The sequence below is a fragment of the Acomys russatus genome, chromosome 11, assembly GCF_903995435.1.
Source record: "Acomys russatus chromosome 11, mAcoRus1.1, whole genome shotgun sequence".
Classification (NCBI taxonomy): domain Eukaryota; kingdom Metazoa; phylum Chordata; class Mammalia; order Rodentia; family Muridae; genus Acomys; species Acomys russatus.
This window is the reverse complement of record NC_067147.1, coordinates 14,527,038-14,671,216: the sequence shown is the minus strand read 5'-3', so window position 1 is coordinate 14,671,216 and position 144,179 is coordinate 14,527,038. Positions and strand designations below refer to the sequence as shown.

At 44.7% G+C, this 144,179-nt stretch overlaps 1 protein-coding gene and 1 pseudogene across 1 annotated transcript; both read left to right on the top strand.

Annotated features, from left to right (window-relative positions):
* The first annotated feature begins 77,690 nt into the window (after nucleotides 1–77,690).
* Nucleotides 77,691–88,063, top strand: LOC127195301 (60S ribosomal protein L8-like; annotated as a pseudogene).
* A 19,576-nt stretch (nucleotides 88,064–107,639) lies between these two features.
* Adgrf1 (adhesion G protein-coupled receptor F1) lies at nucleotides 107,640–141,016 on the top strand. The gene is made up of 17 exons (XM_051152672.1): nucleotides 107,640–107,645; nucleotides 108,304–108,423; nucleotides 108,490–108,564; nucleotides 109,770–109,845; nucleotides 110,956–111,012; nucleotides 112,777–112,920; nucleotides 114,232–114,405; nucleotides 116,588–116,688; nucleotides 118,074–118,132; nucleotides 121,705–121,856; nucleotides 124,123–124,286; nucleotides 125,950–126,138; nucleotides 128,500–129,864; nucleotides 131,626–131,667; nucleotides 133,393–133,452; nucleotides 138,129–138,195; nucleotides 140,783–141,016. Exons 1-17 carry the CDS (start codon nucleotides 107,640–107,642, stop codon nucleotides 140,854–140,856), a joined length of 2,925 nt encoding a protein of 974 aa, XP_051008629.1. The 3' UTR covers nucleotides 140,857–141,016.
* Nucleotides 141,017–144,179: the final 3,163 nt, after the last annotated feature.

Genomic DNA, 144,179 nt, shown 5'->3' with positions numbered 1-144,179 from the left:
TGGGAAAACTGCTGGGGCAGTCAAGAAGGCAATACATTGTCCAGGCAAGAAGATGGATGAATTATCATTATAAACAATAACATGAAGAAGGGGGGAAAGATGGCTCAGCAGTTAAGAACAGGTACTCCTCTTGCAAGGGACCCAAGCTTGGTTCCTAGCACCATGCCAGCCAACTCACAGCTGCCTGTAGCTCCAGCTCCGGGGGGTGGGGGTGGGGGAATCCAATGTCTCTGGCCCCTGAGAGCCCCTACATATACCTCCACACACGTGTACACATACACAGCATTAAAAATAAAATTTAAAAAGATTAAAAAAAATAAGAGGCTGGACAAAGGCTGAACATCAAAGGCAGTTCCAGGCGAATATTGGCCCTGTGGTTTATCTTTTATAATGTTTAGCTGTCAAAACAATAGTGATTAGGTATTTGTTGTTTAAGCATTCTGTTGCTGTTTTAAATAAAATTTCAGCAGTTTTATATGTATGTCAAAATTGATATTTTTAAAGCAAGAAAGAGAAAACTCAAGGCGGAAGATATCTCAGCGGAAGAGGAAGCTGTGGAGAAAGTGGACACAAAGTGAAGCTGTTGACTGTGTCTTCATCGGGCTGGATGGTAGAGACTAAGTAAATACTCATTAGAAAAATAATTAAACTCAAGGGAATAAGTGGAATGAAAGAGTCACGCATGGGTGAGTGACGAAGCCATTTCATGAGCTGGGAGTTGTAAGTGTCCTCGCTCTGGCACCTGCTGAGCTCCTGGTGAGATATAAAACTCAAACTGTAGACTTATTCTGAAATAACAAGTGACCCTACCCTCTTAGCTGTGAGATGCCTCACATGGATGTTGGGAAACACGTGTAGATCCTTAGGAAGAGCAGCAGGTGCTCTCGAGTTCTAATCCATCTCTCCAGTCCCAAGAGACAGAACTTTCGATCTTCAATTTTTTTTTAATGTACACAATATTTTCCTGGGCATTAAAGGTGTACTTTCTGTAGCTTACTCTGGGTAGGAGGCTGTATCCATGGTGAATAAAGGCATTCTTCACTGAGGCATCTTATGCATGAAGTAGATCAACTTTAGACAACACCCATACTTACTCAGGTGTCTCTGCTAATTTGTTTAATTTTTCCTTGATAATCTCTTTAAATTAATTATTAACTAGCCCAAACCAGGACAGAACTGAGCATTACAGAGTTCCTGGTCAAATAGACATTTCTTTCCTTGTGTATTGGCTATTGGGCAAGAGATAAGCAACGCACCAGTGCCTAGGACAGGATCATCCTTGCTCTCCTAGGACTGACATCATCAGGAGAATGCCAGACAAGCAACACATGACCATCCAAGCTGGGGTCTGTTTACAGCCAGATCCACCAAGTCTAGGGGACAGTTGTAACATCACCCCGCAAAAGCCATCGCCTGTGAGAGAAAGTTGGAAAGTGCCCTCATAGCCCCTTAAGATGGTCTTCCAGCTTCTGACAACAGGAGTACAAAGGCTACCAAAGGCTTTGTCTGCTGCACTTGCTTTCTGCCGGGCTCTCGCTCTGACCCAATTTATAGCCCCCCTGCAGCCGTCCCCCGCATACTTTCCCATGTGAAGTTACTTATCTTTCTTAACAGTCAACTCGAATTTATTCCAAGAGAACGCTCTCCCAGCTCTGCTGGTAATCTATTCCTGCACTAAATTGCCATTGTAATCAAAAGTCCTAAAATAGCTTATGTTTTTCCTTCTGCAGCTGCAATCACCTCTGTAGAAAACCTTTCCAAGTCTTCTCATTGCTCTGGAGTTAGTGTCATTGCGTCCCGTCGGAAGCCCCACCCCATGTGGCTCTCCCTGCTTTTCTAGACTCCCTTTGTGCCCTTGCGTCACCCCGACTCAACCACTTCCCTGGCAAAGCTCCAACATATTTTCTCTTCCTGGAACTACCTACCTCCTCCTCAACCCCTATGTGGTTGTTTTTCTTCCTCTGGTTCTTTTTCTTTCTTTCTTTCTTTCTTTCTTTCTTTCTTTCTTTCTTTCTTCCTTCCTTCCTTCCTTTGTTTCTTTCTTTCTTTAAAAAGATTTTATTCATTTATTTTATCTGTTAGTGCTCCGTCTGCGTGCGCGCCTGCCCACATTCCAGAAGAGGGCATCGAATCCAAGTGTAGATGGTTGTGAGCCACCATGTGGTTGCTGAGAATTGAACTTGGACCTCTGGAAGAGTAGACAGTGCTCTTAACTGCTGGGCCATCTCTCCAGCCACCCCTCTGGTCCTTCCTTGAGACCGCTTCTTCAAAGCATCCCTCTGCTCACCCTGAGACTTGGTCAGATTTCCCACCATTTGCAACACACAGAAGACATTAGGATTTTTATTTCGGGTACCTATTTGTTTCATGTCCACGCCATATTGCCTAGGCCTTGAACAATGTCTGGCACACAATAGGAAATTACTGGAATTGATCTCTGGCTGAAGTTAGAGGTTGGTTATAAGTTTTCTTATGTATTATCTATAACCCTAAGGCTTCTCTCATGCATGACTTTGTTTTTTGTTTTGTTTGTTTTTTAATTTTTTTGAGATAATCAGGTTCACATGCAGTTACAGAAAACAGTACAGAGGGGCTAGAGAAATGGCAGTTAAGAGTAACTGTGCTTGCAGAGGTTCTGTGATGGCTAATTTTGTCAACAGACTACACCTCAAGTTGCTGGGTACTTCTGTGAGAGAATTTTTAAAAATCAGATTATCTGAAGCAGAGAGACACATCCTCAATCTGGACCCTGCTTTCTGATGGCAACCCAGATGAGATGCCAGGCAAGAAGAGAATTTTGCTTTTCGCTTGCTTGTCCCACTCTCATTGGCATCTCTCCTGTTGTGAGGCATTCCTTCATTATTCAGGATCCCAACAAAGGCTGAAAACCTGTAGGTTTTCAGGTGCCCCAAGGACTCCAGTGTCAGCTGAGGACCCTGAGACATCCAGCTCTGTGGACTGAACAGCTCCAGTCTGGACTCTTGGCTTTTCCATCACAAGAGAGCCATTGTTGAACTACCTGGACCATATACTGTAAGCCTGTCTAATAAACACACACAAACACACATAGACACACACACACAGACACACAGATACACACAGACACACACACACAGACACACACACACAGACACACACACACAGATACACACAGACACACACACACAGACACACACACACAGACACACATAAACACACAGACACACACACAGACACACATACACACAGATACACACACACACAAACACACAGACACACACACACAGATACACACAGACACACACACAGACACACACACACACAGATACACACAGTCATACACACACATTCTATTTTTTTTTAAATGACTGCGTTTTGAGGGTTCTTTACCTACCTTAGATACTACCGACCTCCACTCTCTCTCCTTTAGTTTGAGAAGAACAGAAGGTCAGCGGGGTTAAAAAGACTTTTTGAGTCATGTAGTAACCAAGAAAGGGAAGGTTGAGATGCCCCCCATAGTTTTTATGCAGTCTTCCCCACAGCTCACCTCAGTGTCTCCCCGACTCAGTGACCTTCATTTTAGCCCAGCTAGTCTCCCCAGACCAAACACTCCTATTCTTGGAACCTCTTTTAGTTGGGAACTGTCTAAAGTTTGCCTTCAGAAGTTTCGTGCCTGTGTTAGTCATCGCATCCCCCTACATAATCAAGAGAGAGAAGCAGTTGGTGGGACACAACACCTAAGTCTCCTGTTAGCAGTGAAGGACTCTTTTCCCACAGATGCAGAAGGTGGTACTGTCCACAGCGCCTTCAGTTGCCGCTCCTCTTCAAAACTATTTAAGGAGAGTCATCCAGCCCAAATTATAGTCCTCTTTGATGGATTAGGATATAGCTGTCATGGAGGTAAAGAAGCCTGTCCAGGGGCTAGGGAGATGGCTCAGTGGGTGGAGAGCTTGGTGTCTAAGCACCAGGATCCAAATTCATGATCTCAACACCCATGTAAAGTCAAACTTGACACCATGTTTCTGTAACCTGAGGTGTGATGTGTGAAAACCAGAGAATCCCAAGGACTTCTGGTGGCTCAGTCTAGTGGAAATGGTGAGTTCCGGGTTCAGTAAGGGATGATGTCAAAATAAACAAGATGGAGAGAGATCGAGGAAGACACTGTAATATGATCATTTGGCCTGTACATTCACATGCGTAGGTCAGCATACCAACACACACAAACACACACACACACACACACACACACACACACACACAGAGAGAGAGAGAGAGAGAGAGAGAGAGGAGAGAGGAGAAGAGCGAGGAGAGAGAGAGAGAGAGAGAGAGAGAGAGAGAGAGAGCCCAATTCTTCTTTTAATTAAAAAAATTTTTTTTATTAATTTATTCTTGTTACATCTCAATGGTTATCCCATCCCTTGTGTCCTCCCATTCTTCCCTCCCTCCCATTTTCCCATTATTCCCCTCCCCTATGACTGTTCCTGAGGGGGATTACCTCCCCCTGTATATGCTCATAGGGTATCAAGTCTCTTCTTGGTAACCTGCTGTCCTTCCTCTGAGTGCCACCAGGTCTCCCCCTCCAGGGGACATGGTCAAATGTGAGGCACCAGAGTATGTGAGAAAGTCATATCCCACTCTCCACTCAACTGTGGAGAATGTTCTGACCATTGGCTAGATCTGGGTAGGGGTTTAAAGTTTACCGCCTGTATTGTCCTTGGCTGGTGCCTTAGTTTGAGCGGGACCCCTGGGCCCAAATCTGCCTATCATAATGTTCTACTTATAGGTTTCTAGGACCCTCTGGATCCTTCTACTTTGCTATTCTCCCTTGCTTCTCTCATTTAAAGTCCAAATAGGATGTCCTCCCCTCTGTCCCAGTTTCCTGGTAAGTGAAGGCTTTCGTGGGACATGCCCCTTGGGCTAGTATGCAGATATAAGTGAGTATATACCATTTGAGTCTTTCTGCTTCTGGGTTAACTCACTCATTATGATCATTTCTAGCTCAATCCATTTATCCACAAATTTCGGGAATTCCTTGTTTTTAATAGCTGAGTAGTATTCCATAGTGTATATGTACCACAGTTTCTTTATCCATTCTTCTCCTGATGGACACTTAGGCTGTTTTCATGTTCTGGCTATTATGAATAAGGGTGCTATGAACATGGTTGAGCAAATTTTCTTGTTGTGTGCTGGAGAATCTTCTGGGTATATTCCAAGGAGTGGAATAGCTGGGTCTTGAGGAAGCCCTATTCCCATTTTTCTGAGATAGCACCAGATAGATTTCCAAAGTGGCTGTACTAGTTTGCATTCCCACCAGCAATGAAGGAGTGTTCCTCTCTCCCCCACATCCTCGCCAGCAAGTGATGTCGCTTGAATTTTTGATCTTAGCCATTCTGATGGGTGTAAGATGGAATCTCAGAGTTGTTTTGATTTGCATTTCCCTGATGACTAAAGAGGTTGAGCATTTCTTTAAGTGTTTCTCAACCATTTGATACTCCTCTGTTGAGAATTCTCTGTTTAGTTCCAAGCCCCATTTCTCAATTGGGTTATTCGGTTTGGTGGTGTTTAATTTCTTGAGTTCTTTATATATTTTGGATATTAGACCTTTGTCAGATGTAGGGTTGGTGAAGATCTTTTCCCAGTCTGTAGGCTGTCGCTTTGTTCTCTTAACAGTGTCTCCTGCCTTACAGAAGCTTCTCAGCCTCATGAGGTCCCATTTATTAATGGTTGACATTAAGGCCTGAGAACCCACAGAGCCAATTGAACCTTAATTGAGAAAGTGTCCCCGATCACGTATCTTCTACAGGTTAGCACCATACCAGTGGCTTTTCTGCACGCATCTGTCCCAGAGTCGGTTCTCTAACCACCGAATTTGTGGCAACTGGTGCCAGGCATGGCTTGAACAGCCTGCTGGAATTGGAAGCCAGATCCTTTGCTCAGTGGACAATGAGGCACTCCGCCTGCTGCCAATAGCAGAGTACTGATTAAACCTTGTGCCAGAAATGGACTAGGGAGGCGGGTTATAGAAGAGAACAGCCTAGTAGATGCCATGATTCAGTTGTCTGAGGAACAGGGAGGAAAATGACTCTAGCCATAGGGAAATTACATGGTTGGTATTGAGCACAACTAAATTATGAACTAGCCAATAAAAGAATATGAGGGGTCATTTGGTGATCAACAGCTAAGTGTGAAAGCCAAGGGACCTCTCTGGGAATTTATAAAGATGCTCTTGGCTTTTGCAGCCCGAGGGCCGAGAAGTTGTGGCTCATGATTTAATAGTAAGAGCAGCAGAATTACGATGAAGGATATGACTTGATGTGAGGCCACTTCGCAGGGCCACTGTTCTCACCCTGATTAAGAAACAACGGGACCTGGACACATATGATGGTATTGGATTGTTGGAATTAAAGATTTTTCTCTGTGCTGGCTCTAGCTCCCAAATAATGAAACAGAGAGCTATTACATTTATTAATAAGCTTTAAGCACCTTAACTGGGCAAACACTGATCTATTGTAATCCATCTATATTAGCCTGGCCTACTTCCTTGCCATGTGCCCCATGCTATTTGCTATCTACTCTCTCTCTGGGCTGCACCTGCTCCATCGTTGTCCACATGGTGTCTCCTCATGGTCCCATAACCTTTCTCCCACCCCCCACCTCTCTCTCCCCCTAGGATCCCCAGACTGGGAACAGAAGTCCCGCCTACTCTCTCCTCTGCTCAGTCATAGGCTCTTCAGCTTCTTTATTAACCAATCAGAGATAATTGGGGAGTAATTTTTAAACAATATTGAGACAGGAGATTCCTCAATAGAACTGACAATACCAGAATCTGTTAGCATTTAGCTCAGTGCCTGTTCAGCAATGAACAATTAAACACACAGGGACACACCTTAATAAATGTGAATGAATGCCACTGGATTGTGGCAAAACAACAAAATTAAATTGAATTGAATTGAATTGAGTCAACTGAATTGAATCCCAAGATTTTTTTCCTATGGCATATGCTTCCAGGAAGGAGAGATTCCTTCCTGTTAGACATCAGTGCTCTTCTGAAGTATCAAGACTGTATCAGTTACTTCTCTGTGGTTGTGGTAAACACCATAATCAAGCCAGGCATGGTGGAGCATGCCTTTAATCCCAGCACTTGGGAGGCAGAGGCAGGTGGATTTCTGTGAGTTCAAGACCAACCTGGTCTACAAAGCAAGTCCAGGACAGTGCGGGCCCTGTTTCACAGAGAAACTCTGTCTTGAAAACAACAACAACAGAACAAAATACAAAAGCAAACAGCAACAAAACCCTACGATGGCCAAGACAACTTACATAAAAAATGGGTTGTCTAGGTTTACAGCTCCAGAGGGATTAGAGCTCATCATGGCAAAGAGAGATGGCTGTATGTAGGCATGAGAGCTGCATAGGACGCTCACAGGTCAGCAGCAAACACGAAGCAGAGAGAACAAACTGGAAGTTGGGTAAGGCTACATATGCTCAATGCCTGCTCTCAGTGATGTAATCCTACAGCAAATTTATACCTCCCTATAGCATCCCCAAATAGTTCAACCAACAGGGGACCAAGTATTCAAATGCCTAAGCCTGGGCAAGGGGATGGGGCTGAGGCACGGGGAGCATTTCACATTCAAATTACCACGAAGATCCTACAGGGCTCCACTAGTTAGGGAGGCAAGTCTCTTTTATAAGAATCTCTGCTGGCTAACCCCGTTTGGTATAGGCCCAAAGGAGTAGCAGGACCTAGCCAGTACAGGCTTCCAAAAGCCAGGAGATTGTCAGTGGAACTGGATTGTGTAAGCCTTGCCTCAAGGGTAGCAGTATTCAAAGTTAGATGCTGGCTGGAGGATCTGTTTCTTGTGGCAGTGTCTTCTTGGATACAGGAAGGAGTTAACATCCTATCAGGGCAGGATACATCTGTGCATGGCATGAATATGACACTACATGATTTAGAGCCTAAATGAGGAACGGAAGACACACATACCTCATAATAAACTGGAATGACATTACTGTTGTTGTCATGGATGCTTTCTAGGCAATAAAAGACAATGGTAGAGGGCATATGGTCAGTAGAGTTACTGGATAAATGTTATTATGATGCTGTTGAGTAAACTTTAAGATATGGACCCATAAGACGAGTTCCAGCATAATTAAGAAGTTCAGCATTAAGTAGCTTCTGAAGGTCATGTGTGATCAGAGACACCATTGCAGAGATTAACTGATGGGTTGGATCACAACACAAATGGGAGGATCCCAGCACAGCAGCTGCAGGAGTTCCACTTAAAAACCTAGACACCAGGTGACAGAATTTATCAAAAGGAAGGTTGAGAGTAGAAGAGCAATGAGGAGATCTGACCCACAGGTGATGATGGTGGTTATCAACACAACCCCAGAGCACCAGGAAGAAAAGAGATGGCAGGCAACAATATAACTATTCAACCTGCCAGAGCAGAAGGAGCCGGGAACGCACGATCGAGATGCTAGAGGCAAGATTTCTCCACGACAACTTCTATCACCCATGTTCAGAACTTGGCCAGTCTTCAAATACGGAACCCAATGATGAATTGGTCAGATTTCCTGGAAAAAGATTTCCTCAAAACCATGTCGGCTTACCAAGTGATGAGATCCCAACACTTCCCTGATGCAATCTATGAACATGGACTCAGTTAACCATGTGCAATGGAAACACTGAGTGCAAACATGCCAAGTTCGTTGGAGTTAAGGTCAATTGGACCCTAGCACTCAGATTCAAAGGGTTGACATGGACCCTCTGTTACACCAGGAGCATATGACACCTGGAGATACATGGGCGCTCAGGGTGGCTTCAGGATTGCAGTGTGTCCACAGCGTCCATAGACTCAACCAGTGGTCCTCTCTCCTGTCCCCCAGTGTAAAGTTGAAGAAGACGCATTTGGTAGCGGACTCAGCTTAGGTCCCTTGACCTGTGGATGAAAGTTAGTTCAGTGGGGCAGGGATGGACAGAAGCATTCTGAAACTATACGCCAGTGCTGGGAAGGCACGTCACCCCACCATGTCCAGCTTTTAATGGGCTCTGGTGATCCAAACTCAGGTCCTCATGCTTGTACACCATGGCTCTCTACTCAACCAGCCATCCTCCCACCCAGAAACTTTTCTTGGATGAGCGCCCACCATTGTGACTCCATCTTCCATAAGGTCCCTGCTACAGCTCTGTAGAGGAGAACTGCTTTGCCCGAGGTCACATGCTCTTCCTCCATGGCAGCCTAAGTTCAAGGATGAATGAAGGCTGTCATAGAAGAATACTGGCTTCTTACTGATTGCTGTGTCTTCTAAACAAAGGAAGCACTTTGCTCCTGGTAGTTCATTAATACATCTCTGTTTGTTGGGGTTGGAATCTGGTAAAGAATGATTGTCTAAGGGCTGAACTGACAGCTCAGTGGCTAACAGCATTTGTTATCTTTGAAGAGAACCTCAGGTTAGGTTCCCAGAGCCCATAAGGCTGTAACCCCAGCTCCAGGGAGATCTGATGCCCTCTCTGACATCCCTGGGCACCAGGCACGCACACGGTATGCAGACAGACATGCAGAGAAAACACTCGCACACATAAAATAAAACCTGTAAGTCTAAAAAAAGCAAGGCTAAGGATTTCTTTTAAAGGAATGAATAAAATAAAAGTTGTAAGGTAAATAAAGAGAGGAGCCAGCCTTGTGGGGAAACCCTCCAGTCTTGGAACCCTGCTGGGGATGGGGATGGTAGAAGCTAAGGGGTTGGGTGAGGGGAAGGAAGAAAGACTATGTCAGCCTTCACACCTCTGATCTTCTCCCTGAGACTCACTGGGCATGTAGCGGCAGCCATCAGACATTTTCACTTTTGTGAAAACACATTTTGTTTTACTCACTCCCATTTCATCTGTGATCCTATTTTTTTTTCATCAAAAGTGCATTCAAAGTGAAGATTCATTTTTAAACTGCTCTGCTTGTTTTCTTTCTTTCCTTTCTCTCTCTCTCTCTTTCTTTCTTAAAGGTGTGTTTTTATTTTTAGTTAGGTGTTTTGTGTCTATGTGAGAATTTGCCATGTATGTGTGGGGTCCCAAGAGGCCAGAGGAGGGCATCAGATCCCTTGGAGTTGGAGATGTAGGCACTTGTGGGCTCACCAATGTGGGTGCTGGGAACCAAACTCCAGTCTTCTCTAAGAGCAACAAGCACTCTTAATGGCTGGGCCCTCTCTAGCCTCTACTAGCTGTTTTCTATGACAGCCAGCACAGTGCTGGAGTGAATAACACGCACATTTGCTAATCAATTGATGTCTAAGACAGCTGGGAAATACAATCGATAATTCTTAAAATCCAGATGTGTAGGCATCCATCCTACTTCCTTGGTTTAACTGCAGTGCCAAGAATTGAACCTAGGACCCAAGAATGCTAGGCAAATACTCCACCGAAAATACCGATACCTACGCACAGCCCCCTCTCAGACTCACACACACAGAAAATACAAGTGTAATTGTAAAAATTCTAATTTTAGATGGGTACAGTGGTATATGCCTGAAAGCTCAGCACTTAGGAGGTAGAGGCAGGAGAATCAGGAATTCAAGCATAGCCTTGATTGACTATGTATCCAGCTGCAGGCCAGTCTCAGCTGTGTGCAACTCTTTCTAAAGTAATGCGAGCAATAAAAACAAGTGAACAAACAAAAAGTTCCTGGTTTATGTAAATGTGATGATACTCTGGGAATTTGGGGGATAGAAATCTGGAATTCCCTGTATTTTCCAATCTCAGATTTTTAAGCTATAGTGCATTTTTTAAAGGTTTGTGAGGATTAATAAAAGTGATAGTAAGCAAGAAGAGTCCTTATAAATGAGAAATGATTTATGAGGCCCCAGAAACCAGGAGTCAGCTTTTCTTTCTCATTTTGAGTTTTTTTTTTTTTAATTTTGAATGAGGGGGACCACAAAGACGGGTAATAAGCTTTTCTCTCAAGCGTCCTTCCAATTGGTCCATTAACCATCCAGGGGCTGAGAGGTGTGCGTTGTGCATCAACCTTCAGGCTGATGAATTGTGCAGTCTGGGACAGGACAGAGAAACAAACAAACAAACAAACAAACAAACTCCCGTTTTCTGGCTCGCAAAAGGAATCAGAAAGTGGGTGCAGATGTAGTCATGCCTGGCAGAGATTGCATGTATCCAGAGCTGCTTTCCCTTTCTGTCTGCCTTCAAGAGGAATAAATGAGACCTGGTAGGCCCCAACAGGTGCTTTCCAGATTGTAGTCCTCTCAAAGCTCGCCTCACCCAACATGGTCTGCCCTGAGACTGATGCTGTCTGTATTTCTCTCTGCGTCTTGGGACCATCCTAGGATGCATGTTCCTTTCCTGAGCAATCTCCCAGGTTGTGTCTCTGTAAGGAATATTAGAATGAAGGTCAGGAAGGGGGCTCAGCAGGTAAAAGTGCTTACTGTGAAGCCATGAAGACCTGTATTTACGTGCCCAGAACCCACATAAAGCTAGGCAGAGCAGGGTGCATCTGTGACGTGAGCATTCCTTCAGAGAGATGAGAGGTGGAAACAGAAGCCTGGCATACACAGTGAGCAAGAAACTCTGTTTCCACAAAACAAACATTGAGCACTGACGTCCAAGGTCCCCTAACCTCCACACCTGCACTGTGGCTTGTGCATGCCTGTGTACACACACATGTGCACAAACACACAGTCACTCACACACAGGCGTGGTCACATATGTATGCATGTGCACACACACAGATCACACACAAATACATAAAATATATTAGGACTAATGAGGTGACTACCCCTTAATCTTGGGGCGTGTAATCTAAGGAAATCATTTTTATGAATATTAAGTAAAACACACCGGCTTAGGAAAAATCATGAATACCTGTAGTCCCCTGAAGATCCCAAAGTAACAAAGTAACACTCCATCTCTGAAAAGATACAATATAATTTGTCTATATTTTGATGTATTCCAAGAAGGCAATTTTATCTTACCAGGAAAAAAAGTCTTTGACAGAAAAAGTTCTGGATTTAAATAATACTTTTATTTGATATTTTCTTCATGTTATCATTTTGAGCCGCAGCCCCATGTATAACCCAGGCTGTCCTGGAATTCCCAATGTAGCTTAGTCAGCCTCCTCAGCGTGGTGAGCCACCATGACTTTGATTACTCCTTTTGTTAGTTCAAATTTCTTATTTATAAAAGTGAAATACTAAGTCACATGTGGTGGTCCATACCAGGTGCATACCAGCACTTGGGAGGTAGAGGCAAGGTGACCAGGAGTTCAAGGCCAGCTTTGGATACAGAGTGGGTTGGAGGCTGGATTGGACCTCATGGGACCCTGTATAAAACACAACTGAAACAGGAGAGATGTAACAGGGCTGTCCTGAGGGTTAAGTAAAGGTTTGGATGGTCCAGCACAGAGCATTCCTTATCGCCAACACTTGGGGGGCGGGGCTATTAGCCGTTTTTCTTTTCTATTTCTTTTTGTCTTTTAAAAAGTATTTATTTGGACTGGAGAGATGGCTCTGTGGTTAAGCATCCTTGCTGTTCTTCCAGAAGACTCAGGTTGGATTCCCAGCACCTACATGGTGGCTCACAACTGTTTGTTATTCTAGTTCCAGAACATATGGTACAATTTTCTAGTATCTGAGGCACTAGGCATGCAGATAAGCACACAGACATACATGCAGGCAAAACACCCATACACATAAAGAAAATATTTTTAAAATTAAGTGTGTGTGTGTGTGTTGGTGTGCATGCCTGTGTGGAGCATATGGGGGTCAAAGGGTAACTTTGGGAGTAGGTTTTTGCCTCTCTGCACACGCCAGCAGTGGGGTGTCCTGTCTCTACCTCTGCCTCCCTGTAGGAGTGCTGAGATTTCAGACGTGCAGTGCACCATCACAGTTGGCTTCTTATGTGGGTCCTGGGGACCGAACTCAGACTTGTAGGTGAAGAGCGTTTAATTGCCGAGCTGTCTCCTTGATGCCACCTCTTTCTCATGGATGCTGTTAGGAAGGAGTCAGTTACCTTATCAACAGGTTGACATGCTGACTGGCAATGTAAAACACCATGGTGCTTTCTACTGTTGTCCCCAGCTGCTCCTATTCACAGGCAGTGTCCCCAGCCCACCCAGGGGACGATTTCAGAGAGAGAATCTTCAAATCCAAAGAACCTGGAGATTTGATGAACCCTGGAGCTGACACAGATCCCCTAAACATCCCTAGCACTTAGCGAGAAGAAGAAGAGGTGAAAGCCCGTACGTCTCCCTTTCCTGCAAGGGAAGATCCAGTGCCCCTGGTCAGAAAGGTTAGAAGTAGAACAAAGCCTTTAGTAAACAGTTGGGAAACCAGCATGATCTTCACTGGCAGATCTTTCCACAGCCTTACTTGAGGTAGCCTTGTTCTTTCTCCATTGTGAGGTCGATCGCCCTAGGGCAGACACCAAGAAAGGGTCAGAGGAGACAGGGCCAGGAAGAGTGTGGTAGTAACATTTTATTTGAGCTTCTTTGGGATTAAGAAGGCTAGGGTCATACTTAGCCCTAAATGGGACAACTCTATCCCTCTCTCCAAGGCTCTGGGAAGAGGAGACAGAAAGAATATAAGAGCCAGAAGTGGGGAACAAGCAGCAGGAAGATGCCTTCTGGAAGTGACGTAGATGTTGCCTTTAAGTGAACGAGAGCTGCAGACAATTAGACCTGTCAACATCCATCAAGTGTGTGGGAGGGTCCCAAGAGGTCCCATCCCTCCTTGCAGGACCAATGGAAGTTAATGTTTGCTGGGATGGGGGTGGGTAGTAGGGATGAGGGGTGGGGGGCATTGCTACCACCACCTCTAAGAGAGTAGCCACAGACACGCTGCCCACACTGCAAAAAATAACCTCCCACTCACATTCACGAAAACAATTTAGACCAAACAGGTACACACAAACGAAGGCAAGAAGGTAGGAGGAGCTATTTGTTGAGATGTATGTATGAAAGCACCAGAGAATAAAATAAGGAAAAGCAGCAGCTGCCGACGCCACCACCAGGAATGAGTCAGAGGTGACCTGCAGAAGCCTGGCCCTCACCAACAGAAAAGGCGGAAACCAGACCCCAGACCCCAATGTTCTCATCCTTCCACTAAGTGATTTTTTTTTTTTTAATGGTTTGCACGTTGATTTGGGAGACAAATACCAAAATATCACCTATGATGTTACTTTTTCCTATTTTTTAAAGTTGTGTGTGTGTGTGTGTGTGTGTGTGTGTGTGTGTGTGTGTGTGTGTGTATGAGAGTGCAAGCAAGCGCCCATAGAGGCAAGAAGGATAGCCTGGTGATGGAGTTACAGATGGTTGAGATACTGTGTAGGTGCTAGAAATCAAATCTCAGTCCTCTGGAAAATCAGCCTGTGCTCTTAACCACAGAGCCATCAGTCCAGCCCCACCAATTTGCTGGGTTTTTAAATAAAGCTTTTATTTTTTAATTATGTATATGTACACATGGGTGCAGTTCCCAAAAAGACCAGAAGAGGGCATTGGATCCTCTGGAGCTAGAGTTAAAGGCACATGTGCCACTTGGAAACCAAACTCAGGTCCTCTGTGAGAGTATGAACCCTGGACTGACAAGCCACCTCACCAGTCCTCATCTGGCTTTTTAGGCCCCAACTAACTCTTTGCAACCAATCTTTCTGGTGACCATTATGGCATAATTCACAAGTCACATGTGGTCAAACAAGCCTTTTTTTTTTTTTTTTTTTTTTTTTTTTGCAGAAAAATACTTACTTAGAATCCTGGCCGTTTTCTCTAACTAGCACCTGCTGGAAAAATAAGAAAGAAAGAAAAGGCCTCAAACACAGCAACAAGAAACACACACACACACACACACACACACACACACACACACACACACGCTGAGAGAAAACAAAGCAAGACCCCCCACCTCTACCCCCAGCACTGACTATTCATCGAGACAAGAAAGAGAAACACCCCACTCCTACCTGTGGTGATTATTTGGTGAAAAATAATTCTAGACGCACGCTTTAATTCATGTACCTGCACATGTGACCTTTGTGAGCAGAAATTTGCATGTATAATCTGTGTTTACTTGTAACTCTCTGGTTATATACTGCTTATATCTGTGGATTCAAGTTACTGAAGTGAATACCAATTAAAAAAAAAAAAACTAGGCCATGTTAAAAAAAAAAGAAAAAGAAAAGTATTTTTCCTCTTAGTTCTTCTTTTGTGACCATATGAATAATGAGGTGATTGAGCATCTGCTGGTGGGCGTGCCCCTGCAGTGAGCTGAGAAACAAGCATGTTCTCCACTGGTATAAGTCTGCCTTTCCGTTTTCTCTGTCACCAGGGACTGAAAGGATTGTTGGCTTTCACTTCCCACTTAGCCCGCTTCCTTCCCCGACAGACACTCTGACCTTCCCAGGGCTGTTCTGGAAGATTCGAAGGTCAGCTTCCCTCTGCCTTCAGCTTCCATCTCCCTAGGATGGAGGGGTCTGTGGTTGTTGCTGCCACGGCCTTCAGACATGCGGCTCTGTCCTGGCAGAAAGGTGACATTTGACACCTGTGTAGAGCAGATGACAAAGTAGCAGTAAGACCTCACTTTTGCAATTCCCAGGGGGCAGCCTCCTTCTGGGCACAGAAAACTAGGCCACAGGTTCAGAGTTGGGTGTTTTCGGGGGGAGGGGGGATGAGTGTATCTGAGGCCCTGGCAAAGAGATGAGACAAGGAGGTGTGCCACCTTCTGGAACGATCTTTAGACAAGCCCGTAGGCCCAGATGTGCTCCAGGTCAACCCAGCTGTCCTGACTAACAACCTCGATGCCTGCTGCCTCCGGGTGCCCTGAGCCTGCATCGCTTTACCATGATTTCCTCTGCCCATCCCAGGGAATGCCTCACTACCAGGCTCCTTCAAACAAGGTTCCTGTTACTAATTTTACTCCAAAAGGCACCACAGTGATTGACTTATGTCTCCCCGGGGATGACTTGGTTCTGTCTGGGGTCAGGGTGTGGCTGGCTGGATTTTCTTTATTAAGGATGGTGGGAACTCTCTTTTGAGCTTTGAAGTCTCTATTTTATTTTTTTACTTTACTAAGTACAAAGGGACAGGAAGTCTCTTTTTACTCCTCTGGGGCTTGCTGTTTTCCAAGGGAATGAAAAATGTACATGCTGTTAGACCCCCAATCCTGGGGCCAAGACTCTGCTGGGGTGTTTACACATCCCAGCAAAAAACATCTGTGTGCAGAACAGCAGCTGTGCTGCTGCCGCCGCCAGGCCAGCGGCAGGTTCACGGTAGCAATGTGAGCGCTTTCCTTAGAGGTTAAAACCCCCCAAGGCTCTGTTTATGTTTGGAGGAGGAGAACTGCTCCAAAACTAGTAAGTGGGGATTTAAAGTCTCTTCATCAGATGCTCCGCAGCCCACTGGCCTGGTGCACTTGTTCTCAGAATCCGTGCTCAGTGGCAGGTTGCTGTGCTTCGCCCCTAGAATTCCTGACTCTCCATTAAGCTAGGGAAGGGCCTGGGAATCTGTATTTATAATAGATCTGCAGGTGTGGCATTAATGTAGCTTTGCTGAGTTTAGGACCACACTCAGGGGACCACTGGCCTGGTGTGTCTTCAACTGCAGGGTATAATTCAGATATCCCAGGGAGTGAGGATTCATAGCTTCTCACAATTCCATAATTACCCTCGTCTCCTAGAGCAAGCTACTTACTCAGGCTTGCTGGTCTCACTTCTCTCCCTTTGTTGATAAATCGTTTCTACGGAGATAATTTATATCAGGACCCTAAGCACAAAGTTGGGTAGGTGGCACGTGCTTATAAGATGTTGGCCTCTCTCTCTATTCAACCCTTTTCTCTCATTGGCATTTAAAGAGTCAAATCAGGGCCAAAGAAGATGGCTTAGCAGGTGGAAGGAATCACCACCACACCTGCTGTTGGGAGCTCAATCCTCGGGACTGACACGGTGGAAGGAGAGAACTGACTCTCTGAAATTCACACATGTGAACTGGCACATGTGCCCCTCCCCCTGAAATAAAGTCACACACACACACACACACACACACACACACACACACACATACACACACACACACAGACACAACCGCCAATACACATTCTTAAAAAGGTCAATTCAAGGGGGAAGGCCAGGTTAGACTATGCGAAGGGAGGGGAAGATATAAGATTTATGTATCTCTCTGTCTCTCTCCCTCTGGATGGAGCTGGTGACCTTGGGGATGGGCCCTGGCTACTGGAACTTCTCAGGGCACAGTGGGACACTGTGTGCTGCAGCTGTCAGTCTCCCAGTCCAGCCCCACAGTCTATCACATGGGGCGGCTTCTCTAACCCTCTCCTGACAGGAGGCTGTGTTCAGTCACGCTGACTGCCGCTTGGGCTCTGATTTCATCGTCCATCAGATAAAGTCCTGTCTTGTTTCTTTAGCTCTCAGGTTGTTTTCCATTTCCTAAGGGAGGCTTTGAACTGTGTGGCTGAGTCTCGATGTCATGAACTCATACGAATTTCCACACAATTCTTTACACCTTCATCTGGTTATCATTCAATGAATATATGTATCTTCCCTGCATTGATAAGTTCTGTGAAGGCAAATTCCACGTTTAATCTCTTCCCTACACCTGTGTGGTGTGCATTGATTGTCATGGAGCATACTGGATTGGCTTTCTTAAATTTCGACTTTGCAGGACACCACATTCAGAGACCATCCTATATAAGTGTGTGAGATGAAATAAACAGCAGGAGCTATGAGAGAGCCATGCACATTAGGTTTTCTGGAATTACAACAAAATACCTGAGGCTAGGTATAAAAGAGAAATAGAAGTGTTTAGATGATAGTTTGAGAGCTTAAAGTCCAAATAACACAAGTATTGTCTCTGGGTAGGATTTTGCTGTGGGTAACATTGTGGTAGGAATTTGTGTGTGTGTGTGTGTGTGTGTGTGTGTGCGCGCGTGTGTGTGTGTGTGTGTGTGTATAGGAATATAATGTGTGTTTAAATGTGTAGGGTGTGTGTGCGTGTGTGCGTATGTAGGGTGTCTATGTTTGAGACGCATGTGGTTGTGTTGCATATATATGCATGCATGTATATATGTGGGGTGTTTGTGACTGTGTGGGTTATGTGTGTGTATGTGTGGGAGAAAGAGAGAAACAGAGGCAGGGAGAGGGAGTCACAGCCAGATCTATATGGGGACAGTAATGAGCTCCTTGCTTGTCCTTTCCTCTTAAGGGTTAAGGATCCCACTGTTTCTTAACACTGTTGCCCTAGGACCTAATGCACGCACTCTGGGGGATGTATCCAAGTCATATCCAATACACAGTACCATCCTTTAGCAAGAATACTGGCAAAATCATCCGAATGTTATATGAGAACAGTGGCCGGGTCTCATCTGGTACACAGCACTGCTAGTGTAGAGTGGCCTACTGCCCTGCAGATGGCTTGGTAACCTGTAAGCCAGGTTCGCTGTCCCTTATAGATTATGAGAACTATACCACACAATATGAACGACTCAGTTCTTGTTACAGAGGGTGGGCTTATAAAGTAGAAACCTGGCAGGCACGTCAGCCCGCTGGAGTCTGGCATAAAGTGCACAGCAGGAGGTCCTTAGTGGGTTTTTTGAAAGAAGTAATTTATTATATCTTTTCTTTGGATCCACACAGATGCCTGAGAAGCTGTGTGATTCTCACCTGTCCTCATGTCACTCATCCTGGTGGCCTGGACAGCTCTGGGGAAGAGTCCACTTCTCTCCCTCAGCAACACAGGCTCAAGCACTTCCTGCTTTGACCAGTGACCCTAAAGGAAGTGACATGTATAGCTTTCGGACAGACATTTGAAGAGCCAGCATGTGACCATTCGTGCCCTTTCCCCTTGTTTTCCCCTAGTGATCATATTTCATGACAGAGCCACAGGCCATTGGGTGCTAGTATGTGCTCTCATGGCGTAACTGAATGTGTCCTAAGAGCTACACTTCTTCTTTATGAAAATAAGAAGTAACCGAGGCAGGGTTCGAATCCATTCACGGTTACTGTAAGGTCTGTCACTTCTTAACCAGATGCTGGCTTCATCCAACTTAAGCAGGAAGCAGAAAACAACTGGCCGAGCAGGAGGATAAGGAGTTCAAGGTCAGCCTTGTGTGTGTGTGTGTGTGTGTGTGTGTGTGTGTGTGTGTGTGAGAGAGAGAGAGAGAGAGAGAGAGAGAGAGAGAGAGAGAGAGAGAGAGAGAGAGAGAGAGAGAGAAGCAGCCACCCTGGGACCAGGGTGCTGGCAATTCTGATGCTTTTAACATTGTTTCAGAGGGAGAGGGTGGCCTGGGAAAGATAAGAAAGCTTTCTGATTATTTTTAGAAAGCCAACATAACATTGTAGCAAAAATCTTATAAAGGCAGCATTGAAAAAAAGAAAACCAACATCCAATCCCATTTAAGGAGTAACAAATCCCAAATCATTTTTAAAAATGTAATCAGTAAAACATTAAAACATACCAAGTGAAAAGCACTTTTGAAAATCAAGTAGAGAGAACTCATCAGTGTGTGTGTGCCACATTAAGATAGGTCAAAGGAGGAAAGAGTATATTGTCTCAGAAAATGACGCAGGGAAATGTGCTGGTTAATTTTTTGGTCAACTTGACAGAAGCTAGCGTCACCTGGGAAGAGGGAACAGCGTCTGTTGATACCTTGCCTCCATCAGGATTGACTACTTGCAGGCACGTCTGTGAGGACATTTTCTTGATTTAGTGACTGATGTGGGAGGCCCAGCCCATAGTAGATGGTGCCCCCACCGAGAGTGCGGCCCTGGGTTGTATAAGAAAGGAACCTGCCCATGGGCCTGGAGAGTGAGCCAGGAAGCAGCACTCCTCCGTGGCCTCTGCTTCAGTCCCTCCGCTGTGTTCCTAGTCTGACTTCTCTTCATGAAGACCCGTTTGCTGTAAGGTGAAAAACAAACAAACAAACAAACAAACAACCCTTTCCTCCTTTGAGTCACGATGCTTATCACAGAATAGAAAGTAAGACACAGCATTTCATGAAACCCACTCCCTAGTGTGACGCGCGCAGCCCCACTCTGAGAGATGGCTACTTTCTTTGCTGAAGAACAGTAAGCACTATATTTCAAACTCAGTGAGGGCTGCCTTAGGGTGAAAAGAAAAGACCCTAGAGGTCAGGGATCCCAGACTCAGCACTTTTCCAACACATGTGTGCCAAGCACACCTACAGATAGCCCAAAAGCATGACTTTTTAAAAGGTTGCCAGGAAGAAAACAAAGAAAATAAATCGAGATGGTATTAAAATAGCAAGAAATCTCAAATATGCATCAAGTTGTAAAAAAACAAGGGATATGTACACAGAACTGCAGACAGCAGAAAGATACAAAGATAGGAAAAAAAAAATAAGCACTGAATTGGCCCCCCTCACTGAAATGTTAAAAACAAAACCAAACCTGATCAAATGCTTGAAATGACAGGTCATTTGTTTGTTTGTTTGGAGACATTGTCTCACTAGGTAGTCCAGCTTCTCCTCCAACTCATGCTATTCCTGACTCAGTTTCCCAAGTGCTGGGACTGCAGACACACTGCCACCTTGTCCCACTGAAGTAATAGTTTCTGAGACAATGGCCGTTGTCAGTGACGGACAGTGAGACTTAGAGATGGGGATGAGGAAGGCCTGTGTGTAGCTGCCCAGCTGACGGTCAGTGCCCTCGCTTGGAGCAATGGTGCACCACCCTGACATTGTTTCTCTCCTCTTTGACTTCTAATGATGTGCAGACTTGACATGCTTGTCACCTGGGCGTCATGCAGATCAATCCAGATTCAGCATTCTAAGTAGGTGATTATAGGATGGACGTGTTCTGAGCCCCTTGGAAAGTCTCTGCTACAAGCATAGACATCGCAGAGAGCAGGTGCTTAATCAACTCTTGTTAAATCCAGGCATGAGTGAAACTCTTCCTGAGTATTTCCCAATCTGCCCCCAACACAATAGACACAGAAATAACAGAATCTCTATTTATTAAAATTCCTACAAAAGGGGAACTTCTACGCATGAAATTTCCAAGACTTGAATTAGTAATCAAGGTCTGATGTAGCCCAGCATTCCCAGAACCACCACTTGGCTTTTCCACAGGGATATGAAAATTAAAAAAAAACCTAAACAAATATATGGGGGTTGAGGGACATCTAGGTTGTTTCCAGATTCTGGCTACTACGAATAAAGCTGCTATGAACATAGTTGGGCAGATGTCCTTGTTGTGTGATGAGGCATTGCTTGGGTATGCGCCCAGGAGGGGTATAGCTGGGTCTTGAGGTAGCACTATGCCGAATTTTCTGAGAAAGCGCCGGATTGATTTCCAAAGTGGTTGTATGAGTTTGCATTCCACAAGCAATAGAGGAGCTTCCCCCTTTCTCCACATCCTTGATAGCATGTGCTGCCACAGAAGGGCCTGTGGAGACTGATGCACCAACCAAGGACCATTCATGGAGACGACCTAGTCCCCCTGCTCACATGTAGTCCATAAGCAGCACAGACTCCATGTGGGTCCCATGGACTTGGACCCTGTTGCCCACTCATTGGTCACTTCCCCCTGTTAGGGTGACCATGCCAGACCACAGAGGAAAAAGATGCAGACAGTCCAGATGAGACCTGATAGGCTGTGGTCAGATGGTAGGGGCGGGGGGATCCCCTTTCTGAGGATGAGGGGAGGAGCAGAAAGGGTGGGGCCAGGAGGAGATGAAGGAGGAGCCTACAGTAGGGATGTAAAGCGAATAAATTAAAAATAAATAAAATGTAAATAATAATAAAAAATATGTGGGAGCTACAGGACAGGCAGTAAGGAAATTTACTGGTTAATTTTCCGTTGCTGCGATGAAAGAGCGTGACCAAGGCAACTTCTAGAAGCAAAAGTTTACGTGGGGTAATGGTGCCAGAGGAGAAGAGTCCATGACATGTGGAGGCGGCAGCAGGCTGCAGGCAACTGGAGCAGAAACTGAGGCCTCCCATCCCCAGCCCCAAGCAGGAAACACAGACTAGCAGGGGGAATGGTGAGAGGCATTAAAACCTCAAAAGCCTGCCCCATGGGCCACACCCCCTATACCTGCCCAACAGCGCCACCAACTGGGGACCATGTCCTCCAACACCTGAGTCCATGGAGGACATATTCATTCAAACCACCACAGAAGTATACCATCCTTGTGGAGGAGGCTGACCAGAAGCATGGTTTTCACGCCCGCACACAGTGGGGTTGCCACAAGTAACCATACTCAGTACCTATTTTCTCTGCTTGTGCCCTTCTTCCGTATGTCACAGAACCTTCGTCTTCCTTCCTGTCTCTTTTGCTGTAAAATGGGGCTCTGTGGGGCTGGATGTGTGAGAGTCTCACTATGAACCCCACCCATCTCAGGAGCCGCTGTATTGAGGCCCAACCTAGTAACTCAGGCTTTCTCTTTCCAGAATATCCAGAATGTGCCTTCCCTCCACATGCCTGCAGTGATGACTGGCTGGCTGCAAATGCTCCGGGTGTTTTCCCACACTAGTTTCTCTTGGGGTGACTCCGTCAAACCCAGCTCAGCCCCTGTAATTGAGACGATCCACTTAATTAACTATAATTAGGTTCCCATCATTTCCAATAAATGTATTTGCAAAACACCGCTTGGTGAGACACACAGCTTCCTATCGGTTAAAAACTTTTTTTTTTTTTTTTGGGGCCGGGGGAGGGAGTCCTATTTAGTTCCAGGAACTGAATTTACTCACAGACGTCACTGCCCAACATCATGTCTAAATGTTTTAGACTAAATCTTTTCAACCTGACACAATGGGCTGTAGAACCAAGCTCCTGTTTCCCACGTGGAGGACAGAAGATGCCTGGGCAAACAGCTGGCTTGAGCTCCACCAGAGTGGCAGAATTAGTGGCTGAACCTCAAGGCCTCTACTTCTGGGATCAGCCCAGTCCCCACCAATAGCTTTGTTAATTAGACTGAGCAACTTGTATTCACAGATGTCGGAATCAGTCACCGAAGCTTGACATCTTGTCTTTCTAAAGCCATGTAATGGATAATTTGGCAGTGAAATGACATTTAGCTCTCTGACCTATATAAGATGGAAAAGAAAGGCAGGAGTTTGACACCGATGCTTTGGGGAGGATACATCTTTAAGAAATTATGGGAAAGAATAGTTTCATTTAGAAAGAATTTAAGTCCCCACCCCCACCATGTCATGGTTTAATATCAGTTATCCAGTTTTCTTTGTGCTACCCTCAAAATTCTTTCTGAGGAGTTAGCTTCAGTCTCCTGCTTTGTTTCAGAGCCTGCACTAGATTAAACCTCTTTAATTCCTTTTGTCTTGTTCGAGAATGACTTAATTAGCCAGCAGAAATTAAATTTAAGAATTAAAGCTCTCTGCATAGATTTTTCTCAAGCCCCTCAACCTGTGGGCAATATTCACGCACTCTCCTACTGAGCCTTTGCCTCCCTGCGGCTGCAGCAGGCTGGGTAGCGGGATGAGGTGTGGTCAGGGCCGCATCAGCTTGAGGAGCAAGCTGGTGCCAGGAGTTGTCCTTCAGTTCCTTTGGGGGAAGACTGTATTGTTCTGAAGTTCAGAGTCTTGGAAAGAGGGTGAGAAGTGTTCCCAGCCAGAGAACAAAATGATGTCATTGGGAATACTGCTGATAACTGTAGGATTAAAGACTATGCAGCTCCACTTATATGCTTGATTGCCCTCATCTTATTTTGATTTGTTGATTTGTTTTGTGTGTGTATGTGCTTGTATTGTGTATATATGATATGTGCATATGTACCATATATGTATGTGAGTATATTCACACATATGTATATGAATTTAAGTCCTCATGTTTTACTCCACACATGTAGAGGTCAGAGGACAACCTTGGGTATCATTCACTGCTGCGCTCTCTCTCTCTCTCTCTCTCTCTCTCTCTCTCTCTCTCTTTCTCTCTCTCTCCCCCCTCTTTCTCCCCCACCTCTCTCTCCCTGCCGCACACTAGGCTAGTTACCCCAGGACCTTCTGGGAATTCTCCTGTTTCTGCCTCCCCTATCACTGTAGCAGCCTGGCATCATAGACAAGCCACAGCTAACTGGCTTTGTGTGGGATCTGGGGATATGAACCCAGGCCCCGATGTTTATGTGGCAAGTGCTTTACCCACTGAGCCATTGTCTCAGCCCATTTCACTTTAAAGAGATGTCTACAGGTCTGATTCTGCTGCCCAGCTGTACTCTCTACAGTGCACCCTCCTCTTAATGAATGCAGGCACTGGGATGTGTGATTAGGGATCATCCACCTGGTTCTGATTATGGGTTCATTTCTTCTTCTTCTTCTTCTTCTTCTTCTTCTTCTTCTTCTTCTTCTTCTTCTTCTTCTTCTTCTTCTTCTTCTTCTTCTTCTTCTTCTTCTTTGAGACAGGGTCTCACTGTGTATAGCCTTGGCTGTCCTGGAGTCACTTTGTAGACCAGGCTGGCCTCGAACTCACATCGATCCTCTTGCCTCTGCCTTCCGAGTGCTGGGATTAAAGGCGTGCACCACCACTGCCCGGCTTCATTGATCCATTTTAGGAAGCACTCCAATCCAATGAATGGTTCATTGTTTTCTGGCTTCTCTTTTCTTCCTGCCTTTTCTTTTCCTTCCCTCCCCTCCCCACGACCCACCGCCTCACCCCTTGCCCTGCCCGTGACAGCTTTTGTGTATTGAAAATGCTAATAGTTTTGCTACTTGGGGAGCAAGCACTTGAAGGATTGGGTTGCCAACTCCTCTTCTCCAGATCTTTGCATTAAGTTAGACAGGCACCTTTAGGGACAAAGTCCTATGACTACTGGAGGGACGGTCTGCGGTCCCTTTAAAAGATGGTTCATGTCTACTCTAAGCTGGTGTTCCTTAGAGTAGCTACAAATCTTTGGAGCACATTAAGAGGAAGCAGCCAAGGCCATTGAGTCAACCTGACCTAGGTAACCTAGAGTCAACCTGGCATACTAGAACTTGAGCCGAGGGCCGCAGAGGCCACACCAGGAAAGGAGATGACGTCAGTACCCGGGCCTTTGTTTCATGACTCTGTGCCCTGGATTCTACTGTTCTTTGGGACACAGTTCAAACATAAACGGAGTCAAAAGGCTTCCCACTACCTGGCAGTATAAGGCAATTAAACTATCACAAGGCCATGGGTGAAGAAACTATCACAAAGCTCTGGGATAAGTAAACATGGCTGATAAGACACTGAAAGAATGCTCTACAGGAGGGGCTGGAATCGCTCCTCACTGGAGGGTTTAGCCTAAGGGACAGGTTTGCAGCTGCTGCCCCCAAAGCACACCAAAACCAGAAGATACTTCGGCATTATGGACCAAAGGCACAAGTCACAGCACTTTGCAGCAAACTACTCAGGGATTTTGAAGTCATTCTCCCTGTCTGTAAATGACAGGGTGTGAGGGAGGACTAAACGGTGGTTTGTGAAGTGTCCAGCACAGGGCACACACAGTAAATGTTGCCAGTGATTTCAGAATAAAGGTGATAATATTTTCCCTTGTAAGAGGAAATAATGAGCACATAGATAAAGAAACAAAGATATCTTTTTTATCATACTTTTAAAAGTCAAAGTGGAAAGTTGGAACCAACTTGATGTCCAGCAAGGGAGAGTTGAAGAACTGGTCTTCTGGTATTTCTAGGCAGTAGAGCATTAGGTAGCCTTGGGAAAGGACAAAAAGAAACACTTACATTATTGCCTAGAAAGATAGGCATGGTTTTTTTTTGTTTGTTTGTTTGTGTGACTTTTATTTTTTAAAGACAGCTTTTCTCTGTGTAGCCTTGGCTGTCCTGGCTTTGTAGACCAGGCTGTCCTCAAACTCAGAAATCTGCCTGCCTCTTCCTCCTGAGGGCTGAGATTAAAGGCCACTCCTATCCAGCCATGAATTTTTAAAATAGAATTTTATTAATTCTTTGAGAATTTCATATATGTGTGCAGTGTATTTTGACCATATTGACCCCCACACCTCTCCCTAACTCCTTTCAGACCACCCCTATCCCCATGTCCCCGTCCCTCTCCAATGTTGCGCACTATTTAATTATTTTTATATAATGTACTGAGTTCAATTTGTATTGTCGGTGTACAAATGTGAAGCCATGCGCTGGAGTCTGGTTGACTTGCCAGGAGCTACATGCTTAAACAAAATGGACTCTCCCTGATTTGGAAGTTCTCAACTGCCAATAGCTCCTCAGCTAGGTTGAAGACTGGCAAGCCACAGCGCCCCAACCCGCCTCAATGACTTGGTTTTAATCAGACAACCACAGTTACTGTGAGTTCCAGAGCGCAGTGTTGGGGAACGGGGGTGATGTCGACGTCCCGTTTGTGGCTGAGGATCCCACAAATACTCATTCCCTGCCTTTGGCCATGGGCTTTTAACTTTCAAAAACACTTACAAAATATTAAATCATTTTTTAAAAAAAGTTTGTGCCTTTTTTTTTTTTTGCTGATGTTAACCACATACATTTTATGTATAGATATAGGGATTGCTTTAAAAACCTGGAGGTGATTTGTAACCTTGCATTAACAAATTGGCCTTTCAGGGAGAATTAGATTTTTTTAAAAAATTCTTTTCATTTAAACTATTCTAAACAACAAAGGCAAGCATCATGTAAAAAATGTACTTATTTTTCAAATTTCTGGCTTTCCTGTTTCCTATTCTTTTCTTCAGTTTATTGAGTCTGTGCTACAGGGGACCATAAACAGACACAATTCATTAAATAGTTGACTAACAACATTTTTTGAGTGTTGACTGTGGCCAAGGCCCCAGTCTGTGCACTTGATGTGCAGATAAGCCAAACAGACAACAATGCCCTTTAGAAGTTTTAACAGGAGGGGTGGAGAGATGGCTCCTCAGTTAAGAGCGCTGACTGCTCTCGCAGAGAACCCAGGTTTGACTCCCAGCATCCACGTGGCAGTTTAAAAACCATCTGCAGTTTCAGTCCCAGGAGATGGGACACCCCCATCTAGCCTCTGTGGGCATCAGGCACACATATGGTATATACACATATGTGCAAGCAAAGCACATGTAGTACTGTTTTGAAGCTTAAATGTGAAGCTAGGCACCGTGGTCTTGGGATTCCAGAGTCTGAACCAGAAAGATGGTGAGATCCTCTCTTCTCTCTCTCTGTCTCTGTCTCTCTCTGTCTCTCACTCTCCCTCTCTCTCTCTCTCTGTCTCTCTGTCTCTGTCTTTTTCTCTCTCTCTCTGTCTCTCTTTCTCTCTCTCTCTCCCTGTCTCTCTGTCTCTGTCTCTCTCTCCCTCTCCTTCCGTCATCCTCTCTTTTTCTCCTCCTCCTCCTCCTTCTTCTTTCTTTTTCAAGACAGAGTTTTTCTGTGTAGCCTTGGCTGTCCTGGAATCACTTTGTAGAACAAGCTGGCCTCAATCCACCTGTCTCTGCCCTCCAGATTGCTGGGATTAAAGGCCTGCATCACCATGCCCAGCTTCTTCTCTTGATAAAAACAGAAGCATGCATTTAGTGCCCTGAACCTCACAACCACAAGAGGCAGAGGCTGCTGCAGGGATCTGGTGGAGTTCTCAGTCTGCTCAGAGGTAACCTGCTGTGACAATACTGGCCATTTGCACTTCGTGGTGAGTCATTTCCAGAGAACAGATGATCTACCTTTGAGGGGAAAAGGGCTGGGAGAGAAAGTGAGCTGAAGAGGAGACACAGGTGGGGGCACTCTGTTTCACAGCTTCCGGCCTCCACAAAGCAAAGGGTAAGAATGTGGGCTGGAGCCCAGATGAGGCACACAGACTGTCAAGTGGTGGATAAGCAGAAAGCAGGGTCAAGCTCCTCATGTTTTTCATTTCTAGGCAGTTCTCCTAAGTCTGCAGACTAAGGCTACCTTCCGTCCTCTCCTTTGTCTTCCTTCTCCTCTGGCTTCCACATCTATAGTTCAAAACAACCTCATCTTTTTAGAGTCATTTGTAACATGATCTCTGTCTTTTTAAAAAGATATTTTATTTAATTTTAATTTATGTGCGTTGGTGTGGGGGTGTTAGATCTTGGAGTTACAGACAGTTGTGAGCTGCCAGGTGGGTGCTGGGAATTAAACATGCATCCTTTGGAAGAGCAGGCAGTGCTCTTAACCACTGAGCCATATCTCCAGCCCCAATGATTTCTGTCTTAAAGCTTGATTCTCCACACACCACGTTCCACTTGACTCCTCAGTTGGGGAAGTTCATGGGGTTCTGACATCCCCATATCTCTCGACATTTCTCTATGTAATTCCTATTCGATTATTCAGTTTTACCTTGTCCTGGAGCATCCCACCTGCATCCCAGAACATCGCATCACACCTGCATCCCAGAGTAGATGCTCATTAGTGTCTGGTCTCTCTCTGTGGGTCTTGTTATGGCTTAAAAAGACAATGCAAGCATAAAAAATAATCACTATTAGCTTAGAGGGGTGATCAGTCATTAAGGGCACTAACTGCTCTTCTAGAGGATTCTGTCTCGGTTCTATTCTGTACCTACAAAGCAGCTAACAGCTGTCTGTAACTCCAGTTCCAGGGGGCTCCACTGACATGTTCTGGCCTCTGTGAACACTGTATGCATGCAGTACAGATGTATGCACAGGCAAGCACCTACATACATAAAGCAGTGAGACGCAAAATGTGAAAAGACTTTCATTGTTCACGGTGGCACAGTTTGGCTAAGCTAAGTGTTCAGTAAGCATTTGTTAACTGAACTGAGTGAATGGATAAGTGAAAGCACACTTTACACGATTTCCTTTGGCCATCCAGACAGATGGCCAGAACAGGCAAACCAGATCTCCTGGCATCGTGCTGTCCCATTCCTGGTCTTTCCTCTGGGCAGAGGTGGGTGATGTCCTGGATCTGAAAGAACTTGAGACAATGGGATGGAATTTAATTAAAAAAAATAACAGAGGTTCAACTTGGTTATCAGGCTGGCTGGGCCAGGCTAATGAAATAGTAATTGTGTACTCCTTTTTAATTTTGATATATAGATACAAAATAATCTTTGATTTCCTGAAGGAAAGAGAGAATGAGGCGAAAGTGAAATATGAATGGATGGAAAGTGCTCCAGAAGCCGGGTGTGGTGGCACATGCCTTTAATCCCAGCACTCGGGAGGCAGAGGCAAGTGGATTGCTGTGAGTTCGAGGCCAGCCTGGTCTACAAAGAGAGTCCAAGACAACCAAGGCTACACAGAGAGACCCTGTCTCGAAAAACCAAAGAAAAAAAAAGTGCTCCAGATACTGGCTAAGTGTTTACCAGTAAATTGTCACTGCATACCCCATGAAGTCATTTCTCCCCAGTCTCATCTCCCTAGTCTTTGACAGCTTCTGAACTCCAGCAGGGAGACAGTTCTGAGCCCCTAGCATGTCTATTTATAGACTACTAAATATACGAGAGGTGTCACTATAGTTGCTGAAGTATATTTTCTCACTTCCTATAAGCTAAGTAAACCCTGCCCACTGTGTGGTGTTCTAATCCCTTCCCCACTCTTGCTGTACCCACCCTAGAAACTAGACACCATGGAGTGTGTGATGGAAGGCCGGAAGAGCAGCAGTAAACAAAGTGAGCTAGTGACAGCAAGGGTGAGGGCAGACGGGTTAGCTCTCACACTGACTTCCTGAGTATTCCTCATCATCGTCTCTCCTCGTGCCTGGGGTTGTGAAGTTCTCATGCCTAGCTACTCTAGGCAGACAGAGTGAACACTGAAAATAGCTACATTTTTAGAAGCCCAGCCCAAAGAAAGAACAAAGAGCTATCCCTAAACCAGCAGATTTGATCTGAATTATTTTTTAGATAGATTGCATTTGTATGCTGTTATTTATCGTTGTTTATTTCCTATATTTTAGGAGGTCCAACAATCAGAGCACCATTCAGAGAGAAGGTGGCAGACATCACCATCTAAAAAGTCCCGGTCCTAACATATCCCACAGCAGTGTGTGGTACCCAGTCAAAGAGAGCTGTTTAGCTGCCTTCTCTCATTTTCTAACTCTGGAGAATTTTCCCTTTCTGGAACTTTTTTGTTGTTTAGCTTCCCATCAAGAGAGAATAAATTAGAGGCTACATACCTATGGAGTGTTATGTAGTGATTCGTTTTTGTTTGTTTGCTTGTTTGTTTGGGTCAGTGTCTCATCATTTAAAGAAGGCTGGCTTTGAACTCACAGAGACCCACCTGCTTCTCCCAAGTGTTGCGATGAAGGTATGCACCCACACACCTGCCCCCATGTACTGATTTTTGATAATTACAAAAAGAAAGAAAGAAAGACAGAGAGAGAGAGAGAGAGAGAGAGAGAGAGAGAGAGAGAGAGAGAGAGAGACAGAGACAGAGAGAGACAGAGAGAGACAGAGAGAGACAGAGAGAGAGAGAGAGAGAGAGAGAGAGAGAGAAGAAAGAAATTTTTTCTTTAGCCATCCAGTTTCTATTATGTTCAGCAATGATCTGGACTTTTGGAATACTTGAACAGAAAGATGAGAATTGCGCATCCTTTTCTAGCTGGGGTCTTCACAGGAAGACATACATTTCAATATGTACTATCCAGTTGCAAATCTCACTGTTGATTTTGTAATTTAAAAAAAAAAAAAAAACCCAGGTAGTCATTTGCAAAAAAAGCAAACAAAACAAATATTCCTAGTGCTTATTTGACTTACCTTATCATCTGTGTTTAAAGATTGGTGGGGACACTCTGAGCTGTTTGTACTTGGCTAGATCCCCAGTTCTGAAAGCAAGCAGGCCTCTGGCTAGCAAGTTTTCCTCTTTCACCCTCTGCCAAGTGCTTGGCACTGTAGAGAAGAATAATTTGTACCTTTGGGCCCCACATCTACTAAATACAAATAAAGAGAAGAACATGTCATCTCAACATTTTCACTGACTCTTGAGGCACTGGAAGCGGTTAAGGAATGGTTCAAGCCACCTGGACAACTATATGCCTTGGCCACACCGTGGTTTCTTAATATTGAGCACTGTTCACGCAAGAAAAATGGCAGCGTGGCCCACTACATCCTCTGAATCTTGAGATGGAGGTTCTGTGAGATAGCTGCCAATATTTTTAAAAATTAACTTCCTAACATTCTCTTCCGATTTCTGTGGTGTGTGTGTGTGTGTGTGTGTGTGTGTGTGTGTGTGTGTGTGTGTGTAGTACCCCCAAAGGATAAAAGATGGCACCAGATATTCCTGGAGCAGGACTTAGAGCTGGTTGTAAGCTACCCCTATGTTGGTGCTGAGAACCTAATTCAGGATCTCTGGAAGAGCGATACTCACTCTAAACTGCGCAGTCACCTCCACAAACCAACTGGTTTTTTTGTTTATTTTGTTTCGTTTTCTCTTCGACAGGGTCTCTGGGCTGAGGCTTGCTGAGAAGGCTAGGCTCTCTGGCTAGCAAGCCCCAGCAATGTAAGCATATACCAAAACACCTGACCCCCGCCCCTGCTTCCCCGACTCTCTCTTGCCATCTTACGTGTGATGAAGCAGAGTTGAGAATCATCACAGTTCGGTCTTGTTTTGTCCGGTGACAAGGATTCTCCCCAGTTATCCCTGCTCTGCTCACAGAATTCTCATCCCAGTGAAAGGAGTGGACACTTCCCCACATGCAGAGTCATGCCATGCTTGTTGACCCCATCGCATGGGCAGAGGGTGAGAGTGGGCTCTTATGTTACCCACTTCCTACATAAAAGTAGTTCCAGAGAGCTTCAGCGGGATTGCCACTCACCCAGGGAAACCTCACGTCCTTACTATAGGTCCTTAGAAAGGAAGACAGAAACGTCCAAAGAGGGCTTCCAATCACCTGTCCCACTCAATAGCAGTCCCAGACTGAAGTGTTTTTTTTTCCTCCTCAGCCATGAGCTAGGCTTTCATATCTTCGCATTGTGTTTTATGTGGTGCTCTGCCTCCTACATGTAAGAGCGTGTGTGAACGGAGCCTCTCAGTTCACGTCCCACAACGCAAGAATTTCCCAGGTTGGGCACACTGAGATCATGGCCGTGGTGCCCAGCCCCTTTCTGGGTGCTGTTTATTCTCCTTCCGCTTTTCCACAAGCCGCCCAGATGCCACTTTGCCAGGGCGGGTTGTTCAGGGGAGTTCCAACCAACGCTGGTTCCTGCTGAGGTCCTACTTGACACTAGTCAGTATGGTCCACACTTGACTCTTGTCTCTGCAGGTCATTTGTGATGAGCTTAAAAAGCTTCTCCTGAACGATTGGGGAGCTCTTAGGTTCCATTTGTGTCTTTTGGAGAGATGCTTCAGCTGCTGGACCTGGGGCAAGCCTTTGCCTTCAGGCCTTCAGAACTGTGTTTTCCCACTGTGCTTATGGAGCACGCTGCCCTTGCCTCTCTCAGCTGTCTCACCCTCGGAGCCTTTTTTTTTTTCCCTCTCTCTCTCTCTTTTTCTCTTTGCCAAGTCACCTAGAGAAAGTTGCTGTCCACTTTAAAAAAAATTTATTCCCTCAATTCTTTTTTTATTCTTTGTTCCATTTTCATTAATTTTTTAATCATTAGTTAAGAGAAACCAAAGAATTGACTCACTTATTTATTCATTTTCTGGGCATAGTCCTCTGGGACTGAGGTAAAGTTAAGCTATGTCCCTAAGACTAAGCTCACTCGTGGGGCTCCTATCATCTTCCCATTGTCCTGATTGGTCTGCTGGCAAAATTTGATCTATGACTCTAGGACATGTGTGACTGTGGCTCCACTGTTAACTCATGAACTAGTCTATTCGTTATTGGCCCAGCTTTCAGATTCCATGGCCCTCCAGTTTCCCTGACATAAAAACATAAACATTATATGTATTTATGGAGTACCATGTGGTGTTTCAGTCATTTACATAGTTTGACCTCAGCTCTGCCCTTGATCCTTTTACTGCACCAATTAGGAAAGCGAGAGCTGTCCCTCTTTCAGTTGTCTTGGCTGCTATAACAAAACATCCCAGACTCGTTTATTTATAAAGAATAGATCTGGGTACCCAGGATCCCAAGATAGCCTCGGTTGTATCAGTAAAGGAGAGATAAACACTTCCATGTTAACCAGGAGGAGCTACCAAGCTGGATATTGGTGCGGGGGTTTCACTCCCAAAGGTATTGCTGACATATTTCAGAGGCTACAAACAACGTGATGAAAGGGCGCCCTGATCCGCCTTATTATGGTGTTGGCATCCATTCCACCTTTCAGCTACTGCCATTCTTAGAGGATTCAAACGTGAGCAGGAGAAACACAAGTGCCACTGAAGAGGGCCCAGTGTGTCAGGCATTGTGCATTCCTGACCATGACAGCCTGGACGGCTCCCATCTGTGGAGAATTCAATCAAGGCTTGATTTTCTTCATGTGCTGACGAAGAACTATTACCCAGTAAAAGGTGACCAGTATGTGTGTGTAGGCTTTGGTCTTTTAAAAACCTACTTTATTTGGGGTTCTTTAATGCCTCTACTTCCCTTCCAACCCATCTCCCCTAGATAGGAGGGAAAGGAGGTTAATAGGGACAGGAGAAGTAGATCTTTTTAAGAATCAGTTCCTTGGGGGCAATTCCACTCTTCTTCATCAGCATTCCAGAAGACCTGTTAAACAGCAAACCAGAAATCCAGCAAAGCAACCACACCACAACAGACAGAATCAGGAGCCAATAAGCAGTCTCTGGGGCATTTCTCTCTAGGAGCATCTCAAAGCGGAGCAATGAACAGCCAAGCAACATGAAGCAATGCAAAAGCCAAGGTTCTGTTTTGTGGTTCACATTTATCCCCTCTCAGAGTCCGTACCAGGGTGTTTATCAACTGGAAGAGGTCACGCCTCCATGAGAAGCATTTCCTCCTCTAGCAGACAAACATCACATGCTTTCTCACAAGTCTGTTTCCAGGGGACAAACAGCACACACACAAGTCCGTTTCACATCCCATGCTTGGGATCAAAACAAAAACATATTTACATCCACTACGCATGTGGAAAAGGAAAACAAGGAAGAAGGGAATTCAGTAGGAGATAACCATATTGAGGGAATTGCACCAGTCCGAGAAAGACAGATGCCATTTTTCTCTTATTTGTGGCTATATATTTCATATAAACACAGAAAATTATCTATGTATATACAACATGAAGTTATAAGTGAAACTCTCTGGTAGGACAAAGGGGACTTAACAGGAGTGGGGAGAGAGAGATGAGGACTATACTAAGTATACAATATTTACTTGTACAAAAACTTTAACAAATACACTTTTAATATAGAAATCTATTTCTTAAAGCTCCAGAGGCCAGGAAGTTCAAGGTCAAAATGTTAGCAGAAGCAGTCCATGTCTGGTTAGGCTTGCTAATATTGGTTGTCAACTTGACACATGTGGGAAGTTGCCTCCCTCCGATTGGGCTGTGAGCATATCTATAGAGGCATTTTCTTGATTCATAATTGATGGAGGAAGGCCTCAGCCACTGAGGGCAACACAATCCTTAGGCAGGTAAGCCCGGGCTGTATAAGAAAAGCCGCTAAGCAAGCCAGAGGGAGCAAGTCAGTAAGCAAAATGCCTCAGTGGTCTTAAATTCCTGCCTTGGCTTCTGTTGATTGATGGACTACAAGCTATTGGATGAAATAAACCTTTTCCTTTTGGGTTATAGTCTCTATCAATGGAACAGGAAGCAAGTCAGAACACAGTCAGTGTCAGTTCCTCATAAATGGCTCCTTCTGTGAGCTCTGACGTGGAAGAAGGAAGTCAGCTGGCAGAGCTGGGAGTTTGTTTAGGGACTTAGCCTCACTCATGAGCACACAGACCTGGTGGTGGCCTAAGTTTCCAAATGCCCTCCTAGTGATTAAGTCCTCACTCATGAATTTTGGAGGAACATTGATATTGGGACCCACACACGAAGTGTGGCAAACAGGCGTGCAGTGAGAAGTGTCGGTCTGCAGAGCAGAGTCAGGCTATTGTTATTAATAACATAAACTCATACCAGCAACACGAACATAAACAGGCTCTTCCATGCTAATCTTACATTTGTTTATAATATATTGTGAGGCATAACTTTTCTGAACTCCAATTAAATATACCCTGGGCTTGAAATATTCCCTACAGGATGTAACTGGAGTCTTGGCTTGCCCTTAGCCTGCATGAAGCCAGATGAACCACTCACCCTCGTCAGTGAGTTTAGCGACGACACTAGGATGATCATAGCGTTACCTGCACAGAAGTTGTACCCAGTGCATAATTATGAACTGACTATTAGAATTCTTCCCCTATAAACTTGAACTCGAAGGCATCAAGGTGACATGTGATTAGTTCCAGGCACTTAAGTTAAAATGTTACAAGGTTGAATTAGAGGCTAGAGAAGCCACAAGTAAATCTCAAGTTAAGAGGAATCAAATAGCATGGGGGAAAAAAAAAAAAAGCAGAGGTGGTAAGAAGTTGTGGATAAAATAAGATGTAGTCTATGACCTGAGCCAAGGAGGAAATTACACAGACTGAGTTCAGGCTATTTGTATCTATAAAATAAAGCTGGCTTTTTTTTTTCCCAGAGATAACCTTTTTCACGGTAAACTATGGTATTTTGAAGGTGCGGCACTGAAGATGGCATCACATTCCTTTACAGTAAGCACAAGTGCTAAGGGTTTAGCTACTGATTTATACCCCCTAGTGTAGCAGGGAGGAACTACACTTCAACTCCACTACACCTTAGCCCCACCTGGCCCTTTCAAATACATCAACTGAAAGAAGAGCACCGATTTGAACAAACCCGATCAATAGCTTTAATCCCAGATGCAGCAGTCATATACAGAAGAAAGGAACATTAAAAAAAAATAATAATAACAAGGCCGCATGATCCCTCCAAAAATTATCATTTCCACAACAACGGCTTCTAACGAGAGTGTGGAGGGTGAAGTCCTGAAGAAGTCAGAGAAATAGTTGTGACAACGTTCAGTGAAAGCAGAGGGGACACAAGTGAACTCCTGTGGTGCTCTGAAGGAGAGCTGAAGTCTTGGTCATTTGAACTCTTGATCCCAGTTAGCGCTGTCCGGGAGGTTTAACTGGCTTGGCCTTACAGGAGGCCTCACTGAGGCTGGGTTTTGAGATCAAAAAGCCTCCAGAACATCCAATTTGCTCTCTCTTCTTTAACCTTGTGGTTCAAGCTGTGAGCTCTTGACTCTTTTCTGCACGCGTCATGCCCGCCTACCTCCGCGCCTCACTACCATCTCGCCCTTGGTTAGCTGAACCCAAATAGATTCAAAGAAAGAAAAAAAGCACGTGGGGGCATGGATGGAATGAAACAGAGGACCTAAAAGGAGACCCATCGCTGTACACATACAGTTGACAAGTTATAAAAAATACACCAGAGAAAAGACAGCTGCTTTAGAAAGCGGTGCCAGGAAACTGAGTATTGGCACGCAGAAGAATAAAGTTAGGTTTCCTATTCTCAGCCTGTATAAAAACCATCCAAATAGATGAAAGAACCTGATGCCAGATTTGAAACTGAAATTATTGGGGGAAAATGAGGGGAGGGGACGGACATTTCAAGGAATAGGATAGGCAGGCAAGAACTTTCTGAAAATCATTCCAATCACTAAAGAAATATTGCCAAAAATCGGCTAACAGGATTGCATAAAAGCAAAAAGTTTATGCACAGTAAAGAGACAACCAAGTGAAGAGACAGCCTATGTAATGGAAGGAAATCTTTGCTAGCTGAACGTCTGACAGAAGATTAATATTTAGACTATATAATGAGCTAAAAATACCACAAACAAATATACTAAAGGCAACATCTTTAGCTTTCTTACTCTAGCCAGCTGGCTAGCAATTGAAAAACAACTAACAACAAACCAACAATCAAAAAATTATAAGGCATGCTTAAAAGCCAGCGAGGAAAAGGAAGGCTGTCACAAACTGATTCTGGGACTGTAATTAATTCATCCAATATGTCAATCAACACAGATATTCCTTAAAAAAAATTGCAAGCCTCAAGTGATCTGGCTATTTATACCTGAAGGAGTCTAAATTTGCATATTGTAGACACAAGAGATGCCGCCTGCACATCGGTGTCCATTGCATCACTAGTCACAATGGCAAAGTTACAGTGTCAGCCTGGATATGTATCTATAGACAAATACAGTTGAAGTCCCGTTTTTTGTTTTTTGTTTCTTGTTTTTTGTTTTGGGCAGTGGATGGAACGGGAGAACATCATACTGATCACTGTAGTTTTAAATCCAGCTTGATAGCGCCAGCATCCTTGTTCTATCCGAATCTGGTTCTGTTACTTGTTCCATTTCTTCAACCTGTAATTTTTTTCCTCCCTCCTCTAGCATGCCATGGAATTTTCTAGTAGCGAAGCATGAGGTTCCAGGCAAAGGGAATTCCCAAAAATAGGCCTTTCGTGCGGCGAGGTTTAAGGATGGTGGCATGCTCTACATCCTGTGAGAAGGGCCTCAGGTTTCGCGTGAGCCTGTGCCTCTGGAGTGTGAGCTTTGAAAGTACTTCTTGAGGTGTTGGGGGAGTGATTCCACAGTTAAGAGCTTGGTCATGAAATCTAAAGGCCGCCTCATGGATTAAACTTTAAATGTTTCAAAGATGCTCTGTCGGCCATAGTAATGCACAAACTAGATCGATGTTTTGTCATTTAATAAACACCAGCAGCACAAAAATAACACTTCAAAAATGTCTTAGGGAGATTTTTTTATACTAGGATGCCATTATGTTGTGGGTGTTTTTTCCTCTTGTCCCTCAGATGCCAGAACAACTACTCATGAGACTCACTAAATACTATACAAATACCTAGGCCATACAGTTAGGCTCCTTTTTGAGTAGGTAACAACTTAATAACCCATTCAGATTAATCTACACTCTGCCATGTGGTTGGTTACCAGCCTCAGGCACCATGCATCCATATTCCTTACATCTTGTCCTCTGAATCTTGGCTCTGTCTTAGAATCCTCTCTGTCTACTGAATGTCCCATCTCCTACTTCCTGTCTAAGCTATGGGCCATAGGTTTTTTTTTAACTGATAGGTGTTACAACCCTACAATACACAAGAGATTCCTTCTACAGAAAATATAGTCATACCATTTCTAGTACACAAAAAACACACAAGATTGACCTCTGACTTCTAACCCCTCTGCCTCTTACAGCTTCTGTGCCCAATCTTAAAGTCTGAGGTGATCCTCTTTGCCATCAATAGAGTTGTGAGGACTGTCCTCTATGCTCTTGTCCCCAGAGAATGAAGTTCTTAATCAGCTAAAATGAGCAACAAACGCAAACAGAAGCCCTACATTTAGTAGTCCCTGGAACTGCAAGGATTTTCTCCGTGTCAGAGACCGGCAGTTTCTCTCTCCCTACAAAGGAACAGGCTGTAAATAGTTCCATCCATGTGAACCACACGGTCCCTGGGCTAGCATTCGGGGCTTTGCAGTGGAAGGTAGGAGCTGGTGTGGGTGTTCTCTGACATAGTGGGGCTGGATTTGGCCTGTGGGTTATGGCTTCCCAACCCTCCTTTCAAAGCCGGCAGCTGGGACTTCTGTACCAGCAGCAACAGAGCAGCAGTGTGAGGTTTTAAAATTTCCTGTTCACCTTAAATAAGGCCTTTTTTTTTTTTTTTCCTATTATGTGTTCTCATGTTCCAAACCTATGAAAAGTTTTTGCCCATCTCATTGAAATCTTTAGACATTCCTTCAATGGATTGCATTGTTGAGTTGAGATTTTCTTCTTTGGATATGTAAAGAAATGAATTTACCAAGTGCTATAGCCAGGCTCCCCACCACACTCTGCATTGTGTCTCTCTCACACATGCCTTTGTAGAACATACATCAATGGAAAACCTTTCTCTCTATAAATATGTAATTATGCTAAAAGATATAAAACATTAACAGTTGATTATGTGCATTACAATTAGCAATTATTCTTGTTTGTTTTGTTTTGATTCGATTTTTTGACTTTCTTGTTTAGCCCTAGCTGTTCTGGAACTCACTCTGTAGATCAGGCTGGCCTCAAACTCAGAGATCTGCTTGCCTCTGCCTCCCAAGTGCTGGGATTAAAGCTTTCACCATCAGTACCCAGATCAGAAAATATCTTTTAAGTGTTTTTAAGGGCTACAGAGACAGCTCTGGTGGTGGAGGACTCCATTTAGGTCACCAGGACTCACATAAAGCAAGCTATCTACTTGCTCTGTAGACCAGGCTGGCCTCTGCCTCCCAGGTGCTGAAATTAAAGGTGTGTGCTGCCACTCCTAGTACCACTGTTCTTTTGAATGCTCTTTTTGATATGTGCATGTATAAGGAGGCCAGAGGCCGGTCGCATGTGCTGTTTCTCAGGACGCTGTCTACCTTTTTATTTTACTTTATTTTTTGAGAAGGGATACAAATGACCCAGAAATCATTGACCGGATGAGGCTGGCTGGTCAGCAAGCCCCAGGGAGCTGCCTGTGTCACCCTAGCAGTGCTTGTATTAGAAGATGGCTTGTTTTATGTGGGTCCTGGTGACCTAATTGGGGTCCTCCACCACCAGAGCTGTCTCAGTAGCCCTTAAAAACACTTAAAGATATTTTCTGAGCTGGCCAGTGGTGGCTCACATTTTAACCCCAGCACTTGGAAGGCAGAGGCAGACTGATCTCTGAGCTTGAGGCCAGCATGGTCTCCAGAGTGTGTTCCAGGATAGCCAGGGCTACACAAAGAAACCTTATCTCAAAAAAACCAAAGGAAAAAAATTAATCTAAATTTTGGGTAGAGAGTTTGTATTAACTTTATCTTCAGAAATATGAAAACAATTCCGGCCTCCTTTTCAGTATTCTCTATACGAGAAGGAGAAAGGGGGGAAAGAATTTTGAGGAGCCTTGGGGTTCCAGAAGAGGTGCTGGAAGGGAATCTGAGGGAAGTTTGGGAGTCCATATCGGACACACTTAACCATAGCATTGCACTTCTTCTTTGGAGTTCCTCAAGGGAAAACTCAGGGGGTGGGAGCAGAAGTGTCAGGCTGACCTTCCCACTTCCTATGTTCACAAGAGAAAAGATCGCTTTAAATATTTGAATGAAGGAAGAGGGGATTCAGAAGGAGCTCCTGGCTGTAATTTTGTTCTTGTTTTAAAGAAATACTAACATTACTCCCCTTTCCTTAGCTCAAGCTGGTTTCACACTAAGGTGCTAAGCACCAAATCTGCAGTTTTCCAGAAGGTTGTGGGACATAGAAGAGATTGAGGGACCTGCACTTCTTCCTCACAGATGACCTCTGCTCCTGGTACAGGCCAATCATAGACTAACTCAGAAATCTCATCCTTTGGAGAATTGCCTTCTCTTTGGGAATATTATCTACTCTTTGGGAAGACTACCTACATCTTGGGAACACTCTAGGCTGTGGGAACACTATTTACCTTGTGGGAATACAGCCTATCTCTTCAGAGCGCTTTCCATCCTTTGGGAGTACTTTACATCCTGGGAGCACTGTCTACTGGAGAACTGTCTAAGCTTTGGGAACTTTGCATCCCACAGAGATCTTCATCCTTGGCCACCCATGACCCTCACTGAGGTATCTACTGAAAACTAGTGATGCCAGGACCCCAGCCCCAACAACTGGCTTCAGATCTCAGGGGCAGAAGCTGATCATGATAGTTACCTTTAAAATCGGTCAAGTGGTACTAATATGCAGAGGAGATTAAGAATAGTCCAAAGAGGATCTCTCAGTCATGACAATCCACGTGCTGTGTGCTATGACAGGAATGCTTATGTTAGTCATGGCCAAGGAAGCAGAGCGCGGTCTTGCCTTTGGAAGGGATGTTTTCTGAAAGAGTCACACTAGAAGGGATGCATGGACTAAATCTCAAGAAACAAGGGTGGGTCGTTTTTACCAAGCCATACAAAAGGGGGCATGGCACGGTTCATTCCACCAAAGGAATGAGCCATGATAAGGCAATGTAGTGTGAAGTGTCAGGGTGGACCCTGAAGCTCTGTTGGGAGGGATGGGCTGCTTGGGTCAACAAAACACAACACCACAACCAGGCAACTCAAATACCAGAAATTCATGTGTCACAGTTCTAAAGCTGGAATTTCTAGCTTAAGGTGTCTGAAAGATTGGTCCCCTTGTGCAATGATGTTCTTGCTACACCCTTAGCCTCTCTGAAGCAATAGAAAGCTTCAGTGTCTTCCGTGTCTTTAGCTGGCATTTCCACGAGATGACCCTTGTCATCTTCAACTCACTATCCTAGTTTGCTTTCCATTGCTTTGATAAATACCATGACCGAAAGCAATTTAGACAGGAAAGGATTTATTTTGTTTCACACAGTCCATCACCAAAGGAACTCAGAGCATGAGCTCAAGGCAGGAACTTGCAGCAGAAACCGTGGAGGAACGGTTCATGCTCAGCTAGCTTTCTTACATAGGTTAGGCCTACCTTCTTACAATGGGCTGTGTTATCCCGTGCCAATCAACCATCCAGTGTCTCACAGACACGGTGTCTTAGTTACTACTGTTCTATTGCCACGAAGAGACTCTATGACCAAAGCAACTCTTGTAAAAAAAAAAAAAAAAAATTGTTTAATTGTAGACTTGCTTACAATTGTAGAGGTTAGCTCATTGTCCTCCTGGCATCATAGATGCATGCAGGCATGGTGCTGAAGCAATAGATGAGAGTTCTACCATAAGTAGCAAGAGAGAACCTGGGCCAGGCATTGGCTTTTGAAACCTCACAGCCCACCTGCTGTGATGCATTTACTCCAACAGGGCCAAAAAGGCTCCACCTCTTAATCCTTCTAATCCTTTCAAATAGCATCATTCTCTGGTGACTAAGCATTCAAATATATGAACCAATGGGGCCAGTCTTACATAAAACACTGCACATGGATCTATATGATCAAGGCAATTTTTCAACTGAGAGTCCCTCTTCAAGGTGACTCTAGTGTGCTGGCTAGTTTTATATCAATTTGACACAAACTAGAGGGTTTTGTGGTGGTGGCGGTGGCAGTGGCGATTTTGGAAACAAGAGTCCTCAGTTGAGAAAATGCCCCCACCATGTTGGCCTGAGGACAAGACTGTAATGCATTTTTTAAAAATTGGTAATTGATGGGCATGTAGTCCTGGGTCGTGTAAGAAATCAGGCTGAGCCAAGCTTGGAGAGCAAGCCAATAAGCTTGGTTCTTCTTCAATTGCTTTTGGTTCAGTTCCTGCCTCCAGGTTCCTGCCCTGCTTGAAGTCTTGCCCTGACTTCTGGTGATGGTGGACTGTATTGTGGAAGTGTAACCGGAGGGCAAACATTTTCTTCCCAAAGTTGCTTTTGGTCATGTTATTTTTATTGCAGCATTAGAAACCTTGATGAAGACATTCTATGTTGTGTCAAGTTGACAACCAAAACTAACCGGGACACTCAACACACCCGCAATAAGTCCCTCTGGGCTGGAGATGTCTTCACTTGTATTTTAAATATTGCTATTCTTGGCAAATCTCCTCCTTCCTGTCAGTGCACATGGGCTAATTTTGGAGGCCCACAATCCAAGGTATTTTGGCTGCCTCTCCTGTACCAGTGAGATGGCTGTGGCACTGGCTTATTTCAAGGCTACTGTGTAAAAATGTCAGAAGCCAGAGAGTGAGAGACAGCAAGTGTACTGTCTTGGGGAATTAGTGGTCAGGGTTTTCATCAGGAGAACAGCTATGTATTAGTAGAGATGGCTCAGGGTTTAAGTGTGCCTGCTGCTCTTGCAGAAGACCCAGGTTTGGTTTCCAGCCTCACATCAGGTGGCTCATAACTTCTTGTAATTCCAATTTCAGGGGACCCACCTCCATGAGCTCTTGAATGCACATGCTACACTTACCAACACACAGGCCCACACACATACAAATATACTATGGCAAGATAAGATAAAATAATAAAGAAAAGAGCTAAAAACATTTTAACCTTCTCCAGGAGATCCTAAGCATCATAGACAGTGGGGATGCCTTTGAGCACAGATTTCTTTGTGAAATCTTTAATGGGTTCTTATAAACGCTAGTGTTCTTTTGACCTCCTCCTTTGCACAAGTGAACCTGGCTGAAAGCCCATGTCCCACAGGTCAGTGGACTAGGAAAGTCCCTTGAATGTCATGTGGAAGAGGGTTGGAGTCAGCACAGCAGGAGTTGATTCTGACTCAGCTTTATAGCATTCAGGAAGTCATTTCACAGACACGGAGAAAGAAGGATTCCCCAACCTGGTTTGTGTGTGTGTGTGTGTGTGTGTGTGTGTGTGTGTGTAGGCCAGAAGACAACCTCAGTTGTGTCATTGCTCAAATATCTTCTATCTAGTTTTTTCATTGGCCAGTTGCTCACTGATTTCACTAGCCTTGTTGGAGGATGTTTTTGTACACTGTGTATACAAATGCTGATTTCTTTACCCAGAGAGCTGGTTGCCGTCCAGACGTAGGCATTGGCATTTCTATGAAGCATCTCCTGTTTCAATGTTGTATAAAATTGTTCCCCATCACTTCTGATTGGGTAATAAAGAGCTTAACAGCCTATAACTGGGCAGGAGAGTTAAGGTGGGACTTCTGATCCCAGTGAGGGGATCCCAGGTGGAGAGGAGAGAAAGAGGGAGTCCCCGTGAGGTTATGGATGAAAGTCAAAGTAAGTAAGTAAGTCAAAGTAAGACTAAGATAGCAGGTAACGGGCCATATGGCTGGGAAGTAGGCCAGGCCAGCACAGATGGGTTAGAATAGCTCAATATCTACCCAGTTATAGTGCCTAAAGCTATAATAAATATAAAGGTCTCTGGTTGTCATTATTTGGGAGCTAGGACAGGCATTAGAAAGCCATTAATTTGGGACTGGAGAGATGGCTCTGTGGTTAAGAGCACTGCCCACTCTTCCAAAGGACCTGGTTTCAATTCCCAGTACCCACATGGCAGCTCACAACTGTCTGTAACTCCAGTTCTATGGATTCTGACACTTTTATACCAATGCACATAGAATAAAATTTTTAAAAGAAAGCACCTTAGTTTTTACAAACCTGGCTCTCCAGAGAGCCCCAGAGTTTCTCCTGCCTCCCCCACACACAGCCCCTTGCTTTGTGATGACAAGCATGTACCACCCACTGCACACCTGGGCTGGCTATCTATTTCTTGAACATGGGTTTGGATGGTCAAACTTGCAAGATCAAAAGCTTAAGGACTAAACTTCCAAAGTTTGTTCTTCATCCTCAGAGTAAGTTAGACAATCTGCCTTTAAAGCTCCATGCGGCACCCCAATTCTGGTGTTTTTTTTACGGCCTAATTAAACCTCAGACCAAGAGCATTTGATGGTCCTGCCACCTGAAGTTAGTAGCCCAGACTTGAGCTGGTGAACTGACTACGACAAACACCCTTTCTGCTTTTATTTTTTTCCCCCCTCCATGGCCCTGTAGCCAGAGCTCCTCCCTGCTGTGTCCCCCCCCCTGCCTCCCCTCCCCCGCCACTGCCCTCCTGATGTTTGCACAGGAACCTGCAACCCACAGAGACTTGCAAGCAGCTTCCACCAGCTCAACTCCTCAACAGCTAGGGCCAACAGGCTACAGACGTTTTTCCCTTCTCAGCTACTGTGACATCAAAGACAAACGTCCCCCATTGGCAGTGGGTATGTTTGCCAATTTGTATAGGTCGTCAGTTGTCTTTTTCCCCACCAGTTTTATTGCTGTTTTAAGGAGAGGGGCTCATGTGTCAGAGGCTGGTCTTGAACTCTTGGTATTCGTCCCTCCCCAGGTGTGCAGCACCACATCCAGCTTGTTATTATCTTTGAATAAAACTGTTTTGGGTCATTTGTTTGATGACTCCTCCTCTAGAAACGGGTGGGGTGATGACTAAGTTAAGAAAGGACCTCACAAGGCCAACCAACTCTTCTGTTAGTTCTGAGAGAAAACTGATAGGTATAAAAGAATGTGCTAATGGTGAGACCAAAGTTTTATATATACATGCAGGTTTATTGAGAGCAGCAGGGGAAGGGAAGAGGGAGAGAGAGAGAGAGAGAGAGAGAGAGAGAGAGAGAGAGAGAGAGAGAGAGAGAGACTCACAGGGAGAGGGGGAGGGGAGAGGGGGGAACCAAGGTGTCTGGATTATATAATGCATGGCCTCTGGGACAGGGGAAGCCCCACCCCTGGGCTGGAGAGGCCAGGGCAGAGGGCAGAGTATGCTAGCCATGTCTGCAGCAGGTAGGCACCTAATAAAAACAAAAAGTTGTTTCTTCAGTAACAATCACCTTGTTTGACCAATGCTAAGATAACCAAGGAGTGTTCACTCCACATTTCAGTGCTAGAAATATAGAACCCAAGAAAAATGGTTCCATGTTTTGTAAAGAGAAGCACGGCATTGAGAGATCCATGGGCGAATGGGGAAATAGGATTCAGAGGGTCCTAGAAACCTACAAGAACATTATGACAGGCGGATCTGGGCCCAGGGTCCTGCTCAAACTATGGCACCAGCCAAGGACAATACGTGCAGTAAACTTCAAACCCCTAGCCAGATCTAGCCAATGGACAGGACATTCTTCACAGTTGAGTGGAGAGTGGGGTCTGACTTTCACACGAAGTCCGGTGCCCCATATTTGACCATGTCCCCCGAATGGGGAGACCTGGTGGCACTCAGAGGAAGGACAGCAGGCTACCAAGAAGAGACTTGATACCCTATGAGCATATAAAGGGGGAAGAGGTCCCCTTCAGACGCAGTCATAGGGGAGGGGAGTAAGGGGAAAATGGGAAGGAGGGAGGAATGGGAGGATACAAGGGATGGGAGAACCATTGAGATGTAATATGAAGAAATTAATAAAATATTTTTAAAAAAGAGAGATCCAATAATGTGCTCTGAATACCTTGGAGCCAAAGTATGAAGACCTGAGTTTGAGGCCCAGCATCAGTGTAAAAATGACAGATGCGGTAGTGAGCACTTGTCACCCCAAGACAAGAGGCTCCTTCGGGCTCACTGGCCACCCTGGTTAGTCTAATTGGTGAGCTCCAGGCCAATGACAGACCCAGTTTCAAAGGATATGAACAGTGTTTCTGGGTCTGAGGTTGTCCTTTGCTTCATAAGTGCACACAGATACACATACAGACACACACACACTGACACACACAGACACATAGAAACACAGACACATAGAAACACACACACACACACACACACACACACACACACACACACACACACACACACACGATGTCCCATATATCCTTGCTGTACAAGGCAAAGGAGAGTCTCATGTGCTGCTAAGAGACCTGAACCTCAGTAACCGAGCCAGCGCGTTTCAGAGTATAGCAGCTTCCAGAGGCTCCGACTGCAGGCTTTTTGAGGACCCTGAAGTTTCTTTTCACACCTCTGCTTTTCTTTCAGAGGGTAGACAGCCTCACTGCTCTGCAATGTTCCAAGAACAAAGCTTTGAAAGAGACAGACACCTAACTGTGGGCCTACGGGCAGCATGCAGATGCCCACGAACTTAGGAGGAACAGAGTTCCTGATTCCCGAAAGGAGCAGGAAACTTGAGAACCACTGTGGCCATCTCCCTGTCCTGGGACAGGAGTGGAAATACATTTAGTCAGTCAGGCTAATTTTAGAGATTGCAAGATCTGGCAGTTCTGTGATTCCCTCAGAAGGGCACCTCAAGTCACCTTTGCAAGCAATTCTTTGTTTCTTCATCTAGTCCAGGTGCCCTTTGCTGTAAGCCCTCTAATAAGCATTCAATAGTTTTGATCGTCCTCAGATTTACTTTTGGGGTTGACTAGCACACACTTCTTACTCTTTTCTTCAAACCTTTGAAAACAGTTTTTAGACATCCAACAAGTCATTAGTTTATTGCCGACTCCTAGGATTTTATTTCATACTATTTCTCCATTGACAAGAGTCCCCTCGTCTATGCTTCTCCTTGGCTTTATTTTATAGTGGTGGTTCACAGGCACACGCCTGTAACCCAAGTACTTGCAAGGCAAATGTGGGGGACTAGGAATTTGAGGCCGTTCTGGGTTACATAACAAGGCTTATCTTAAAAATAGAGCCCCAAGGGGCTGGAGAGATGGCTCAGTGGTTAAGAGCACTGCCTCTTCTTCCAAAGGACCTGGGTTCAATTCCCAGCACCCACATGGCAGCTCACAACTGTCTGTAAATCCAAGATCTGACACTTTCACACCAATGCACATAGATTAAAACTAAATAAAATATATTTAAAAAAAATAAAGCCCCAAAACCTTGGGGCTATGGAGATGAGTCAGCATTTAAGAATGCTTGCTATACAGTTATGACGTGAGTCCCTCTCTCAGCACCCACAAGGCAGTCTAGGGGTCTCATGGACTCCTGTAATCTCTATTCCCAGAGGAACAGAGAAGGGAAGTGAATAAAAAAAATAAAGAAATAAAAAGAAAGGACATGACTGTTCTTAGATATAATGGAGAAGAAAGGTTATTGTAGATTAAAGGGAGAGCACAGCCAGAGACAGAGACATCTGAGAGAGTCCATCGTGGTCACGACCTCGAGTCGTGTGAGTAGGAGTGAGGGAAACCAGGTGCAACAGCTGAGAGGGTAAAAGGTTAAAAAAAAAAAAAAAAAAGGATGGGTAACCAAAATGGCTGGATTATACAGGGAAAAGTCTCTGAGGAAAGGGCAGCCTGACCCTGGGAGGGACTATAGAGGGAAGGTTATGCCAGCCATATCCTGTAACAGTTAGGGACTGAGGAGGCTTCTGGAACCTAGCTGGAAGGTCCACTTTGATATGTTAAATAGGCACCTCAGCACCTCAGCCATTTGTCCCAGGGTCCTGGTGGCTTCCTGGTTCCCAATCTAGCGAAGACAACACAAGCCTTAGAGTCAGGGAGAGAACCCACTTCAAAAGAATCCGTGGAGAACGATAGAGTCGGGTCTCTGACATTCTGTTTTGGCTTCTCTGCTCTCTCTCTCTCTCTCTCTCTCTCTCTCTCTCTCACACACACACACACACACACAAATAGAATACATTTTTCTTAGACAAAATGACTCCTCACCTGTCCAGAGAAGTCTTTATTCTGCATCTTAGGGAGCAATCACCCTGACAGCAGTTAGCCATGTCAGCTGTGCAGACAGAAGAAGCAGGTCAGGGCCAGTCACAAGAGGAGAAAGCCACCCTAGCTACCTCCCTGGCCTTTAGGCAGTCAATGAGTTTAAAATGCCATAAATCAATCATTGATCTTTGTGATGACAGCCATAAGTCATCCAGAAAATTTATCATTGACAAAGGCTTTGACAATTTGTTGAAAGAGGAGGCCAAGGGTGCTTCTGACTATCGAATGCCTTCCCAGTAGAGGAATTCAAGGCAATTTAGTCTTGGCTTGAAAAGAGGTTAATTAGATTATCAAGAAAAGGTGAGTCAAGAGCTGCTTTTGTTAACAGGTCCTTCACCAGACAAGCGGAATAAGAAATAGAGCAAAGAAAAAGCCTCCTTGGGCAACGAGGACTACCTGAGGACTAGGGAGGGGTAGCCTGATCGCGAGCTTTTTTAATTTCCACAGAAATTCTGCTCAACTTGTAATGTGCAAGCAGCTCTGGGCCAAAAATTGTACAATCTGTACTCAAGCTGTCTTCCTCCTATGGACCAGAGGAATGCGAAAACGCAAACTTTTATTCAACAAAAAAAAATACCCTATAGAGGCTGGAGAGATGGCTCAGTGGTCAAGAGTGTGCACTGCTCTTGCAGAGGACCCAAGTACTTGGTAGTGACATCACATAGCACACAACCTTCTGAAACTCATGCTCTAGGGGATCACACACACACACACACACACACACACACACACACACACACACACACACACACACACTTACAAAAATAAAAATAAAATGTCACAGAACCAAAGAATCCCCGACCATTGCCATACCTTATCGGCAATAGCGTCTTCACTTTTAGCACAGGCTACCCCTTTGGGACCCTGTGCAGGAGGCTTTGAAAGACCGAGAGAGGACACATTCAGAACTTCCAGGCCAAAATTGTTCAAAAGTTCAGCTTTGGTGAATGCTCCGTCTTCCTTAAGATCCGTTTGCGTCTTCATTGAATGTTGAGCTTAGCCACACCCTCCTTGAGGTCACACACTTGACCTCATCTAAACCCGGCACATTACTCTTACTCATTCGGTACGCTCTTCAGAAACCCTTACTGAGTACCAACAACATGCCAGGCAATATTTTAGACCTAAAGAAAACAACCCATGATGCTTGTCTTTCTGGGAACATATATAGTGCTTGATTGAATTGTGTGTGTGTGTGTGTGTGTGTGTGTGTTTGTTGTTTTTCTTTTGTTTTTTTTGTTTTTTTATTAATTTATTCACATTACATCTCAATTGTTATCCCATCCCTTGTATCCTCCCATTCTTCCCTCCCTCCCACTTCCCCCCTTCTCCCCTCCCCTATGTCTGTGATTGAGGGAGACCTCCTCCCCCTATATATGCTCTTAGATTATCATTGTTGTTGTTTCTTAATCTTTTTGTTTATTATATATACAGTGCTTATCAGACCATATTATAGATGGTTGTGAGCCACCATGTGGTTGCTGGGAATTGAACTCAGGACCTCTCGAAGAACAGTAGGTGCCCTTAACCACTGAACCATCTCTCCAGCCCCTTGTTGTTTTTTTTGTTTTGTTTTAATTTCAAAATGAAACCAAGGCCCAACAACAATGGAGCCAAGAACCAAAAAAACACTGCTGAGGAAGAAAGGCCTTACCATAACACAGGATGAGCAGCGAGCACTTCCTGGATTGTACTGCAATGTATCAGCAGGAGAAATGATTCGCTAAGACTTCTATGTGTCCTGAGACCCAGCCTGCCACCACTTGTATCAGGAGTCCTATTTCTTAACAGCTCCCTCCATGATTCTGATGTGACTTGTCTGGCACCGGTTTCTACACCTGTGTCTAGGACCACTGACCCACAAGTTCACTTCCCTTGTGTCTGTCACTGGTTCAACAAGACCCAAAAGGCACGGTTAGCTGAATAACTGGAAGAGACTCACAGGGATGGCTTGGAGATGTGAGAATAGCAGAGCACCCCGGTGGGTCACTCAGTGCATAGCAACTGTTGGTATTTTAACCTCAAGGAGGTCAGAGGGTGCTTCCCAGAATCAGGAGACAGAGAAGCTCTCCTGACTGACCAGGGATCATGAGTTGAGAAGTGCAGCCAGTTAGCTTGAGTCAAATCCAGCTAGACTCTGGCAGGCTAAACAGCTACTGTTCCTGATCAGGTAGGTCAGGCTAAGGCGAGCAAAGAGGGTGGAGGGAGCTGGAGGGGCACTGGAGGAGCAGGGGAGAAGCTATGCCTTCTTCAAGTTTCACACGAAATTGTGCCCCAGAGTGTCTCTTGGCTTCTCATTCTCTCTAGTGCCAGAGACAACAGAGACAACAGAGACAACCAACGCCAAGTTATTTGCCTCTTCTTCTTTTCATAGCTATTGATATCAGTGAGGACACTGTATATTCTGGGTACTGTAATGGTCTTTTGTCTCTTTCTGATGCACGTGCGCGCGCGCATGTGTGTGTGTGTGTGTGTGTGTGTGTGAGAGAGAGAGAGAGAGAGGGAGGGAGGGAGGGAGGGAGGGAGAGAGATTTGATGTCTTGTTCCTTCCTCAATCTCTCTCCAACTCGTTTAAAAACGATGTTTCTCCTCCTCTTCCTCCTCTTCCTTATCATCATCATCATCAGCATCAGCAGCAGCAGTAACAGCAGCAACATGTGTGTATATGACATGCTTGAGGGCATATGCATACCATAGCATGTGTGTGGAGGTCACAAGACAAATTTGTGGAATTGACTTTCTCCATTCACATTAATGTGGTTGTGAGGGTTGAACTGACAAAGTCGGGCTTGCAAACCACCCCTTACCCTCTGAGCTTTCTTGCCGCCTTTCCCCTTTATTTATTTTTTTCAGACAGAGGAGTCATTCACTGAACTTGGGGCTCATTCATTCAGCTAGACTAGCTGCTAAACAAGCACTGGGGACCCTCTTGTCTCTGCCTCCCCAACACTGAGATCATAGGTACATGTCACCATACCTGGCTTTTACATGGGTCTGAGGATTTGAACTCACGTCCTCATGCTTGCATGGCAAGCACTTTATCAATTGAGCCATCTGCCCAGCACTTTGAAGCACATAACATGTCAAAGTGGGCATTATTGTTTTACAGCAAAAGAAATTAATTTACAGATTGTGCAACTGACGTGTCACACAGCAATATAAGCAACAGGTCATGATTGGAAGGCAGAAGGCAGGTATCTTATGTGAAAGCCCATGTTGTCAGCTGTTGTGTTCCCCCCCACCAAAAAAAAGTACCCATCCCAGTATGTATGTTGTAGGTAGGTTTGTTTTCTTGTACAACATTTTGTGTTTATTCGTCAAGGATGTTTGTGTTTATTAAGTATCACATGTTTCCCATTCGCGTCCAGGAAACAACTTGAGCCTTGTTGATCTGCTTTACATCTGCTTTGGGAATTAGTACTGGAGTTGGTCCTTTTTTTTTCTATGTTCTGCTTAATAAAGAACACAGCTATGAACCGTTGTGGCAGTTTGCTCTGAGATGAAGGTTTTCCCAGGACTTGGCTACTCTAATGTTAAGCCTGGGACAGATCCTCATGTAGCTGGGACTGGCGAGTGCCACGTTTTTAAAGCAGTCTAAATTTTATAATGAGAAGGCCAGACATTCTAGGACAACATTTTTAAAGACTTAAATAAAATTTAAAAAGATTTTGGAAAAGATATACAAGTGGGTGAATAAACAATTTAAATACATCTTTCTTCACATCTTATGAGCCTAGGATCTGGTTAGGGTTACTCTCATAGCATCATAAAGAGTAATTTGTGGCTGCTCTTCCTCATGACAACCTGAAACACAGAAGTCACATGCTAAGACAAAGAATGGGGACTGGAAGACGGTGGTTTGGCCCAGACAAGTCAGCTTGGCATCTAAGGATGACGAGCGGTGAAGGATGTAGGCTGTTGCAACGAAGCCCAGACTCCCATCCCCTTCAGTTTTCAGTCCTAAGCGTGTGACACTCGCTTCAACACAGATGGTGCTTATTTCACTGTGTTGCAATGACTTGTTTATTATTTGTTCCCTCTGCTAGACAGGAAGATCGTTGAGGACAGCATACGGTGGTCCGGGTCGTCCCTGTTCTGTGGTCCTAGGTCATCGACTGTTGAAAGCATCTTGGGCTACAGAGGAACTATATTGTCTCAATCATTCTAGATTCAGAACAGAACTGTGGCTTTTCTCGAGGCATCGGGTATTCACATGGGCACGGGGGCGGGGGAGGGCTCACTCCTCCCGCCATAATGACACTTCCTGCTAAGCCATTTCCAACCTTACCTGCCTCTGGGGCTCTCTCGCCTCTTCTCCCTCCTCTGATCCACCTGCCTTCTTGCTTATCTTGCTCCTGGATCTCACACAGTCCTAACGCATCCTTATTTTTCAGCAGGAGTGAGAAAGCAATTTAATTCAAATAAGTAAGGAGGCTCCTGTAGGAGACCCTCCAAGCATTGGCGTTGACACCTAAGTCATGGAAAGGTGGTAGGAAGGACTACGGAGCGTAGCTAACTTTATAATGCATTCCTGCCCGTGCGAAGCAACATGCTAGCGTGCATCACATGTCCAAATGAATTTGTGCCCCAAGATTAATTATCATTTCCAGGCATAGGGAAGGCTGTGGTATGGTTGCTTTATGTGCCCACAGTGTGGACGGGAGGCAAGGTCTCTGGAACTCTTAAGGCTGGTGTCCTTGGCCATCGTGCAGTCTTGAAGCCTTACAGCCTGCCAATGTCCGCCTCCTGGAACGGTGGCCTTCTCTCATTTTTCTGATATTAACCACACTCTAAGGGAAAAATATGGGCTTAGCTTCTAGAGAAAGGCCCCCAGTGCCTGGAGACAACGGTTGGGAGGAAAGAAGAAACAACAAGCAGCATAAAGCATGGCTTGGGGCTTCTTTCTATCACTGGGGGAGAAGATACCCATTTATAAGTGCTATTAAAGCCTGTGGTTAGATTTCACCAGTATAAATTATTCACCGAGAACTACTAAGGGTTTTCCTCCCTGCAGGGTGAACAGCTGGCATTTTGCAGTGCCCAGTCTTGGTAGTCTGGTGGTTTTTTTTTTTTTTTTGAAGATTAGCGCCCTCTGGGGGTTGAAGTGAGAAAAACAAATCTATGGGGGAAAAAACAAAAAACAAAAAACCCAAAAAACAAAAAACAAAACAAGGAGGAAGAGTGGTGTTTGCCCTTGCTTCCTCTTACGTAGTGACAAAAGCTGAGGGGCCTGGGAGGAAAATACTTTCTAGTGATAGCCTGAATGTGATGTATCACGTGACCATGGGGCTAGCAGTATTTGACATTGCTTAGGCTAACGTGGCCTCAGCAATAACCCTTCCAAGGGGTAGAACATCCCATGGAAAGGTTTCCAGCACAGCTGGAGAGCCCGGTTTACTTCCTGTGCTTTCTATAGGGAGGTATGAGGGGCAAGAAGACTCGAGACTAAAGCTGAGTGTGGTGAGGCAGGCCTGAAACATCTAGCACTTGGGAGGCTGAGGCAGGAGGTTCTCAGTCAGTTTGAGGCTAGCCAGAACTATATATCAAGCTCCAGGCCAGCCTGGGCAGGGCTACATAGTGAAACCCTGTCCCAAAGGAGGAGGAAGAGGAGGGGGGGAGGAGGAGGAGGAGGAGGAGGAGGAGGAGGAGGAGGAGGAAGAGGAGAAAGAAGAAGCAGTACAACAGAGTGGCTATATGGCTCCTGCCAAATATCCCCTCAGTCGCTGGGGAGAAAGTGGCCTAGCATTTGTTAAGCATTCACTCTACGCAGGAGTCAAATTTACCTCACTGATTTCCTTAAGAAGAGGAAATCTGTTCCCTGGTTACTTTCAAGCCCTTGATTGAACTTACCGGTAAATTATCAATGTGCCAGTTGGATCTGCTATAGAAAGATCTACCATGGGGAGGAAGGAGCCAGCCGAGAGGAGATGAAGGGTCACAGCACAACTGTGACAGAGGAAGCCTGAGAAATCTGCCTGTGGTTAGTGCTGAGGATTGGACAGAGGATGCCAGGCTCCATGACTCTTTTTAATTCGCTCTTAAAGAGAATTCCTAAACTCAGATTCACAATGCGGTCTGTGGGGCCTTGGCTATGCCTTGGCATCTCTCAAACATCCAACAGGGGAGCTGATTTGGTTCCTGAACCCCAGCCACAATTCCAGCGGCTAGACCCTCTTCCTACAGCTGAGCTCTTGACTTGGACACTGAGGCAGACAGCAGCGGGCAGACTACCCAGATTCTCTTAACCCATACCGTTTCTGAGCTTGTTGGTTCAACTGTCAAAGGGTAGAACGGGTGTATGTTGACTGGCTTCCTCTGCAAGCATGGGTCTCTGGCACCTGCAGGCTAGTAGTGTTGTAGAGCTGACAGAGCATTCCTCAGCAGCCTCTAGACCAGTGGTTTGTATTTAAATCCACTACACCAGCTACAGACTGTAAGGACAACACCAGGTCTGCGGCATTGGTGAAGCCATTCTTAAAGGCAGTGGTGTAGCACATGTATCTTAGAGTGCCCTTGACTTTCATAAAGGCAAAACTAGGCCTCACAAACAAACAAACAAACAAACAAACAAAACCAATGCGAATTATAGAAAATAATTCTCTCAAAATGTTTGCCATGGCCTTGAGCAAGATGCTCTACCATTCATTGTGTCAGCTCCATCGCAAGAGATTCGAACCTTTTGGGTTCAGGGGTCTTTTATCTTCTCTACTAGATTCTGGCACCCCAGAAGAGGAGCCTCTGGAGTCTGAAACACCAAACAAGGACCATGCATGGACTGGACCTAGGTCTTCTATGTAGGTGTAGTTGATGGGCAGCTCAGGCTTCATGTGAGTCCACTAGTAAGGGGAGCAGAGGCTGGCTCTGACATGGACTCTGTTGCCTGCTTTTCGATCACTTCCCTCTGACAGGACTATGTTGCCAGGCCACAGGGAAAGAGGAGGAACTCAGTCCTGATGTGACTTGTTGAGCTGGGGTGCGTGTGTTGGGGGCCTTCCCTTTTCCAAGGAATAGGGGAGGGGTGATGAGAGAGGGAGGGTGGAACTGGACAGAGAAGAGGAAGGGGGCTACCACTAGGATGTAAAGTGAATAAATAAACTACTAATAAAAAAAAAACCCAACAACACATGAATAGTGAAATCTATGAGAACAGGCATTTTGGCTACTTTGATGTTTGTCACAACACCTTCAACCTAGAAAAAAATTGTCATTATGTTTATATGATAAATAATTGTAAAAAAAAAAAATTAGTGCAGTTAGTCAGCTGTAGGGTGTTAAGTCACTTCCCAAGTCTTTTGAGTCCAGATTTGATACACTGGTCATCATGCTGTCCTGCCTTTCTGTATCCTGCACCAAAAGTTTTGCTATTCGGGAGGCTGAGGCGGGTGGGTCACAGGTTCAATCCCAGCCTGTGCTGCAGAGGGAGTTCAAAGCCAGTCCATGGCACTATCTCAAAATCAAAAGGGGAACCGGGTAGGATATATCTCAGTGGCAGAGCTAGCATGCATGAGGCTGAAGGTTTAATTCTCAGTTAAGCAAAGGAAAAGAGGAGCCAGACGCTTAGAACTTAGGAAATCAAGGCTTCCCAGTTGCACGGTAGGGCGCTGAAAGAACTCATCTGAGTGCTCGCTTGAGCCTTCTGATAGTTCGTTACTCAGCTTGGCTTTTGCTGTGGTTGCCAAGGTAAATGTTTTGCTCCAGCGTGAGTTAGTGCTGAGGTTAGCAGCTGCTCTTTCATCCTCGTGTGTGGCTGTTTGGCCTCTTAGTTAATGGGTGTGGAGGTGTGTGTCTCCATACGGTGTAACCTGACCAACCTCCTCCATTTCACAGAAGCTGGAAAACAGTCGCACATGACTACCGAGACTGCTTAGATGTGTTTGTCTGAGTTTCTACCAGGGAAAAAATTAATATCTAAAGCTCTAAGCCAAACACCACCCAAGTCAGCACCAGGAGAAGGCCCCATGGATCTCAGCTGCTTGCCGTCTTTATCGCCTCTGGGAGCTGAAAGTAAAGGTGCCCAGGATTCGGTAAACCGAGAAAGTATCCAGAAACTTCACTTTGGGAAGCAGTAGCTCCAATTCCCTTAGAGTCATTTGCTTCTGGAGCCAAGAACAACCCAAATATATGGTCAGGAAGTTGACTCTTACAAGACGGATGCAGATAAGAGAGCCTTGAGGCAGCTCGGGAGAAGGGTCCTGCTCTGACTGAGAAGAAACACATGTCACCACACAAATAACTCATCATGCTCTTCCTGGGGGCACTGAGGGAGCCCGTGTGCCCTTGGTGGCATTAGGTGGCTATACTATTCCACCTGAGGAACTAGCCTTCCAAGACCTGTCTCTGGTACCACAGAACCGCGTGTGAACCTCATCAGTCAGGTAGAACGCAAGCCCAGGTGTTTCGCTTCCTGACTGTATCAGATCAAGCGGTTATCCAGAGGGAACAGTCTCCCTCCTGTCTTCTGCTCCCATGTTACTTTGTTATTTGGTGACACAACATAAAGATTTCTGTGGAATGGTTGGAAAGAACAAAGGCCAGCAGAACACAAGTTCGAATCCCAGGTCAGCTGTTTACAGACTGTCGAGGCTTGAGTACCTTTGTTACCTGGGTCTCCTTCTCAGTTCTCTTCTGTAAACCAGGCACCATGGCAACCATCTTTCAGGATGCTGTTGAGCGTGAATAATGTTAACGCAGCAAACTGAGGGAGCCTGAACGAACCGGGGTGTTCATATTTGACAGTGAGTGGTACTGCCACTAATGGTATTAAGTGACTCCCCTGTGGGACAGCATTCCACCAGACACAGCTCACTGGAGTGTGATAGAGAGGAGGCTTGGGGACATTTCTGTCCTGGTGAGTGGCAGGGTGGGAACCTATGCTGAACATGATGCTTTTGTACACACATTGTTTACAAAGTGAGATATTGCATCCAAATTTAATAAGCCTCGGCTTTATAAATATTTTCATTAACTGCGGATTATGGTTTTTTTATTTTTATTTTAAAATTACGCTCATGTGTGTCCCTACGTGGGTGTGCACACGTGAGTTCAGGTACCTGTAAAAACCAAAAAATGGTGTACAGTTCTCTGTGCCTCCTGACATGGGAGCTGGGAACCAAACTCAGGTCCTCTGGAAGAGCAAACATCAAGAATTCCTAGCCTCTGAGACTTCTCCCCAGTCCCATTGTTATGTCGTAAACACAGGACTCAGGTATTAGGATCTAGGGAAAATAGGAAATAATCTCTGACACAGGGATGGGGGGGGGGACTGAAAAATCTATTAAGGATCTTGTGATTCTTTGAACATCAGAATTGCCTTCCTAAAATAGACGCAATGTTCTGGCTAAAATAAAAACAACCCAACAAACTTAATGAGTATCTCATTTGGAGGAACAGGAAGGAGAACAGAGGAAGACCCTAGGGTGTTGCTGCTGATCAAATAAAACAGCGGCTGTCAAAGGAAACTGGACAGCACAAACCACAGCTTAGCTGCAAGGCTCTACTGATGCTATTTTTGGGCTTTGTTATGGTCAGATACTCCTGCTGCTCTGACCGTTGCTAGAGTGCTTTCAGAGACAAGACTAACAGTCATTCACATCAGAAGGCAGGTGCAAAAGGCATTAAGTAGGGTCTGGAGAGATGGCTCAGGTGGTAAAGAGCTCGCTGAGCAAGCTGGGGGGGGGTGAGGTCCTGAGTTCAGATCCCCAGCGCACACATGAACATCCAGGCATGTGGCTCATCGGTGACCTCGCGCTGAATATTGCTCTACCCATTCTTGTAGATCGTGCAAATGAATGTACTAACGGTGGTAGAAAGGGCAGAAAGCAGGTCAGAGGACGGGCAATCACACACCCCAGAGCTGTGCCTACCAGGCTCCATCTTTGTAGTTATGTGTTGAAGTGCCTAGAATTTAGAAAGCATGCTAACAACATCTGCTAAGCTAAACATGTGGCTATTTTTAACCTTCAACGGCACCCACTTATTTTTCCACTAGAGAAGACACCTGACCCACAGTATTTTTGAAAAGTCTAATTCTCGTCTATCTCGAGCTCCTAGATACCTACCCTCATAGAGGTGGATTTTTAAAAATAAATACTATAGACAAAACCGATTTTTGTTTTGTTTGTGTTTAGAAGCAGGGTGCTATTCTGGAGCGCAGCTGGCATGGAATTCATTATTCCCAGGCTGGCCTTGAACTTGTGACAGCCCCCATGTTCCCTTTCAGCCTCCTGAGTGCTGGATGAAATGGTTTGGGGTTTGTTTGTTTCTTAAAAAAAAAAAAACCAAAACAATTACTGGGGCTGGAGAGATGGCTCAACAGTTACGGGCACTTGCTGCCCTTTGTGGAGAACTTTTGTTCGTTTTCCAGGCCCGGTGCTGAGCGCTCATACCTACCTCTAACTCCAGCCCCAGCTAATTCAGTGTCTTTTCTCTCAGAGCACCTGCAGGCACACAGCATGCACATGCACACACACACACAGACACACACACACAGACACACACACACACACACACACACACACACACATCGTAAAAAAGGAAAGTGAACAGTCACGAGCACATGGGAACATCCCAAGTCTCCCTAGAGACATGACCCTCCCCTCTTCATGAGAACAAGGAGGAAAACAACATAGAATTCACAAGGGACAGCCCAGATTTAAAGATGTGGACAAAACCAGGGACATGTAAACAAACAAACAAAAAGCTAAAACAGAAGCATCATCAATGTTTGTTAGTGAGCTTCCTAAGGACAGTTCCCTGCATCTCAGAGAATGAAGGCCCCGTAAGGATGAGGGAGGGAAACACCAGCTGCAGCAGCTACCAGCCGAGCCCTGAGATAATTCGGGTAAGCCACTGGCTAACACTGCTGCTAAGCCCACTGCAGAGACATTTCAGAAGGAGCAGGGCACAACGTTTCTGCAGTCACCCTCCAGCCTTGTGTTTCCTGCACCTGCACCGCTGTGGTAGGAGGAGGGCAGCAGTTGCGTAACATGGCTGCAGTCAGTCAGTCTGATTGTTCGAATACTCCTCCTCTGGGTAAGATTTCTCAGTCATCGTCCCGCATTTCAAAATCAGTAGTTCTGAAGGCACGGAGGTGCCTGAGGACTCCACTCTAGACAAGCCACGAAGTATTGTTTAGACAAGGAATTCCTAAGACCAGGGAGGTTTTAAGGACACGAAGGTTACTAGAACCCCAAACCACGTGTGAGCACATGGGAAACTCCTTCCCACAGCTTTCTGGAATTGCAATAGTGACTCAGTCCTGGAGGTCACAGAGTCTTGCCCTGTTCTGATTTCATACCCATCAACACTTATCTCTTACAAGAAAAAATAAAAAAAGATTACATTTTGAGAAAGAAATTCTTATTTGGAGTTCATTTGGAATTCAGGAATGAGATTTTTATTTTTAAAGTGACAGTGTGAATTTACGCTCTCTCATGTTGACTTTTTGTTTTTGTTTCTTTGGGGGACAGTGTCTCAGGCACCCGAAGCTGACCTTGAATTCATTAGTTAGTTGAGCAAGACCTTGAATTTTTTTCCCATCCTGTCTCCACCTCCAGACTGCCACGATTCCAGCTGTGCACTGCCATGCGCAGTTTGTGCTGGGCTGGGGGATCGAACCTGGAATGTGTGCTAGGCAAACACACTCCCAACTGAGCCACATCCTTAGCCCTTTCTTTCTTACTGCAGAGGATAAAGAGTTCCATAGTATGAGGGAACAGGGAAGGACATAGAGCTTCCACGCCCTTTGTTGAGACACTATCCACAAGGAACCTCCTTGTGGTCTGGTGTTCAGCTATTTTGGACTGTCTTAGGGAGGGTTATGGATACTCTATTGTGTACACAATTCATTACATCCATAGGCGTTAGCGATTCACTTTAACCTTTGACTAAGGGGAGCATCAGAGATGAAGAACTGCATGTCTATATAGGCTCTCATGTTTTGGGGAACTCTGGTCTACAAACCAGGCACAAAATTTAAGGATACACTAAGGATAGCAGAAAATCAAAATAGTTTACTTTGTATGTTTTGTATATGTAACGACAGTAGTATTTTGATTTTAAAAGGTCATAAAATGGACAAGGAACAAAATATCAAAATTTTACGTAAATATAGGTTCTTGTTCATGGCTGTGTGAGAAGGACAGACGCTTCAGATTAGCCTGACTCTGGGTACGTGTTGCCCCTGTGTCTCCCTGTGTATGACAGCATCCTGTGAGAGTTGGTGAGAGCAAGCTGATGACCAACAAACTGGCTGGCACAGGAATTTGGATAGAGGCACGTTTTGTTGTCATTTTTCGTATTGGTTTTGGCTTTTTTGCTTTAACTGTAGATCTTTTCACTAGTATTTTGACTAACTCAAAAATATGGGAGGACAAGCCAGGTGTGACAGCACACACTTGTAATTTCACATCTGGAAGTTGAGACAGGAAGATTCAGAGTCTGAGGCCAGCGGGGGCTGTGCAGCAAGAAGTGGGCTCAAAAATGAACAACCTAGGGGACTTTTCATCAAGTGCAGTGTACGGGACACACACGTCCTCTCTCTGCCTCAGCTTCCAATAGGGCTCAAGTAATTTTCACCAAGCCAGTTACTGAGGTCACGGCAGAGCAAGGAAAGGCCAGGACTCTCTGTGCTGAGGGCTTGGCTTCCCAGCGGGGCTTTTGAGACACAGGACAAGTTGATTTCACAGCTGAGGGTTAAAGAACCAACCATCTGCATGTCTCTAAGGGTGAGAACTATGGACAAGGAAGACAAGAAGACTAGTGATGGAATCCGGGGAGTGAAGAGAGCTTCCACAGCCAACTCAGTTACTGGTCCCATTCTTATGCCTAGCTACCCCTGGGACCTGGTCCTGCTCCTATGCCTGGCTCTCCACAGGACCTGGCCACAGTATCTTTCTGAGCCTCAGGAAAAATGAAATGCTTGTCAGGTTTCTTTGAGTTGGTAGATCTTCCCTAATAAATCTGTAAAAGTCACAGAAGTCAGGCGAATCTGTTTGAACTGAAGGCACTTTCTGCTCTGGCAGTTTGGGGGTTCCTAGGAATTCATGTATTGAAATTCTACCTACTCCAGGGTGATGCTTAGAAGATGGGGCTTTTGGGAGACAATGAGGTCCTCGTAGGTGCCACTGGTGCTCTTCTTTTTTTCTTTTTTTTTCCTTTTTTTTGAGGGGGGGGGAGATTTTCGAGACAATGTTTCTCTATGTAGCCTTGGCTGTCCTGGACTCACTTTGTAGACCAGGCTGGCCTCGAACTCACAGCGATCCACCTGCATCTGCCTCCCGAGTGCTGCGATTAAAGGCGTGTGCTACCACCACCCAGCTTTGGTGCTCTTCTAAAAGTGGCCTCAGGCCTAGGAGAGAACCCCTTTCTCATTCTATCACTCGAAGATGCAGGAGGAAAGATGTGAGAGTCAAGGCATCTTCATTAGACCCCTGCCTTGATCTTGGAAATCTTAGCCTCCGGGCCTATGGGAAATCAATATCTGTTTGTAAATTGCTTCACTCACAGAATTTTCAACATGGCAGCCCAAATGGGCCAGGGGTGTGAAAGCAAGACTTTCACCTGTCCACCTTTTGCAGACCTTCTAACAAACGCCCCAGTAGAAACCTCCTCTGCCATCCCAGAGCTCAGTGCCCAGTGGGGAAACACTGAATGGGGCATGATTGATGGCCACTCCAGGTCTGACATCCTCCTTAGCTCAGAAGACTGCTCTGCTTAGGCTGTGTTATTGAAAACATGACAATGAAACGTTTACCCTTTTCAAGGAAAAACCAGAGGAGTCTCCAGCCTTTGGACTGAACTTTTGGGTGTGCCCTGTTCCGTTTCTGAGCCCTTCAAGCCTGCAGGGCCCATGGACTCAGTAGATACATCAACAGGATTTAGTCAGCCTTGCTGTGGCCAGCACAATTATACAGTGGCGTGAGGCGTGCTGCCAGGATCTTAACATGAAGCAGGCACCCTGAGGAACACTGACAAATGACCAGGGGCTGTCTGTGCATGGCTGGCAGCCAATGGCAGCCAGCTGGGCTCTTCTTCCTGATCCGTGTGACAGTTCCAGATTTGTGAAATGCGTTAGGACTGGGGTAAATGAACTCCAGAGGTCTTTTGAACAACAGCAGAGTCTTCAGCCTCATCTCAGTTTGGCTCCTCTCATTCGACTATCCAGATCTCCAAGGACAGAGAGGCCCACTCTTTAAAACGTAGATGGCAGGAGCATAGCTGGAGCTGTAAGGTCAGCAGAGGCCTTGGGGTCTCCCAGCTCTAGTTGGAACCCTAGAACCTACCCTTCAAAAGCGTTGGGATCCTGGTCCAGGTTTCTAACCCATCAGAACTTCAAGCTCCTTAGCTATGCAACAGAACCAAGCTAAAGGATGAAGGAGCGAAGACTATAAAAAGGATGTGTGGGTTTCCTTTATTGTTTCTGGAATGCCCATCTCCTTAAAGAAACGGCTCAAGAGAAGTTTCTGTTTGAACCAACTTTGAGATTGTGTGTGTGTGTGTGTGTGTGTGTGTGTGTGTGTGTGATGTTGAATCCTTATTTCTTCTACCAGATCCGCTCCCTTTCTTCCTTACTCACCTAGCTTTGTTTCCTCTTTATGTCGATGCCTCATTGTGCTGCTGGGATGAGTGGCCTCTCACTGGAGTGTTGGTCAACCTCCCAGGAGCCACGCCCTTAAAAAACCGACATCCCCCCAGCAACTATCAGCTATGTGTGTTGTGCTTACATGTAAGTGTGTTTATGTGTAGGGGGCCCATGTGCGTGCAAGTGCACATGCATGTGTACATGTGTGCATGTAGGAACCAGAGATTGGCATGAAGTGTCTTCCTTATTGCTGTCTATGTTATTTATTGAGGCAGGTTATCTTGCTCACCCAGAGTTTACCAATTCAGGAGAGTTAAGCTAGCCGGATTGCCCTAGGCATCCTCTGTTTCCACTTCCTAAGTACTGGGTTACAGATGGCTGCTGCATGTGCTTAGTTTCTATGTGGGTTCTTGCGGTCCGAACTGTGGTCCTCAGTCTTACGTGGATAGTGCGTTTTTTTTTTTTAATCCACTGAGTCATTTCCCCATCCCAACATCAGCATATTTGAAATATTTTTATGCTTAATTAACATTGAGGTTCACAAAAAGGAGATACATATACCTAATAAAAGCTAATTTCTATAAAATACAGAAAGATCCTAAATATATATATTTCATATATAGAACCTATACTTATGCACATACATGCGTCTCTCTCTCTCTCTCTCTCTCTCTCTCTCTCTCTCTCACACACACACACACACACACACAGACACTACGGTGCTGGGGTTGTGCCTAGGGCCTTCCACTTAAAGAAATTAGATAGGGATGAATACAGCTCAGTGACAGCACTTGCTTAATGCTTTATATTTTGCAAAGTTTTAGATTTCTAGTGATTCAGAACTGCCAAAGATTTCTTTTTTTTCCCTTTTGCAAAGATCAACAATCCAACAGGAAAAAAAAAAATGGAAAAGTATAGACAATTATTGAAGTGGAAAACGCAAATATTTTTTGTTCATGTGCTTGTTTTGTTTTGGGATAGCTTTAGCTGACTTGGAACTTGCTGTGTAGACCAGGCTGTCCTCGCATTCACAGAGATCCGCCCCCTGTTTCTCCTTCCCAAGTGCTGGGATTGCAGATGTCCTGGGTCACCAAAGCCGACGCAACTGACTTTTGATCCTGTAAAACAATGCTCACAACCACTCTGAATGAGGAACTAAACTGAACTTATACAAAAAATGATAGTTTCTAATCTGCTAAGTCTGCAAACATACATGTCTGATGACACATCTGACCTGGTTCTAAGAAAGGAGGTTGCTTGTACATGTGACGAACGTATGCACACCTGTGAATCCATAGGGAAAGATCTCCAGGTAATGTGACAAAGGCAAAGAGTATGGAATGACCATGCTCTGTGCACATGACGCACAGGGCGTGGGGCTGTACCTCCACTGGGACCGCGCATGCAGGAAGCACTGATTCAGTCCTAACACCCAACAAACCCAGCAGGGTGGCACATGCCTGTAATACCAGCACACAGGCGGTCTAATTTAAAAACACTTTTAGCGAAAGAAAAAGGTCTATTTAAAAATAAGAAGATGGAGTCTGTCGCATAGGCAGCTGACACTGACTTCTGTAGTCTGTTTCTATTCCTCCTCCTCAGATGAAGAGTAATAACAGATTTTAAGACATTAACCACCTCCAATGGACAATATTCCTGTTACTGCCCAGCCCACTGCCCACTTGAAACCTGCTAAACAAACTGGTCTTCCTTGAGGAAAAAAAAAAAAAAAAAAAGAAGGTAACTACTTCATACATGAGAAATTTCCTTCTTGAAGTGCCTTCTTCTAATTTGCTGCAATCCAGACTCTCACTGGGTAAGTGGTGCTAACCAATGCCACATTCCACCTGTGCACTGGCTTTGTGACATTTTCTCCAATGGAGCTATACATGACTTTCTTTAGAGATCTACCTGGCTAGGATGTGGCTCAGTGGTACAGCCCCTGGATGTCATGGGTGATGCCATCAACTTTACAGGTTCAAGAACCACTTAGAAGATAAGTGTCTGGGCCTGTCTGTGAAGGATCATCTAGATTAGGTTAAATGAGAGGAGGGGAGACCCATGCTAAATATGAGCGCCACGTTTCTGTTTCCACGGGCTAGGGTTTTAGGCTGAATAAAAGAAAGAGAGCTAGCTGAGCATGGCATTCGTCTCTTTCTATTTCAAGACTGTTGATGCACTGTGACCAGCGCCTTGCTGTTTTCTTTTATACCTTCCTCTCTATAATGAGCCATAGCCCCTGGAGCCAGGAGTCAGAATAAAACCCTGCTTCCTCAAAGTGCTTTTATTGAGCATTTTGTTGCAGAAACTAGATAAGGGAACACCACAACTAGTATTCATTAGTCTCTCATTTTCATCACTAACACTGGAAAAAAGTTGAGATTGTGTTCATTAATGTACCAAAGTGGATGGCATCTATGCCGGTTAGTTTTTTGCTAACATAACACCAGCTAGAGTTATCTGGGAAGAGAGAACTTCATTTGAGAAAATGCCCCCATCAGTTTCCCATAGGCAACTCTGTGGGTCATTTTCTCAATTAATGATTGACATAGGAGGGTCCAATACTTGGGTGAGGTGATCCTGGGTTATGTGAAAGCAGGCTGAGTGAGCTATGGGGAACAACCCTGTAAGTAGCATTCCTCTATGGTCTCTGCCTCAGTTCCTGCCTCTAGGTTCCTGTCTTGAGTTTCCTGACTACAAGCTGTAAGATAAAATAAACTCTTTCTTCTCCAAGTTGCTTTCGGACATAATGTCTTATTGTGGCAATAGAAACTAGGACAGTGTCTAAAGTGGATTGTATTTGCCGGAGCTGGCCCCACAGTGTACCCTAGCCCATGCACTCTTCCTATGTTGGTACATCTTCCTCCTCTCATTGAGAGGATCTGTGATCACTCATGACTGTAATGGCTGAATTGTGACACGCCCCCCCCACACACACCCCTTCATACAGTGAAGTCCTAACATCCAGTGGTTCAGGTTACAGCCTGATTTAAAGATAAAATATGTAAGATCATTAAATCAAAGTGATCTGGAAGACTATGTCTTTATCAATAGGGGAGGTGTTCTTATAAGAAAGAAGTGTCTATAGAAGTAGATGTCTGTTTACTCAGAGAGATGGCCCTGTGAGACACAGTGAGAAGGTGGCGTCAGGGGACATGATCCCACTCAGACCTCGATGTCAGACTTTCAGCCTCAAGAGCTGGAGAAAGAAAAAAAAATTCTGTGGCTTTCACCACTTAGTCTAGCATCTTGCTGTCTATCTCCAACAGACAAATCCAATTTCTGTCTTACTTCAAGTTGCCATGACAGAAGTATGGCAGATAGAGGGGCCTAAACGTTGACATTTATTTCTCATACTTCTTGAGGCTGAGAAACCAAAGTCGGTGATTTGGATTCTTATGAGAACCCTCATCCTGGTCTGCAAAGAATGTCTTCTGATTGTGTATGATCTAAAAATGGGAGAGAGAGAGAGAGAGAGAGAGAGAGAGAGAGAGAGAGAGAGAGAGAGAGAGAGAGAGAGAACAGTAGCTATTTAAGTAGGCACTAATAATGCTACAAGAACTTCATCCTTATCTGAACCTAATTATGACCCAACGCCCACCTCCAAAACCCATCACATTGGGAAATAGGTCTTCAGCATGCAGAGTTCAAGGCTACAGGTATCCAGTCCCTAGCTCTTCCCTTTGACTCTTACATCCCTAGAAATACCTCAACCAACAGTGTAAGGTGGGAATATTGTTCTGAGACTTCCAAGGCTAGCTCATAAAAATGCAAAGCACTCTCGGCTGTTCTCTTGGAGTGGCCATCTTGAAATCTAGAGCCAAAGGAAGCCAGGTAGCCTAGTAAGGAAACCACATAGTATGGGTGTTTGGGAGACTGCCTAGGCATCTGATGTAGAACAGATGCAAATGAAAGTTATTCTGAAAGGCTGGGGAGGAACAATTCTGAAAGGCTGCCTCTTACACCTTTTCTGACAGGAGAGAAAGTGTTATTATTTTGATATGGGTAAAGTTATTTGTAGAACACTGGTGTATTCCCCAACACACAGTTCTTCATGATTATTCATCAGCTTTGTTATCAGCCCATTTTATTTTATTTTATTTTATTTTATTTTATTTTATTTTATTTTGTTTATTTTATTGAGACAGAGTCTATGTAGCCCAGGATGGCTTTGGACTCACTATGTAGCCCAAGCTGACCTTGAACTGTCAGCAGTCCTCCTGCCCCAGCCTCCTGAGTACTAGGATTTGTAAGTATGCATCACTGCAGGAAGCTACCCTACGCTTTTTCTATTTTGAATAATACCTGCTCATTGAGCAAATAATATGTTCCAGGCAATGTTTTAAGCACATTTCATGTGTAATTGACTCCTCACCACAATCACGTCAAGGGTGGAGTGTCATTGTGAACGATGCCACCAAGTTTCAGGTAGACTGTCTCATGATCCGAGATTTGCAGGCAAGCTGCAGAGCTGGAAAAGTCGGGCCCGGGTCTCTGTAGTATTCACCACAGGCCTACAGCTGTAGCCAGTCACTGAAGTCAGGTGGAGTGCTTACCCAATGCTGTGATCCAATCCAGCTCTTATTCTCTCTACCTTGTCCTGAGAATCACCCTGTTTACCCATTGCTTGGCAACACTTTTCAGAGAGTTGTTTTGGTGGGCTTTTTGTTCAGTTGGTTTTTGTTTGTTTGTTTGTTTTCGCCAGGGGCTTCCTCTCTTTTCTCTATTTACCCAAAGCTGTTTATGACTTACCATAGCATTTACCTCTTCAGAAAGATATCTGCAATCCTGTATTAGCTGCCAAGATCTAATAATAGCCTGGATGTTCACCAGTAGACAAATGGGTATCAGAATGTGCACTGTGTACAATGGACTATTAGTCTATCTTAAGGAAAGAGATCCCACAATATATGAACACCTGGATGGACTGGGAAGTAAACCTGCCATAAAGAGGGGAAAGCTATGCCCACAAGATGTTGTTCATCCCAGGAATTCAGATAGTCAGTTTCATGGAAACTGTGAAGGGGATTACAGTTGGCGAAGGATTTCATAGGGCAGCTGTTGGGTGTGTGCAATTTCACTTATACAGGTGAGTGGCTCTAGAGATCTGCAGTCGACACTGTGCCTATAGATAACAACACTCCATTGTACCTTGAAGATACGTTCCAAGGAGCAGGCAAGATGGCAAGATGGCTCAGTGGGAAAAAGCACTTGCTGCCTTAAGCGTGATGGTTGGAATTCAACTTCCCAGATTGCACAGCTAAAGGGGAGAAGAGACCCCACACACTTGTACTTTGGATTCCACAGGTGTCCCATAGCATGTGCACTTGCAGCCACATAATAATAAATACCGTTTAAAAATTCAAAATACCTTGTTCTACTTTGCTGTGATAAACGCGATGATTGAAAGCAGTTTTGGGGAGGAAAGGGTTCCTTTTTGTCTTATACTGCACAGGGCACCACAGAAAGAAGCCATGGCAGGAACCTGCTGGCAAAAACCGAAGCAGAGACCACAGAGGAACTCTATGTATTGGTTCATTCTTATGGCTTGGACAGCCTGCCATATGCAGCCCCGGACCACTTGCCTAGGGGTAGGACTGCCCACAGTAGCCTGAGCCCTGTCACAGCCATCAAGAAATGCCAGGTGACTCTAGTTTGTGTCAAGTTGTCAGGAATGGAACTAGCCATCACTTGTGTCAAACGCACAAAGGTCACGTTGTGGTTTTGCCACAGCAAAAACTTAAAAACAGACTCTTTAAAAACCTCAAAATTCTGTTCCCATGCAGGTTTTCCTATTTCTTCTGCTCTCAAGGTCTGTGGCAAGGGCCTGCTGTGTTTGCTGGTGGTGTAAGCCATCTGTGCCACCCCCAATTAACCACTATTGGATAGTTCTGATTCCTGCCCTGTAAGCCGAGCTTGTGCTGGGGGCAGTCAGTCTGAATTACAAAGCAGCTGAGGTCCAGATCTAGTTTTTCTTGTTGTCTGTTTTGCTTTTTTCTTTGGACTCTGTTTATGTTTAGCATATGCTGAGTTCATGGCTGGGAAGACAACTCAATGAGTACAAGTGTTGCATAGAGGACCAGGAAAAAGAGATATATCTGGGGCTTGCTGGCTACCAGCCATGCTGTAGGCTCACTAATAGATCCTGTCTGAAGGGACAAAGGTAGAAAACAATAGGACAGGATGCTAATGTCCTCCTCCCACAGCCTTTGTGCATACTTGCATGGGTACGTCTACCTATCTGTGCATATATCACATACAAAGGACATACGTATGCATGAGCCTTGTACATAGCTCACACAGCCATTAACAGAAATGCAGAACTGAATCTAAAACTGTCCACCTTGAGGGCTTGGTTAAGGTTTGTGGCTTTGTTCTTCTTCTGGGAAAAACACAGCTCTCTGTCAGAAGGAAAAAGTCCCGTGTGAAACATACATGGAATTAGCCGATCTGTTAAATTTTTGAGCTTGCTGCAGGGTCAGCCCTGTGTGTATTGTTGCCATAATATTGCATGTGACCAGATGTCCTTGACTTGACCTTGTGGGAATATGTAAACCATGGGGACTCAAGGAGGGATGTCTGTGGGAGGGAGGATCATGTGATGCGGAGCAAATGCTATTTGCAATTCCCTGGCTGCAAAGTGATTTCTGGGAAGTGGCAAGAGGTGACTCCACAAAGAGCTTCAGGCCCCTACAAAGACAAGACCTTTTTTTTTTCTTTCTTTTTTTAATGGGGATGGCAAACTGCCAGCTGGGCAGGAAGTGGCGAGCAAGGGCTCTGACTTTAGGTCCTGTTTTGCTCAGCACCAGCTTTTCTTTTGCTCCATTTTTCAGCATGAAGCTGCTTTATGGGCAGAAGACAAGCTGAAGGAATACTGATTCGCTGGTTTGTGCTGGGACACCAAATTCATATGTGGGGGTAAATAAAAGCTGATTTAAAAAGTGTATTAGGGAACTGGCTCTGGTGGCTCAGGTCTATTATACCAGTGCGTGGGAGACTCTTGGAAGGAAGCACAGCATGAGTTTGATGTTAACCTGGGCTTCATAGTGAATTCCAGGCTAGCCTGGGCTACAGAGTGAGACCATGTCTCCCCAAAACAAACAAATAATACTACATCAAATCAAATACAACTAGAAAAGCTGAGAGTAGAGGAGGTAAAATGATGCAAATATAGTGTACAATTCTCAAACAAAATAGATGTAAATACAGTGTACAATTCTCAAACAAAATACAGCCCAGCCCATGTAAATAAAAGAAAGAGGGAAGGGAGAGAGAGAGATAGAGATGGATAGAGGATAGATAGATAGATAGATGTAAGGATATATAGATAGATAGAAAGACAGATAAATGATAGACAGACAGATAGATAGATAGAGATAAATGTAAGGATATATAGATGGATAGAAAGATAAATGATATACAGATAGATAGACAGACAGATATACAGGCAGCTAGACAGACATATTATAGATAGATAGATAGATAGATAGATAGATAGATAGATGGGTAGATATATGGATGGATAGATAGATAAATAGATGGTTGGATGGATGGGTGGGTGGATGAATGGATGGATGGATGGATAGGCATGGATAAACAGAGAGAAGCCAAAAGTGATAGCTCATTCCTGTAACACACACACACACACACACACCCTGGGGAAGCTAGCTCTTCAGAGTATCACAGCAATAACTTTTACAGCAAGAACAATCTGATCCCCCCCCCCAGCTTTATATTTACAAACATACATAATGCATGCTGGTGCTTATCCAAAGAAATGTACGTTAGTGCTTTTGTGTTATACCTAGTTCTCTGTGCACAGTCCTTAGGTTCTGGGAAAAGCTCAGCCTTGCCTACTGTGGAGGTTGCCCCCTCGTGTCACAGTTCGACCTCAAGGTTGCTGTTGGTATGTGTGGCTTTAATTCAAAAGAGAAGAGGGCTCCTTCAGTCTGAGGTCAGGATAGGAACCAGAGATATTTGGGTGCAAGCTCTCTCTTAATTTTGTTTACTTAAGAGGAAAAAAAAAAAAAAAAAAAAAAAAAAAAAAAAAAGAAAGCCATATGTCTCTTTGAAGCCCAGTGGGACTGTTTGCACTGAGATCCCACGGAGAAAGCCCAAGCCCGTTGCTGGAATGTTGGTCTCACCATTTATTGTCCTTGGATTTAATGCCTGCTTCACACTTGGAATAAAGATTCATTCATTTCTGCGCCAAGAAATACAGAATCCTATTGTTTTCCTGCCCAAATTGTTTCAAGACCTTCTTTTTTCTTTCTCCTAGTCCTCTGTCCTGAGGCTGTCAAGCCCAGATAAGTATCTCAGTTGGCCCAGGATCTGGTCTCCACAGGGACAGTATCTTTTCCTTGCCAGAGTGCCTTGCACAGAACACCCTATTGCACAGAGCAGATCTGCTGCCCTCGGTTCAGAAACCTCACCCCTTATTAAACCTTCTGGGTTGCCAAGGCAGATTTACTGTAATTCCCCACCCTGAGGACAGTTGTGTCATTTTAATAGGCAGGGTGACAGCCTGCCTTTGCTTAGTGGCAGCCAGCCGGGTCCACAGAGAGAGATGAGCAAAGATGTTCCACATGCTATGACATGTTTCGTCTCAGAGCACTCCCTGCTTAAGCCGAAGAATAAAGGCTGGCTTAATTAAGTTGAACTCAGAAGTGTGAAAACATAATAGGCAGAAGGGATTCCAAGTTAAGTTGGTTATCTCTTCTGAGTAAAACCACCCACTCCTGGGGGCTGAGGGGGGCGGAGCACAGCCGACAGCCTGAAAAATCCCTTTTGTCTTCCTTACAGAATGTTTACATTCACTTAGGGAAGCCATGTTGGATCTTTGACGTCCTCCCTCTCCCACTTCCCTGACTCCCCAGGGGCCTGCCATGGCCACAGAACCCCTAGCCTCCAGCTTCAGAGATGTTGGACAAGCATGCCATTCCATACTGCTCTCCTCCAGTTTCTGACAGAGGCAGCCTTTCTCTTCTTGGACCCCTCAGCTGAACATCTCCTCCAGGAATGTCTTCCCAGTTATGTAGACTGTATCCTTTTCCTTTGTCTATAGACTTCATTCTGCCTATTTAAACAAAACAAAACAAAAACAATAAAAATGCCCACTCTTTCTGAACCCAAGTCTCCCTCTACTTTTCAAGTACCCGTTTCCCTTCCCTTCCCTTCCCTTTCCATTTTTTTCTTCCTTTCCATTTTCTTTTTCTTTCCTTTCCATTTTCTTTTTCTTTCTTTTCCATTTTCTTTTTTTTCACTGTCCCATTGTTCTACTTCTTTACCTCCTACAATACCAAGTCACCTACAAATCCTTGAAAGACTCAATCCCACAATTCCTTCCCCACTAGCTAAGAAGGCTTTTCCTGAGAAACACCCCATCTCCGGGTATAGGTGTTCCAACACTAAGAACCAGGGTAGATTAGATTCCTTACTTGTGGAATCCAGACCCTGTCTTTACCTCACGGCTTTGTTTTTTAATGACTACATATTTATTTAGCACATGTGTCCATGTGCATTCATGTCCTTATGCGCGACGGGAGTGCATGCCATAGCATAGCATGTGCGTGGTGGTCAGACGCCAGCTGTGGGAGTCAGTCAGTTCTGTCTTCCTATCATGTGGGTCCTAGGGATGGAGCTCAGGTCATCAGGCTTGCTGGCAAGCATATTTCCTCTCTGAGGCAACTTTCTGGCCCGGCCCCCACTGCTTATTTTCAGCTCAGCGTTCATTAGTGTGAGGACTGAACACAAATTTCTCTAAACGAAAGAACAGACTCACCATTCTCAGCTTTCCAGATGTAATTTACAAAACCATCTGGCTTGCCTAAGTTCCCTGTCCTCATCCTCAGCTAGGGATTGAACCCAAGGCCTCTTACATGCTAGGCAGATGTTCTACCAATGATCCCTTAGGCTGAGAACAACCGAGGACTCGGGTTTCCTCATATGTACAGTTACAGGGTGCCTACTATGTGTTGGGTGGTGTAAGAACATTTTGTCTGCTCAGCAGATATTAAAAAGACTAAGGTAAGTGCTATTGAGATGACTCAGTGGGCAAAACATTTGCCACCAGGCCTAATGACCTGACTTTGAGCCCCTGGACTTACAAGGTAGAAGAGAACTGTCCCTGAAAGTTGGTCTCTTACCCTGACATACATGATGTAACCTCATTGCCCAATAAAATAAATAAATGAAGGAAATGTGGCACTCAATGCTCTTGTTCCTCTCTTACTATTTTAAGCTGAAGTAATTGTTTTGTTTTCAATTAGAAAACAGCAGTGTTTTAAATTTATAAAAATTCCAGATGGGGTTGTATCTGACTCTTCCAGATTAGTGATCTCATTAAATTAATAGTTTATACTTTTTTTTTTTTTTTTGCAAGACTGAACCTCACTCTTGGCTGACAGTGGGTATCCTTAGGTCTGGCCTGGTAGGACATTAGCCAACGTGGTGGAGGAAAGTAGCCGATACTGTGTTAGCTCTCTCTGGGACTTTCCGCCATGTTGGCTCATTTGATGTGTGTACCAGCTGTGGCACAGAAGGCTTCTTCTGTACCGAATTCACTCAATGATTTCCACTCAGCAATTGGTTGTTCCTCAAGAGCCACCTTTATTTCTGGGATGCCCCTGTCTGTGTGGCAAGGAGCAGAAGGTGTGTGTGATGTCCAGCTAGTCACTTTCTTCCTCATGGACTGGTTGTTTTGGTTGTTCTTCCTTGATGTCCTCCTCATCCTTCTAGCCAGTCAGGCATAAAGACTGGGATGTGCCATTCTCCCATGACCCTTTCAGGACAGCATCTAATAGACTCACTGTGTAGCCAGAGCTGGCCTCAAACTTTCAATCCTGTGGTTATAGGTATATACCTTCCACACCCATTGCTGCCCCGATTCCCACCATGCCTGCGTTCCATGCTCACTGTTGGTTCACCTCATCCCTGAAGTTCAGCTGGAGGCTTTACTGTAAGATGAAATTGACTAATCTCCTAACGGTCTCTGCATCAGGGGCACTGATGGAAGGTGAAGAAATCTCCAACTTCACCACTTACATGAAGCAATCATCTTCCAGGACTTTCTGGAACGGAAACTCTGTCATTTGTGCCAGGGTAAGCCATAGGGTAAAGCTTAAAGCACCCAAGCAGGAAAGGGTCATGTGACTACCGGCTGGAAGAGGTGCTATTTTAAGGACAGTGTGAGATGTTGAGTTAGGAAAGTCTCCTATTGGTTAGAAGAGAGCTGCTCCACAGAGAGAAACTGTGAACCACATAGACACATACCCCTTTCCAAAATTTCCAGAAGAAAAAAATTAAAAAGGAAAAGAAGTGAATTTAATTTTAATAATATGGCTTATTTAGCCCAAGTGATTCAAAACAGCATCAGCTCACTGCAAATACAGTACCAAGAATGAAAAGAAGGGAACTATAGAGTTGGTTAAGAGCATTTGCTTCTCTGGCAGAGTACCCACTTCTGTTTTCTAGCTTCACATGGTCACTGGCAACAACCTATAACTCTGGTTGTTGTCCAGGGAACTGGACAGTCCAAGGGAACTGATGCCCTCTTACGGCTTCTACAAGAAGCAGATACACGCATGGTGCACATACACTCATGCAGGCAAAATACCTGTGTAGATAGAAATAAAATAAATAAATCTAAGAGAACTTTTCTGAAGAATCGAAAGAAGGGACTGGGAAAATGTCTCAGGAAAAGGCTTTACGGTGCATGGGTGAAGATCTGAGTTCAGATCCTCAGCCCCCAATGAAAGGCTGTGTATGGTGTGCAGAGCTCTAACACCAGCACTGGGGATAACCAGGGCAGAGACAGGAGGACTGCTGAGTCTTGCCATCTTGACTACAAGCCTAGGGGAAAAGCTGACAAACTTCAGATTCAGGGATTGCACTGCCTGGTTTTGTGTATCAACTTGATACAACCCAAGTTATGAGGGAGGATGGAGGGAGGGTTGAGGAGTCTGGTTCTCATGGTAGCCATGGCTCCATGAGATCCAGTTGTAGGGCATTTTCTTAATCAATGGGGATGGGCCCAGCCCATTGTGGGTTGTGTCATCCCTGGGCTAGTGGTCCTGGGTACTGTAAGAAATCAGGCTGAGCAAGCCTGGGGAAGCAAGCCAGTGGGCAACACCACCCTCTGCATCTGCTCCTGCCTCCAGGTTCCAGCCCTGCTTAAATTCCCATCCTGACTTCCTCCAATGATGGACTGTGACCTGGAAGTGTAAGCTGAATAAATGCCCCCCTCCATCCTCCATCCCCCATCTCCCACAACTTGCTTTCTTGTCATGGTGTTTCATCACAGCATTAGAAGCCCTAACTAAGACAGGGATGCTCTGATCCATTGCAGTAAAGCACAGATCACTAGAGAGGAGGGCATCCAACATCATCCTCTGGCCGAAGCACACTTGCTCAGCTGCATACACCGGAACACATGTATACATTCCAATATACCACACACAGAGAGAAAGAAACAAACTGCTGACCAATATCTCATATGAATGCCAATCCAAAAGTCCTTAGCAAAGTATTTGTAAGTAAAACCCAGCAATATATGAGAATTACATACCATAGCTATTCCCTATGTAGAGCTTATGCTAACTAAAACAAGTGAATTATTATTTTAATTGAATTGTGTCTCCATGTGTGCATGAGCACTGAAGCACGCACACAATGGTGCACTTTCGGATGAGAGGATAGTCGAAGGAATCAGTTCCCACTTTCTACCTTGTGGGTGCTGGGTGTTTAGCCCAGGTTGTCAGACTTGGCAGTGGGTGCCTTTACCCTCTTAGCCATCTCATCAGACAGATTATTTCCTTTTGCTTTTTTTCCTCGAGTTTTGTCGCGCTCTCCCCATCCTACCCACTTTCTTTTCTTACTAGATTCTTCAGGTTGTAGCTAAATGTTACTTTGAGACTTTCTTACCTTTTCTTCTTCTTCTTCTTCTTCTTCTTCTTCTTCTTCTTCTTCTTCTTCTTCTTCTTCTTCTTCTTCCTCCTCCTCCTCCTCCTCCTCCTCCTCCTCCTCCTCCTTCTCCTCCTCTTCTTCTTCCTCCTTTTCCTCTACCTCTTCCTCTTCTTTAAAATAAAATCTGAGGCAGGGCCTTAAGTGCTGGGATGGCTGCAGATAGCACTGTCTTTCTAGTATCTGCGTTCAATGCTGTAAGTCTCTTCTGCTCTGCACCACTTTGACTGTGTCCCACAGATCTCACTATAGTCAAGTCAGGAGACACTGTCTAAAACCAAACCAGAGGCTCACTGACCTCCTTTCCCCTTTTGTTTTGAGACTGGGTCTCAAGACATTGTTGGGCTGGCCTTGAACTCATGCTGCATTCAGACTGGCCTTAGATTTGAGATCCTCCAATGTCATCCTTCCAAGTAGTTGTGATGACAGACCTGTGTCACCAGGTCCAGATAAGGGTTTTTGCTTGTTTTATGGCACTGGGAATTGAAACCATGACCTTGAACAAGCAAGTGATCTCTACCATTGAGCTATATATATATCCCCCCTCTCTCCCAGACAGACAGACAGACAGACAGACAGACACACACACACACACACACACACACACACACACACACACACACACGAGAGAGAGAGAGAGAGAGAGAGAGAGAGAGAGAGAGAGAGAGACAGAGAGAGACAGAGACAGAGACAGAGAGAAAGTGCTACCAGCTGGTACATAAATAAGTTTTGAGGTAAGGGACATGTTTGGTGTAATGAGGGACATTATCGTGTGCTTACTACAGGAGGCATCTAAAATGGGGGGAAAAAAAAAGGAAAAAGCACCTGTCTACTAGCTTTCAAAATTGTGCCTATAAATTTCTGTAAACTGGGAATAAGTCACTTCTTCAAACTTTTGAAACAGACCTTCCCTCTGACCTTTCCCGGGATAACTTGCTGTGAATTCCCAAGTCACACTTTAGAAGGAAGGGTGGATTCTAAATAACCTATTCTTCGCAGCTCTCTCCCATCGGTGCCCATCCCTTGGGAGTGGGGTTAATTACCCGTTTAGAATGCTGTGGTTTAGATGTCCGCCCCCCCTCCAGTAGGCCCCACAGGCTCATGTCTGTGAACACAGGTCCTCAGCATGTGGTGCCTCTTTGGAATCTTCCGGTGGTGGAGCCATGCTGGAGGAAGCGATTCACTGGTGCAGGCCCTGAGGTTTGACTGCCTGGCGCCACTTCCTGTGCGTCCTTTGCTTCCTGGCTGCAGAGGCGATCTGACCAGGCTTACCTCACTCCCCTGAGAACACCAAGCCTTCTCTGCCTTGAAATGTGAACCAGAACAATGCTCGTTCCCCCAAGCTCCACCTTGAAATTGCTTCTTGTCAGGCGGTTTGTCACAGCAACAATAAAAGCAATGTGGTCCTAGATTAGGGGCAGAGAGAAGAGTGTAAAGGGAGCAGGATGGATGATGGGAGAAGAAGGACAAGAGGGATGGATTTGGATAGACACAAGTGCACACAGAGCACAGGTTAGCATCATGGGACTACTGTAAGAAGCAGGAGACACACCTCTTTAGGGAAGATGCTGCACAGGGTGAGGTAGAGACAGGCTAGCTTTCAGACAGAACCTGTATTGTGTATGCAGTGACCCTCCTAACCGCTCCATGGACAGATGCCCTCCTGCCGAGTGATGGACACAGATGTGATCTTGCATGGGCTAGTTGCTCTGACCTAGAGGAGGTCAATAGGTTTTCGCCTGGTTACAGATTGGATTTGGGGTCCTTTGATCAAAATCCCTTTTTCTTAAGCCAAGAGAAGTCTCTGGTCCCTTACGTCTGTTTCCCAATCTTCTCTGGGATGAGTTAATGGAGCAGTGTTGAAGGACAGAGAGAAACTGGCTATGTCTCCCATCACCCTCCCCTGTGGCAGGAAGTCCAAAGGGCCGGGCAGGCCAGGCCTCACTTGCTCTTTCCTTTGAGACCGTGGCCAGAAGGAGGGGTGGACGTCGAAGCAGGAAGGAGGACTGATGTTGTTTAAGGCTGCTTGGCACAGTGGGTAAAGGCCTCCAGGCCTCTGGCGGAGGCTAGCACAGAAAGGGACAGACAGGGCCAAACTTCAATCATTTCCCGTCAGTGTTTACATCAGCAAGCCCTGGGCACTGCCTGGTTGGCAGCCTGGGTGCTGGTAGCATTTGGCTCATTGCCCGATTAGAGAGAGGTTCCAGATTTTTGGAGGTGGTTAGGGGAAAGCAAGAACACCGTGTCCTGTTCACTCAGAGGCTATGGAGGCCTCTGTTGAGGCCAAGTATGCAGGTCACCTGGTCTCAGGGCGATACACCCGCCCACACCAGGCCACAGGTGCCAGTAGGATTCTGAGTCTGCAGCTGGAAGAGGTCTTCGTGGAGATCTGGTGAGGCTTTTCATGCCAGCTTGGGGAACAACACCCATCCATGTTATAGAAAACTGTCTTCCAAACCTAGTGGCCATTACTATGGACATCAGAGCAGCTGCCATTGATGGCAAAAAGCCCCCTCAGGACAGGACCTAGTCACACTCTCTTATAGAAGGGGTATGGATGGTCACAAGCCCTCACCTGGGATTGCAGCCTCTGCTTCCTACATGTTCTTCTCAGCTGTGTTTAACTGTCTGAGCTGTCTGCAGTCTCCTGCTCTTGGGTGGTAAAGGAGTACAGAGAATGTGAAGTTAAGTGCATAGCAGTGGGGAAGGCGCCATTCATGCTCGGGTGAGACTGTGCAGGGATGTGGGCACACTGGGGCCGGCTGCACTCCTGTAAACAATCCCTCACTCTTACACACTCTGTAAGTTAAGCCCAGAAACTCATTGACGTCCTAAGTTGGATTTTTTTTTTTTTTTTTGAAACAGGGTTTCTCTGTGTAGCCATGGCTGTCCTGAACTTGCTCTATATACCAGGCTGGCCTCAAACTCACAGTGATCCAGCTGCCTTTGCTCCGGAGTGCTGGGATTAAAGGCATGTGCCACCACATCCGGCTTTAGTTGGATGTTACTTTGATTTATTTTAGGTACCAAATCTAGGGTGTGTTAACATTTGTTCAAAAGTTCCTAGGAAACACTGCATTTTATAGATAAAACAAACGAGGCCTGGCCTCACCTCAGGTTATGTAGATAGACATTAGACACAGGGAGGGAGAGGATGAGATGGAAGCACAGAGTGGATTCCCTTAAGGGTCACTCTGGTAACCATGTCCACCGAGGCCAGCATGAGTAGCACCACGGTTTTTCTCTCCACACCCCCTCAGGCCACTCCTACCCCCATCATCTTCTTCCAGTATTGCCAGAGTCCGTCTCGTAAGCCTGTTGTCCAACGGTGAAGTGTGCCGGGCCCCCAGGAGCTGAAGTAGTCAGGCGAAGTTTACAAAGGAGGAAACCTCCATTCAAGCCTTAAGTCTTTGCAGCTTAATACGTCAGGTTTTGAGGGAAGGGACAGAGAGTGTTAGGCATCCTAGGATGCCTACTTTGTAAATGGTTATTGTATTTAGGTGTGTAGATGTTTGCACATGGGTGTTTATGCCTGTGCATGTGTGAATGGAGGCCAGAGGAGGTTGTTATATCCCTCAGAGCTGTGGTTACCGTCAGGCTTGTGCCACGGCTGCTGGGCTCTGTTCTCTGGTTCTCATGATTAGGTAGCAAATAGTCTTAACCACTGAGCTATCCAGCCCTAGAATTGATGGTTTATTATATGCTTGTTGTGGCAAAGCACTGCCCATATCATCTAATCGTGTGCTGAGTGTGTGTGTGTGTGTGTGTGTGTGTGTCTGTCTGTCTGTCTGTCTGTCTGTCTGTCTGTCTGTCTATCTGTTCAGAAGACAAATACTGAGTTCTGGAGACTAGAAATCCCATGGATAGAGGACCAGCTACAAAGTGTCAGTCATTTGCATTGGGGTTTCTCTGGGGGGAAGTTACCAGAGCCATGGGCCAGAAAGACGACTACTCGTTCACCTGGAGCATCTGTCACCTGCTCCAAGACAGAGCAAGCAGAGGCAGGTGGCAGAAAAGCTGACCCCCAGGGTTCAGATCCATCTCTCTGCCTGTCTCTGGCTCTCATTTTCAAATTGTCTTTGGCACAAGCCATCAACTAACAACCTGAGAAATATGTCTATTTCCCTAACTGTAGAAATGCTCATGCGTGTGTGTGTGTGTGTGTGTGTGTGTGTGTGTGTGTGTGTGTGTGTGTGTGTGTGCGTATGTGTGTGTGAAGACCAGAAGCTGATGTTGGGTGCCTTCCTTAATCACTTCCCACCTTATCTTTTTGGGATAGGCTCTCACCCAGCCTGGGGCTCAGCATTTTCATTGGACTGCCTGCACATCGAGCCCATGGGACCTTCTGCCTTTGCCTTCCCAGCGGTGTTGTGACAGACCCTTTCCATGGCATCTGGGGGGTCTTAACTCAGTCCCCATGGCTGTGCAGTAGGCGCCACCTCCCCGGTACTCGCCCATTGAGTCTTGGCAGTGACTCGGCTTCATGGGATGGACATGTCATGCTAAGTAGCACCAGCTGGTGAACGGGATGGAATTCAAACCTTAGCACCTGAGTGACAGGTCCTCACGCCTTAGCACAACAGATGCCATGTTAGAGCCACTGAGGCATCGTCCTGACCTAAAAGCCCAGCACGCAGACCTTAATGTCTGTCAAAACTTGAACAAAGACCTAGTCCATCCAAGTCCATAGTTCTCGGAGAGTCTCTACATGTACCAACCTTGCTTTTTGGCTACTGTAGTTCCGATTCGGGCTAACTGTTCTCGCTAACTGAGGTGTGGGTTTTGTGCTTTAAAACTCACCCTGGAAAAGGCTTGGGACTGCACTTGGGTCTTGAACACCCAGTTTTAGTTGCTGGCTAGTTAATAAAGACTTTCTATTGGCTTGAACCCATGTCTGTGTGGTCTTCTCTGGTGGTGTGTACCTCGTAACATCTGCCTGAATTGCTTCTCATGGCAGCACAGGAGAGAAAAGAGAGTGCTCTGAGAAGAAATGGGGAGATGAAGAGTGGAATCAGATTGGCTGAATGGGTCCAAGAAACAGGACTTGCCTGTGGATAGGTATTCTGCATTTCTTGGGCATCTGCGGATCCGTCACCTAGCCATTATACCATGCTATAGAAAACGAAGCTGTAATGCTATACATGGGATCTCTCACTGCAGTTTCATGGGATACGCTGTCAGAGCACCCACTGGGCTAATGAAATGGCATGTATGGGTATGCTATCCAAGCCCAATTCCTGTGACGGGAGGAAAGGCTGCTAACCCATTATCACCTATGTGCACATGGCTTTCACTAATATGAATGCTCCTGAGAGTAAAAAATGCTTTTGTTTAGCTTAGTTTAGCTAAAATCTTTCCAGCCCCACCATCCTCCCTACCAGCTGTCAAATGAAATTGATTAAATTAAATTAAATGTATTTTCTGCTATATGATTTTAATAGAATTACAAAGAACTTAGACTTGAGAACTTCATTGCCTCTTTTTAAAAGGGTTTAACGTTCTCATTTTAAAAAGATATTTATCGTTTATGTGTATAAGTGGTTTGCCTGAATGTACGCATGTGCATTTTGATGTGTAGTACCTGTGGTGCCAGAAGAGGGCATCAAATCCCATGGAGCTGACGCTACATGTGTTTGTGAGCCGCCACATGGGGGCTGGGAATGGAACCAAGGTCCTCTGCAAGAGGAGCAAGTGCTCTTAACCACTGAGCCACGGCTCCAGCACCCTGACCTCATTTGAAGACTCTAAAACTCTAAAGTGATGATTTAAGGTTATATCCTGAGACCTCTGACAAAACTGTGTAGTGGCATTTCTTTTGCCAACAGACCCAGAAAAGCTATTTTTGCCGTATTGTATGAATGAGCAGCTGTCATCTTTTGAAATGCGCTAAGACTTAGTGTAAAGCTTGCTTTATTATGCACATTAGGGACTTGCAGTTTTTGAATTTAAACATACACACCACACCATGATTTGAGAATAAATGAATTCAGAAGCCCAAGGGGACAGATTTTTGCCACTCAGCTGTGTGACTTCAGGTGACCTAGGCAATATTCCAAAGCTTTATTTTCATTATTTGTAAAGTGGGAGCAAAAATAGGAGCCACCACAGGTGATTGCTTGTGAAATTTAGGGAAGACTCCACATGCCAAGTTCCTGGCATCAGCGAATCTTCCATGCATGAATGCTAAATTGGGAGGTGAAATAAATTAGTAGGTTGACCTCAATTATTTCTATGCAAAGGCTATTTGGGTCTACAGGGAAGGAGTGGTTAGCAGTGAGGGATGGGTGAGGGGTGAGGGGTGAGGGGAGGAAGTGTGGGACAGCAGCTGAAAGAGCTGCTCAGAAGGTCCCGTGAGTCAGTCCTTCAGGTGGGAGTGGGGGAGCATATGGAAGCATCTTTACATGTGGAGAGAAGTGACCACCCTTCTTACCACAGAAAAAGGGCCCTCCAAAAATGTCACATTTTCTACAAAGTGGAATTTTCCTTGTCTTTTAGGCTAGAAATCTTTTTTTTTTTTTTTTTTTTTAACGCATGATGCTTTTTCTCAAAGACCATTCAAAATGCATACAAATAAAATAATGTTTATATACGTACATTTAATTTCTTTAACTTTTGAGGGGTTTTGTATTTTTGGTATTTTTTGTTTTTACTTCCATCCCTCCCTTATTTCTTTCCTCCCATTTATTTATTTCATATGGAAAAAATATATATGCACTCATTTGTGCAGAGGAAGACACTGTCCTGCTCTATCACTCTGAAGTCTTCCCTGGAGACAGAGTTTCTCGGTGAACCTGAAGCTCACCCTCACCATTTTGGCTAGGTCAGCTGGCTAGTGAGCTCCTAGGATCCACTTGTTGCTGCCTCTCCAAAACTGAGGCTACAGACATGTGAGGCCATGCCTTACTTTTACATGGGTATTGGGGATTTGAACTCAGGCCCTCATAATTGCACAGTAAGCTCTCTGACCACTAGGCCCTCTCTCTGGCCCCTTTCCTTTCTTGAAGAGACAAGCTCTTTCTTGCTTTGTCGCTTGGCCTGGGCCAGGCCGCTCTTATGTAGCCTAGGCTATCTTCCAGTCTCAATCCTCCTGCCTCTGCCTCTAGACTTCTGGGATGACAGGCCCGTGCCACCACACACAATAATGCCTGTTCGTAACAGCATCCCAAGGACAAGAAGACCTTAGGAACTTTAGTGATTTGCTAAAGGGAGGCCTTGGAGACCCCAGGGATGTCAACTCACAAGTGAACAAGTAATGGCATGTGCTGATTGAGCTTGAGGGATCTGCTGATGGTGACTGCTTTAGTTTAATCATGATTGTTGAAGACAAAAGGACTTAGCGTTGGCTCTTCATGCCCTGAGGCAAATCAACTGGCATCTGACAAGGTCATGGGAGATATAAGAGCTACAGAGAGCCAAAGTAATTAAAGACTATTGACAGAGTAGCAGACTCTTACCCATTGGCGACCTCTGTGTGTTGCCTAATTCTTAGTTGATTTTCTTCTGTTTCTGGCTGCCTAAATAGATGGGTCTTCCCAAATCAGTATAGTATTGTCATTTTTAATGTGTAACTTTGTAAAAGCAGCATGAAATGTCCAGACCTTCAGACTATAGACCTTTGAGCTGGCTGGCTGGGGGCAGAGGTACTGAGCTTGGTGAACTGGTTAATTCTGCGTGCAGTGTGATGCGTCATGGAGTGTCTGGATCTTCAGTCAAACGTCATTCAAGCTCTCCCTGGGAAGGACATTTGAATGACATGTCAGTGATGAGCCTGACATCTGGGTTGGGAGTCTGAGTAAATTATACTTGGGTCTTGAAGGAGGCATGCCTCATCTAATCAGTTGGCCTTGAGAGACCAAAGAGGCCAGCATTCTCTCAGAGAAGAACTCTGCTGTCTAACTGCCAGAGTGGAGACACCATTCTGTTTTCAGTCTGAAGCTTTCCTTGCCAACTCTTCCAGTCAGAGTGGTGCCTTTACCTCTCTTGAGTTCTCAGACCTCCTGACTCCAATTGGAATGACAGGTGACTGTCCTGAGCCTCCAGTATGGTGTCTATTGACCATGAAACATCTTAATTTCCTAAGTGCACAAGCTGACTCCTTATAACAAATATTTAACTAGCCTCCCTCCCTCCCTCCATCCCTCTCTCTCTCTCTCTCTCTCTCTCTCTCTCTCTCTCTCTCTCTCTCTCTCTCTTCTTCTGAGGAACCTCAATGTGCTTGCAAAATTAAACATGCTTTTATCTGGCCATGCTGGCATGCCTAAGCATTTGATGGGCCAGTGTAGTCCTCTTTTCCACAGTTAATTGTGCACACCCTCATGCCTGGCCTGCTGCCTAATTGTGAGCAGATGTGCAAGGGCAGGGAGAGTGTGGATTCCTTAAAGATAAGCTTATGCCTCCACAAAAGATCCCCATCATTTTATGGGTTTTAGTTTGGAGGTTTTGTAAAAGACTTATCCATGACAAGCTAAAGATTGAGCGTTAACTCACCAGCGCAGATGTGAGAGCGTGGTGTGGCCACGCCTTGCCAATGAGGGTCTATAAAATACGCAAGCAAAGCACCGAGATTTTGAACAGTCTGTACTAGAGTCTGCTCTGAGGAGTGAAAGTTGATGTCACTTCAAGTTAAAGAATGTATTCAAAGAGAATGAAGAGTAATTTATGGGAGGTGTTGCAGTGAGCTGAAGGCAACAGGAGTTTGGGTGAAGGTTAAAAATAGACGTAACCACTTCATGATGGCTCAGTCAGAGCCCCAGAAGAATCCTACGGAGGCCTGTGGTCTCTGGAAGTGATATTACAAGGCCAATTGACATCTTCCCATGTCAGCTCACACAACAAAGACACTCCCTGTCTCCCAGGTGATTTTACATGCTGTCACTTTGACAACATTGTCCATCACACCTCCTCATGGACATTTGTTTTGTTTTCTGTCAAGGACAAATGCATAAATATGACATACAAGTCTTTGTGAAGGTGTCATGTTTTCCTTTCTTTTAAAATAGGATAAATGAATAGGACCAGTGAATCACATGATGTGTATTTATTCAATGTATTTGAAACATTTCCCAACTATTTTCTAAAGTGGTTGTACTGTTTAACCATGCTATCAACAGTGTTATGCATACTCTAGTTGTCCCTGCCAGTACTTAACTTTGTTAGTTTACAAGTTCTTGGCTGAATAAGTAGATGAATATGCCACATGATCAAGCATCTGTTACACACACACACATAAACACACACACACACACACACACACACACACACACAGGGGTGGGGGTGGGGAAATCTCTTCAGCTTGCAATGTGATTGCGTTTTGAAGCATACCCACCAAAATTTGAAAATATTTAAGTTGGAAATGTATTTAATACAGCCACTGAAACCTGTAGCAGAGCAGTCTATCTTAGTCTAGAGCAGGCCAAAGTCATCTGGCATGAAGCCTATTTTAGAGTAAAGAGCTGGCTTTCCCTGTAATGTGTTGAATACTCTACTGGTTAAGTGTCTGTGTGGGTATAGGTCAGTACCAGCATACAGCTACAGGAGCGTGACTCTTAACTGGATCTATCACAAGGCTGTGCCTTTAAATGTTTGCTTCCTTTCCTGTCTATGTGATACATCCATCACAGGGCAGCAAGAGGGACCTGGGTAGACAGCGGTCACTTCCAAGCCTCAAATGATCCCCCTGCCTGAATCTCATTTTCGTTTTTGAGAATGAGTCTTAAGTAGGCCCCTTCTGAAGCTCTGGGACATGTATGTCTTCTATCACACCCAACTCTCTGCCTTATCAATTCCAGAGTCTCTGTCACTCTATTACAGCACCGTAAGTTTAACTAATACACTGAGTTATCACTATTTTTAAAATATATTTCTTATATAACAGCTCTCCTCTGTTCTGGTTTCCAAGAACACATTTTTATGTCTTTGGTTGACCAGATCAGCAAGACATCCCAAATGTCGGATTTTTTCTTGTGGCAGTTCATGTTTTACTCCTGGCACCATTTATTTCTTAATTTTGTTCATCTGCTTAAGCTGGATTACAATGTAATAACAATTTCAAAATGCTAATTGATTAGATTTAGTGTGTCTCGTTTTATGTTGAGGTCTTTGATCCACTTGGACTTGAGTTTTGTGCAGGGTGATAAATATGGATCTATTTTGCATTCTTCTGCATGCAGACATCCGGTTATACCAGTACCTTTTGTGGAAGATGCTTTCTTTTTTCCACTGTATGGTTTTGGGGGATTTCTTTGGCAAAAATCAAGTATCTGTAGGTGTGTGGGTTTATTTCTTAGTCTTAAATTCAATTCTGTTGACCCAGCTGTCTGTCTTTATGCCGATAGCATGTGGTTTTTATTACCATTGCTCTGTAATACAGCTTGAGTTCAGGGATGGTGATTCCTTCAGAAGTTCTTTTATTATACAGGATTGTTTTAGCTATCCTGGATTTTAATTTTTCCCTAGAGGTTGAGAATTACTCTTTCCAGGTCTGTAAGGAGTTGTGTTGGTATTTTGATTGGAATTGCACTGAATCTGCAGAATGCTTTTGGTAAAATGGCCATTTTTATTATGTTATTGAGCAAAGGAGATCTTTCCATCTTCTTTCTTCAGAGACTTGAAGTTTTTGTCCTATCGGTCTTTCACTTGCTTGGTTAGAGTTACACCAAAATATTTTATATTATTTGTGGCTATTGTGAAGGGTGTTACTGACCTAATTTCTTTCTCAGCCTGCTTATCTTTTGAATAAAGGAGGGCTACTAATTTTTTAAGCTAATTTCGTATCAAGCCACTTTGCTGAAGGTGTTTATTAGCTGTAGGATTTCCCAAGTAAAAATTTTTGGGGGTCCCTTATGTATACTATCATATCATCTGTGAATAGTGATACTTTGAATAGGCAAGCAAGAAAAAAAGGTTTATGTCTCCCATGTATGATATATTATAAACAGACAGTTTACCATATCTATTGATAGGCTCTTAGCTTATGCCAATCTTGATATATTATACTTACATAGATATCATTTTACAGATATGCACATAGAACTCTGGACTAGAATTGTTTTCTATTTAACTTAGTTTTATTATTATTATTATTATTATTATTATTATTATTATTATTATTATTATTATTTTATGAGAGAGAGAGAGAGATCTCAGTGCTCCTATGGCAAGGTGTGAGACAGAGACAGGCAAATCCTTGGAAGTTTATGGGCAGCTGGCCTGGCACACAGCACCCTAAAAACCTAAAAAACCTCAAGCAAGGTAGAAGATGAAGGATAACACCCAAGTTGTCTTCCACACACTACACTGATGAACATTTGTATGTACACACACGCACACACACACACACACACACACACACACACACACACACTGTAAACACACACAAAGATAAAAATAGAAATATACCTGTCATTAAGCTAGTGTGTTGCTGTTTTGAATAAGAAAGCATTTGAACACTATTCCCATTTGGTGGTGCTGTTGGAAAAGTTTATAGGGAGATGCAGTCTTGAGGGCGGGCTTTGAGAGTTTACAGCCCAGAGGGGTGGGGTTTGCTCTCTCCTGTTCATGCCTGCAGGCTTCCTTCTCCTGCCACTTGCTGCTGTGGCTTCCTGTAAGGATGGACTCTTACCCCCCTGGATCTGTAAACTGCAGCAAGCCCCTCCTTCCTTAAGTTGCCTTTGGTCGTGATGTTTATCACAGCAGAGGAAATGTAACAAATACAGACATATCCAGAGGGGCCGCTGCTCTGAAGAACCTCACCATGTTGTTTTGGGAAGGACTTGGAAGACTTTGGACTTTGCCGAGCTATATAAAGGGCCTCTCATAAAGGCTGCCATTCATGACCGTGGCCACAGTGACCCCCCTTGTGAAAGTGGTCTTTTGCGATCCCTACCAATTTAAAGCAGACAGAGCTGTTCATCGCCACAGAGGGAATCTACACTGGACAATTCGTGTACTGAGGCAAGAAGGCCCAGATGAATACAGGCACCATTCCTGAGGGTGCTAGCATGTGTTCTCTGGAGTAGAGGCCTGGGGACAAGGGGCAAGCTGGCATGAGCCTCCAGGAACTATGCTACAGTCATCTCCCACCAGCCAGAAACCAAGAAGATCTGAGTGAAGCAGCCTTCGGGGTGCAAGAAGGCCATTTTCTCAGCCAACACAGCTATTGTCAGTATGGTGACCTGTAGAGGCAGAATCGACAAACCTACCTAAGGCTGGCCACAGATACAAGGCAAAGAGGAACTGCTGGCCATGTGTACAGGGTGTGGCCATGAATGCTGTGGAACGCCCCTTAGGAGGTGGTAACCAGCAGCAGGATAGCAAACCCTCAGTTATTCAAAGAGATGGCCTCGCTGGGAGCATAGTGGGTCTCATTGCTGCCCTCTAGACCGGGTGACATGAAACCAAAAATGTACAGGAGAAGGAGAAACTAGAGCTCAGCAGCTTAGAAAGTATGTCCTTCCGCAAAAATAAAGAAAAGAAAAAGCTGTCCAGCAGGAGCCTGACATCCAGCATTCTGGGATCAGTGCAGACCCTGCAGGCCCAGATCAAGAGGTCTCAGGAAAGAACCACATTGGCACCTGGGCTAAGGGCTATTCGTGAGCTATTTCACAAAGAATCTAGCTGCCTTCTGCCCATGTCCTGAGAACTTGCAAGCAAAGATAAAATAAAATAAAATAAAATAAAATGAAGCAATTATTCTGGCTAAAGAAATGCCAAGACTGCATATAACATTGGCCCGATGGCACAGTTACGTTTGTGCAGGTCTATAATTTTTAAAAAGCAAATGTGCCACAGAGATATAGATAGATAGATAGATAGATAGATAGATAGATAGATAGATAGAGCACTAGGGAGCTTAATGTTGTAGCTGAGACATGTGCTGGGAGAGAGGCTGCAGTTGTTAAGGGGACAGCGTCATTAAGGAAAGGCCTCCAGATCTACGTACATTGTGAGGAAGGGAAGGGCATCCTATTGTCCTAGGGATAGGATCCCACCCAACTAAGTTTCCTCCTTGTGGCAGAGCCTAAGCTGTTTTCTGCTCTTAGAAAGCACCTGAATAAAATCTCTGCTGCTAATGGGATCCAAGTGGGCCGGGTCCATCCCTGCTGACCTTTGCCAGTGTCATCCTGGGTGAGCTAGCCTTAGTGGTGTATAGGAAAAATGAGGTAAATGGTCATGGATTCTTCCTCTGAGGTTTCAGAGACCTGCTAAGGCAAAGCACCGTGTGTCAGGGGAGGCCCTTCATGAAGGACCTGTGCAGGCAGAACATCGCCTTGTGGGAGTATGGAACTAGAATGATTAGATCTTCGAGTTTTCTAAAAGAATGGGAAATCTGGGTTTTCATGTGAAATCCCATGACGTTTAGGCATTGGCAACTAATTCCAAGTTATAAAAACAGGGCACAGTCCAAGAAAAACACATCTGCAGGCCAGATGAGGCCCACAAGGTGCCAGCCTGAGGTCTGTGAGCCAGAAGTTTCTTCCTCTCAGATCCATTTATGTGCCCCGCCTATGGTCTTCCCTGCTATAAGGAGGTCAGCCCTCACCACTGTGGATTTTAACTGACGGCTGCTGGCCTAATTTTCTACCATATGTAAGGTCTTTGAAGGTAGGAATTGCAGGAGTGTTTGTTTGTTTTTAAATCCAGGGACTTTCGTATCATGTCATATACCTAGTAACATTTAACATGGATGTGTATTGGGGAAAGACATGAATGAATGAGAAAACTGTGCTGCAAACAGACTACCCACTCAGGAGAGTAGACAGGCCAGCTCTGGCCCTCAGTTCCCTAGTGGACTACTGGCCTGCCCTCAGATCCCTCCACACACGCACACATTAGATACTGGCAGCTGTACTCCATGACAGGTGGTGTCCTCTGCGGCAGTGTGAATCCTCGCCACTAGATGGCTCCCTTTGCTTAATTAACTTGAGACATTCGGCGGTTCCGTGGTGGCGCTGAGGCTAGGTAAAAGAAGGATCCAGAGGGTCCTGGAAACCTACAAGAGGAACTTTATGACAGGCGGATCTGGGTCCTGGGGTCCTCCTCAAACTATGGCACCAGCCAAGGAAAATATAGGCAGTAAACTTCAAACCCCTACCCAGACTGGACAGGAAGGACATTCTCCACTGTTGAGTGGAGAAGGAGATCTGACTTTCACACAAACTCTGATGCCCCATCTCTGACCACATCCCCTGGATGGGGAGGCATGGTGGCACTCAGAGGAAGGATAGCAGGTTACCAAGAAGAGACTCGATACTCTAAGAGCATATATAGGGGAAGGAGGTCCCCCTCAGTCACAGACATAGGGGAGGGGAGTAGGGGGAAAGCAGGAGGCAGGGAGGAATGGGAGGATACAAGGGAAGGGCTGACAATTGAGATGTAATATGAATAAATTAATAATAATAAAAAAGAAACCACACAAGAGTGAAAACCCATGTCGTAATCTTGGCCACATCCCCTCCAGATGCCCGTCTTCCTGGGAACAAGCACACGAGCAAAGCCACAAAGCCAGAGGAAGGTGCTCACAGGTGCCATCAGGCTTGTGTTGTCCCTTTTAGCAGCAAACTTCCAAAGTCTTGTTTATTTTACTTTGCTCTGTCATGCTAGCCTGGGAGAGAAATGTGTCTCACAGAGAAGGACCTGGCCCCCAGAGCCTCGTGGTTGAAAGTAGGTTTCTTGTACACTGTAGCAGGATGAGCTTGTCCCAAGGGGGTTTAACCCTTGTGTGAATTGCTGTTCACAGTGAGATCACAGGGACTGTGTGCTAACATCGGTGTGTGTGTCGGGGGGAGGGGGTAGAGGGGGATGGGAGTGAGGGGTGGGGAATGCCATTTGTGTGGCCTCGGTAAGATATTCTGAGCTTGGAGGGACAGGCTGTTTGGTTTTGTGTGACTTCCAATCTAAAGACAGAGGAGGGTCTGGATAGGTGGGCCAGTTTGTAGGCTGCTTATTGTGCAGCATTGAGGACCAGAGTTCGGATCTTCAGCATCTGCATTATAAGCCAGTGGTCCCAGTGCTCGCAGGCAGTGACAGGAGGATTCCTGGAGCCCAGTGGCCATCCAGGCCATCCCAAACCAGGGAGCTCTGGGTTCACTGAGAGACAATGCCCAAGCAAACAAACAAATAAACAAATGAGGAAGTCACCCAAGCTTGACTTCTGACCTTCACATATACACACATGTGGATATACATGCATATCACACACACACACACACACACACACACACACACACACACACACAGAGGAAATGATGCATTTACTCCAGAGTCCCTAACTTTCTTCCCAACACTGTCTTCAGCATGTGAATACTTTATGGTCCCAGAGTCTTGTCCAGCTCCATCAAATTTACCTAGGACCTTGGATTTAGTGTCTCTTGAAGTTCACATGTTGAGTGAAATGGCAAATGGGTCGAGTCAGCTGTGAGAGGCTCTGCGGCTTATTACAGCAAGCACGTGACAAACAGTCACCTACCTCCTCAGCGCCTGTGCCTACACCTGCCTCTTCCTTGGTTATTCAGCACTGGTGGGACGCTTCTCCTCCTGCTCCCTGCTCCTTGCTTGTCTTTGGGAAACAGTAAACAGGTTAACAGAGTGGATGTTGCAGTCCGGCTGCATTGGCTTTCTGGTGTATTGTTTACTTAACTGCTCTGCACCTCAACTTCCTCATCTGTAAAATGGGAGCAATAGTGGCAACTCTGAGGGAGTTGCTGAGCGTATAAATGTCATGGGAACTGCTCAGAACAGTAATTGGTATCTCTAGTAGGTTCTCAGTAAATCACAGTGGCCACGTGTATGTCTCTGCTCCTCTTTAAGCTGCTCTTCTGGGTCAACTCCCATGTGTAATTCATGTGCTTGTCTCTCGTGTGTGATAATGGGTTCCATAGTTTTGTAACTTTGTCCTCTGTTTATATAAAATTTCCCCACGATCTTCTTGCCCTTACCTCCCGAATGTTGAGATCATAAGCATGTACCCCCACAGCGATGCATACTGACCCTGTCCCTGAGCCTGGTGTATGTCTTCCCTTACCATTCAATAAAGCCTTCTCATGGGGACCCAGGGGTTGTTTTGTTTTATGCTCTTCTAAGAAGCCCCTAAGTCCTGAGTTACTTTTCTCATTGCTTTGACAAAATACCCAAAGAAAAGCAATTTCAGAGAGGAAGTGGAGAGATTCTCATTACTTAAGAGCCCTGGCTGCTCTGGCAAAGTTCAGTTCTCAGCACCACAACCTCCTGTAACTCTAGCTCCAAGTGATCTGTCACCCTCTTCTAGCTACCCCCAACACTGCACACATATGAGATACTTAAATACATGCAGGCAAGCACTCATACCCATAAAATTAAGATAAATAAGTCCTTTAAATGACACATAAAAATAGTAAATATAACAATGTAAAAAAGCTCTGTTGACTTATTTAGTCATTTACTTTGAGACAGGATCTCACGGATCCCAGGAAGATATCACATTTACTGCTATAGTGCAGGTGATCGAACTCCTGAGCCTCTCAAGTGCTGAGGTCACCTGGGCACATCACCACACCCTGCTTAGCCCTGGTATTTCATGGGGAACCAAGCAAAAGCCATCAGATTGACAACAGAAATCAGCAGATGACGCTAGTGGAGCTCAAAGCTCTTCCTCATCTTAGGCGTTTCTTTTGATTTTCGTTCTGCATTTGTGGAACATTAATCTATGGGGTGCAGAACATACGAAGATGTTTTTAGCTTGCCCTTTGAACACAAGTAGCTACTTATCTCCTGATTCAGGTCTACGCCTCTGCCTCCATGGGTTAGGCCAGCTTTGAACTCACAATGGCGAGACGCAGGGCAGCCATATGACCAAACCACACAGCACTTCCTCCTGTTCCATCCTTTGTGGGTATCTATGTTATGCCCCACAGCCTAACCAGGAAGTAGTGAGGAATCCAGCTTCTCATGTTAACTGGCTTTTATGAGGAAACTGGAAGGAATAAATAAATGGCTTATTACTGAGTCATCTTATTTCTGAAATGGCCTAAATATTGGACACACCATGACCCCTTTCATTAGATTTGGGATTAAGAACAATCTAGTATGTCTAGTAGCTCAGATTCATAGCCTCCTGTTCCCAAACCAATGTAGTCATGAGAGTCCCCAAAGGCCACAGCCTGTCTCACGTTCCAGAATCTTCTAACATGCTTTTGGTTGAATAAAAAGTACCAGAGCTTCCATTGCTGTTGACAGCCACATGCTTGTCGCTAAGAAGTATCTGAGAGCAATGAGGCAAAGGTGGGTAAGAGATCTTCCCTCTGAGCTTCTAGCATATGTCTGTCTAGCTCCTCATAAACCGAACATTCTGTTTCTTCTTCCATTGTTTCTATGTCCCCTTCATGCCTACTGTCCAACGTCAAAGCCATTGCCACTCTCCTAACCAAATAACCTCCAGGTTGTCAACCCCATTTTATTTACTCCTGCATATACATGTTTGTACACTTGGAGAGTCTTCATATGTCACCCTGGCTGACTTGGAGCTCACTCTGTAGTAGCTGGCATCAAAGGTATGCAATCCTCCTGCCTCAGCCTCCTGAATGCTTGAGACTACAGTGTGCCTCACCACACCTGGCCAGCCCCATTTTATAAGCTTCTTGCAATAAATATGTCAATGACTTCCACAAGCAATACATTTTAATATAGCAATAGCAAAAGAAATGGCAGCTCTGATCCTAGACTGTTGCACATGGGACTGGTGGCATGACAAGATACATTTCTAGAAGTTCTCAGCCATTTGTACTGAGTGGAAGTTTGGTGCCACTTCCATCTGGTTGGTTCAGACAGGCAGAACTCTGCAAGAAGGGCACAAGAAGAGAATGAAATTACCTCGACTCAGTTAGGAGGTTAAGTTTTCTTTCCTCCAAGACTGTGGACAGACAAGGGGACAGGGCTTAGCACCCTCAAATAGTGGGGGGTTCAGATGGGCCCCATTCTCCAGATGTTTCCTATTGTGTCAGATTTAGACTGGGAAAGGACTGTGACGTGTACTGAGCTGTGTAGAAAATGAGAGGCGAGCTGAACCATCCCTCCCAACCCTGATCGTCTTTAATAAGAAATTAAGTAGACTCTACTGTTGAAAAATAATGGCCACCCTCAAGGATTCTTCCAGGGACAGTCACTGCTCCTAGACTAGGTTGCTATTTCCTAAGGTGAAGGCTTCCTTCACTCTGGAAAGGAGAACAGTATACGTCAGCAGATGGCCTGCTGCTCACAGGTCTTAGGGCGTCCCGTGCCTAGAGTGAAGTTTGGAATCTATGAAACATAATAATTACTCTGACTCTCATGTGCATGATTTTTGGCATTGCCTTTTAAAATTTTCACTTTTTAAAATCCATTTGTTTGTTTATTTATTTTGGAGGTCAGATCTCACTCTATAGCACAGGCTAGCCTGGACCTCACCATATACCCAAGGAGGACCTTAAGCTTCTAATCCTCCTGCCTCTACCTCCCAAGTGTGAGGATACAGATGTGCACCACCATGGTTTATGTGGTACTGGAGACAAAGCCATCACCCCACCCCTGCACACCCACACATTTATATGTATGTATGTAATGTATGTATGTATGTATGTATGTATGTATGTATGTATGTATGTATATGGGGTGAGATGGAGGCGTCACTCTGTAGCATAGACTGGCTTGTAGCCTAGGGCCTAGAGTGGCCTTGAACTCAACAAAGCAATCCTCCTGCCTCAGCATTTCACATGATGAGATTATAGACATTTGCTAACACCTCGGGCTAACCTTTGCCTTTTTAGTAGTTTGTATACTTTAACTCTATCCTACTTTATGGTTCTCCATTTTGATTGTACACTGTGTCCCTCTCGTGTTTGAACTGTAAGCTAGCTCAAGTCATTCACAGAATTTGCAGACTTAAAAGAAGCAAGAGAGACTGAGAAAGTTCACTGAACTCGGGGACATATTTTCCTTTTTGAGAAGCATCCTATTTTTGTCCTCATAATGTTAATTTAGATGTGGCTGTTAGGATCTACAGTTATTTAATTACAATGCAACTCATGAGTCACTATGCTCACCAGTGCATGAGAGCCGACCCTTCGCAGATTTTAAACCAGATGAAACAGACGGCAACCTAATTCTTGTTAGTTTAGTATTCACCTTCTGCATGTTCCTGTCATCCTGTCCATGCTTTTCCATGAGCTCTGCGGGGTCCCTCATCTGGGAAAGCAGCATGGTGACTCTTGAGCCTTGAGTGAGAAGACTGGAAAGGACCACATATCTTATCTAGTCTCCCCTAGAACTCACCTGCATCTCCTTCCTGGGCTTCCGCGACAAGGGCGCATTCTTTCAGCTTTATGGGGTGTGACTCAGAGTGTCCACAGGCTGGACAGGGGGCACCTCAGGAAGTGGCATTTGGTAGGGTCCTGATCCGCATGCCCAAGAGCATAATCGTCATTTGTCCCCTTGGTGGTTAACGCTCTCAGCCTTTCATCGCTGGTGGCAGAAACGGTAAGTCTTTGGTCTCTGGACTGCTTGTCTTACCAGTTCTGATGCTGGTTCTGAGAGGGAGGGAGAGAGAGCAGGAAAGGATCTTTGCTTTCCATCGCCAGGGGGTGTGTCCCAGTGTTTGCCAGCAGAGGCAGCAACCTAGACCTGAGGCTGCAGTACTGCGCTGGGTCCTGTCAGCCTCTCCCAGAAGTGCCTGCCGTTGGGGAGCACTGGAGACTGGAGAAAAACTTGACTGTGCTGTGAAGACAGGAGTCCCAGGTAGGCTAACGGCTGTTGTTGGATTCCTTCGGGTCCTTTGTTAAGCTGTGTTTTATTCTATTCTGGTTTTAATGTCTCATTTCCTGTAAAGATAAACAAAGAAGAGAGTTGTTGAAACAACTATTAGAAACAATGGGGCCCTGTCTCTCCTAGACTGTGTCCTTTGAGATTTTTCTTGGTCTCAAATGCTAGGATTTCTTCCCTGAAAGCCAAGGGTTCCCTCTGGTACTGGGCAGGCCCACCGCCATGTTTCTGGGACATTCCGCTGATGAGAACATGACAGCTTCATCCACGGAGCCTGTTTTAAAAAACAGCAGCTGTTTGCTGTATCTAACTAGTGAAGAGGCAGACTCCCTTAAAATCCAATCATGCTTGAGAACATTAAAGTGGATTTTATGTATTGCGTTTGTTTGTTCAAGACAGGTCTCGTGTAGTCCAGGCTGGCCTAGAACTCACTATGTAACTCAAGCTGGCTTTGAATTCCTTATCCTCCTGCCTTCTCCAAAGTGCTGGGATTACAAGTTTGTGCCACCATAAGTGGCTGGAACAATCAGCTTTATTTTCACTGTAGGATGAATCTGTTGAAACCTTGCTCAATCCTGTATAAACCTGAAAGTTATATATCCCAACTGAACTCCTTCAGTGACCACCAGAAAAATAATGACCTTTATATTTGTTTCCCCTTGATCCTTTCCCAAGTAAATATAAGATGACACACCACACTTTATTTCAACGGGGCTTGAAAAATGCATGATTTTATTTTCCATAAAAATTTTTCACTTACAACTGAGCATGGTGTCACACGCCTGTAATCCTGGTACTTGGGAGGTGGGGTCAGAAGGATCAGAAGTTCAAGATCACTCTCAGCTTTGCGAAGAGTTTGGAGCCAGCCCGAACTACATGAGACCCTGTTGTAAACCACAACAGTAAGGCGGTCACTTATATGAACCTGATATTTTGTGTCATCACTCACGTCAGAGACAAAAGGGTAGAAAGGTACTGAAGGAAGGATAAACAAAAGGTCACGGGGCTGGCCACGGGGCTCAGCAAATAAACGAGGGGGCTCAGGTATATGGTGGCAGTTGGATTCCTGGTAGGAGAAAACCAACTCTATAATGCTGTTCTCTGACCTCCACACATTCACACGGTACTCACATGTCCCCTGGCATCATATGTGCACATAGTTGATGATGATGATGATGATGATGATGATGATGATTAATGGAAAGGTGGGAGGGGATTTGTAGAAGTGCCCTGATTTTGTCATGGTAATTTCCATTAAGATAAACTTGATACACACACACACACACACACACACACACACACACACACACACACACACACACACACACTGGAGATTACAAAAGAAAAAAAAGCAAACATATATGAGTACATCGTACAGAACACTAGAAAAAGCCTTTTGTTAAATTCTTTTTAGTTTCATTATAAAAACTCACTAACCACCCAAGCCTAACAGAAATTAAAATCTACCTCTCTGACAAGGATGGCCAGGCAAGTAATGGAGCCTTGAGTAAGTTGCTTGGCTTTTCCTGTAAGAGACAGAGGCTTGTTCCATGATGTAGTATCCGTGGGGACTAAAATTGAAGACAGGAAGATGTGTGTGTATGCGCATGCGTGCGTGCGTGCGTGTATGTGTGTGTGTGTGTGTTGAGCCCTGTAAATTGGTTACGAACACTCACATCATTCACAAGTTGATGTGACATTTTACTGGAGGCCAATTATGCCTTAAGAACAGTGTCAGCATCCATATTCTGGAAGCCACCTTTGCTAGGCTGAGAAATAGTATATGTGTGCATGTGTGCATGTGTGCATGTGTGCATGGTATTCCCTGTCTTCTGCTGTCCTTTATACCTCTATTCAAAGACTGCAAATACACTCCTAGACAAGAGAAATATGAGCAAATGGCCCATCTGTCTGTCTGTCTATCTATCTATCTATCTATCTATCTATCTATCTATCTATCATCCATTTTTGAGACAGGGTCTCTCTATGCAGTGCAGGCTGGTCTTAAACTCAATATTCTTCTGCCTCCGCCTCCTGAGTATTGAGATTCTAGGTGGGTGGCGACATGCCTGGCATGAGTAATTTTAGCCTTTTGATTTTGAGCAAGAAGAAATAGAATGATCAAAAGATAAAAGGTATCTGGGGTCATGGCAGTGGATGGTATGTGTATCACAAGGAAAGGAATTCAGAAAGCAGAGGACAAATGTCACCCAATTCACAGTTCTGCATAAGGCCACACCTCATGAAACCACGCCCTGTGGAAAGCACCCAGTTGTCTTCTTAACTTCCTTTCATAGGCCTTACCTATGGCTTCAAAGGGCAAACAGTGTCCCAAGTGTCTTAAGATTTTCCCTGGACTGTCACACTTGAGAAGTACCCGTCACATGGTGTCAAGGTAGTCACCGTTCTTTATTGAGTAGAAGTGGCTTCATGGCTGTGAAAATTATTTTGCACCATGGTAGGTTAGAGTGAAAGGTCCACAGCATTACGGCCTCAAGCATACACTTGGCCATGCCCAATCTTACTGAGACTCTGTGACTGGCACATTCCCCAGGAGGGAAGAGAGAGAGCCTCTCCCCATAGTCTCCCCAGCCAGTCAGATAGTGTGCCAGAGGCTCCTGTCCTTTAGTTTATTATTTTATCTTATGTGCATGGATGTTTTGCCTGCACATATGCAAGTACACCATGCATATGCTTGGTAGCCATAGGAGTCAGAGGAGTGCATAAATCTCTTAGAACTGGCCTTGCACTATGTGGGGGCTGACTATTGAGCCTGGGCCCTTGGCAAGAGCAGCAAGTGCTTTAAACTCTAGAACCATCTCTCCAGCCTCCTATTCAATGGATGATAGAAGAATGGGCTCTGGCATGTTCAGAGTGAAAATTTATAGGAATTAATATTAGAAGTAGAAATGGGCTGGGGAGGTGGCTCAGTCCGTAAAGTGCATGTCGTGCAAATATCTGGGACTTAATTCCATCCCCTGGGCCAGGTAAGCAAACTTGCTATTCTAGGAGGATCGATGTGGCTTGCCAGCCAGTCAGCGTAGCCTGCTTTGTGAGAGACCACGCCTCAAAAAAGTTTGACGGCACTTGAGAAATAACTTCTATTGTTGACCTCTGACCTCCATATGCATGTACACACACAGACAGACCCATGTAGACACACAAAATTGCATTAGGAATGTTGTGTCATTCTATAAAGTTTATCAATATAATAAATTCCTCATGTGTGGTGCACCAGATAGAAAATGTGACGAGGTGAACCAAAGGGAGTTGAGCGCACAGCCCTAAGCTGCAAAGGCGGGTTGCTGTGGAAGGTTATCAGGCCCCCGTGGTGTCTGTCCTCACTACACAGGCCAGTGTGTCAATCTCGAGAACCTTGGAGACTGGGAATCTCAGTTTGTTTGTTTTCAGTAATTTTTTGTTTGTTTGTTTGTTTGTTTGAAAAGAGCTTTAAAGTCTTTAACAAATTTTCTGTATCGTTTGCTTCTTTCTCATGAAGTGAACTACGTGAACTCTGCTCATGGGACTCGGGTTACTGTTCAGGGGTAAGAAGTGTCTATTACACATCAGTTTGTATCAGTGGGACAGAGCCATGCCTGCACAGTGCTGCATGGAGAGCTTGTGTTGAGCAGTTCTGTTCTTCCATGAGAAACTGTTCACACTGTTGGTATCATGGCTTCTGTTTAACCTGGCCAAACTAACACCAGGAAAAGTTTTTCTTTTCCGTGTGTGCGTGAATGTTTGTGTGTGCATTTGTGTGTATGTTTGTGTGTGTGTGTGCCTGTGCGTGTACTTGTGTGTGCGTGTGTGTGCGTGCGAGCGCATTTGTGCTGTGCGTGAGTGTGCATGTACGTGTGTGTGCATGTGCACATGCGTGTGCGTGTGTGTGTGTGTGTGTGTGTGTGTTGTGTGCATGTGTGGTGGTGGCAGACAGCTCCATATGTAGAGCAGGCTAGTGTCCAACATGCAGCAAATCCTTCTCCCTCATTATCCCAAGTACTGGAACTATAGGCACATGTGTTACCATGCTTGCCTACGTTATCTTTGTTAAGATACTTACTATTGTATTTCTCAGGGATGTAACACTCTCATGTGTTCCATAACAATTTAAAAGGAAATAATGTAAACATCAGTGGGGTTAAAATAAACCTTAAAGTTAATATGGAGCTATCAAGGTAGTTTTCATAAGGAGCAGTTTAGACAAGTAATGAAGTTGGCATAGGCAGCTATTCATTTTTGAAGAAATAAAAATTAATCTTAATTTTACATGGAAGTCTAAAATAACCCCAGGACGAAAGATTACAATGCATTAAACCTACATTGATAAGAGTGCACAACCCCACTGAAGTTCCTTCCCAGCAGGCCCAGCTTTCTGCCCTTGTCCTTGTAAACCAGAGTCTCCTCCTATGCTCAAGACACTCATGGTTCCTAGGATGATTACCGAGAAATGCGAAACAAGTGTGCTTCCTGTTCCTGAACAAGGGGCGCAGGTGAAGATCAAATTACAGCCCTGAGTTTTTAAAGTCATGCTCCGAGAAATGAAGTCTGACCGACTCGTAGCCCAAGGGAAAGGGATTAAGGTAACAGTGATACACTCTTTCAAGTAGAATTCAAGTCCACCCTTTTTATTTTCCATAAATGTAAATTGAAAGAACTCTTCTTAACCTACAAAGTCACAAAAAAATAGATATAGGTGGAAATATTTTGTAAACTAAAGTCTTTCCTTGTGCATGCACACATGGGAGAGTGTGTGTGTGCATGTATATGTTTGTATGTGAGAGTACAGGTATGCCCACACCATAACACAGGAGTGGAGGTCGAGGACACGCTCAGCTGTTAGTCCTTACCCTCCATCTTGTTTGAGACAGGGCCCAGTGTTGCTTTCTATTGTACACAGCAGGCTAGCTGGGCTGTGAGAGTCCCAGAACTTCTCCTGTATCTGCCTCTCATCTCCTCACAGGGGTCACGGGATCACAGATGCTGTGCTATGCATCCAGCTTTTATGTGGGACCTGGGGATTTGAACACAGGTCCTCTTACTTGTGTGGTGAGCACTTTTATCCACTGAGATATCTCCCAGATCCAATTACAGTTACTTATACTGCTTCTTTCTGAGTGCCATTCAGCTAAGTTTTCTTTAAAGAGAAGCAGTCCAGGAGGAAGCCCAGATTCTCTAGACTTTGTCTGTTGAGGTCAACCATGTTCCATATGCATTCTAGGAAGGCTGGGGCCTTGAACGGAAGAAAGAAACTGGATACAAGATTATTAATCTCCTTGTAAGGGCTTGGAGCAACTCACACTATACAAAGCATAAGAGAACAACCCTCAGTCACCAGTGGTTGGCAGAGCTCCAAGCTACCAGGCTTGCAGTCTGGCCTTTTACAATGTAACTGAACCGGATGTGTTTTCCCCTGGGAAACAAGCCATGGTGGGATTCCAGCTGAAACTCTGGGTGATGAGCTAAGTACAAGGAGCCATCCTAATGGACTTGGGGGCTGGAGAGATGGCTCAGAGGTTAAGAGCACTGGCTGCTCTTCCAAAGGTCCTGAGTTCAATTCCTAACAACCACAGGGTGCTTCACAACAGTCTATAATGAGATCTGGTGCTCTCTACTAGGGTGCAGGCGTACGTGCAGGCAAAACATTGTATACATAATAAATAAATAAATCTGTTTTTAAAGTACACATAAGAAGATACAAAATACAGACAGGTAGCTAGAAAAATAGTATCCTCATTGGGAAGGAGCAGGCATTTGTATTGGCTTGAAATGACCAGCAGCAAAGAGAAATGCTTTCTCGTGTAATCAAGGGCAAAGGACATGCAGACTGCTACAAAGCCAGCATTGTCCCAGACTCAGCCTAACTAGGGCCACACACTGGCCTGCAAGGGTTGCAGCCATCCAGTGCAACACAGGAGAGCATGATAAACAAGCATTGGGGAACACAGAGACTCAACAGCTGCCCCGCCTCCAGGTGTTTGCAAAAGTGGGTTTTGCCACAGCTCCTAGGGGTTTTATTTTTTCTCTCTTTTTACCCCCTGTGTTTGTCACAGTAGAGGTGGGTGCTGACTCTAGAGAGTTGGCACATCTCGCAAGTCCTTATAGACAGACAAGACACCCAAGGATTGGGTTGACTCACCAGGCCTCTTTAACCACGTCATGCTGAGGTATAAAGCTTGTGCTTAAAATTTTACTCTGCAGTGTTAAGGGGCCAGAGGTGTAGCTCAGTTGGTAGAGTGCTTGCCTAGCACGCATGAGGTCTAGGGTTCGATCCTGAGCCCCAACTAAAATGATGAGCACACTGCACGGCTGTGATCACACCATGTGGGTTGTAGAGGCAGGAGAATTAGGATTTCAAGGCTTGGCTGTGTAGTGAATTAAAGCTTAGCCTGAGCTACAGGAGATCCTGTCTTAAAACAATAACTACAAACAAACAAACAAACAAACATACAAACCCCTTTTGTTGTATCTACACATAACTTACATCACTGAAATTTTAGATAATTTTAAGTTATTGTTTTTCAAGAAAAAAAAATTGGCTCTTAAGTTTGACCAGTTCTCCAAATATTTTTGCCTTCTATGTGTCCTCCCTTCCCCTCCCCTCCTCTCCCCTCCCCCATTCTCTCTATTATATCTACCCACTTCAGGCAAAGCAAGGGGACCTGTCTGAGAGGAAAGCAGCCCCAAGGTTCCCATGCAAATACACCCTCCTCAAAGGTGTTTCCCCAAGACCCAGATAATGAGGAGTGAAATAAGCTGAGTTGTTTTTTTTTTTCCACATCTTCTGCCTAATTCTGACTTAGGCATGATTCTCTCAGTCTTTGGTGGAGCTCTGCTCTGCATCCCCATGTGTGCACGCCTGTGGGGTGTAATTTTAAGACAGAGAAGAGGGAGCTCGTTCTGGGTGGGGAATGCTTCTTTTTATAGAAGAAGGGGCATCCATCGTTCTGTAAACGCTGAAGACAGAAAGGCAGCCCAGAGTTCTATGGTCCCGAAGACTAGATTGTTGCTTAAAACGCTGGAGAGTGTGAGCAGTTTCAGGTCTGTGCCATGTGGCTAAGGCGGCCACTGTTGACGTAAATAATTGATATTCAGAGTCCACAAACACACAACTGAAAGAACGTGGAGACAATGTGCCGCCGTCTCCGGAGGCACAACAGCAAATCTTAATGATTGTTTGTTGTTACCTAAAGGCCAGGGATTATCAGAAATGAATTCATTTGAGTGAATTCAAGGAAGTGAGGGTGGGGGGGGGCACATCCCCACCATGGGTAAGTGGTTAAGCCTTTTCAATGCCAACACAGCTGCTGGCCAGGCATTAGCTGCCCCCAGAGTGAAATGTGATGTAAACACCCATGCCCTGGTGGCAAGGACAACTCATTTGTGGAATTGCATAAAGCTTCTTCTTCTTCTTCTTCTTCTTCTTCTTCTTCTTCTTCTTCTTCTTCTTCTTCTTCTTCTTCTTTTTTTTTCGTCTTCTTCTTCTTCTTCTTCTTCTTCTTCTTCTTCTTCTTCTTCTTCTTCTTCTTCTTTTTTTCCCCCCCTTTCTGGGCTCCTTCTGGCTGGAAGGAAATGCCATGAGGTTTATGTCTAAGAGAGCAAAGTTACACAGGATATGGGTTAGCACCTACACACATACTTCGGTAGGGTAAAGTGTCCCATGCCAAGGTGTGCTACTAAGAAATTACACCATGCAACAGATCTAAGGCAAGAGACTTAGGGGGACTGGAGAGCGAAAGGCTTTCTCAGATTGGGGACATGCGAGAGAGAAAGACAGACAGGCAGAGCATGAACAAGACAGACAATGAGGGAAGGAGAGTGAATTAGACAGAGACAGAGAGGGAATGGGAGAGAGGGAAAACAAGAAATATGTGGACTGAGAGAGAGACCTGGGTGGTTGGGGAACCTCTGGTGTACCCCGGGGTATGAGTAATGGTGTAACCTGCCACTAGGTTCCTCAGGGCAGACCCGTGGAGACGCCTGATTGCTAACACACTTTCTTTGTGTTGAGGGGCCTTCTCAGAGTGAGGTTATTCAGTTCCAGGAAGAATGTACTCCTGTTATCTGAAGACCTAGAGCCCTCTGTCTCCAAGATACTGGCTGTCAAACCACCAGCATCACTTGCATTAAGTTAATTTGGCTCGTAATTGAAGTGAAATTGTGACACAATCCAGCAAGTTGCTACACAAACTGGCGATAAGCTGAAAACAGAAATGTTCATGACCTTGTGGATCCGAGTGGGGGCGGCAGTAGTTACTGTTTGGGCCATTTTATATGCAGTGACTCATTTGACTCTTCCAAGAACCTGTGATATTTATTCCTGTATCTTAAAGGTGAATAAACAAAGGCATAGGAAGCCTAAGAGTATCATAGGCACCCAATTGTAAATGTCAACATGGTAAGGAAGGCAGTTTATCTGCAGAGCCCCCTTTAATCTGTATACCTCAAGATGCTATTTTTCTACCCTTCACTAGCTGTCCCATACAGTTATATTTAAGTTGCAGATAAATTCTTAGTATCTGACAATGGAGAATGTTCCAAGTACCACATAGAGCAAAATTATCCTAAGAAGTCATCCATTACTTATTTGAAGTTCAGATATACCTACATTGGGGTCTCTTGTTTTCACTTAATGAATTATCCAACCCTGTGTGTGACACAGGAAACTATACACATTAAGGAAGCAGAGAGTGGAAAATGGTTAGGTCAAGCTTTGGCACCCTGATGGCTAATACCGATGTGCACATGAAAGGCTCCGGAATCACCTAAGACAGAACACTCGGATGGCTATGAGGGGGTTTCTGGATAAGGCAAAGTCAGGAGGAAGACCCTCGAGTGCGCCTGACACTATCCTATGGACTGTCATCCCAGAATGGATAAAACAGAAACAGAGCTGAGCGTCAGTATGCGGCTCTCTCTGCCTCCTCTCTGTGGCTGCAATGAGACCAGCAAACTCAGCCTCTGCTACCATGTGCTCCTCCCACCATGAACTGTAACTTCAAGCCATGAGCCAAAATGAATCTTCCCTTCCTCAAGTTGCTTTTGTCGGAGGACATTGACTGACACAGCGGGACACCTGCCTGCCGCAGAGCCAGGCAGAAGTGTGTAGATCTTTTCTCCTGACCTAGAAACCATCCAGAAGTACATCCACCTGGACATGAGGGTTGCCCAGCACTTTAAATAACATCCCTTGCTAGGCAGGACCTGTTTAAGGTTTAACAGGCTGTAGGGAAAACATGAGTGGCTTTGTTTTCCAAAGAGTGCAGAACCGTCCCTCCTCTAGTCTCACTGCTTCCCTCTCTTTTCTCCTCTGCTGCTTCTTTGTTTTTTTCTTCTCTCCTTATGGCACCTCTACTCATGGTCAGCCCACCAGCCAGCACAACCCTCTACCGGCACTGTGCATCACTGATAACCACTTCTGGAAAATCCCCAGAGGCAGTCCTGAACAGGAGGAAGGGGAATAAGGAAGTGTGGGAGATTTCCTTAGGATGCCCAGAGCGATCACCCAGGCTTTCTGAGCTGGATTTGCAGGCTCAGGCTGCACATGGGAGAAAGAGGTTTTAGCAGGGGAGAGCGGAAAGTGGTGGGGGAACTGTATGAAGGCAAGAGTCCTTGGCACACAGAGGGGACAGATGGAGCACACGTGCTCAGACTCCCGTTATCTGATTTGCCAGCTCCAAGAACACAAGCCCCAGGCCAAACAATGCCTAGGAATTCAGAGGAAAAGAGGCTTCCTGGAAGTGGAGGAAAAGAGGGAAGGGGGTTACCAAGAGCCCCGCCTCCCCTTGCTATGTGGCCCTACTCCATGAGGGCACTGAAATACTGACTTAGTCAAGCTCCACAACCTAACAATAAGAGTGAAATGAAATAAAATAAAATATCCAGGGTAATCACAGTGTGGTAAAGCATGCCTGTAATCTCTGAAATTCAGAGGCAGAGGCGGCAAGATCAGGCAGTCACACTCTCAGTCATTGCTGAGTTTGACGGAGTTTGAGACAGGCCTGTGCTACAGGAGATGGGGACTCAAGAAATAGTGTGCCCGTTAGGTTTTATTGTCAAGTGAACACAACTTAGAATTGCCCGGGTAGAAAGCTTCAGTTGAGGGATTGTCTGAATTGGGCTGGCCGGCAGGGAAGTCTGCTGGGGGTTGTGTTGACGGTTAATTAAGGTGGTGAGACTCAACGTGAGTGTATGCTGATATGCTAGCCCCTCAGTTGCCTTTTGTTAGGGCATTTTAGCATAGTAACAGCAGAGAAAGTAGAACACACACACACACACACACACACACACACACACACACACACACACACACACGGGCGGGAGAGTGTGTTGGGGGAGGGACTATCCAAAGTACAACAGTACAGCTCAGGAAGTAATTCAATTATTTTATGTGTGTGTGTGTGTGTGTGTGTGTGTGTGTGTGTGTATGTATATATGTATATATATGTATGTATGTATATATATACACATATAAAATAAAAGAGCCATGAATGCGATCAATGCGGATGAGAAATATGTGTCTGCCCTGAACATACACAGACATATTCTTGTCATTATGCCATAAGCACTATAATACACCATCTGTTTTCAAAGCACTTACACCGTACTGTGTTCAAGTGATCTAGAAATGACTTGGAATCTATGGAAAGATGTGTCAAAGTTACAGTCGGATACTCTATCCCTGTGATTCTCAACCTTCCTAATGCTGCGACCCTTCAATATTACAGTTCCTCATGCTGTAGTCACCACAACCCTAAGACTATTCTTGTTGCTGTTTTACAGCTGTGATTTTGCTACCGTTGTGAATTGTAATGCAAATATCTGACACGCAGGATACCGGATATGTGACCCCTGTGAAAGGGTCTTTTGGCATTCTCCAAAGGGGTCATGACCCATAGGTTGAGGACCACTGCTCTACCATTATATATGAGGGACTTTTGCAGATATTGGTATGTTCAGTGGCCCTGGGCCAATCCCCAGATACTGACACAGAAGGTCAGATGTGTGTATGTGTGTGTGTGTGTGTGTGTGTGTGTGTGTGTGTGTGTGTGTGCCTGTGCATGTGTGTGGCATGCGCATGCATAGAAATAAATGCATAATGCACATAATAAACTGAAGAAGAGAGGGAGGAGCAAGAGGAGGAGGAGGAAGCAGAAGCAGCAGCCTCCAGGGTGGTGATGGCACACACCTTTAATCCCAGCACTCGAGAGGCAGAAGCAGGCAGATCTCTAAGTTCAAGGTCAGCCTGGTCTACAGACTGAGTTTCAGAATAGTCAGGGCTACACAAAGAAAGCCTGTCTCAAAAACCAATGAAACAAAAAAGATTGAAGCATGTTACCATCTCCAGGGACTCATACAGCCAAAGACCTAAGAGGAGCCTTTGGCAAACCGGAAGGTAGCATGTATGAGGGCCATTCATTCCCCCAAGAAGGAAGGCAGTGCAGATGCCATGTGTCCCAATCTTCCTTGGAAGGCCTCAGAAAGCCAGAGATGGGTATAGTTGTCCTCTCCCAGCCATGACACTTTCCTCCTTAGGTCAGAGAGCAGCAGCCGGTAGAGATGGCAGTGTGCACATGAAGGTTAAAGTTCACCAAGAAGCAGGGCAAGGCTGGCCGAGAGAGCCCCACACTGTACTGACTGACCAAGGACACTTGTTCTAATAGTTATTTACTGCATTTGGGAATTTTTAAAAACTGCATTTTTATTGTAGCTGTAAAAGAAATGCTGAAAGGCTGTGGGGCTGAAAGTCCTTTATGTTCTATCCCTGCTATCTAGTAAAGTCTTTTCAAAATGATGAAAGAATTCTGTTCTATAACGTGCTACTTACCATGATAGCCGCTAGGCACTTGGGACTTGTGCACCTTAGAGATGTATCCAGTGGCTCGGCGAGTGTCTCAGTTGATAAAGTCCTTGTGTAGCATGTGTGAAGCACCAGGTTTGATCCCCAAAACCACATGCACTGGACTAAGCAGCACCTGTTTATACTCCTAACACTTGGGATGTACAGTTAGGAGACTCAGAAGTTTAAAGCCATCCTTAGCTAAAAGTGAGTTTGAAGCCAGCCTGGGCTATATAATATCATATCTCAAAAATACAAGGATGAAAATATGCATAGTTAATGCAACTGATAAACTGACTGTGTGTGTGCATGTGTGTGCATATGTGCATGCGTGTGCATGCACGCGTGTGTGTGTGTGTGTGTGTGTGTGTGTGTGTGTGTGTGTGTGTGTGTGTGTGTTACTGCGGGTTGAATGCATTCCGGCTAGGCAAAGGCTTTACCACTAAGCTACAGCCTTCATCTGAGAAACTGAATTTTTAAACATAAATTTAATTAAAATAAAAAATGTAGAGTCCTCCTGTGACTAGTAGCTTAGACAAAGCAATTGTAAGTGAGCATGATTTTTCTTTGACATCGAATAACATGGATATGAAAGATTAATTTTGTGACCATGTCGGTATAAGTTACTTTTCCGTTGCTGTGATAAAGTGCCATGATCAAAAGAAACTAAAGAAAAAGTGTATTTTAACTTACTGTCCAGAGAAGAAGTCTTTAATGCTGAGGGAGGCATGGCAGCAGGAGCAGGAGTAGGAAGCTGAGAGAGCATCTCGTCAAACCCTGACACAAAGCAGAGGGATTAAACCGGAAGTGAGGCAGTGCTGTCAGCTCCTGAAGCCTGCCCCGCCATGATGTGCTTTCTCCAGCAGGGCTCTACCTCCTAAAGGTTCCACAACCTCCCCAAACAGCGCCCCCAACGGGAAGCCAAGTGTTCAAACGCCAGAGCCTATGAGGGACACTTTTCATTTAAATCACCACAATGTTTATGTACTAAGTTCTGTGTAAATTACATAAGATAAATAGAGACGTGAGAACAATTTGTTGCTAACTCCATGAGCCAACAGTAAGGGAACTTTTTAGATTGGCTTGTTGTTATTAAAGACAACAACACTCCAAATCTACCTTTAATATTTGTACTTTTTAGAGCCCCTTGTTATGACAAAAAAAACAAAAACAAAAACAAAAACAAAAACAAAAACAAAAAAACCCTGTAAAACTTAAGGGTCTGGTGCTAAGCATACCTGGTTATGGTCTTGGCTTTACGGGATTTGTTTCAGTGCACAGCCTCCTGGGTGACAGTCCAGCGAGGACAGACGGGGCTCCTGGATATGAAAGTTGGACTCCTGTGGCTCATCCCTCTTTTCACCATGGTTGAGGGCACCAATGGCTTCCTGCAGGTGAGCTGGTGTACTGTTTCTCTCCTCTCCGCTCTCCCGGTACCTCCAGAATCTCTAACTCCACAGGCAACTGAGAAGCAGAGGTTGGTGAGCTGGTATCACAAGTCCCGACTTCTTGTCTCGGTAATACCAGCATTCACGGTGAGGTCTGCAATAAGTTATTTTATCAGTTGGAAGTGCAGGTGACTGGATTACAAATGAGGCCCTCCCATGAAAATGTAATCATCCTGGAGACTTTGTCTAATTCAACACGTTCTATGCTATGGCCTTCTAGGCACAGAAAAGCCCGGTGGGTGAGCACTAACAACCTGTGGGTCTTCTCTATCATTTTTACCCCCTGCCTTTTCTTTTGGCAATGTTGCTTGGTACAGGGACTCATGCAACCGAGGCTAGCCTCAAACTCACTCTGCAGCTGAGGCTGGCTTTGAACTGCTGATCTTCCTGCCTCTACCTCCTAAGTTTGAGGATTATAGATGTGTACCACTCTCCCACCCCTGTTTTATGCTTTTTTTTTTTTGTATTTTTTTTTGTTTGCTTGTTCGGTTTTGAGATGGGGTCTTACGTAGTTCTGGCTGGCATGGAACTCTTTGTGTAGATCAGGTTAGCCTCAAACTTGCAGCAATCTTCATGCCTCTGTCTCTCAAATGCAATGTACCCACCTTTCTTTTTTTTTTTTTCTATTTGTGTGTATTCATTGCAAATATTTGAATATGCATGCTCGCATGTGAGTGAGCACACATGTGTGAGACTGTGTATACACATAGAGGCCTAAGGTTGAAATCAGGAATCCTCCCCAGTTGTTTTTCCACTTTATCTGTTGAGGCAGAATCTTTTAGGTCAGGGATATGATGACTCTTGCTAGACAGCTTGCTTTGGGGACTTTGTCTCTACTTTCCAAGGCTGGAATTGGAGGCAGGCCACCTTGCCTACTCCACACTTACATAGGTTCTGTGGATGCAAACTCCAGTCAGTCCTTACCCTTGTATAGCAAGTGCAGTAACAACCAAACCATCACCTCAGCCACGGGCTACTCACTTTCCTTCACCTAGTACCATGGCTTGAATGTTTTCTACTCACCGATGAGTCCCAATGTGCATCTTCATCAGAAAGCTCCCCCCTGAACTCCCTGAACTCCTCACTCATGGACCCACCATCCATTTGGACACTTGTACCCCTCAACTTGATGGGTCACAAACTGAACCCCTGATTTTTTTTCTTACTAAACTTACTTTTCTTTTCCTGTGGCCCCAACCTCTTACCATATGGGTAAAAATAGTGCCCTGCTTGAGTCTTGTCATGTTGCACATTTAAGCCACCTTCAAAATGTATCTTTAAAATATATACAGAAGCCAGACACTTCTAACCTCCCCGCTGCCACCACCTCCATCTCCAGCTTCATTATCTGGTCCCCGTATCGCCTTGGTAACCTGAGCCAAGAAATGCTTTTCCTTGCTTCTGTGCTTTGTCATTCTTAACTTGGCTTCAGGATTAAGGCTCCTGTAAAGTAGTAGCAGTGAATTTTCTCTCTGTTCCTTCTGTTCAAACCCTGGCTATATCACGGTGACAGGGTGGGGGTAGGGGTTAATAACTAAAACCAGAGGGAGTCAACTTACTGGAGAAGAGCTCTTGGTCTGCAAGCATGAAGACCTGTGCTGGAATCCATAGCATGCACTTAAAAAAAAAATCTAGGCATAGCTGTAACCCAGTCCTGGAGGGTGGAGCAGGGCAGACACTAAGCCAGATGTTCTAGCCAACAGAGCAACCAGCTCTATTGCAGCGAGAAACCCTGAGTCCCATGAATAAACTAAAGAGAGATCAAGGAAGACACCCAACAGCTTCCCCTGGCCTTCTCATGTGCACATGGGTGCACACTAATAAACCCGTGTGCTTGCAACACACACACACACGCACACACACACACACACACACACCCCACAGCAACACTTGCCTCCCCACAGAAAGTTAAAATCTTTCTGTGGTCTGACAGCACTACATGACCTGCCTCTGTAGACTCTGGGCCCCACCTTCTCTTCTCCTTTCTCCCACTTCTTCATGGTCTGCAATCCCTGACTCCATCGTCACCATCGGGCACACCTATAGCACCGGGCCTGTGCACATGCTGTTCCTGCCTCCTACAAAGCTTTTCCTGCAGGCACCATCACCTGCTTCAGGCCCTGGCTCAAAACACCCTTCACAAAGCCTTTCTTGGCCACCTCCCACCATCTTTGGGTTGGATATTAAATCGGTGATTTCAGGCCATCTGGGAAACACAACAGGCCTTATGGTTTGCAGCTTTCAAAGCCTCACCCTAGTTAGCTTATTTCCTTTATTTTTTTTTAAAGATTTATTTATTATTTATACAGTAGTCTGCCTGCATACCAGAAGAGAGGGCCCAGATGGCATTATAGATGGCTGTGAGCCACCATGTGGTTGCTGGGAATTGAACTCAGGACCTTTGGAAGAACAGACAGTGCTCTTAACCTCTGAACTATCTCTCCAGCCCCTTATTTCCTTTTTTTTTTTTAAAGCAGAAAAATGATGGCAACAGAACAAAAGGAGAGTCCAGTATGGGTGAAAGACAGCATCAAGGTAAGACCCTAGATTCCCTGGTATGATGCGCATGGGTACCAAGAAAACAGGGCTCCTACCTCAACAATGGCCAGGTGATACCAGGCACATTGCAAAATTGTCTAAATTTGTAAAGTGAGAATAATACTAATTCTTAAGAGCAAGACAGTTTTGAGAATTAAATACACACACTTCTGTGGCCAAATGCCTTACCAAAGTGGTACAAGAGAGGACAGGCTCATTTGAGTTCATGACTTAAGAAGCCATGCACTCCACCATGGCAAGAAGGAATGGCGGCGGGAGCTCAAGGCAGCTGGTCACACTGGGTCCACATTCAGGAAGCTCCTGGATGAGCGTTGATGCTCAATTTGCTTTCTCTCCTTTTCTTTCTATTCCGCTCATGGAAGGGTACCATCCACATTCAGGGTGGGTTTTCTCTTCTCACTTAAACTCCTCTGGAACACTTTCAAATACACACCCAGAGTTGTGTCTCCTAGAGACTACAAGCATAGAGAAGCTGACAATGAAGATGAGCATCTTGCACCATCCCTGACAGGAGTCTGTTATTTGTTTTTAGTTTCTTTTTACTTTTGCACCTCTCTACTATGAATGGAATTAATGGGCAGAGCTCTCACCTTAAGAATGAGCCCTGGTGTGAATATTAATATTAATATGTTTGAAGCATGGAATGTATTTCCTTATGAAAGCATTGACTCACACAGATGATTGCTGGGCCCTCGGGCCAGTCTGTAAAAGCCGTTCTGACACGCGATGCATTTAAATACACTTACATGGCATGTGGCCACACACTAGCCATAGCGTAAAACATATCTCCACGCAAAACAACGGGGAAGTAAGACAAAAATTTCAACATGGAATGCCTCAAACAAGAGCTCCGCAATAATAACACTGTCAATAAAAATACAGCAAGTATTTATTTATTGCTCTGCCACTATGGCAGCCTGTATTAGTTCTATTATATGAACCCTCACACTCACCATATGACCGTTCATGGCTATCTTTATTTTAAAGATAGTGAACTGGGCCCAGAACTAGGGGCTGTAAGACAGGATTGAAATTGAGGCTATCTGGTTTCAGTACCGCTAACTCCTGAGACAGTGACCATGGCCACATCTAGCCTGTTCCCTATCTTTGGGGTACTCCTAAGGCCTATGGGAACTGTGGAGAGGGTTGGAACCCAGTCAATCTGGCTTCAGACTTAGCACATGCAAAGGCTCAAGGTAAGACTGGGCCTGGCATATGGAAGCTGAGGACACCAAGTACAGAAGGCTTGCCTTTGGAGGGACAGAAAAGAAAATGATTTATTTGTAGAAACAAGTAGCTGGAGGTAAGTGTGCACAGATGCAAACTAAGGTCGGGCCCTATTTTGCTTCTGTATTTTAAGTAAATCCCCAAACTCCCACTAATTAATGAAACAATGGGAAAAAAAATAAAACAACAACAACAAAAAACAACCAAAACCAAGTTCTTTGGAAAGGGTAACTTGGGGATGTTTAGGAAACTAAACTGGATGAAGGAGGAGAAGAGTGAATGTGTCCAGCCTGTGTCCCCGTGAGTCTGGGGTAGGACAGGGAACTACTGGCCTAACAGAAGAGGGAAGGAGAGGGCTGTATAAGTGAGACATGTGTGAGGCATGTCTGCTTGTCACTTGTTAGTGTTTCAGATGTGCAGAACACAGTGACATTATCAGGGACAGACCAGGAGCTCTGAGCAGGAGGTGATGACTTGCTAAGTGGCACCTTCTCATAACCTCTCTCCCTTCAGATCAGGAATATGAGCTGTTGCTTCAGATGACTTACAGAGATCTGGAGGAGAAGGGAGAATTGAAGAAGTTTCTGGAGCTCTTGAACTCTTCATCACCAGCTTTACCTGAGGCCAGCAAGATCATCAGAGTGAAGGCCACGACATGTAAGTTAGCTCTCCAGTGACCGGGAGTATAAACAGGGAAAGGGGCAGGCCAGTCGGTGAGAAACGATCATTCCACACAAGCTCGGTGGCACCAAGAACTAATGGTAGTTCTTTATGTGACATGTCCACTGCATGCTGGCAAGGGGGCTGTGTCTGTGGTCGTCCCTCAGGTACCAGCTGATGGGGGGGGGGCGAATTCTACTTCAAATGTATCCATTCTGAGTAACAAAGAAATGAAATCCTGGAGACCCTCACACAAGCAATGGATTCTTTGGCTGAGGCCAGACAGGCATTAATTCTAGTCCTATTTTATTGGCCAGAATATATTCTATGACTCAGGCCAGCCTCATGAAGCCAGGATCTGAAACCCCACTGTGTGTCTTGAAGATTGTAAGAACTATTTGGTAAAACAAACCATAGAAGTGGGTCCCAGGGAAGATGAACGACTTGGTTAAACTGTGCCGATAAAACTGTTCACATCCCCAGCAGCAGCAGGAGCAAGGAACTGAATAAAAATGCAAATCCTTCCGTCTTGTTCCAACTTGTTGGATCAGAAACTCTGGGGTGGAATGAAGGGGTTTGACAAGCAATCACTACACACTTCCATGTACATTTCTGAATCAGATCCTGCTTCATCTTTCTGTTAGGAGACAAGGAAATTTGGTGGGTGTGTCAGGTCCAACACAAAATAACCAACACACAAACTTGACTGGTAGACATTTTCATCCTGTGCCCCACCTCTAAATCATCCTACCTTTCTAAAATTTTAATACATTTAAATGTTTTATGTGCACGAGTGTTTTGCCTATGTGTATATGTGTGCATTCTGTGCATGCTTGGGACCTGAGAAAGCCAGAAGAAGGCTTTGGATTCGCCAGAATCGGATTTCTAGATGCCTGTGAGCCACCATGTGGGTGTTAGGAATCAATTCCAGGTCCCCTGCAGAACAGCATGTGCTCTTAACACTGAGCCATGTCTTCAGCCCTGCTATGCGGAGTGCTGATGGATAAGGACTCGAGTGAGACAATGGTCAGATACCCTTCCGACCCCTTCAGCATCTCTATGCTGTAATCTGGTCTTCTGCCTTTCTCTTCCATCACAGTGGATACCTATGGGATCCATAGCTGTATTTTGGATGCTAAGCCCAGCCATTTGGGTTTTACCTTTGCTAGGATTTTCACAGCAGCCTCGGAGTCTATGGAGTTTGACATTTCCGTATCTTAAAAGCATTGCCATCTTTCTATGACTGAGAAGAAGTCGGTTTAGAAAGCAGACCCCCGTGAGAGCATGTTCTATTTCTCTTTTATGTAGACTGCAAAAGTCTAAGGGGATCTCTGGAGTGTGCCTGTGAAGACAGCTACATGTGGTTTCCTCCCTCCTGCCTCAATCCCTGGAACTGCTACCTCCATACAACTGAAAGCCGCACAAGCTGCATGTGCCCTCTCAAAGGCCTCAGCCAGAGCATTAGTTTCTGTGAGAGAGGAAGTAAGTGCCCCTTGGCTGGAGTGCTCTCATCTCAGCATATACTACAGCAACTGTACTGTACTCGTTGCCTGGTTGGGGTGGCTGACGCTGAAGGTGGAGGTGCCCTGCTAGCTTTGTGCAGACCCACTGAAGGCTTCCTAAAGGCAGCAGACCCAAACCACAAGATGCTGTTTGGATGTCAGTTCAACTGCTAGGCGCACGCAGCTCAGCTCCATGATTGCCCGGTTCTGTTGTGTTCTAGATGCACCGAAATGCAAGCGGGCATCTTCGGAGTCAGAACATTTCCCTTCTCCCATTTTCTCTTCTTCACCAGCTTCACTTCTAGATGTGTGAATGCAGAAAGAACACTTGGTGATCATATTGAAAGGGATGCTCTAGATTGCAACACACACACACACATTATATATACATAGTGTGTGTATATATATATATACCTAAGAAGCCAGGGGAGCCACTGTTGACTTGAGCTTCTCTTTTATGAAGGATGAGATGAGTCTGCTGACGTGGACCTCAGACCTTAATGGACTTTGGGACAGTTTCTCCTAGCTGAGTGTAGTAGCTCAAGTCTGCAGTTCTAGCACTCAGGAGACAGAGGCAAGAGATTACTCTGAGTTTAGGCCAATATAACCGAATATATAGTGAGTTCCAGGACAGTCTAGGCTATAGTTTGAGATACTGTCTGCAGAGAAAGAAGGAGAAGGAAGAGGAGGAGGAAGAGGGTGAGGGGAGGAGGAGTTTCCCAAAGACTACTTTAAGCACATGGTAGCTCCGGGTTTTAGATCTGATGAAAGATTGAGAGAGGAGGCAGAAACAATCTAGGTTATCTGGGCATACCTGCTTCATCTTCCCAGGACCCCAGTAATCCACATGATGGCAGCCATACATCTATTTAGAACCATGCTTGTGTCCAGTTCCAGGGTAAACCCCCAGGGAGGCCGCACACCATTTGTCTTGCTATGTATGAATTATCAGGCTAGTGGGGGTGGGCGTGGGGAGACTAGCTGGTAATATAAGAAAGAAAAGAAGGAAATTTCTTTAACAAATGCTCGTGAAAGCCCACAGTTTGAAAGAAGGCCTATTTCTGAGCCATCTACAAGAAACAGAAAAAAGACTCAGCCAAGCACTGTGTCCATGAAGGTCGCCCCACAGTGTTGTGGAGGCGCGTGTAGCCAGATGGAGAAAGTGGGGTTGTTCAACAGAGGGAGAAAGAATTTTCCATCTGGGGACCAGAGAAGGGCACCCAGAGCAGCTAGTGATGATTGGGTCCCGAGGGAAGAATGATGTGGAGCTGTCCACAGAGAGAGCAACTCTGTGCGGACAAACACTCGCCCTGAGCTAGCAAGCGCAGGCCTTGCGGGCGGTTAGCAAACAGTGCTTTAGTGTTGTGTTGTGGCTGGGGATGGCTCAGTCAATGGTGTGCTTGGTGTGCAAGAGTGGAGACCTGAGTGTAGGTCTTTAGCTGGGCACAGGGGCACATGCTTGCAATCTCAAACCTGGGAAGCAGAGACTCAGGACCTCCAGGCTTTCTGCCCAGCTAATCTACTTGGGTTGATGAACTCCAGATTCAGTGAGAGACCCTGCCTCAAAACAAACAAACAACAACAACAACAAACAAACAAAAAACCAAACATAGGGTGGAGAATAGCTGAGAAAAATACCAGGCATCCCATTTCCATGTACACGCACACTCGCACGCGCACACACACACACTCACAGACTCACACTGTGTGCACATATGTGCACATGCAGGCATATGTGAACACTCACACATGCGCACATACATGCACACACATACACACACAAACACACATGCACACACACTCACACACATATACACTCTACGTGCTCCCATGCACACATGCAGGCATGCTCCAGCAAACACACACTCATGCAGATGCACACACACACATACATACACGCACACACATACACATACACTTTCTCTTTCTCTCACACATGAATAGTGTTGATCACTAGCATGTTCTCACAACTGTTAGTAACTCACCACTGAAAACTCTGGTCAGCTCCTTTGTATTATTTTAGATGAATATGTTTTTATGAGAATAAATGGGAATACCTCCCATGGGTTAGGAAGTATACTTTCATAATTTTAGGCTGCTGATAAGATCAAGTTAGAAATTTATTTGATCTCAAGACTCCTTTATTCCCGTATTTCCCATAGAGATTTTAGGCACTTTTGAAATTAAAGAAGAGTTTCCCAAAGACCTTTGGAATTCATCGTCTGTTGTATACGCCAACTACAAGGCGGCAATTGAAAACCAAGTACGTGCTATTTATGATGTAAGGGTTTTTTTTTTTCTTTCCTAACCACAAGGTCGGGTGCCTTTTAATTCAGAGCATACATTTAATGCCTATGTTACATGTGTGCCTATATTTGTATGTAGGTACTGTACACACATGTAGGGGACAGAGAAAATCAGATTTAAATGTTATGGTTTCTCCCCCCCCTCCCCCCTCCCACCCAGGCTTTTTTTCCCTTTTAGACAGGGGCTTTCTTTAGCCTGGGGCTCAGCAATTCACCTGGGCTGGCTAGTAAGTCAGCAGGATCTGCTTTCTCTGCCTGTCCAGTGCTGAGATTATAAACATTCACCATCACATCTGCATTGTTTAAAATGTAGGTTCTGGGGCTCTAACCCAGGTCTTCATGCAAGAAAAGTGCTTTTTGCTGACTGAACAGTCACTCTAGGTAGCCTCTTAATAACATATTTTTAAAAGATTTATTAAATTCTTACAAAGCCACTATTTGCTCTGGCCACAGTTGACATTTCCTTGAGCATTTTCCTAAGATTTTTTTCAGTTAACCTCTCAATTGTCTTGGGTTCGGTTTTGCTTATTTATTTGAATACTATACTAAGGCTTGTTGGCTATTTTATGGCTTTCAATTACAACGTAATAAAGGACCACAACCTAAGCTCAACTGTCAGCCTTTTAATTTGTTCCACACATAGCATCTCTTAGAAGCTGAAGAGAGTTACTGACTAAAACTTGATTTCAAAGCAAAGTCATGTAAGAACAGACCAGTCAGCGTGCCTATGTAAAGGACCAGCGCATAGATCTGGGTACATGTATTATAATTTTTTGGTACCCTATTCCCCTTATTCTAAGATGCTGATTACCCCACCATCATCACTCCCTCTCTCTGTGTGCACATGTGAAGGCCAGAGGTAGTTGTCAAGTACTTTCCAATTAAAAGGTAGCTACACATTACTATTGTTATTATTTTGAGACAAGGTCTCCTGCTGGACTCACCAACTGGAAAGACTGGTTGACTGACAAGCGACAGGATCTTCCTGTCTCAACTTCCCAGCGCTATGGTTATTGGTGTATGTGGCTATATACCTCACTTCCGTGAGTGCTAGGAATCTGACCTCAAGTCCTCATGACAGTGGCAGTCACTTTACTGACAGAGCCATCTCACTAGCCTCTGATCGTTCACGCTTTCTTGCATCCTCAAAAGTAAATTGTGCGTTTGTGTTCTCAATTGTTGCTTTAACTGTATTTGTTACACATGACTTCTTCTTGTGGTCCCTTCTTTCATTGCTCGTCTGTTATTGGTTTATTTATTGTCTGCATCTGTATTTTGCTCCAATGTCTTTTCGCTGTGTGAGGACAAGGACTGAGTCATTGCCTTTTGTTTTCTCTCTAAGCTTAAAGAAGCGTACAGAGGAATCCATGGCTTTGAGTCAGTTCAGGTCATCCAATTTCGGTAAGTCACATCTGATCTTAGAAGGGCTGCTCTAGAATCCTACACCGATCCTGAGTATGCCCAGTGACATTGCTGCTGGTCTTGACAGAACTGTAAAGTCAATGCTAGGGAGATAGCTTGGTCAGTAAGTGTATACCTTGCTGTCCTGAGGTCTGAAGTCTGACCCCAGAACCCACGTAATAATGCCTGGCATGGTAGTACACACACGTAATCTCAGTGCTGGGAAGGTAGAGACAGGGTATCCATGGGGTTTCCTGGGCAGCAAGACTAATGAGATCCAGGGCAGTGAGAGATCCTGTCTCAAGAGAAGTAGATGCCATTCCTAACAACAACCTGAGGTGGTTCTCTGGTCTTCACATGCCAGTACTCACATGAATGTACATGTGAGCACACATATATACTCTTGAACAGAAGAATACATACACACATACATAATAAAGAATTGTAAACACATGGCTATAAGGGAGGACCTGGAAAGCAAGGGGGAAATCATGGCGCCCAGGTCCAGGGAAGGATGAGGGGTGGCACGAGGGATATGGGTGCAGAGGGGTGAACATTTACTACCACAGCAGACATGACGTCATTTGATTTGGAGTCAGAATGGGAACCTGGTATAAAATATCCTTCTGGGCCAGTATCAAGTATAGACTGTGGCTCAAAACTCAGAAGTCACTGTCTACAGCAAATAAAGAGATATTTAGTAAATTAGCCCTTTGCTTATGATTCAATTCAAAGTTATTTGGAGTTGAGCATGTGTGCATTGATGGCCAACTGCTTGTAGTCTACTCACTGGGGGAAGTAGCTTAAAGGTCAAAGAAACTTGACTCATTATTTTTTTTCCATGGTTAACTTCAACTAGTCATGGGAAAATTTCAACAACACTTCCTATAAATATGTTCTGATTCCATAAAGTCATTTAGAAAGTCTCACGGGAATAGTTTTCTTAAAATGCAGCACAGAGGCCGGACATGGTAGTGCACGCCTTTAATCCCAGCACTGGGGAGCAGAGGCAGGTGAATCACTATGAGTTCAAGGCCAGCCTGGTCTACAAAGTCCAGGACAGCCAAGGCTACATAGAGAAACCCTGTCTCAAAAAACATAAATAAATAAATAAATAAATAAATAAATAAATAAATAAATAAATAAATAAAATGCAGAGAACATTGCTTTCCCCCATTAAAAAAATGTTGAATCTGTACAATGGATCCTTTTCTTTTTTTGCCATTGCTGTCAGTGTACTATTGGATGAATCTGAGATGCACTTCCAATAATGTTTACATCCAAAAACAGAAACAGCAACAACAACAACAAAAACCCACACAACCAGGTGTGAGGGTGCATGCTTGTGATCCTGGAGCTTGTGATGTGGAGGCTGGGGGAATCTCCACTATTTCATGACTGACTTAGAGTACAAAGTGAATTCAAGGTTGGCCGGGATTACACAGGGAGATCTTGTCTCAAAACAAAACAAACAGTAGCTAGGAGAAACAGCTGGCAAGCGGCACAGGATGGGCCTTATCATGACAAAAGCATCAAGAGTTTGTACTTCAGAAGGTCTTGTCAGCTACTAACTTCCTAACCTGGCTTCTCTTTGTCACACCTGTATTCTCAGCACTTAGGAAACTGAGACGAGGAGGACTGCTGGAAGTTCCAAGCCAGCCTGGGTTTCCTAATGACTTGCAGGCCAGCCTGGCCTATAGAGAGAGAGCCTCATCTCAAAACACAAAACAAAAGAATGAGGGTAACACAATGCTGATCTCATAAAATAACCACAGGGCTCATCTCATCAACACATGTGCGCTCACATTTGCTGGCTTTAGACACCATCTGTGGCCTACCTGAGATTTCCAACATTGTCACCTTGGCTTGGCCTCTTCCCTAAATCCTGATCACTAAGTCAGCAACTTGACATCTCAATTGCTCTTCCCGTGAGCTTGTCAAACACATGTCTGCCGCCCTGGCTCCCTCAGCCCACCCACTCCCGGCCAGCAACCTTCCTTCTCCACCTCCTCACCTGCTCTTAGTTAGATTCTGAGGCATAGTAAACACGTCGTGCTGTACACAGAGACCCTCAGTGCATGGTTCCACCAGATCTGACCAATTGCACACAGCCTGTCCCACCCAGACAGGACACTTCTGGTACCTCCTGCTCTTCCAGTTCCTTTCCAGCCAGTCCCTATGGCTCCCTCCACACCCTCCACAAGAAGCAACCACTGGGTCTGATTTCTACTTCCCTAAGCTGGTTTAATCTGCTCAAGAATGTTTGTTTTGTTTTGTTTTATTATCTGGGTTCCATTCACTTAGCATGAAGTACTTGCAGTTCATTCCTGCTTTTCTCAGTAGCGGATCCCCCCTTTTATTGCCCAGTGGTATTCCACGGTGTACATACACTAATACTATTCCCGTTCTGTGTGGTTATTCTTAAGCAGTTTCTTTCTTAGACAGCCCAAGTCTGCTTTCCTAGCAAGTACATCATATGTAATAAAGGTTTCCACATTAATGGTTATCCAACTAATTCAAGCCAAACCACCTCTTCCTTAGCTCATCTTTCTGTTTTCTCTTTGGCCTCTTTTAGCTTGTTTCCCTGCATTACTTCCTACCTTCCTCTCTTCCCTATTAGACTAGTCAACCTGCTTTTTAAGTTTGTCAAACTCACTGCCTGTCCCAGAGCTTTTATAGACACTTGCCTGCCACCCAGTGTGCTGCTCATCGCTGGCCCTTCTCTTCTCATCTAGTTGGCTAGTTTCACAACTTTTAAATGGGAAAATGTCTGCACAGGATTTGACTGTACACAAGACCATAGTGCATTTTCTTAACCACTGACTGGTGTGGGATCCAGCCCATTGTTGGTGGCGCTATCCCTGGGCAGGTGTTCCTGGGTGCTATAAGGAAGCAGGCGGAGCAAGCCATGGGGAACAAGCCAGTAAGTCTTATTCGCCCATGGCTTCTGTGTCAGTTCCTGCCTCGAGGTTCCCTCCCCATTTGAGCTCCTTCCCTGGTAGGCTGAGTTCCCTCAATAATAAACTGTTACCTAGAAGGATAAACAAAAGAAAATCCTTTTCTTCCCAAGACATCATCATACGGGTCTATTTCAGAAAACAGGGATGTTTTTAACAGAGAAACCTTCTCCAGGCAGCCATATTTAGTGTGAGGCATTTACTTCCACCTTCTATGCCTGTCACTCTCTACCTGTCTCTCATGACATTTAGCATTTAGAGAAGTGTGTGGACATGTGTATGTATGTGTGTGCATATGGGCATGCATATGCATGCAAATGAATATGAACATATGCATTCATGAGGACAAATATATGTGTGCATGCATGTATGCATATATTTATGTGTGCGAGTGTGCCTCTCTCTCTCTCTCTCTCTCTCTCTCTCTCTCTCTCTGTCTCTTTCTCTCTCTGTGTGTGTGTATGTGTGTGTGTTGCTTATTTCTCAACTCCATGAAGGTACACAGCAGATCTGCTTGTTTCCTATGGACTCCGTGCCGTGCATTTACAGATATGCCCTGAGAAACTAAATGAAAAGACAGTGAATCTTTATTGTCTTCCCACGCCCTCACTGCAGAGAAGGAAGCATCATTGTTGGCTATGAAGTGACTGGCTCCAGTAGCACAGCTGAGCTCCTGTCTGCCATTAAACAGGAGGCTGCAAAGGCACAGGAGGCCCTGGGAAGTCAGTTTTCAATCAAAGAAGGCTCTTTCAGAGTGTTCCAGAAAGGTAATGCTGGGTCCCCATATTTGCTTCAGTCTCTCATTAGTCATGCATGGTGTCCTCAGAAAGGAATTTGCAGATGCCCATTTCTAAGAGGATTCTTCTAAAACCTACTTTTGGTAGAAACTGGCAGCTTTCCCCTCACTGCCCGTTAATCTCAACTCCAGTTGACTCTGAGATAGTTACTAATTGGAGACCTGAGCCTCTGAGATAAACATCTGGGAACACTGACCTCACTACAGGCTGTGAAGGAGATGACTCAGCAGTTTACACTGGGGAAGCCTTGGAGCTGACAGTGGTTTTAAATCACTGCCTGAAGAACCAAGTGGGAAATGTGCACACCCACCTCTCTCTACAGTTTCTAAATTATCATCTTAGTTCATCTCCCCGTGGTGAGGTCAAACACCTGGATGAAAGCGACTTAAGGGAGAAAGGGTCTATTTTCTTCAAGCTTTCTGGTTACAGTCCATCTTAGTGGGCAAGTCAAGGCGGCAGGAAGTAGAAACAGTCACATTCACAGACAAAGTCCAGGGTCCAGTCCATGAAATGGTGACACCCACATTCAGGGTGCATCTTCCTACATTGGTTAACCAACCCAGATAAGAACATCTACCACAGACCAGCCCACAGAGTGTCCTAATCTAGACATATACTCATTCAGACTCCCCTCCCAGGAAAATTTTCTCTCCTCTTTCTCTTCCTTTCTTCCTTCTTTCTCTTCTATTTTTTGAGAGTTTCTCTCTGTAACCCAGACTGCCTTCGAATCCTCAAGCCACCACCTCCAGCCTTCTGAGTCCTGGATTTTTCACCCTCAAGACTAATATCTTAGATTAAAAAAAAAATTAGACACGTAATAATCATGCATATTCATGGGATTATAATGTACTATTTTAAGTGTTGCTGATATTACACAATTATGCAATTCATATGCCTATCAACTCAAACATTTATGATTTCTTTGCAATGTAAATAGTCAACACCCTCTTCCCAGCTATTCTGAAATGTGCAGTACCCTCAGGCTTGAAAAGGATGATACTCGTTACCTGTGGCAATATAGATGAGTCTATAGGACATTGTGTTAAATGAAATTAAGCTGGAAAGAGAAAGAACAACACTGTACGGACTCACTCGTGTATGGCATCCAAAAGAATCTACTGATCTCAGAGAAGCTGAGAAAGGCATGCAATCCAGAGTGGTTGTAGAGCGCAGGCAAAGGGATGGACAGTGGAGGGGTTGGGTCTGTAACAAATATCAAACGCAGGTCAGGAGGTCTGCAGTTGGCAATAAATGCTGTGCACTCACTTTACTATTTAAATTCATCTTTCGGCATCTCCCATCACAATTTCTGCCCGTGTCTGCCAACAGCATTCACTCAGCAAACACTCACACACTATCTGATATGTCCAGACACTTAGAACAGAAAAAATGAGGAAGTCAAAATTCCAGGGGAATGTATCACTAAGAGTCACTGGTGACTGCAGTAGAAGCAGCTTTGAAACAAGAGCCTGCCAGGAAGGACCACGCCCCAGTGACAATCACCCACCTTCCAGCCACACCATCATTCTTTGTTCTATAGCATATTAAAAATTATCAAGTATTAACTCCACACCAATGTGTGTGTGATAGGCATGTGTATGGGTGTATGCATGTTTGCATGTGTATGGACACAAGTGTGTGTGGGTGCACATGTGTGCACGTGGAGGGATAAGGCTGATGTCAAGTGTCTTCCTCAGTTGCTTTCCTCTCTTATAATATCAAGGCAGGGTCTCTTAGGAACCTGGAGTTCATCATTTCCAGTGAATTTTGCTAGCCAGCTTGATCTGAGAATTTCTTGTTTCTGTCTTCTGAATGCTGGCAGGGTTTCAGGTGGGCTGCTGTGTCCACTTGGCTCTCATGGGTTCTGAGGATCTGAACTCTCAATCTCATGCTTGCATGGCAGGTGTTTAATCCACTGAGCCATATCTTTTCTTTTTAATATTTTCTTCAGCGATTACACCTTGCCTTGTTTTCACTTAATACTGACCAGTTGATAGTCCATTCCAAACAAAGTTTCTAGTGTTGGTCAGATACATAGAAGGAGAAACTATTCTGAGCGAGAGCCATCAGGAAGAAGAAAGAGAAATGAGGACACACTTGGGCATCATCAATGAACCTATAGCTCCAAATTTTGCCTGGGTTTTAAACCTGGAAATATAACTTAAACGTTGCAGTTTTTGGTAGAGTGCTGGAATGTTCTGAAGTCATCCCCCCCCCCATATGTGTTGTTTTCCAGCTCAGTGTAACAGCATCTCCTTTGGATTCGGGTCTGAGAACGATGAATACACTCTACCCTGCAGCTGTGGCTTCACTGGGCACATCACGGTCAGGTGCCAGTCCTCTGAGTGGCAAATCTCCAAAGAGTCCTGCGTGCTCTCCCAGCTAGAAGAGCTGAAGAAGGTGACACATTGTTTTTAGGGCCTTGGCAGTTTGAATTTCACAGTGGGCATCTCCTGGAGATTGTGGCTAGGTAGAGGATCAAATACGACCATTTTACATCTTTGGACAGAGTGCAAAAGGATAAGGGCTCTGTTGAGCCTTGGTTAACCAGGGCTTATAAGCATGACTGAGAGATTCAGAAAATGTCCAAGTTGATAGTTTTGCCTTAGTAGGGCAAAGTCACTCAATGCTAATAGATATGGCAGATGCTCAAGCGCCAACTAACCTAGATGTGGAAATCCAGGGGTCCTTGGAGTCGAAGATGAAAGAGAAGCATGATCTAGGGCAGTACACTTAATATAAGTGAGAATGTATAGGTACCTTCCACTGAGTAATGCAGTACTGGACAGGGTGATTTATGCCATAGACCTCAAAAGCTATCTGGTCTACCAATCATATATGCGTGCGTGGGCACCGCGCGCACACACACACACACACACACACACACACATACACACACATTCAGGAAACAGACCAAGCAGCTAGTGGTCCATCTGGTAACAGTAATGCTGATCTGGAAACAGAGTCACTTGATTTCCTTGTCCAATGTTATGCATTCTACTCTAGCTTTGTATAAAAAAGAAGGAAGAAAAAAAGGAAGGAAGGAAGGAAGGAAGGAGAAAGATGGCATGAAAGGAAACTAAAAGAAAGGAGAGATAAATGGTCCAGAACAGGAGAATTCAAATAAAGGGGAAAGTCTTCCAGACTGGCTTCAGACAGCACTCTTATAGCAGACATCCATATTGAGAAGAGCTTCCATCCCTGGCAGAGGGCTTCCTCTCGCCACAGAGAACACCAAAGAGGGCTCTCAAAGCACCTGGGAACAGTTCCTTTGTCCTTTCTGCTGTCTGTGGCCTCATCTGTGAACTAGGAGCAGGTCACCACTGGAGTCTAGTCTTGCTGTCCCTTCTTTACCTTGGTTCTGAGCATGGCAATAGTGGGAACTAGTTCATCCCAGGATGTGAGAGCATCGGGGACCAGTGCAGTCTACTACAAAGAGCATGGAGGTTGAGTGGGATCTGGGATCCTGGGTCAACTTGCATTGATGGAAGCAAACACTCCTGCTTACAGCCTTCCAAGTTACCCTATCATAGCAGAACAAGATGGTGGCTGAGAAGAAGTGAGATTCTAAACCTAGCTACACAGTGGGGGTTGATCCAAGCTGAGTAGTCAACTTGGCACGTGTGTCCACCTATCTTCTCACCCTATACAGAAAGTACAGGGTTGGTACTGGCAGAGCTCAGTACTGGCAGTGCCACTCTTAGCTGAATATTCCTTGCCAAGTCACCACATCTCACTGATCATCTATTTTTCTATAAAAGATTATGGTATATTTGAAAATGTCTTTCAGAGTATGTTTTATGATCCAGTTTCTTTTAGTGCTGAAATATCAATAATAACACTGCTTCCTTCAAAGAATGTTTAAGATGCTCAATCAACAAATTACTATTATGTGTTAAGCACAGTGCCTAGAATCACTGAACCATCATTGCTGCACTGATACACTGCACTGTTTGCTCTGTAGCCAAGACGTCTGACTTAAGTCTAACGGTGTGTAAGAATTTCTGTTTGTTTTTTAACCATAGAATTTAATCTTTTTATTTTATTTTATTTTTACTTTTAGAAGTTCAGTACGATGGCAGGCAAGATCACAGAGGCAGATGTGTCATCTCTGGTGCAGAATCTTTCCACCATCATTCAGCAAAACCCGTCCACCACAGCTGGGAATCTGGCTTCTGTGGTGTCGCTTCTGCACAACATTTCACTTGTGTCTCAGGCAAACTCCTTAGCAGTGTCTAATTTTACATTGAAGGTATGAAGGGCTGACTATTTACTTATAATTTATTTTATTTAGCTCTTCTGAGACTGGGTCTCATGATGTAGCTCTGGTGGGCCTGGCATGCAATACATAGTCCAGGATAGCCTTGAACTCCTGGAACCCATTCTGGTTTAGCCTTCTGAGTTCCTGTGCTTACAGGCATGTACCACTACACCCAGACTGAAGGTCCCACTTCAAATGTTCCATCTTGTAGGAGGTGTAATAAAAGCCTGGATGATGGGGAAACTGTCGGGAAAAGCAGAGAAGCCATGTAACAGTCCTGGTGTGAGCTTCATTGGCTTCTCCACGCTATACAGTGAATTCATAGGATTTGGGGATATTAGTTCAATAATAGAGTGCTGGGCCCAAGGTTCAATACCAAGTATGGGATCTGGGGAGAGGAGAAATAAAATATTAATGCCCATGTTCAATAGCACAAAAGCTTACCCTTTCCCTCAATCCCAAGACTTCACAAGCAGCCTGTTCGTGCACAGATTTCAATTTAGTCTGTCGATCTTGTGAGTTTATTGTATACAGTGAACAATTTTAGAGCTCCTTTCTCAGTCGGGCATAGTGGTGTATGCCTAGAATCCCAAAACTCAAGGAGGCAGAGGCAGGGGGATCTCTATGAGTTTGAGGCCAGCCTGGTCTACAAAGTGAACCCAAGACAGCCAAGGCTTCACAGAGAAACCCTGTCTCAAAAAACCAAAAACTGAAAACCAACCACCCACCACCACCACCAAAAACAACAAAACCCTCTTTTCTCCTGGCTAGTTTAGTTTAGCTATTTAGATTTTGACTAAAAAAAAAAAAAATGACATAATAATATTTGGTCACTATAAGAATGGCACTACTCTAAAGGCAGGCCTATGTCTAGCAGTAGATACGGCCAACCCAAAATGAACTCATTATTTGTCCCCATACTGCTTTCTCAGGCCTTTTTTTTTTTCCTTACAGGTTCTTTGAGTATATATTATAGTTTCCAATTTTGTGTTTTTACTGGATTTCTGTGTGTGCAAACGTGTATCGTGTGCACATCTGTGTCTATATGTGCTTCTTCTAGTCTTTCTTGTTCTTCTTTCCATTTTTTTCCTATTCCAGTTTGTTTGTTTTCTAACGAAAGAAATAAAGGGTGTGGATTTGGGTGGGTGGGAGGGCAGGTTGCGGAGACAGAGAGGGGAAGCAGTAATCAGAATATATTTTATGAAAAAATTTTTTTGATTTTCCAAGACAGGGTTTTTCTGTGTCCTTGGCGTTCCTGAACTCACTTTGTAGATCAGGCTAGCCTCAAACTCACAGGGATCCACCTGCCTCTGACTCACGAGTGCCTTTGGCCACCATGCCTGGCTAAATCTATTTTCTATTATAAAAAAAAAAGAACACAATGCAAATCCTGGTGTCATAGACTTGTAATTCTAGCACTTGAGAGGCTGAGATAGTGATATTGTGAACTTCAGTCCTCTGAAGGAGCAGGAAGTGCTTAACCATATTCTCAGCTAACAATTCAAAACTGTTTTTGAGGATTGCCACTGACTATTCTTATGCAGTAAACAACACTAAAACTCCATGAATTAAAATTTGAACATCCATGGCATGAAGTGACCGGTTCATTTTTTACATTGAAAATAGTTTTATTGTTGTTCGTATACTGTATTTTGATTACCATTTCCCCTCCCTCAACTCCACTCAATTCCTCCTCACCTCTCCTCCCTTCTGGACCCACCACTTTTCTAAGATATAACAATAATATAATATAATATAATATAATATAAACAAATTCTAACAGTAGCACAAAACGGGGAAGATGTTGAAGTCACACTTCTGTCCTTGTCTTCTCACAAATTCATCTTTCCTCTCTCAGAGCTAAAGGAAAGCACACCTGTGTTGTGGGATGCTTATTCATCCATGCTGAAGTGAAACCCCATTGTGATTGCAGATGACTTGGGGTGACCACTCTAGTCTCAACTTAAAAAAAATTATTTAGTGTGTGTGTATGTGTGGGTGCTGCACACATTCCACACCATGCGTATGGAGACCAGAGGACAACATGTGGGAATCAGCTCTCTCCTTCAATCATGTGGGTTCTGGGAACTGAACTCAGGTCACCTGGATTGGCAGTAGGCACCTTTATCCACTTAGGTACCATACCCTCTTGACCAAAACACTTCTACTACATCCAATGACAGAAACTAACGTAATTCATGAGGTTTTAACCATGATCTTCAACTCACCAATATTATTTTAATTTAATTTAAATTAAAAACACTCTTTTCCCTATACTTAACACGAGCAAGCTTCCACTCTTGTCTCTCCTGTCTCAGAAAACCTAAACTGACTTTGAGTCTTGTGTTTCAGGAAGTCATCAACATAGCTGATCATATTCTGAATTCAACTTCCATAGCTAACTGGACAGTTTTATTGCAAAGCGAAATGGATGCCAGCTCCCGGCTTCTAGAGACACTGGAAAACATAAGTGCTCTTATACCTTCCACGGCCCTGCCCCTTAATTTTTCTCTAGAATTCCTTGACTGGAAAGGGGTATACCAAAGCATGAAACATTACGAGTACCAGGTGGAAATGATAGAACAAAATGCTTCTCGGCCTATCCGAGGCCGTGTGTGTATTGAACTAGATCAATTCCAGAAGTCTTATCCAAAGGCTGTCATCAGCATGGCCTCACTGACTTTTGGGAACATTCTACCCACCACCCACCGAGGAAACGCAGAGGTCAATGGGCCTGTGATATCCACACTTATCCAGAACCATTCCATCACTGAAATTTCCCTCACCTTTTCCAAGATAAAGCAGAACCTGAGGCAGCCTCGCTGTGTGTTTTGGGATTTCAGTCAGTTGAAATGGAGCGATGCAGGCTGCCAACTAGTTGACGAAACTCCAGACACTGTACTGTGCCGGTGTTCTCACCTGACCTCTTTCTCCATGCTCATGTCACCCTTTGTCCCCTCCTCAGTGGTACCTGTGGTAACCACATGGATCACGTACATAGGGCTGGGCATCTCCATTGCAAGTCTAATCTTATGCCTGATCATCGAGGGTCTGTTTTGGAAGCAGACCAAGAAAAGCCAAACTTCACACGCACGCAACGTTTGCCTGGTGAACATCGCCCTGTCGCTCTTAATTGCTGACGTTTGGTTTATCATTGCTGCCACTGTGGACAGCTCTGCCAGCCCTTCTGGGGTCTGTGTAGCTGCAGTGTTCTTCACCCACTTTTTCTACCTTGCCTTATTCTTCTGGATGCTTGCGCTTGGCATCCTGCTGGCTTATCGAATCGTCTTCGTGTTCCATCACATGGCCGTGACTACCATGATGGCTATTGGCTTCTGTCTGGGCTACGGGTGCCCCCTCCTTATATCAATCATCACCATTGCCGTCACCCAACCTAGCAAGAGCTACAGAAGAAACGATGTGTGTTGGCTTAATTGGTCTGATGAAAGCAAACCTCTGTTGGCATTTGTTGTTCCTGCCCTGACGATTGTGGCTGTGAACTTGGTCGTGGTGCTGCTGGTCCTCCGGAAGCTTTGGAGGCCAGCGATTGGCGAAAGACTGAATCAGGATGACAAGGCCACTGCCATCCGCATGGGAAAGAGCCTCCTGGTGCTGACCCCGCTGCTAGGGCTCACCTGGGGCTTCGGCATAGGAACAATGGTGGACAGCCAGACTCTGGCTTGGCATGTTCTTTTCGCTTTACTCAATGCTTTCCAGGTAAGGACAATAAACACAATGCACAATGCATGATGGGCTAATGCCATTGGAATAAGTACAGAGAGCTAGGGCTGGTCGGTAAAGATGGCCTGATATATTCTTGGTTCTAACAAGTCCATAACAGGGAAACGGTGAGAAGACCAATCTGTTTCCCCCATCATTTCACTGAAGAAGAATGCTGATGCATTCATTCTGAAGTAGACTTTCCCAGTAACCCACTGCAGAGCTTAAATCTATCAGAGGTCACATAACCAACGTTTATGTCTCTTGTGGTTGACTCAGTCCTCCAGTGCCTTGTACAAATCTCTGACAAGGCAGAGAAAGAGACATGACTCAAAAATACTTGTTGACCTTGATAGATACAAAGCAAGTCCCTGGAATTTAATAAACAGAGGCCAGCAACCTGACACTGGCAGCCGGATCTTGTAAATAACATGTTCCTGAAAACCAACCATGCTTATTAATGTACAAAAGGCCTATGGCTCTGTTCTCTCCAATAGCAGGGGAACTGAAACAGATTATTATGTCTCTTATAAATCCCCAAAGGCTTACAATCTAGTCTTTACCCCCCAAAGCTTATTGATCCTTAGCATCCAGGATGGCTTTTACATCCCATAGCCAGAAAGTGTTCAGATAGATGGAAAAGAATCCTTAGGTTTTGATGTCTCTGGAAGATAGTCCTCAATCATGGTTTTATTTCAGGCAAGGCCAGAGCACCTAGGTCAATGAGTCATGGAAATGGTAGTCTCCCCTTTGGGTTCTGAGGTCAAGTGTGTTTGCCCTCAGGTACCAACTGTGTGTTTAGTCTCTCCGTGCCTCAGTTCTCTCAGCTGGTGAGCGGGGACCACGGTGATACGTATGGAGCAAGTTTGAGGATTACGAGCGATAATGTAGCACCTGGCACAGCACCCTATACTCAGTAAATGCTTAGAACTTCCTTAAGGCATTGCACCAGTCCACACAGCAGTGAACGTGCAGGCAGTGATATCGGTATAGGCACAGAGAGCATGCACCCAATGGAGACAAGTCCTGGCAGCCCTAGGGAGGGCAGGCTTGTGAGCAGTGCGGTGTTTGACGGGTATGAATGAAAGGTTCTCTGACTGGAAGGAAGACAGAAAGGATTTTCCAGGAGGCATATTTGAAGAGAAGGCTACTCATGCGGGCCTCTTTCCTCTTCCTGGCCATTGGATGCTGAACCTCAGTACCTCTGTCATCATAGGGACACGATAGGTGCTTATTACATACTTGGTCTAAAGAAAGGCTAAGATATCATAGCCATTGGGAGCTATGGGGAGCTTTGCATGTCAAAGCAGCAGCTAATAAAGGTCTACATAAGTTTACAACTTCATTCATTCAATCATTTGCTCATTATCATATTCATGAAAAAAACAAGCGGTTAGCACTTTGTGATGTGCCAGGCAGGCCTTCTAGAAGCCTATAGTCCAGCAGGAGGCCAGACAAGAAAACAAGTTCAACTTGAGCACATAGTGCGTGCCTTTTACCTCAGCATTTGGGGTAGAGGTAGGAGAATCGCCAATTTGAGGCCAGCCTGACCTGTTTAACAAGTCTCAGGCTAAACTGGCTTATGGAACAAGTACTTATCTCCAAAAGGGGGGTGGGGGTGGGGAATCAACATGAGAACATCAAGTGTCATAACAGCATGGTAGAATTGCATCACATAGTGTATAGGTGATCTCTTGTCTGGAAAAGAAAACGCAATGCAATATATCCAATTCACTCTGCTTTTGGTTCTTGTTAAAGGGGTTTTTCATCTTCTGTTTTGGAATTCTCTTGGATAATAAGGTATGTGTATATTCACTTCTCCCTTCATTCCCTAGGGCAGGCATAAAAAGTTCCCCTTCAGTTCCAAGGCTTTTGATAATAAACACAGTGGGTACTTGGGGAACAAAATGTTACAAGTTTACAAAAGACAGACTCCTTCAGAAGTCAGCTAAGCCACTCCTGCTGATGAATCATGTAGATGCAACCATAAGTAAAGTGTACATCACAGAGAGAAAAAAAAGGGGGGGCATGGGAGAGAAAGTTTTTCTTTTGCATTTAATCTTTGTAAGCCTGGTGTGCTGGTGCATATCTAGAATCCCGGTACTCAGAAGGCTGAGGCAGGAGGATTACACAGAGCGTCCCAAACCAACTAGAACTCTGAGGCTCTGTCTCAAAAGCAAGCAAGCAAGCAAAATCTCTTTCCAGTTTGCTTTCCCAGGGAATGCATTCTATTTTGTACCTTGAATTCTTTTGTCCATTTATTTAAAATATGCAGAAAGGATATAATTTTCACATTTCCAAGCTATTAAATGCTAAATAGTTTCTCACATTAAAAAAAATTCCCAAATGAAAGACTTGTTGGAGGTTGGTCTGGTATATTTTGACGCTAATTACTGTTTTCTGCCTCTGTGCCCCACCTGTACCTTGCCAAAGAGATTGGAGGAAAGGGGAGGAGAAGAAGGCTGGGCCAGGGGTTAGGTGGAGGAGAAGCACATGGCCCAGATGATGATAATTAGCAAGTATTTGGGACTATGGATGGGAGGTAGCTTGATAGAAATTATTAGAAGCAAATGGCATGGAATTGGGACAGGTATCCCACACCTGCCCCACTATGGGAAGTAGTTTAGGGGATTAATATCTACCCTGTCCCAGGTTAACTAAGGCTATTTTAAAATATAACAGGTGTCTGTGTCTTGATTGATTGCTAGCAGGTTAGAAAATACTGTCGTAATAATAATTATAGGCCTAATAATAAACATTGTTAGGCCATACTGGTAAAATAACTGCAACCAAGACTATTAGTTTTAGTGAAAGATAAATGGGAAAAAAGTTGCAAAGAATCATGTTCCGTTTTTCCTCCTAAGCAGCAAGTGATTATATCAAGATAAAGGCAATGATTGATGTTTTAGCAAGAAAGCAAAAAGATTTTTATTACTGGGGCTAGAGTTGCTTTTGTAGATGGCTAGGTTTGGTTCCCAGAACTTACATGGTAATATACAATGATTTGTAACTACCATTCCAGGGGACCAAATGCTTCTTTTGGCCTGTATCAGCACCAGGCACACACATGGTGTATAGACATACATGCAGGCAAAACCACTCATACACATAAAAATAAAATAAAACAAATATGTGCTAAAAACAGAAAAGATTTTTTGTTAACTCATTTGCCATATATCACCACCCATTTACAGAAAGACAATTTTCTTACAATTGTCATGTTCCTACCAGATACATGGTCAGGAAACCCTTCCCTCCACCAATAAACTGCTCTCAGCAGTTTTCGCCAGATGCTCACGCATTACTACATTTGATACTGTTGTTTCATGTTCAATTCTAGTTTCGCTTCTAGGAAGAGAGAACAGTCTGTTAGATATTTATGCTAATGGTCTGGAAGTGTTGCTTAGAAGTGATGTCGCTAAGTAACTTTTTTCTTGGAAGGCTGATGCTCTCAATCATTTCTCTCTCTTCACCACATTTTTTTTTTTTTTTTTTTTTTTTTTTTTTTTTGGATGTCCCTGACAGCTGCGGCAACTTCTGTCCAACAAGTTGACTCCACTAAGCTCATGGAAGCAAACATCAAAGGTAACAGACCTTCAACTCCGAGGCATTGAAGCACCAGTTTTGCATTTTTTCCCTTTATGTCATTTGCGGCAAGCCCATTTATGGAAGGCCCTTGTTTCCCCATCATCACCACTTAGGATGGTGCCTGGCTAGGGTTGATGTCTAAACAAAGAGCTACAGAGTAAGGAGAGCCTGGGCAGCCGCATATGAAGGCTTGAAACCCGCAAGATGTGTGTGATGTGTCAGCTCTAGGCTGGCCCCTGCCACTGGTAGGAGGCCACGGTGCTCAGAGACAGCTTCTGCTTTGTATTAAGGTGGTATTCTTGATGTAGGATGCAGAAAAGACTCTCAGGGTGAGTCAGTATGAAGTAAGATCAGCGTTTAGTAAGAAAACATGTTAATGCAGGTTTAAGCATTGACATTAAGAACCGCGGGGGGTGGGGAGGGGGTGGGGGTAGAAGAGGACAATGGCACACAGTAGGGCAGCTTATAGTTTTGTTTTGTTTTGTTTTAGCAAACAAGATGTAAGGTGGTTTTTTGAGGAGTACTATATAGGTGAGATAAAAAACAGAGGCTAACAATTTTAAAGGAATCCCAAGTGCACATAAGGCACAGTGAAGTGATAACTTGCTTTGCCTGTAAACACCATTCATAATCTTATTCATAATTCTCAGCAGATAGGGGTGGGGCTCCTCTCTCTTCCCATGTCTGCTTATTCCTGCCCCCGCCTTACTGCCTTGTTTGTTTTGAGTGGATGACTTTGAACAAAACTATTTATTTCAGTCTCTGATAGTCTCAGCACTTAGCTCTGCATTCTAGAACCCGTGGAGTTGGCAAAGACAGGATGGGGTTGGCATAGGGTGGGGGTGGGTTTCTGTTTCATTCTTTATACAAAAGTGCTCATGAGGACAGTGTGCTACAGCACAACACTCACATAGGCATTTTCTACCTTCAGGGTTAGCTTAGAGTTTTGCCTTTCAATGAGACATGGAGTACATTTCAGAAAGAGTGCTAAAGTAGAAGTTTGCACATTGAAGAAAAAGGCAACCTTCTTAACTGTATACAAACGTATGTGAATGCTCAGAGATTTTTTAAAAAATAAGACACAGTAGGCTTTTTAAATAAAATAAAGTATGGGGGTATACAACTGTGGTGGCTTGAATAAGAAGGGCCTTAATAGGCTCATATATTTGAATGCTTCATCACTAGGGAATGGAACTGTTTGAAAGGATTAGATGGATTGAGAGGTGTGGCCTTGTTGAAGGAAGTGCTCATGCCAGGTCCAATCTGTCTACTTCTCTCTCTGTCGTCTCTGTCTCTGTCTCTATCTCTGTCTCTGTCTCTGTCTCTGTCTGTGTCTCTGTCTCTGCCTCTCTCTCTCTGTCTCTGTCTCTCTGTGTCTCTATCTGTCTGTCTGTCTGTCTGTCTGTCTGTCTGTCTCTCTCTCTCTCTCTCTCTCTCTCTCTCTCTCTCTCTCTCTCTCTCTTGCCTGCGGATCAAGATATAGCTCTTAGATATTTCCCTAACCTCATTCTTGCCTGGCTGCTTCCATGCCTTCTGCCATGACGATAATGGACTAACCCTCTGAAGCTGTAAGCAAGCCTCCAGTTACATGCTTTTCTTTGTAAGAAGTGCCTTGGACATAGTGCTTTTTCATAGAAATAGAACAGTTAGCTAAGATAACAATTATAATCCCAGTGTTTAGAGAGGCACAGGCATGAAGGTCAGGATTTCAAGGCGAGCTCTGGAAACATAAGGAGTTTGCTGTATTTGGGGTGATAAAAATGAAAACAACAACAGCAAAAACAAACAAACAATAAAAACAAAATAGTGGGCTGGGGAGGTGGCTCAGCGGTTAAGAGCACATGCTGGTCTTCCTGAGGTCCTGAGTTCAGTCCCAGCACCCACATTAGGCACCTCATAACCATTTGTAACTCTATCTCAAGTGATCTGACAGACTCTTTTGGTTTTTGTGGGTATCCACATATATGGGGCGCACCCACACATATACACAAAAAATAAAAAGAAAATAAAGCACAATCAATGAGGAAATGATCACGGGGCTTCCTTGGTCTTCATTTCATAGTAGACAATGATGCTCGGAATGTAAGTAGGCCATCTTGGTCAATGTACTTTGACTCTTCCCCTAGTGGCTGTAGGACTTAGGAAAGGTCCATCGTGGCTCAAAGATGTTCTTACATTCTGTTAATATTATGTCTCGAGCTCAAACCCTTGGGACCAGAAGGTGTAAAACTGATGTTACTGTGTAGTCTCAGGAAAAGGAGGAAGTTACAGAAAAGGATTCACATCAGTGAATAAAACGAGACAGGGCACTCCCTGCACTTCAAAGCAGGAAGTCTTATTGAGAACCAGAGACAGAAAAACATCCTTAAATTAAATAAAACAGAAGCAAAGGTTCAAACGCCTGGCAGGATTCCTCCCTGTTCCTGAGATATCATGCTAGTGTTTTTCAGATGCGAAGGTGGCCACTGAGCAGCGATGGCCACCAAGGGTCTGCTTCGTCTGTGTCCATGGCCTCTCCCCATTTTAATTCAAGCCAGGTGGTAAAAATTAGATCTTTTTTTCTTTTTGGTTGTCTGGTTAAATGATTGCCCTAGTTTCACTTCCTATTTCTGTGATTAAAATATCAGGGAAAGGCAACTTGTGGAAAAAGGGGCTAGTGTGGCTTATATTTCCGGTCATTTGTTACAGTGTCTAGCAAAGAAACGCTCTCAATATGAGTGGATGAATAAACACTAGCAAATATAAAAGAATGTCAAGTATCTTAAAATCAGCATTTCCTAATAATTGCTTGTTCTTTGTTTGAAACATTTCATTTTAATTTAATGACTACGTTTTTAATCTATCCGTCTGCCTGTCTGTTTGTTTATTTATTTGGCTCTCCTGGAACTTGTTTTGTAGGCCACGTTAGCCTCAACCTCACATAGACCTGTTTTCCTCTGCTTCCCAAGTGCTGGGACTAAAGGCGTGTGCCACCACACCGGGCTTCAGTTTTAATAAAAAAAAAAAATAGTGATTTATTTTTGTTGCATGTGTATGAATATTTTGCCTACATGTGCGTATATACACTGTGCGCACGCCTGGTTTTCACAAAGGCTGCAAGTGGGCAATGGATGCCCTGGAACTGGAGTTACAGATCTTTGTGAGCTACCTTGTAGGTGCTGGAACAGAACCCAGTTTCTCTAGGAGAGCAATGAGTCCTTTCAAGTGCTGTAGCCGTCTCTTCTGCTGTGTGTTTCAGTTCTGTTGTTATAACCTTCATAATCTTTATACCAACTTGCAGCTGCTTATTCCCAGAACTGAACAAACCCAAGGGAGTATACACATGAACATAAAAAGGGGATGGTGTTTCCTTCAAAGCCATTTTCCAGTTGGCTGCGGGAAGTTGTAAAGATACAGAAACAACAAATTCATTTGGAAACAAACTCAGTCATACTCTAAACAAGCAGATGAAGGAATAAATGAGTACCTATTCTATATTCCTAAAAAAGAATTGTAGATTATTGACATGGACTGAAAGGTTGATGGTGGCAGGCTTTATTAAGGGATAACACAAGGCACCTCCAAGCATGAGAGTGGAGAGAGGTTACCGTGGAGGACCACACTCTTGTAGGGTGACAGTGGACAGTAGACAGAGAGACCGCTGTTGAAGAAAACGCTCTCATGGCGGGGGTACGAATGGCCAGAGAGGCCACTATGTAGGGCTTGACCATTTGAGGGTGAAGGGTATACACAGCCAAAGGGACCAATGTGTTAGTCCACAAGCTTACGCAGGCTTTATCCTGTTACATAAAGTTGCTGGGACGGATAGCTTTCCAGCTGGGCTTTTTTTTTTTTTTTTTTTAACCCAAGGATTATAATAGTTAAGAAGAGAGATTATGAAGTGCTTGGAAAGTCCAACTGATATTATGGTTTTCCATAAGACCATACTTTCACCCACAGTTGATGACGCAGCAGCCAGATGTGGCAGTGCACACCTTTAATCTCATCCCAGCACTCAGGAGGCAGAGGCAGGAGGATTTCTATGAGTTCCAGGCTAGCTAGAGCTGCAGTGAGACCCTGACTCAAAAATCAAGCCAAACCAAACCAACACCACCAAAAACCAAAATCATGCACTAGGATAGATTTTAAAGGAGTCAGAAGAATTTAAAGTCTATATAAATTACCTGTGTTTTTCTAAGGGGAAATACCCTCCTTTGATGAGCCACAATAAAGGTACCTCCACCTTCTCCTTGCTTTTATCTGTACCTATCTTTTTACATATATAAAATTTTGGGCTGAGCAGTGGTGGAACATATCTTTAACTCCAGCACTTGGGAGGCAAGAGCAGGTGAATCTCTGTGAGATTGAGGCCAGAGTGAGTTCCAAGACAGCCAAAGCTAAACATAGAGAAACCCTGTCTTTAAAAATCAATAATAATAATAATAATAATAATAATAATAATAACAACAACAACAACAACAACAACAACAACAACAGAAATAAATTAAAAACTAGTAAAAGCAATGCTTTTTTTCTTGATTGTAATTCTTTAAATTACTGCACTAACAGAAATACAGGATGTGGGATCCTAAACTAATTACAAAGGAGGAACCAAGCCTTAAAGACCTTCAAATCTGTTGATTTCCAACTAGCAATCTAACATAAACTAATTTTTTTTTTGTTCTTTTGTACAGCAAAACTCCTCAGATACAGTTACCAAGCCTAAGTGCCTAAGGCCTTTCAACATACTACAGCACAGAGGTGAGTTCCAATACAGCCAAAGAACGGAAAAGGCAAAAAGGGAGATTATGAATATGAAGAAATTCAATAGTAATTATTAAAAGATGACAGTGGCAGCTGGCCATGCATCTAAGTTCCTTGGGATTGTGCTCAGGGCTGATAAAGCAGTAGTGAGCATTTGTTTTCATAGGCACACACACAGACACACACACACACACAGACACACAGACACGCAGACACACACACACACAGACACACACACATACACACACACACATACACACACACACACAGACACACACACACAGACACACACACACAGACACACACACACAGACACACACACAGACACACACACAGACACACACACAGACACACACACACACACAGACACACACACACACAGACACACACAGACACACACACAGACACACACACACACAGACACACACACACAGACACACAGACACACACACACACAGACACACACACACAGACACAGACACACACACACACAGACACACAGACACACAGACACACACAGACACACACAGACACACACACACACAGACACACACACACAGACACACACACACACAGACACACACACAGACACACACACACAGACACACACACACAGACACACAGACACACACACACACAGATACACACACACACAGACACACACACAGACACACACACACACAGACACACACACACACACACACACACAGACACACACACACACAGACACACACACACACACACACACACACACACACACACACACACACACACACAGCATTGATCATTAAGGTCCTGGGGTTGAGGAGGATGGTTAGAGCATTCCCAGCTAAGTCCTTACTGGAGAGTCATTCCTCTTACACCAGCTGCTGAACAGAGGGCATGGGATGATGTGCTGATGCACAATGACGAACATTTATTATTTTCTGAACTAACCTGAGGCATGATACCTCAGGAGGGTGAGAAACTAGTGTTCCCTCCTGCAGTCATATATTGATGACTACTGGGAATGTAAGCATCACGGGGTCACAGTACCTAGAGAAAGAAGTAGAAGGGATATATTGTGCTACAAGGTAAGTTGTAGTCATACTTAACAGCCCTCCTGCTTTGCATTGAATTATGACATCATCATTAAATCCATTTTAGATTCTAATCAAAACTATTTAGATTATAGCTGAAGAGAGCTCAGTTCTAATTGGGAAATCAATATCATACCTCTTCCTCCTCTCAAAGCTCAGGGGTCATCATGGGAGATGATGGGCAGAATGATTGTAAGAACCTGACATAGTGGAGACCTATCACAAAATAGTATTTACTGGACATGGTGGGGTTATTGCACACATAAATGCATAGTATCTGTGACTGCATACGTAAGACCTGCACAAACTCAATATGGCCCAAATTCCAACATGGACAGGGAAAGGCTTTATGACATCACAGCCCTGGCTGAAGAGCTATTACCAAATAACGACTGGATGGAGAATCAGTTATTCTCAGAGATGTGGTCCCTGAGAGGCTACCCCTATTTGTTACTTTTCTATTTTCAAGACAAAATATTGTGAGCAAGGAGAATTACAGGATAAAGTTTATTTGCACTCATGGTTCCAGAGAGTCCATGATATGGTAGAGAAGGGACAGTGGGTGGTGGAACTGGATGCTGAGGGCCTGCAGGCCCACATCTTGAACCACAGTCAGGAAGAAGAAGAAGAAGAAGAAGAAGAAGAAGAAGAAGAAGAAGAAGAAGAAGAAGAAGAAGAAGAAGAAGAAGAAAGAGAGAGAGAGAGAGAGGGAGAGCCATAAATGGCAAGAGTCTCAAAGCCCAGTGACACACTTCCTCCAATAAGGCCACACCTAATCCTGCCCAAACACCACCACCGACTGGAGATGGAGTGTTCAAATGCCAGAGCCTATGGTCTGGTCAGGTCACCGTGTTATACATGTCCAGTAGATGGTCCTATACAGAGAGTACCCAATGACCTCAGTGGGTTTTATTACAGAGCATGTGAAATTGGTAGGGCAAATTGGAGGATAGGGACAAATTGGAGGGTGGGAGTAGGGAGGATTTTCTCAAAATACATTGCATGTAAAAATAAATTTCTCAAAATAATAAAAAGTTAAAAAAAAAAAGAATGCTTAAATTGCAAATACAGCTCAACTGCTGGCAAATGTGCCTAGCCCATCCCCTTGCTTCCTGTTTTCACGGCTTCCGACCAAACAGTGGTTTGAACTCCACCTTTCCAGATGTGTGTTCCCCATCAGTCGGAGGAAAAGACAACCAACTTCCAGGGCTCTATCCTGCACACCATGCATTGAGTTGAAGTTTATGTTATCCCATTTCCCAGCAGTAACTGAAAAACATAGTATTTCTTATCTCCAGTGGTGGATGACTGACCAATGCAAGCTTTCATGGTGTCGGTGAAGAGCTGTCCCTCTCAACCAATCAAGAATGTTCTGTAGTGTTCTTTAATACCACCCTGTAACTATGCCCCAGTTTTAAGATATTCCATAAGCTTCTGTCATTTTGTTTTATGCTAGATCCAAGAACAGCAGCAATGACTTACCTCATCTTCTTTTCTCCCTTCAGGCATGTATGCACTTTCTCATACTGGAGATTCATCCAGTGACATCACATTGACCCAGTTTTTATCAACGGAATGAAGCCATGAGTCATAATCAAAGGCAATTTTTGTTCTTTGAGCACCATGCTATTCAGAGCCACATGACAGCGAAGACATGCACAAAATCAGATGAGATTTTGTGACTTAGGAGTCTGAGGACAAAACTGGTTACTTTGGGGCTGGAGAGATGGCTCAGTGGTTTAGAGCACTTGCTGTTCTTACAGAGGACCTGGGCTCAGTACCCAGCACCCACATGGTGGCTTACAACCATCTGTCCAGGGGTACTGCTGCCCTCTTCTGACTTCTGTGAGTACAACACATACATGGTGCATAGGCACACATGCAGATTAAATACCCATACATGCAATAAAGTAAATAAATATTTTTTAAAACCCAACAAAATAGGTGACTTCAGTGGTTCAACCCTGTCTCCTTTATGGTAAATCAAACGGAAATTATATTAATTACAAAGGGAGCAAAGAAATATCACACATTGTGTATCCAGGAAGACATGTCAATGACAAAAGAAAAAAAAAGTTCCTGTCAATATCTCCAGCCATGAGGGAAACCAAAACACCGCTAAGATAATACCATATATCTATCTACTAGAATGACTGTGCAAACAACCCAACCTCCACCCCAGGGGGCGCTGCATAATTCTATTTATTCTGAACCCAACACAAGCAAGATGGTCCACGATAAAGGAAAGCAGTTGTAATTGTTGACCAGGTTCTAGCACAGCTGGCACCCATCCCTTCCAATCTTGGAAAACAACTTTATGCTGCATAGCTCTGCTATTTAACATTTCTTTAGTGAATGGAGACTGCAAGCCATACAATGCAATAACCTCTTTAAAATGTAGATCTTGCATGTCTACTGGATACCACGTCAACTCATTATAAGCATGACCGCCATTGTTACCAGGCACATGATGCACAAACACTGGGAGTGCTGATGTTGCCTGTGTAGCCCTAGGAACTCCTCTGGAGGTTCGCCTGGCTCAGTACTAACCAGTTGCCCCTGTACAGCCTCCTGCACTTCCTGCCTCTTGCCTCATGGAGGTGCTCTGGGCACCTGGCAGCAAAGGTGTGTGGAGCAGGGCAAGGTGGCCGGCTGCCTTCCAGCCTAGTTTACTTACCTCTTTCATCCTGTGGTAAATTTCCAGTCTCAGACACCAAGCCTGAACCCTATCATTCTCCACCCACTGGCTCTTTTGATTTCCAAGTACATCAACCTCCATCCGCAAACTTTGTTAAGTGCATAGACAACTCAGCAGTCCTTTCTAACACAAGAGAACTGAGCGACCCTCCTGAGTTTTCAGCTTCCCCTCCAGTCTTTTTCAATATGGTACATACGAAGACTACAAAGCAAAACCAGAGACCCCGCTCCAGGAGCAAGGCAGGAGACCACCCAGTTGCAGGAGCTGTTGTTTTGCTAACCTCCTTAAACAACATTGCCAACCCTCGGAGTTACCCATTATGCTCAATCCACTGCTGGGCGCCACCTGTAGGCTAGATTTTTCACAACCTACTTTATTTCGGGTTCTTATACACGTCAACCTCCATCTAACCCACTAGCCAGAGAAAGGATAGAAAGAATGTTAGTAGGAAAGAGGGGTTGTGGGTCTGTTTAGATGTAGTTTATTGGGCCAATTCCATTCTGCATTGTCAGCATACCAGCCATCTACTCCAATAGCAAACTCCAAACAGCAACAGGAATTTGCAGTGGTGGCATGATTGAGCAGAAACAGCAAGGCTCCGCCAAATTGTCATGAGTCCATGGAGGTGGCCAGAATCAGCCGGAGCACCATGAGAAGTTCTCTAGAACATCTCTCCCTGCAAAGTGAAGACCAGCAAAAACTAGGGAAGACCAGCAAAGACTAGCGAAGTGTTGAGCAGCGCAGAAATGCCAAACGCATCCCCCTGTCCGTGCTTCTTTTTGTATTCCTTCCCACCATCACACGCCCTCTCACGTGTCTGTTCCCAGCAAAACATCACATGCCCTCTCACAAGACATTGTCCAGAAAAGCATAAATGCCCTCTTACAAAACAGCTTTCAGCAAAACACCATGTGACCATGTGACATGTGAGTCTTCAAGTAACTACCACTTCAGTAGATTATCTTAGGAGTTCATAGTGCATGATATAAAATAAGGAAGAAGCATATAAATCCTCTTGGAAGGAGATATATACCTTCAGTGTCTTGATTGTAATGATGGTTTGGCAATGCACCTATCAATCAAAACATATTGCACATCACATGTAATTAAAACATAGAATTTATTATCAATAAGATTTTTTTAAAGGCAAAAAGATGGCATAGGTTCGGGACAGAACAATGCAGTTGGTTCTAACTCAATTTAAGAATCAGTCATGGGCTATTCCAAAAGCTCAGTGGCTAAAAACACCTACCCGCAAGCGTAAGGATCTGAGTTCAATCCCCAGGACCCACATGCTGGAAAAAGAGAACTGACATGGGCTGTTTGTTCTCTTGAGTCCACACTGACTGTGGCACTTGTACACATACACACACATATGCACACAGTGCACATACGTGCATGCACACACAATAAATTAATGTATAATTAATGACTTTTTTAAAAAAGAAAGAAAGGATGAAAGATAGAAAGGAAGAAAGAAAGAGCAATGAGAGTCCCAGGTTGTGCTCTAAGCTAAGGTGCCAGACAATTGTCCCCTCCCACTGTCTTGGAAGTAGATTATGTGAATAGGTGGGAAAAGAGACCAAGAGGTACCAGAAATACCTAAAGGAAGTACTATTATCATCCTGAAAAGAAAGGGCTGAGTGAACACTAACAGAGAAGCAAGGCTCACGCTTTCCAAACAAACATCTCTGAATATCTAATTCTATCAGAAGGAGAGAAAAGACCAAAGAGAACTGCTTCAAACTGGTGCCAGGATCATTTATCCATCTCATGCCAGAAGAGAACAAAGATTTATCAAGTTCCACCCGGGCACATGACACCCAGTCAGCTTTTTGCATTCTGCTTTTAGGTATAAACCGTCAAAGAAAAGCTATTTTCCTAAACCAGTGGTGTGCTTTATAAGTTCATTCTAAATGCTTATACTTTTATCGACAGATAAGACTAGCTCTCATCCTAGTAAAAGAAGTCTTTCGCCCACCCCCAGGCATCAGAGAACATCATATAAACACGCCATTAGTAAAAATGCTGAGGACAAGAGACTCTTTGGTCCCCAGAAACGATCAATACATTTGCAACACAACCCTGCACCCAAGGTTCAGGGAACATTGCAGAAGAGGGGCAGAAAGATAATAAGAGCCAGAGGACCAGGACACTATCTGTTGTGAGATAGTATCTTGAGAGAGGGGGGGGGGCAGAGAGAG

Excerpts from the sequence above, each read along its gene's own strand:
- Adgrf1 (XM_051152672.1), top strand. Across the intron at positions 116,689-118,073 it reads AGGCGGCAATTGAAAACCAA|CTTAAAGAAGCGTACAGAGG; the intron begins GTACGTGCTATT and ends TTTCTCTCTAAG. Across the intron at positions 126,139-128,499 it reads TGTCTAATTTTACATTGAAG|GAAGTCATCAACATAGCTGA; the intron begins GTATGAAGGGCT and ends CTTGTGTTTCAG.